This window comes from Chrysemys picta, chromosome 6, assembly GCF_011386835.1.
Source record: "Chrysemys picta bellii isolate R12L10 chromosome 6, ASM1138683v2, whole genome shotgun sequence".
NCBI lineage: Eukaryota > Metazoa > Chordata > Testudines > Emydidae > Chrysemys > Chrysemys picta.
Window position 1 is genome coordinate 29976683 of NC_088796.1, and position 120587 is coordinate 30097269.

The 120587-nt window shown below is 42.8% G+C and overlaps 2 protein-coding genes across 5 annotated transcripts; both read left to right on the top strand.

The window, feature by feature from the left end:
• Positions 1-28718: 28718 nt before the first annotated feature.
• NNT (nicotinamide nucleotide transhydrogenase) lies at positions 28719-91382 on the top strand. Of its 4 annotated transcripts, none has more exons than XM_065598902.1 (23): positions 28811-28889; positions 32208-32415; positions 34111-34205; positions 40767-40996; positions 43090-43307; positions 45890-45977; positions 46690-46778; positions 48415-48602; positions 50365-50498; positions 52689-52880; positions 54799-54952; positions 58077-58238; positions 59496-59606; positions 60580-60725; positions 62737-62932; positions 63990-64223; positions 67093-67253; positions 68427-68606; positions 72721-72880; positions 74207-74288; positions 85011-85129; positions 87008-87123; positions 89492-91382. In XM_065598902.1, the coding sequence occupies exons 1-23, from the start codon at positions 28832-28834 to the stop codon at positions 89639-89641; spliced, it is 3471 nt and encodes a 1156-aa protein (XP_065454974.1). In that variant the 5' UTR covers positions 28811-28831; the 3' UTR covers positions 89642-91382. The 4 variants fall into 4 exon arrangements, with proteins under 4 accessions (XP_008166942.1, XP_065454973.1, XP_065454974.1 ...); XM_065598900.1 differs by lacking the exon at positions 28811-28889 and adding an exon at positions 28897-28952 and having other exon boundaries at positions 32212-32415; XM_008168720.4 differs by lacking the exon at positions 34111-34205 and having other exon boundaries at positions 28719-28889.
• A 22859-nt stretch (positions 91383-114241) lies between these two features.
• Positions 114242-116519, top strand: LOC135984232 (uncharacterized). Its single transcript, XM_065598903.1, has 2 exons — positions 114242-114924; positions 115919-116519. The coding sequence occupies exons 1-2, from the start codon at positions 114348-114350 to the stop codon at positions 116392-116394; spliced, it is 1053 nt and encodes a 350-aa protein (XP_065454975.1). The 5' UTR covers positions 114242-114347; the 3' UTR covers positions 116395-116519.
• The last annotated feature ends 4068 nt before the right edge of the window (positions 116520-120587 follow it).

Below are 120587 nucleotides of genomic sequence, written 5' to 3' on the forward strand. Positions count from 1 at the left end.
CGTGAACCTTGTTTTATTGTGTAATTGTACTTGTGTTTTAAGACATGAAGAATGTAAGTAGTGACTAATAAAGGACATATTTAATGAGATGCCAGAGATATCTATTGAATCCCTACCTATGCAACAATATAAAAGAACTACTGTTACTTCTTTTGCCTTGCTTAACACATAATATTTGATGATTTTCTAAGACTGAAGAACAGAGACTTTTGCTCTAAGGGTATATAAACTTATAGCGCCCTGGAGGGAATGGGCAGGTGCCTGCCCTGGCCTATTACTACGGTTCTGCATGTCCACACTACCTTCTTTGGGTTGGTGGTGCACATCCTCACCAGGAGCACTTCCACCAACCTAAGAGGGGCAGTGTGAGGAGCGGAGAGCCAGAACTCTCAGCTCCGCTAGCAGCTCCCGGCCGGAAGCCTGGCTGCCATACCCCCATCCTCCTTGGCTCCCTGCTGGGAATGGGGAAAGCCACCTGGAGCTTCTTGCCTCCCAGTTCCCCGCCAGGAGAGGGGTCCAGCCTTCTTGCCCTGGCTCGCAGCCGGGAGTAGGGTCCATTCTCACCCCGGTTCCCAGCTGGTAGTGGGGTCCAGCCACTCAACTCTCAGGGGGAGCAGGGGGCAGCTAGACTCTACTTTCATTGTTACTTTCATTGGCTGTTAGCCCAAGTGTCTGCAGAGACACTGCATCGCCCTAACTTCACCAACATAAGCCCTACGCTTCTTCTGGAGGTGAAATTATTATGTTGGTGTAGTAGGGCATTTACATCATCGGGATAAGACTGTAGTATAGACACTAACATATTCAGTGAACATAAGCTGCCTTACGTAGACCAGGCCTACTACTGTCTGTTTTCCCTTGTAGAAAATAAAAGATGCTCCCAAAGAAGCCTTTAGGAGTTCAGTATAGGAAGTGAAAAGCTCAAGTGCAATCTAGTTTACAGCAAGGGGTAAATTTGATGGGAAAATATCTGAATCAGAACCACCATGGGTGCCAGGTGAATCCCCTCCTTTTGGGGAGGCTAGCCCACCAGCCCCACCCCTTTCACCCGAGGCCCTGCCTGCCAGAGCACCGAGCCTCGCCCCGTAGCTGGAGGAGCCCCAAGCCCCCCCACCCCTGTTAAACCCCCAATGGGTTAGGAGAGAAGCCAGGAAGTAAATTCCCGCTATCTCCTACAGGTACCCCTTGATCTGTATCTGATCACCGGTAGCAATCCTCTTCCCTCACCCCCAGACCTTCCCACTGAAGGAAGAGCACTAGACAATTAATGGGGTGCAAACAATAAGATTTATTAAAATAACTCAGTACAGTAAAAGCTGTGTTATCCGGCACTTTATCAACCGGAAAGCTCTATTAACCGGCATTTCTGATATCTCCCAATACAAATCTTCAATCTAGTAACTGAAACTAGTATACTGCCCAGGAGGTTATGCAATAGCACATTCTGCACTCTACTTTTATGCAAAAGAGGCAGAAGACAAGTAAGCAAGCTGATATCAGGGGTTTATTCAAAAAAGCAGCTTCCAGGGTGAGTCATAGGGTCATTATAGATTCAGCCCAATCTCCTACACCTTCTACATCTACAACGATATTTGATGTTGATAATGATGACCCTGAGGCACTGCAAGATCCTGAAGTGCCTTCTGAATCATCAAAGAAAGATTAAATTATGTTCAGTCTAGTTTTAGTGTTGTGTATTTTTAATTATCTGGGTGTTGCACTGCCCATAGTGATATGTAGTGTCATAAGAACCTACTCTATAGAAAACTTTACTTGTATATGACTAAGTGTTTCAAAAAACCAAACACTGCAGTGCAGTATTACTACTGGATTGGTGAGTACCTGTATACTATTTTATACTTTATTATTTTTATTTTTTTAAATGGAGATATCCCATCTCCTAGAACTGGAAGGGACCTTGAAAGGTCATGGAGTCCAGCCCCCTGCCTTCACTAGCAGGACCAAGTACTGATTTTGCCCCAGACCCCCCAAGCATTGAACTCACAAACCTGGATTTAGCAGGCCAATGCTCAAACCACTGAGCTATCCCTCCCCCCTAATTATTGTATTCTAATTCTTTGAAAATTGGTAATCCATTGGTAAGTATAACTTAGTTAACCGGAATTTTTGACTAACCGTCATCCCCCTATTCTCCCCCCAACATGCTGGATAACAAAGCTTTTACTGTAGTTAACACACAAATTTGGCATGAAGTCAGGACCCCTAAACTACAAATGGGTTAACAAGATAAACAGGTAACTGTACATCATCATTTCACGGGGATATCAAGAGTGGAACAGGGATGCCACAACAGGATCGAGACCATGGCTGGAACAGAAAGGGAAGAGGACCACAAACTGGACGATGAGGATCAGGAACAATGACACCAGCTCAGGAACTCACAAACAGGTATGTTGATCTTCTTTCTTGGTGTTGTTCTGCAGCCACTGGGCTGCCTCTGGGACGGACAGCACACTTCACAGGGCGTGCTGGGCTTTTATGCTCTCCTGTTACTAGGCAGGCTATTCCCAAGTCACATGACACAATTTTCCTACTCTTACTGAACAAGGGTGGCAACTGACGAACAAGAAGGGGGTTGAGAGGGTTGAGTGGCTGGACCCCTTACAGTCTCATCCTTGTTGACGTGATAACTTAGTTATCATAGTTGACACCACTTTGGTTTCTGTAGAGGGTTTTTAACTTCCTCTTTATCCAGCAGATTGTTGTAATTATTGGAACTATCAAGCCAAATTGTATTATTAAAATAATGACAAATGGGTGGATCAGCACACTCCACACTTCCTTGAAGTTGGTGGGACTGAAAAACAAGCTTTCCCACCAGTGAGAGTAAGATTTCTCCCTTTGCATCCTTTTGAGGATTTTTTCTATCTTTTTAGTGGAGTGGTGCATAGTGAGCATCACATTTTTACCTTGTGCCTTCACTTCTTTAAGGTGCTGTTTTAAACTTGGGTGCTCTATTAACTGTTTTAGCATAGATGTGAATCCAATCAATTTGGGGGTAAATACATGTTTATATATAACACATAGGCAACATGAACATCTTGCACAGAAACATTTTTAAACACAAAGTCAATGTCACACTTCTGTATAGCGTATACATGATACAAACATAAATTGACATGGTGATTATGATTGACATTATAAAAGAAATTAACCAAGCAACAGGTACACCAGCTTCGAACACATATGCAGTGGTTATTTACAAAAACAATGAATGAGCTATTACTAATACTATAGGCGCCGACTTCCCCTCTGCCCGGTGGGTGCGTGACACCCCCCACCTCTTCCCGCCCCTGCACTGCCCTCGCCCCGCCGCCATTCCACCCCTTCTCCCAAGTCCCTGCCCCTTCTCTGTCTCCTCTCCTGAGTGCGCCATGTCCCCGCTCCTCCTCCTCCGGGAAAGTCCTAAGCGCCGTCTGTGACGTTGTGCGGTCTATATGGTTTTATAAAAACATGATAATAAGTGAATATAATGTAACTCGGATAGTTTTAGAAAAATATGGTAATAAGTGAATATAACGTAACTGGGATATGCTTCATGCAAAAGGTCTCTTGTAAGGTATCATTACAAAGCTTATAATCTACTGAGTATGATCATCTGCTTTGTATAAATGTACCACTCTTGTATCTAAAACTAGAAATATAAAATATAACTCTGAGGGCCTATTGTAATTATGTAAAGTGTGGGCCATTAATGATGGTTTGGAATCTTGATGACTCCCATTAACAAGGACCATTATCCGCAGATGGCTGTGTTTACCTGTGAGTCTTCCTGTATACCTGTGTGCTGGCAAGTGGGCAATGAAGTCTTGCAGTGATATGTGATCATGTCACCTGAACTGGAATCCATCTTTAACTTGGTGCTTTTCCAGTGAGGGGGGGTGGAAACCCAGAGGGACAAAGGGTTCCTGCCTTATGCAAAAGATATATAAAGGAGTGGAACAGAACAAAAGAGGGAGAGGAGCCATCATGAAGAATCCCCTAGCTATCACCTGAGCTGGAACAAGAGCTGTACCAGTGGAAAGAATTGTGCCCAGGCCTGGAAGGTGTCCAGCCTGAGAAAAAACTTACTGAAGCATCTCTGAGGGTGAGATTATCTGTATTCAGTTTGATTAGACATAGAACAAAGTAAGTCACCAAACAAAATAAAATAAAATGCGCAAATCTGTCTGTTACTACTTGGAACCACTTAAATCCTACTTTCTGTATTTAATAAAATCACTTTTTATTCATTAACTCAGAGTATGTATTAATACCTGGGGGAGCAAACAACTGTGCATATCTCTCTATCAGTGTTATAGAGGGCGAACAATCTATGAGTTTACCCTGTATAAGCTTTATACAGGGTAAAACGGATTTATTTGGGTTTAGACCCCATTGGGAGTTGGGCATCTGAGTGCTATAGACAAGCACACTTCTGTGAGCTGTTTTCAGGTAAACTTGCAGCTTTGGGACAAGTGATTCAGACCCTGGGTCTGTGTTGGAGAAGACGGGAGTGTCTGGCTCAGCAAGACAGGGTGTTGGAGTCCTGAGCTGGCAGGGAAAACAGGAACAGAGGTAGTCTTGGTACAATGGGTGGCAGCTCCCAAGGGGGGGTTCTGTGATCCAACCCGTCCTACCTCCAAACAGCAGTTAGGCACAGGGGGGCGGGAAATGCTGGGAGGGAGGAGGAGGAGTGGGGATGCGGCTCTCTTGAAGTGGGGGGGGGGAGGAGGCGAGGCAGGGGGAGCTTGGCTGCCAATGGGTGCCGAGCACCCGCTAATTTTTCCCTGTGGGTGCTCCAGCCTTGGAGCACCCACGGAGTCGGTGCCTATGATTACTACCTGGCTGGAGATTGTAGTGACGCTTCCCTTGGTCCAAATTCTTGCAAATCAAACCATTCTGGTAGGGTCTTAACAACTTAACTTCATATCCTAGACTGCTCAGGAGATTTAATGAGGAGGTCACTGGCTGGCTCAGCGAGGCCACATCATGCCCCATTCTACTGATTTTTCCATCCAGGCTGCTGGCATCAATTTAATTTAAGATGTCCCCTCCTAATACCTTTGCTACGGTATCTCTCTTGACCCTCTTTGGCTTGGGCAAGATGCTTTGACCCACATTTCCCATCTTGAGATCAGTGTTTGGACATACGGTGCTCATCTAGGTTCACTACTGCTTACTGCCACTTGCAAAGGTGTGGGTTGGGACCCCAAAGTGGGTTGCAACCTCATTTTAATGGGGTCGCCAGGGCTGGCTTAGACTTGTTGAGGTCCAGGGCTGAAGCCGAAGCCCAAGCCTCACTGTCCAGGGCCAAAGTTCAAGCCCGGGGTCAAAGCCCAAGGTGAACTGCCCCTTTTGTCTGGGCTTGCTTTAAGCCCTGAGGATACATTTTCAACCTATATACATGAAATTATAACCTATAACATCACTATAACAACAATGCTCAGTACATCATGAGCCTTCCAAAGACACCCGACATAACAAACTTTGCATTGGATACTAAACAATCATTTTACAAGGATGAACATGGGCGTGCTGGGTGTTCCCCTGAGGTACAGAGTGTCAAAGGGGCCTCTCTTGTGTAAAGTTGTAACACAAAATATATGCCCTCCCAGAGTCTATTTTCAGTAACATTTACATCTTCTTCTATGTTACAAAAGTAGTGTGTTCTCCCTCTTTTATGTATAGCAGAACACATTTAGCAATCCACATACACAAATAAAACATATATATAGCACAATTTATTGTTTCCTTTGAGGACCAGCGCATCAAAGAATTACTATACATTCTGGTTGCTCAAGTTACAGCTCCTTTCCAATTCCTGAACTGAGAGGAATGGAACCACTTAAGGATTTTCCTCCTCTTTTCTTTCAGCTTGACTTGGTATAGAGTTGGGCTAGCCTTGTTGGCTATGGCTACCTGACAGGGTGGATAAAAATCAATGATTTTTTTTATTGAAATCAGATTTTTTTGATTTTTTTCCCTCAAAAAGCATTTTATCTAAAGATATCTTTGAGCTATAATGCATCTTAATTAAAACTCTCTCATCATGGAATAGGGATAATAAATTCCAATTCTATAGTATAAGAATATATTCATGTAATGTTTAAGAAAAGTTTTGTAAATGAGTTCTAATAGTTCATGGATTAGGGACCCAATCTTATGGGGTTCCAGGGGCTGCTGTATAGATTTAGGTTAATCTTTCTGTCTTCCCAGTGGGACTCAGTGCTCAGTCTAGAAGATACCATCAGAGATGCTTAGTTCTGTGGATTTGTGTCTCCAGAGATAACATGCTTGCTAACAGCAAAAATGTTTTTAAAAATAATAGAGAGGTGAGAAATAACAGACCTCAACCCTATTGTCCCTCTGCAGATTTGTGTTCCCTTACCTCTCTCTAAAAGTGCAAAGTTTCAAAAAGTTCAATGAATAGAAGACTGTTGGGGAAGGAATAGATCTAGACAAGGAGACGAAATCTAGAGATAAATGTGAGAAGGGAGGGACAGGCAGTAGAAACAGAAGTGAAACTGTTTGAGCAGCATATTCCAGAATTCTTGATGTCTTTCTGAGTGTAGCCATCATTGATTTGAGATCTACCATACCATTCTCACTAGAAGGGAAAATCTATAATGGCAGCAGACCGTAAAAGAGACCTAGTTTAGGAATATTTTAATGAAGTTCCTCTACCTATGGTTAAGACAGGCATGAGTGCAAAATGCAAACAGTGCAACAACGAAATGCAAGGCCTGGTTGCCTGAATGAAACATCATGAGAAGTGCTCCTTCTCAGGAGGAAGCCGCGTTGATGATGATGAAAGGAACATGTTTGAACATGCAGGATCTTCAGGTTGGTAAACGTTTTTATTTCACACTTCTTTTCTTAAGGACTGCCTGTCTTCCTTCTGGACTATTCTTGAATTCTCATATTTGAGCAAAAAAAATGTAGTCATTTCTCTATGGTACTATCATTTTAGATGCAGTTGTGATAAAAAAAATTAGCTGAAAGAGGCAGATCTTTTTACAATTTCACCTTTAAAGTAGTACTGAGTGTCAGTGAATGCAATGAGTAATATGAAATGAGCAGTATGGTAATAATAAATAATAATAATAATTAAATAACTGCATTGACTTATTTTGTTTAGGAGACTCCATCCTCAACATACAGGATTCTGAAGACTATCTACCTACAAGATCACCATCATATTCTATAGTTTCAGAGTTATCTGCCAATAACAGTGTTTCAGTCACATCATGTATGTCACATAGCCATAGTATATCATCTGTAGCAAAAAAACAAACAAACAAACGAGGTAATTGTTGCATAAACAAACCGGGCAATTTTTTCATCAAACTCTCCTTTCCCTATGATTGAGAACCCACACTTCATTAACATGGTTCAGTCATTAAGACCAGGATACAGTCCACCCAACAGAACAGATGTTGCAGGCAAATTGCTGGATAAAGTGTATGAAAGAAATTGAGCAGTGTACAAAAGGTCTAGAGGGTAAAATTGTTAGCCTGAGTCTTGATGGGTAGAGCAACGTCCACAATGATCCTATTGTATGTGCTTGTGTGACAGAAGAAGAAGGGAATGTGTTTCTTACACAAACAATTGATACATCAGGAAATGCACACACAGCAGAACATTTAAAAGAAGTAGCAGTAAAAGCTATAACAAACTAAAAAAAAAATTCAAATGTCTAGTACACAGCTTGGTCACAGACAATGCTGCAAGTGTACCCAAACTGAGAAGACATTATTTAGAAGAGAGTCCCAAGCTAATAATATACGGTTGCAGTGCTCATTTGATGCACCTCCTAGCCAAAAACTTCAGTGTTCCAGAAATAAAGGCTAATGTCGTTGAAATTGCAAAATACTTCAATAACAGCCACTTTGCAGCAGCTGCTCTGAAAAAAGTGGGAGGACCAAGCTAACTCTCCCACAAGACGTGCGATGGAACTCAGTAGTGGACTGTTTTGAGCACTATATCAAGAACTGGCCTAATCTGATGACAGTTTGTGAACAAAATTGTGAAAAAATAGATGGCACTGTCACAGTCAAAGTTCTCAACATTAGGCTTAAGAGAAATGTTGAACACATGCTGAGTACCCTGAAGCCTATTTCCCTACATTTTGTTCAAGGCTACAGAAATAGCTGTTTTATTGCTGACGCTGTTGAAATTTGGAATGTACTGAGTGAGATCTTAAAAAGAGAAATATGCAATGACAGAGTTAAATTACAAGCATTAAAAAAAAAAAAAAAAAAAAAAAAAAAAGAGCCCACACACAACCCACACCAATGGGACAAGCACATTTCTTGGAAACATGCTCAATATTCGGTACCAGAATCAAACCTTAACTGCTGAAGAGGAGTTGGCTATGACATGGACATCCAGCAATCATCCCTCTATAAATACCAACTATAATAAACTTCAGAGCTAAGGGTGAAACATTCAAAAAATTATATGTTTGCTGATGATGTTTTAAAGAAAGTCACACCAGTGAACTGGTGGAAGTCACTGAAGCACTTGGATTCAGAGACTGTTGAAGTGATAATCTCACTTTTAACAGCAGTAGCTTCTTCTGCCAGTGTAGAAAGAATATTTTCTTCCTTTGGACTAATTAATTCCAAATTGAGAAATCATTTGGGACTGAAAAAGCAGAAAAGCTTGTTTTTCTTTTCCAGATCATGAACAAACAGGAAAATGAAGGTGAAGACGACCAAGTTAGCTGTAGAAGCCAATATTTTAAGTTTCTCATGTTGACCTGGCTGACAGTTGATTTTTTTTTAAAGCTTTAAATTTAACTATTTTAGTTAACAATTTTAACAAAAATAAACCTGATTTTAAAAAACTTGAATGTTTAAGTAAATTCAAAAATTCATATGCTTGTTTTGTTAAAATATTATATGTTTGCAGTTGAAGAAAAAAATCCAGACTACATAACATTTAGTTAAATAAAAACAAAACAACAATTTAAATGTGTGTCTGGTGATTTTCTCCTCCTAGTACAGCATGGCAAAAAAAATCCTCCAAATATTAATGATGAACTCTCACCCATTCAACAAGTTAACTTCCCAATGACTTCATAGATATCTGCTTCAATTACCTTTGGTAAATGAAATAACTAAACAATCATTCATTTTCTGATATAGCTGTAAAACTAATCTGAAAAGTTTTTAAAATAAATCACTTTAAAAATGTAGTGCGTACCTTCTAAAAATGAAACCTACATCTATCTCTGAATTCTGAAGAATATGTATTAAGGTTATAACAACCAACAAAAATGCACTTATGTAGAAATCCGTGATTAAATTGAGTCTTCCTGACTAGTGATTTAAATCAATTTGATTTAAATCAAATCCACCCTGCTACCAGGCCTACCCATTTAGGGCGGAGGACATGCCCTTTGTCTGAATAGTGCCTATACAGGACTTTGGAGATAAAGTCCCATTCTTGGATATTTAGAGTCTCCCCCAACCTCTTGTCCATGAATTTAGCATTGCTCTTTAATTGTGACGCTACTCGCTTTTGGATCGTGCTGATATTATGTAGCAGCCTACTGATAAATTGATCCATTAATACGTGGTACTCCTCAGGGGAGCTCCGCCCCACAACCACCATTGCTCAGGTATATGCATGACTCTTCCTGTAAAAAGCAACAGAGGGTCCTGTGGCACCTTTAAGACTAACAGAAGTATTGGGAGCATAAGCTTTCGTGGGTAAGAACCTCACTTCTTCAGAACCTCACTTCTTCATTTGCATCTGAAGAAGTGAGGTTCTTACCCACGAAAGCTTATGCTCCCAATACTTCTGTTAGTCTTAAAGGTGCCACAGGACCCTCTGTTGCTTTTTACAGATTTAGACTAACACAGCTACCCCTCTGATACTTCTTCCTGTAAACACTTCCTGTGAGGAAAAACCATGAGTTGCCACTGTAGACCTTAATACCATGAGGATTATGGGCAACTTCTTGTCCCAGTCTTTGCCTGAAGCAGTTACGATCTTGCATAAGGCCATCCTGATGATCCAGTTGGTTCTTTCCACCATGCTGGAGCTCTGGGGGTGGCCTGCGATGTGAAATCATTGTCTGATATTAAAGGCTTGGCAAAGACATCATTACTTCTCCCTCAAAGTGGGAGCCTTGATCAAAGTCGATGGCATCAGGCAGTCCAAACCTTGAGAAGGTTTGTTCTAGTAGAACTCTTGCGGTGGTGGTGGTGGCCGTATTATTTTTGGTCAGATATGCCTCTATCCATTTTGAGAATGAATCCACCACCAGGCAGTATTTATTGCAATTCCCAGTGCATGGCAGTGATCCTAAATTTAAAAAAAGGGATCTGCAATTGGGATCATGGGCCCACTATTTTTTGATGGAGCATTGGATCCTTATTGATTTTATTATCTGGATTATTCTCCAGGCAATTCTGCAGGTGCTACTCCACACCTTTGTGGAAACTGGGCCACCAACCCACAGGCAGTCTGCTCACCGTCTTCTCTAAGCCAAAATGATCTTGACTGGCAATAAGTTCTTTTCTTAAGCATACAGGAATTACTAGAACTGCGTTAACATCATTTAGGTCTTTCCTTAAAGCCAGGAGGAGTCCGTCTTTGTTCTGAAAGATACTGTAATTTCAATGTTCTTCCTTGGCTAAGAGATCTTGCAGCTCTTTGTTCTGTTTCTGCAGTGTGACAATGTTCTCTTGATCTTCTATTTCAGGTTGCTTTTCCTGAATTTGATAGAGACTTTCAAATTCCTGATTTGGTCCACAGTTGCTCTACATCTTGCAACACAGCTTGTTTAGTGAGTCTGTCGACCTTGTTGTTTAATTTGGACACTTCAGCTTGATCCTTTTAATGATCCTTCGCCTTGAAAAGGCAAGTATCCCCCTTTCTGGTTGTTGCTAATTGCCACACATACTTCAGGTATTTGGCGTGTTCTATTGGCATGTTGTCTGCTGAAGTTGTATCCCTAGTGATCCAAATAGGAATCCATTTGGTAAATGTCTTTACCACCCAGTCAGAATCTGAACAAATAAACAAGTTTCTAAGATGGCTGCATCCAATGTGGCCAGGACAGCCACCACTTCTGCTGCTTGGGCAGAGTGAGGCAACACTGTCCCTTGCAAGACTTCACCCTCAGCTGCATAGAAGCTTAAACCTGTGCAAGGTTTATCATGATAAAGACAACTCCCCTCAACCACCCAAATGTCCATCTTTTTGCTCCTTGCTTCTGCATATGGGAGACCAATTTTGAACATGGAGTGAATTTCGTGCACATCCTTGAGGGGCAGGGGGCACTCATAGTCTTTCCCATGTTAATGACGCATAAGGGACGGTGGACAGCTATGGTATTTTGATTACTTCTGTATTTTTGTTCAGTAAATTTAGGGTCCACCCCACCAATCTGGGGTTGGATACCATTCCATCATCATTAATCTGTCCGGATAAAAACATACTTTAGAGGTGTATGGGTTGTTTGGAGCATCAATGGTGACATACCTATTAAGTATTCTCAATGGTGCATGGCTCAGAATAGTGCCAATACCGCATGCTCACAAGGGGAACAACTTCATTCGATGTCACTCAGTGTCTTTGACCCATGCCACTTGTTTGGGTCCATTCCCATTATCTTGAAGGAGCACAGCACTTAATCCTAACTGTAGCTGGAATGGCTTGTCCTGTCCGGGATAAGCGACTGCCAGTGTTTTAGTTAGAGCCTGCTTAAGTTTGTTAAAGCACTCCATGTGTTCTTCATTCCATTTCCACTCTTGTCCTTTTTGCAGCAGTTGGTAGAGTGGGTTCTCCACAAGAAACCAGTGGGATATGGTAGAGATAGAGCAGAGATGTCTTTTGGGGCAGGGAGCTTACATATGAGCTCTGTGCATTGGCCATCAGGTCTCCTACCCTCTACTCCAAGCTCCACTCCTAGATAAGTCACTTTTTGTGAGACCATCTGGGCCTTCATGGGATTTAAGAAATCCTGTTGTCTTTACCTTTTTCCAGGACTACATTTAAACAGTCTCAGATTTTCTTCCTTGGTTGATGTCGCAATAAGGATGTCATTGATGTAGCTAATTATTTTATTCTTCTCTGGAATGGTGTTCCACATTCTTGTGACACTCTGAGGGTGCATTGTGGAACCCTTGGGAAACACAGCTGAAGGTATATTGCTGATTATCAAAAAAGGTGAATGCAAACTTGTACCATAATTCAGGATGAAGAAGGGTATAGACTAAGGTGTTCGATAAGTCCATGACAGAAAAGCAGTGAGCTCCTGCTGAGATTTTTGCCATGATTTCCTGGTTTTGGCAACCACTGGAGTGAGCCTAGGTGTCACTTTGTTGAGCTCTTGATAATCCAGAATTAATCGCCAAGTGCATTTATTCGCTTTTAGTACCTGTCACATAGGTGCATTGCACACACTAGACATTTCTACCAGAAGTTCTTTGTCTGTCAATGCTGCGATGGTTTCTCTCAGTCTGTCCTCAGCAGCTTGTGGGTATTTATATTGGCACTGGGGCCTTGGATCTGGCCCAATCACCTTTTACTTCTTCCTCTATCCGCCTACATTGCAACTTGTTAGATGCAAACACCGTTATATGTTCAGTTACCACCTTCATTACCTCTGGCTCCCACTCAGGCAATTTGAGGTTTTCTGGTGCCTTCAGTGCAGCGACTTAGCGTGTTGCTGGGATAACCCCAAACTCTTCATTGGTTCCCTGCACCAAGGTTTGGTTTGGTAGGTCAACCAGTCCAAAGTTTCTTCAAACACATCTATGCCCAAAATCCCACGTCCATCTAGATGTTGCACTCCAAAAGGTTGTTTTTGAATCTCAAACTCTGATAGTGCATGGTATGGGTTCCAAAAAGGGTACTGTACTCATTTTCCCGTTGAATCCTTCTAGGATCTTAACTTCATGGACAGGTAGGTTTTTCGCTCTAGGTTCAGCCTTTGTGCATATAAGAGAGATGGTTGCACCTGTGTCAACTAATAAGGTCTGTTTAAAATCTCCCTTAGAGTAGCTTTCACTACAGGTCTCCCCCATGGATCATTGAAGATGGGTGCCACTGGTGCTGGGGGAGAAGGGGGAGCTTGGCCTTGGCACATTAGGCCTCCCTGTAATTGTTGCTATGTGACACCTGCCATTGCTCCACCTGTCTCATGCTTTGCCAACCTTGCTAGCAATTCCTCGGTTGGAAGACTGTCTATCTGGTCCTTAAATTTGTATTGGAGTAGACGCCGCCATAGCATTGCTCAGAAAGCTCTTGCTTCAACAGGGTCCTGATTGCTGATATTCTTGTCAGATCTATACTGAGCTCTTTGCTGGTCTTTGTTTTTACCATTGCAGCTCTGTCCCTTAGGTTGCTTCCTGAGGTTTTCCTTAAACACAGCTACCTTCTTTCTCTGGTAGTTGCTTGGGAAGGCTTCCCTCTGTATTTCGAAAGCTGCTCTGAGTTTCTCTTCTAGATCCTGCATGGTAATGTTCCTGGGATCTACTGCCCCCATAGTGACTTTTAAGGTAGGCAGAAATCCTTGAACCAAAGAGTCCTTGAACTCATTGGTATCACAGGAGGCAGCTCCTGCTAACCAGTAAAGCAGCTTCTTACGGCTTAAATATTTTTCTGGCCATTTTCCCATGCATTATCTTTCAGTGTAGAATCAGCCGATGACATTGCTGTGCGGGAAGCAGAACTTGTATATGCCCTCATACATCTTCATGATGTCTTCTGTGTTAGCCATTTGTATGTTACCAGGCAAGGCACTGTAGTCTTCTCCAGACATGCACTCCCTCAATAGGACTGCTGCATCCTCCTTGCTGACACCTGGGAGATTGCTAATCTTGGAAAGCCAGTCTAGTGCAGACTCATGGTTCAGGTGTTCCAATGTTTTTCCCATTGGGGGCGCTTGTTCAGAAGTGTAGGCTTTTATTTCCTATCTGGTCTCAGGTGCTCTTGATGATCCAAAGTTGACTATGGCTGTGGTGACAGGGGCCATAGGAAGTCCTATCCCCTCCTGGGCATTTTCAGAAACTTCAGCTTCTTCAAACCTAGGTGCTGAAGGTTGACACTCTGTTGTTCTTCTATTCCAGGGACCTTGATTGCTTGAGTCTTCCTCTTCTTCTGAACTTATTTCAGAACTGCAACCCCTTAGTGGATCTAGTCACATTGCTGCAACCACTCCTTGGATTCTTTTCAGTTTTCCCTTTAAACTGTTGATCTTATTTCAGCAGGCAATGTGGCTGACATGATTCTCTTGGGTTGCTTTAATCTTTCACCAGTTCTCACTGCTGCCTGAGATGCCTCATTCTTTGTTGGTAGAACGTAGTTGTCGCTCTCCTTTTTACTTAAAGCAGTTAGTTCCTGCACTTGTAAATCTAACTGACTGATCTGAGCAGCCTGACAAACTCTGACCTGCTAATAGGTTGTTTTGAGCTCCCAGCTTTTCTAACTCCCTTTTTGCGGTTACTGCTTGAAGATGAGAGATTTCTGCTTAACTCCTTAGCTACTATTGCCAACCCGTATATCAAAGTTCTTTTTCACATTTTGTAATTGGGGGTTTGCTTAGCTATTAAGAAGTCCTGCCATTTTTTACATAATACCTCATGCGCATTATCCCCCACAAACAGACCCTCAGACCATGGGATTTTGCATTTTCCAAAATGATTCACACTGAACTCAATTTTTTATTTATCTCGGGGGTCCAGCCAGCCGCTCCAAACGTCCTGTTGCTCATGCTTATACTTAATCTGACACACCACAGACTATGTAAGTTTTCAGTGGCAGACACACCACTCTCTCTTACTGACTGTAAAAGTCAGATTCCAGTAGCACCCAGTTGTCTGAACTGGCACGTGCAAGAGGCTTTTTCAGCTGTCACAGGCCTATGCACCCCCTTGGGTCGGCGCCTGCTTGTCCATAAGTCAGGCCCACCAGGCTGTCAGAGCCAGTGCCTGCTTGCCCACAACTCATCGGGTCATACAAACTGAGCTATCATGGACACACTGTCCCTAACAATTCACAGGCCCACCGGAGTTGTCCAGAATGGGTCAGCAGGGCTGAGTTTCCCACTCAAGCCTGCAAGGAACCCACTGTCCCTTCTGCTAGAGCCTCCGGCCAAGCGTGTCACCACCCCTGGGGCTGAGTCTCCAGCCTAAGTTGAGCAATTCCCCTGGTGTGGCCTCATGCAGGTGAGTCATTGAATTGTAGCTCCCTTGTTGGACAATGGCTGTTGATGGGTTGTTTGACACTTCCCCTCCCCCCCGGGCATTGGTTACTTTCCTTGCTGTTGCCTCTGGGGAGCTAATATCTGGCTGAATCCCCAATTTACAGTAGGTTTCAGTGACAAGCATACAACATAATTCTCATAACTTCATATGCAGTAATGATATACATATATGGATAAGTTATGATCTGCTGAAAGTCATTTCTCTTTCTCCGGATGCATGTAAAGCATGCCTTGTAAGGTAAGATCACAAATCTTATAAATGAGGAATATGGGGGTTACAGGACACTCCAAGGTACAGAATGTCACAATGACATTTCCAGTAAATGAGCAAAAGCGACACTTCTCAAAGTCAGACTGTGAAAGAGTGCTTGAGAATAGAGAAACTGAATCGGTGCTGGCTAGTTTACTCAAAATCAACTGACAAAGTGTTCTGTTTTTCTTGCAAAATATCTGACAAGAATGCTAAATCATTGCTTGCACTTTCCAGGTACAATTACTGGCATAACTTAGTTGATGCTCTGAATCAACGTGAAAGGTCACCCAGCCATTTTAATAGTCTACTCCAAATGGATGGAGGCAGAGTCCAGGCTCAAGCTGAATAAATGCATATCTGCAGAAAACTAGCGCATTATTAATGTAGAAAACCAGCACTGGAAGAACAGTCTCAATGTTTGATCTCAATTACCCTCTTGCAAAGAATAATATGGCTTTCCATGGCTTGTCACTGAACATAATGGTAATTTCCTTGGTTTGGTAGAGCTCCTTGGGAAATACGATGTTATGCATGAGCATGCATGTGGAGTAGTTCATAAAGAAGCTATGGAAAATTATTGCAGCAAAACAATTAAAAACAAAGTGATTGACCCTATGGGAAGGAGGAAGGTGCTTGATAACATATTGATACAGCTCAACAAAGCTAAGAACTATGCTGTAATAATGGACTGTACTCCTGACAGTCACAGTGAAAAGATGTCATTTACAGTAAGATTTGTTGATGACAAGGATGGCTGTATCCAAGTAAAGGAAAACTTTATCAGTTTCTGGTCTGTGGATGGCTACTGGAAAAGGCCTAACAACTGTTTCTGAACATTTTGAATGAGAATAAAATAAAGCTTCAGGACTGCTGCAGCCAAGGCTATGACAATGGTGCAAACATGAAGGAAAGAAACAGTGGTTTCTAGGCAAGGATCCTTGCACTAAATCCAAGAGCCTTCTTCCTGTCTTGTGGCTACCGTTTTCTCAACCTGGTTGCATCATATGCAGAGTAATCTTCTTTAGATTCAGTCTCTTTGGAATACCGCAAAGGATAAATGTCCTGTTTTCAGCATCAACTATCAGGTGGAAGATCCTCACGGACAGTGTTACAAATCTGACCATGAAGCCGCTAAATGACACTCGCTGGGTGAGCTGCATTGACAGCAAAAGGCCAGTGAGGTACCAAATGACTGAGGTTTACGATGCCCTGATGAAACTGGCACAGTTGCATAAGCCAAAGCCGGAATCCGACACAAGGCGCAAAACGTGGCAAACCAGATCATGGACTTCAAATTTCTGGTCTCACTTGTAACAGTGATATCGTGGCAAACCACAATTAAACATTATAAGCAAGGCATTACAAATTCAGTCAGTCAATGGACATCATGACCACTACTACTTTGATGAGAAGCTGCCTTGATTTTGTAGTGGCCTACAGAGACAGATTTGAAGATGCCATCACTGCTGTCAAAGAAATGGTGGAAAACTTAGGAGTTGAGCCTTTCTTCAAGGATACTCATATTCCTTGGAAGAAGAGACAGTTTGGTTATTAGGGCAGAAATAAGGTGATGGGAAGCTTGGAAGAAAAATTCAAGAGGGTTTTTTTTTTTTTTAAACTCCCTCATTGACACTGCTTGAGTGTCTATCCAATCCAACAAAAGTTCAGAGAAATGAAGCACCATGAAAACAGCTAGGTTATTTTTAATGACCTTAGTAAGATCCGGTGAACAAGAAAACATTCTTGAACTATTGTACAGACCTTCACCAAATGTACTCTGTGATCTTCCTGCAGGAGACCCACATAGCTCCAGCCGTTGAGGTTAGCTGGTGGCTGGAGTGAGGGGACGGGGTATATTTTAGCTACTTCAACGTCCGCTCGGCCGGGGTGGCCACCCTGTTCTCCCACCGAGCTACAGCCCGAGGTGCTGGGGGTAGGGTGACCAGATCACAGAGGCGAAATATCGGGACGTGGGGGGGGGGGGGGGGGGAAGGGAAGGGGGCGGAGCCAAAAAATAAAAAAGCTGGTAGGGAGAAGAAAAAAAAAAAAAAAAAAAAAAAAAGCACGAACAAGCGGGAAGCGCCTAGGTTGGTGCCGGCCACACGCAGATGTAAACAGCGGCCCCCGGGTCCCGGGATGCAACAACCCCCGCCCGGAGCCCGATGCCGCGGAGATGGGCACGGACAGGGGGAGCACCCCCGCCAAGTCCCTGCGCGGAGACTTCCCTGGCAGGCTTCAGCTCCCCGCGGGCCCGGGAGTGCGAAGCTGTAGCGACCTTCACGCCACTGGGCTACACCCCGCTGGAGAAGCGGGACCTTGCCGCGGCCCCCAGGCCGGGACTCGCCCAAGCATCGCGGGACGGGATCGCCTCACCTAGGGTCGCACACCCAGCCAGGCACGCACTGCTCCCCCTGCCCTGCCCCCCGGCACCGCGGCGGAGCCGCCGCCCGACCGGCCCTTCCAGCCGCTCCTCCGCCTCTCCCTCGCCGCATGTCAGGCAGAGGCATGTGCCTGGCACCCAGCACCAACTACACTCCTCCGGGGCCGGGGCGCACGTGGCGGAGGTGAAGCCCCGAGGAACCAGAGTCCCCACGCGGACAGCTGCTGCCCCCCCACCTATGGGCGCGTAGGGAGCCGGTTCCCCAGGCTGGACCCGGGGCTGCCCCCCTGCAGGTACCCCCCCGCCCTCCTGCCTGCGATTGGGCCAGGGCCAGGCCGGACTCACCCCGCTGTCCCCCGGGCCTCCTCCCTCCAGCGCTTGCCTGGGAGGGAGGAGGAATGCGGCGTGCTTCGGAAAGAGGCGGGGATTTGGGGAGCTATCCAATGGGGGAAGAAGGGGGCGGAGTTGGGGCGAGGGAGGGGGCGTGAGCTAGAGCGGAGGGCAAAAATTGCTTGTTTGTCCAGTGTCTCGACCAAACATTGGTCGGGACGCGGGACAAATTAGCAAATATCGGGACAGTCCCGACAAAATCGGGACGTCTGGTCACCCTAGCTGGGGGTCGCTGAAGTTGTGCCGGGCCGCCTGCTGCACATCTGGGCCTGTGTGGAGGGGCTGACATTAAACCTGGTCAACGTCTATGCCCCGAACACGGGCCCAGAACGAGTGTGTTTCTATCGGCAGGCGTCAGCCTTCCTCGGCACCCTGGATCCTCACGAGTGCCTGGTCCTGGGCGGGGACTTCAACACCACCCTCGAGGACCGTGACCGCTCAGGAGTCGAGAAATCCCAGGCGGCACTGGGCAGCCTCAGGGAGATCGTGGACCATCACTCCCTGGTGGACGTCTGGCGCGACCACCACCCGGACGACGACACCACCTTCACCTATGTCCGGGTGGAGGACTATCGGTCGCGCCACTCCCGGTTGGACCACATTTATTTTTCACGTTTCTATCTGGCACAGGCCCACGCCTCTGGCATCCGGCCAGCCCTGTTCTCCGATCACTACCTGGTGACCATGCCGGCCTCTCTCAGTTCAGAGACGCCGGAGCCAGCCTATTGGCATTTTAACAACAGCTTGCTGGAGGATGTGGGCTTCGTGGCATCCTTCCGGGAGTTCTTGCTAGCCTGGCGGGGGCAGTGGTGCGCCCTTCTCTCGGCAAGGCGGTGGTGGGATGGAGGGGAAGGTGTGCGCACGGCTTTTCTGCCGCAACTACTCCCAGGGTGCCAGTCGGCGGAGAGATGCGGTGATAGGGCAGTTGAAGCGGGAGGTCTTAGAGCTAGAGAGGTGTCTGGCCTCTGGCCCCAAGGATCCACCCCTCTGTGCAGCATACCGGGAGAAGCAGGAGGAGCTCCGGGCCCTGGAGGACCATCAGGCCCTGGGCGCCTTCGTTCGATCCCGCAATCCATCTCCTTCGGGAGATGGATCGCAGCTCCTGCTGCTTCTATGCCCTGGAGAAAAAGATGGGGGCTAAAAAGCATGTCACCTGCCTCCTGGCAGAGGACGGCACCCCCCTCACGGATCCGGAGGAGATGCGTGGAAGGGCCAGGGCCTTCTACACCAGACTTTTCTCTCCTGATTCGACTGACACTGAAGCTAGCAGGGTGCTCTGGACTGAATCCCTATGGTCAGCACAGGCGACCGAGACCGGCTGGAGCTGCCTCTCTCTCTCTGGCCGAGTTCTTGGAAGCCCTCTGTCTCATGCCCACCAGCAAATCCCCGGGCATGGACGGGCTGACCATGGAGTTCTACCACGTGTTCTGGGACGTCCTTGCAAAGCGGGGTCCTCTTTCTTTGGTGCAGGCGAGCCATGCTCGCCTTATTGCCAAAGAAGGGGGACCTCGGTGACCTACAGAACTGACATTCCGTCTCGCTCCTCCGCACGGACTATAAGGTCGTAGCGAAGGCCATCTCACTGCGGCTGGGGTCCGGGCTGGCGGACATGGTCCATCCCGACTGTGACGTTGTGCAGTCTATATGGTTTTATAAAAATATAAGATAAAAATATAAGTGAATGTAATGTAACTGGGATATACTTCGTGCAAAAGGTCTCTTGTAAGGTATCATTACAAAGCTCATAATCTACTGAGTGTGATCATCCTATTTGTAGAAATGTACCACTCTAGTATCTAAAACTAGAAATATAAAACATAACTCTGAGGGCCTATTGTAATTATGTAAAGTGTGGGCCATTAAGGATGGTTTGGAATCTTGATGACTCCCATTGTCTGCAGATGGCCGTATTTACCTGTGAGTCTTCCTGTATATGTGTGTGCTGGCAAGTGAGTAATGAAGTCTTGCAGTGACATGTGATCATGTCACCTGAACTGGAATCCATCTTTAACCTGGTGCTTTTCCAGTGAGGGGGGATGGAAACCCAGAGGGACAAAGGGTTCCCGCCTTATGCAAAAGATATATAAAGGGGTGGAAGAAAACAAGGGGGAGAGCCATCATGAAGAATCCCCTAGCTACCACCTGAGCTGCAACAAGAGCTGTACCAGGGAAAAGAATTGTGTCCAGGCCTGGAAGGTGTCCAGTCTGAGAAAAAACTTACTGAAGCATCTCTGAGGGTGAGATTATCTGTATTTAGTTTGATTAGGCATAGATTTGCGCATTTTATTTTATTTTGCTTGGTGACTTACTTTGTTCTGTCTGTTACTACTTGGAACCACTTAAATCCTACGGTCTGTATTTAATAAAATCACTTTTTATTTAGTAATTTACTCAGAGTATGTATTAATACCTGGGGGGGCAAACAACTGTGCATATCTCTCTATCAGTGTTATAGAGGGCGAACAATTTATGAGTTTGCCCTGCATAAAGCTTATGCAGGGTAAAACGGATTTATCTGGGTTTAGACCCCATTGGGAGTTGGGCATCTGAGTGCTAAAGACAAGCACACTTCTGGGAGCTGTTTTCAGGTAAACTTGCAGCTTTGGGACAAGTGAATCGGACCCTGGATCTGTGTTAGAGCCAGACAGGAGTGGCTGGCTCAGCAAGACAGGGTGCTGGAGTCCTGAGCTGGCAGGGAAAACAGAAGCAGGGGTAGTCTTTGCACATCGGGTGGCAGCTCCCAAGGTGGTTTCTGTGATCCAACCCGTAACACCGACCAGACCTACACTGTCCCAGGCCGGACCATATTCCATAACTTGTATTTGGTCTGGGACCTCTTAGAGCTGGGGCACAAGGATGGTCTGTTGTTCGCCCTCCCGTCCCTGGACCAGGAGAAGGCGTTCGACAGGATGGACCACGGGTATCTCCTGGGCACTCTGCGGGCATTTGGCTTCAGCCCCCAGTTCGTGGGCTTTCTCCAGGTGCTGTACGATGACGCGGAGTGTTTGGTCAGGCTCAACTGGACCCTGACCGAGCCGGTCAGCTTTGGGCGGGGAGTATGGCAGGGGTGCCCCCTCTTGGGCCAGCTGTACGCTCTGGCGATCGAACCCTTCCTCTGTCTCCTCTGACAGAGGTTGATGGGGTTGGTGCTTCGGGAGCCGGAGCTGCGGGTGGTCCTGTTGGTGTATGTCGAAGACGTGCTCCACGCGGTCCAGGACCCGGGTGATCTGGTGCAGGTGGAGGCCTGCCAGGCCATTTACTCGGCGGCCTCCTCTGCCCGGATCAACTGGGTCAAGAGCTCTGGCCTGGTGGTCGGGGACAGCTGGCAGGCGAGCTCCCCCCACCCGTGCTTCAAGCCATCCGGTGGAGCGTGGGGCCGTTGCACTATCTCGGTGTTTATCTATCCGCCACGCATCCTTCTCCGCCGGAGAACTGGCAGGATTTGGAGGTCAAGGTGGGTGAGCGGCTGCAGAGATGGACAGGAGTGCTCCGGTGTCTCTCCCTGCGGGGGAGGGCGCTGGTGCTGAACCAGCTCGTCCTGTCCATGCTCTGGCACTGGCTCAACACCCTGAGCCTTGCCCTGGGGATCCTGGCCAGACTCCAGAGGATGGCCCTGGAGTTCTTCTGGCTGGGGCTGCACTGGGTCTCTGCAGGGGTTTTGAGTCTTCCCCTGGAGGAGGGAGAGCAGGGCCTGGTCTGCCTTCGCAGCCAGGTCCATGTCTTCCGCCTCCAGGCCCTGCAGTGACTCCTTTACGGTGCAGGTAGTCCGGCGTGGAGCACGTTGGCGCACGCCTTCCTCTGCTGCCTCCGAGGACTCCGATATGACCGGCAGCTCTTTTTTCTCCACCCGAGGGGTCTCCCGCGAGACCGTTCAGAGCTGCCAGTCTTCTACCAGGACCTCCTCCGGACCCGAAAGCTTTTTCGGCAACCAGGTCCATTGTGGCCACCGAGGGCGCAGACCTCCTCGCGGAGCCCCTGCTACACAACCCCGATCTACGTGTGCAGGTGGCAGAGTCTCCCTCGGTGTGCCGGAGGTTGGTCCTGGCAGAAACCACCAGGGTTGGAGACCTCCTGGACGACGACAGGGGGCACTGGTTGGATCCCTGTGTGCTTGGCCGGCGCATGGGGCTCTTCACCCTTTCGACCCCCCTGCATGTACTCCAGGAGGTGGGTACTGCCTTGTCGCCCCCTTCTCTCATCTTCCTGTGGCAGGCCCTGTGAGAGGGCGCTCCCCACCCACCCCTCATCTCAGGCCCTCTGGACCTTTTTATCGTGCCTCTGTTCCGCAAGCCCCCCCCGGCTTCCCCGCTCCCGTACTCCGAGCCGGATGCACACCCTGCAGCCAGTCCAGTTCCCAACTGCGCCCAAAGACCAGCTGTACACGCTTGTGCTCCACACACTGCATTTCCTCTCCCTTGCGTCCTGCCCTGACATCAAATGGCAGGACTATTTACCACCTGTGGAGGGTGAGGAGCCCTGGGGGGCCAGCCTTTATTCCACCTTGGTCCCACAGCCCGCCGGGGACATCGGTTGGCGGCTCCTTCATGGAGCCGTGAGCACGGGCATGTATCTGGCACGGTTCACCCCTATTCCCGAGAACTGCCCCTTCTGCGGCGTGAGGGAGAACCGGACGCACACCTACCTCAAGTGCACCAGGTTGCAGCCCCTATTCTGGCTCCTCCCCACACTTTTCCCCACATCTGTTCATTTTTGCACACCCTATCCGTGGCCCCACGAAGTCACAAGACCTCCTTGTTAACCTCCTCCTGGCTCTAGCCAAAGTTACCATCTATAATACCAGGAGGAGGATGTTGGATGAAGGGGTGCTCTGCGACTGTGGGGCCTATTTCCGTTCCTCCCTGGTCTCATGCCTCCGAGCAGAGTTCCACTGGGCAGCGTCCACTGGCTCCCTTGACACCTTTGAGGAGCAGTGGGCGCTATCTGGGGTCCTCTGCTCGGTGTCCCCATCCGGCGCCCTTATTTCGAACCTTTGACCGTCACTCCACTCCGTTTTTTCATTAGTTGTCCCATGCAATTAGTTGGTTCCTGGGTCCAGTGGTCCCTCTCGCTAGGCTGGGGGAGGGGCCTTTAGAAGTGGGCAGGCTTGCGCCCACCCACCTCCCAGGTTTTTCCAATAAGGCCTAGGAGCTGAGCAGGGTACCTGAGGCTGAGCAGGGCTGGGGAAAGGCAAAGGAGTGGGGGAGCTCCAGCCTGGTAACTCCCCAGGCTGCAGGCCTTGGTAAAGGCTCAAAGCAGGTACTGGGGTTGCAGAGATGCAGCCCAGGGTTAGGAAAGGCAGCAGGTCTAAACCCCCCTTGCCAGTGACTACAATCTGCCCCAGTGAGCAGGGGCTAGATGATGACTGGCAGTAGACACTAAGGCAAGGTGGGGATAGGAGTTTGGGGGTCCCCCTGGGAGGGGAGACCCAGAGTGAGGGGATACTGTGGTGGGCAGAACCCCTTGGCGAAGGGCACCGGGGTCTGGGAAGGACACGGGGCCAGTGGAAGGCGAGACACTGGCCTGCAGAGGACGTTATGGGCTGGAAGAGCTAATTCCCAGGACGACCAGCAGGAGGCACTGCGCCAGTGAGTCTTCGTCCCCCCATCCCACATGGAAACTATTACTTCAGTATTAGGCCTGGCCTACACACAGATTTTCATAGACTCACAAAATATAGAAATGTAGGGCTGGAAGGCATCTTGAGAGGTTATTTCATCCAGCCCCTTGCACTGAGGTAGCACCAAGTAATTCTACAGGTCTGTCGCATCTTAGACGCATTTAACATGTGCGATTTCAGCTTTACACAGTCAGCAAAACCAACCCTCCCCCCCCCCCCCCCCAAAAAAAAAAAAAAAAAAAGAGAAAAAATTTAAAGTACTGTTTCTGTAGTGCGGGCAATGTAATTTTGACTATAGGTGATTTTCGCTTTAGGCGCTGACTGCGGAACGTAACCCCAGCGTAAGATGAGACAGACCTGTATATCATTCTTGACAGGTATTTGTCCAACCTGTTCTTAAATGCTAATGTCAAGGATTCCACAACCTCCCTTGAAAGCCTGGTCCAGTACTTCACTATCTGTATAGTTAGAAAGTTCCCCCCCCCCCAATATCTGACCTAAATCTCCCTTACTTCATGTCCTATCTTCAGTGGATATGACGAACAATTAATCACAGCCCTTATTGTATCTGAAGACTTGTCAGATGCCTCCTCCCCCCTCCAGACTTTAATTAAACATGCCCAGTTTTTTTTAACCTTTTCTCATTGGTCAGGTTTACTAAACCTTTTATCATTTTGATTGCTCTCCTCTGGACTCTCTTCAATTTGTCCACATCCATATTAAAGTGTGGTGCCCAGAACTGGAAGCAGTACTCCTGCTGAGCCCTCACCAGTACCAAGTATAGCAGGACAATTACCTCCAATATTTTACATGCAATACTGTTAATACACCACCGGATTACTTTAGCCTTTTTAGCAACTACATCACATTGTTGGCTCATATTCAATTTGTGATCCACTGTAACCCCCCCAGATCTTTTTCAGCAGTAATACTGCCTACCCAATTGTTCCCCATTTTGTATATGTGCATTTGATTTTTTTCTCCTTAAGTTTAGTATGTTGCACTTCTCTTTATTGAATTTAACCTTGTTGATTTCAGACCAATTCTCCAATTTGTCTTGGTTGTTTAGAATTTTAATCTTGTACTCCAAAGTATTTCCGACCCCTTCCAGCTTGGTGTCGTCCACAAATTTGTATAAGCCTACTCTTCACTCCATTATCCAAGTCATTAATGAAAATATTGACTAGCACAAGACCCAGGACCTCTGCCACACCCCACTAGATATATCCTTCCAGTTTTACAGCAAACCTTTGACAACTACTTTCAACCAGTTCTGCACCCACCTCATAGTAATTGACCATGTTTCCCTAGTTTGCTTATAAGAATATCATGTGGGGCTGTGTCAAAAGTCATAGTAAACTAAAGATATATCACACCTACAATCCATCCCCTCCCCCCACAGGCCAGTAATCCTGTCCAAAAAGGAAATTAGATTGGTTTGGCATCATTTGTTTGTGACAAATCCATGTTCACTCTTTTTTAGCCTATTATCCTCTCGGTACTTACAAAATGATTGCTTAATAATTTGTTCCAGTGTCTTGCCAGGTATTCAAGTTAGGATGATTGTCTATAATTTCCTGGGTCCTCTTTTTTCCCTGGGTCCTTTTTTGCCCCCTTTTAACTATAGGTACTATGTTTGTTCTTGTCAAGATCCCTGGTAATTCACCTGTCCTCCAGGAGTTCTCAAAGGCAATAGCTAATGGTTCCAAGATTGTTTCAGCTAGTTTCTTAAGCTCCCTAGAGTGAATTTCATCAGGACCTCTGACTTGAGTACATCTAACTTATCTAAATATTCTTTAACTTATTCTTTCCCTGTTGTGGCTTGCATTCCTTCCCCCCTTTTAATATTAATTGTGTTAAGTATCTAATAGCAATGTACCTTTTTAGCAAAGACTGAAGCAAAATAGGCCTTAAACACCTCAGTTTTCTTGAGGTCATCGATTATTACCGCTTTTCCCTGCTAAATACCTACATTTTCCTTCATTATCCTCTTGCTACCAATATATTTATAGAACATCTTCTTTCTGTAACTCATTTTGTGGCTTGTACAGGCAAAATTGCAAAGTGTATGTTTTTGCTATTCTTTTGTACTCCTCCTTAGCAATTTGTCTGTTTCCACCATTTGTAGCATTCCTTTTTGATTTTCACTTCATTAAAGAGCTCCTGATGGAGCCATATTGGCTTCTTACTATTCTTCCTATCTTTCTGTCACATTAGGATAGTTAGTTGTTTCACTTTGAATATTGTCTCTTGGAGATACTGCCTGCTCTCCTGAATTTTTCCCCTTAGCTTTTCTTCCCATGTGACCTTTCCTACTAGTCCTGAGTTTGTTAAAGTCTGCTTTTTTGAATTCCATTGTCCTTATTCTGCTGCTTTCACTTGTTCCTTTCTTTAGGATCATGAAATATATCATGTCACGATCTCTTTCATCCAAATTGCTTTCCACTTTCAGACTCACAACCAATTTCTCCCTGATCAGACTCAAGTCCGAAATAGCTGTCCCCCTGATTATTTCTTTCACCTTCTGAAACAAGTTATTCCTAATATATTCCAAGAATGTATTGAGAATGTTGTGTTTTACTGTATTACTTTTCCAACAGATGTCACAGTTAACAGCCCTGTGATGAGGTAGGACTCACCACTCTGGTGCCTCCTGCTGGCGGTCATGGGAATTAGCTTTGCTTGCCAGGGCGCCCTCCTCTGGCGGTGCCTCGCCAGCATCACTTTCGCTCCAGGACCTGCACCATTCCCAGGACTGCGGCATCCTCTTCAGTGACACTGCCATTCAGCTGTGCCACACTCTGTGTTCTCCCCTTCTAGGGGACCTGCAATCTCTGTCCAGCCACTACCTCAGTCGCAATTACAGTCCTTTATCCCAGGGCCACTTCCTATGTGGCTCCCAGCACCCTTTTCTGTCCTTACCTCAGGGTCTCAGCCTGTAGACCCTAGCAGCCCACCAGGAGCGCTCTCTAAATCCCTCAGTTCTTGCTTGTAGCACTGAATTGTCCCAGGCGTTGGGGCTTCTTCCTTCTGCTAGGAGCCTGGGCTTCTCTCCTTGAGCTCCAGTCAACTACTGAACTCCGCTCTGCCCTGCAGCCCTTTTTATATGAGCCTACCCGGCCATGATTGGCTACTCCTCTCAGCCCCTTTTGAATTGGCTGCCTCCAGTGCAGCCTCCTTAGGGCTGCTTTTAACCCCGTTTCTGCCAGTCAGGGGCAGCCACCCCATCACAAGCCCCCATTATTACTAGCTCTTGTGTTTTAGATATTGCTATTAGTTGTTATACCTCATCCACCCCCTCCTTCTGATTCAGTGGTCTCTACTAGACCCCTACTATGATCCCTTCCCCCCCACCCGATCTTTACCTATAGACTTTCAACTCATCTGCCTCTCACCTCATTCTGGCCACATTAGTCATCTTGTTGCTCTTAATACATGTTAGCTATCCTGTTGTAAAATGCTAGTGGAGGAAAGGCACTGTAGTTTTTACCATGAGGTCAACTACACAAGGTCAGCTATAGGATGGGGGTATAGTGCTGACCTGTTGAGGTTACTATTTTCAGTACTGTTACTGGACTTCTGAGTACTGCTATTGAGCACGATCCACTTGTTCTGATTTGGGGTTAAGGTTTTCCTCTTTAAAATCTCCTTACAAATCATAGTCACCGCTGCTCAAATTCACTTTAAATTTAACATTTAAAAATTTGAAATTAATGTTATGAATGAAATGAATAGGCAGCAGGTTTAAAACAAACAAAAGTAAGTACTGAGGTGGTGGGTATTTTGCACTTACAGATAGGCTGCATTTTTTAAAATGCCTAAATTGCACCTGGAAATAAGTTGTCTATGCTAGAAAGGAATTGTGTGACTACAAAAATGGATGATAATGTGGGCAGATAAATTGTTCTTTGTGCATTTGAAGAAGTGAGGTTTTTTACCCACGAAAGCTTATGCCCAAATAAATCTGTTAGTCTTTAAGGTGCCACCACACTCCTTGTTTTTGGGATACAGACTACAAGGCTACCCCCACTTGTTCCTTGTGAGCAGTCCTCTGTAAAGCACCATGTTACCTAATTTACTGATATCAAAATAATTAGAATCTATACAGTCACTCCTTTGTGTGGTGTATAGATTGACAAACAAAAGAGGATCTTTTGCTACAGCTCACACATTTCAAGAAATAAAATGTACTATATACTCAATGCTTTACGTGTTCTGACTGCTTCCCGAACAATACTCAGCTAACTAATTAAGCAAGATGCCTAAGGCTCTTTATACCCCAAATTTAGCCTTCTTGAATGTGCCTGTGTGAAATCTGCAGCCCACATATCACAACATAATATTACACACAGCAAAGGAGATGTAGCTACATCTAGCTACTATTACCCCTAACAATAAGAACAAAGGACACCTTCCCTAGATTCCAGTGTTCTCCAGCTCTGGTGAGTCTCACAGTATTTGGAGTTTTTCTTAACGCCCCAGCTGCTGAAATGGGGACACTGCACGAGGCTCTCAGAAGTTTCTATACTGTAGGGCTGTCAAAAAAAAAGCTTGGAAACCTGACCTGGAGGAACAGAGACATCACAAGGCAAATAAAAAGACCCCGCCATTTATTAGCTTTAAACACTCTTCCTGGTGTTTGACCCCACGCAGCTGGCAGCACTAGGACACGGCCCGCGCCAGCCAACCACTCGCCCCTCCCCGTCGTACAGTGTGGGAACGAGCCTGGCGGAAAAGTTACAGACACACGCACGCCCCTCTGTGCTACAGACGTTCAAGGAGCGTCACGTGATGAAATCCGCTAATCCCCCCCCCCTTTTTTTTTGAAGGAGGCCTAGGTACAGTACTCTCCAGATCACGTGACCCGCTTTGCCTGCAGCGCTTGACCTAGATTTCTTCCCAGTACTTCCGGGTTGGAGGACGTTCGCCCCTCCCCTTTGGCTGAGCCCTGGCGCGCGCCGGTTCATGTCCGAAGGTCAGCGCAGCGGGAGCAGGGGCCGGAGGGAGCGCAGCGTGGAGGCTGGTGGGTGCTATTGTCTCCTGTAATGGGGCTGGGGAGGCGCCTTATTTATTCTCTAGCAAAAGGGTGGGTTAATCAGATGCGATTGCGTGCAGAGCTAGGGGATAATCCAGCTGCTTTTTACTTTGTCTTTCCGTTGCAATTGCAGCTGGTTTTATCCTTCTACTATACCATTGTAGCAAATGCTTGGCATACAAGGGATTAAAGGCTGATTTTATTCTCTCTGTTCCCCTCCTCCCCTTCTACTGAAATTGCAGCAAGTGGTTGGGAAGCAGGGGAGGGATGAAACAGTAGGTGCTATTCTCTTCTCTTTGGAACTGCAACAGCGGGTAAAACAGCTGCTGCCCACTCTACCCTCATTTCACTAAATCACGAGGTGTGGGATACCAACCAAAACTAAATGGAACTAGATCCTGAGGCTGGAGACTCAGTACAATTTGCTGATTCGAGGGAACTTGGATGCAAGAAGGTTTTTCAGGAGGAAAAAAACTTGAACAAAAGGAAGTTTCTATCTTTTACAATAGCAGGACAGTGATGAGGTATAAACAATGCATGAGAAAATCCCAGCAGTGGTTGTTGAATTCTCTATCACATTTAAAGATGGGTTTTTACAGCGCAGCCCAGTAGAGTGAGTTAAACTTGGTGATCAAGAAAGATTTTGGAAAAAGCAAGTCTGAAGAATAAAACTTGCAGGAAGCAAGGATTGAGTTTCAGTAACTTCATTGTCGTAACGAGGGATAATGTATTGACTTTGGCAACAATAGAGGACAGATCTACAGTAGTAATGGAATAGATGACCTTGTGCTACCTAGACACAATGTAGCTTTCATGGAAACATAGTTTTTGTAAAGGATTAGGGGAGGGGCTATAGAACGGAGAAGGAAGCTGTGAGATTAAGTGACAAGGAGCTTGCTGCGTGGATGCGTGTATGTATTTTATGTGGAGGGGAAGGAAGATACAGTCTGCCTGATGTATTGTCATGCTTGCACAGCTGTAGCATTTTTCATTAAAAGTTGTAGAACACTCCTTTCGTGTAGGTGTTAGCTGTGAGTTACATATAGACAGATGAAGAGCTGATCATACCAGCAACTCCCACTGAAGTTAATGGAAATTACATGTGCTAAATAGTTCTTAGATTCAAGGCATTTGGCACAGAATGCAAATACAGATGGACAGAATGAGGCTCAAAGAGCTTGAATGACTTGGCCAAGGTCAAAAAGAAGGTCGTTTATGGCACTAGAAATAAAACTCTGAACTGCTGACTTCCATTCTTGTGCTCCAGTCATCAGATCATGCTGCTTCCGTAATGTGCATGTCTTTTCGAGTGGCTGGAAGGTAGGAGCAGGCTAGGTAGTTAAACATGCAGAAGTTCTAGGCAAGGAATTTCAAATTATTTCAATGCTGTTTCAATGAGTGGACCTGGAGACTCCAAGGAGAGAGTGATTGACGAGGTGAGGAGCGGTGGCCAATCATACAGGCCTTGGGGTAAGGTATGAATAGCATTTCTCAATGCAAGCAGCCAATGAGAACCCGCTAATGAGAGTGGCGTCGGGACGCCGGCTGCTTGTGGAGCTTGCAGACGTGGTAGCGCGTGTTTGTGCATCGCTGGGGTTGGGATGAGGATTGTCCTTTAAAGGGGAACCTTTTCGCAGGCGAATGTTACTTGGTAACCTGAGGAGGCACAATTCATGTTTATTGATCCCTACTATTTACCCCTAGGGGATAGATTTCTTATCCTAAGCGCCTGTCTGAATACGTGGCATGAGCACTTGTAACTTACTGTGCTACAATGTTTTCTATTTATGGTAATTTCTTTAGAAACCATAGCAGCCTGCTGAACGCTGTGTGTACTTTAGGCAAGCGAGTGGGGGAAAGGGGTGGAGTTTTTTCAGCTAGGAGAGCTGTGATGTCTTTCCAAAAGAGCGGAATTGTCCTAGCATATCTCAGCCTGTTGTTGTTTTTTAAAGATTAAAATATTTCATGTGAATCATATTGCACGTGGTTCATGGCTATTTTATTTTGCCAGCATTTGGTGTAGGCTTTCAGAGCTATACTTGGCACTAAAGAGGAGACCAACAAATTATGGTAGCAAACATGACAGATACATCAGAAAGGCACCATTCATGCAAGATGTTGTATGTGACCTCATTGAAGGCTTCTGGCCACACAGGTGCAGAGGTTCATCTGTGTGCAATGCACTGGCTCCAATCCTTCAAAATTAGCAAATGTCTCTGCTAGCTGTGGTTAGAGTCCAAAATTGGAACGGCTGATGCCAAAACTCTCAGTAGAAGAAATTGTACCATGACTCTCTTAAGACCTATGCCAAAAGTCTACATGCCATCTCTATGCAAGTTGGTTTTTCTCTCTCTTTTCTCATTTTTTAATTTTTTTATAATTGAAGATTTAGACTACAGTCTTGATTTATCAGATTTCACAATCTATACTTCTGTGGAGTGAACTTCATGTACCCCAGATTTCATAAATCCTGACTAATTAATTGTTTAATTTCAGTAAAATTGACTTAATCCTGCAGGACAGCATCCCAATGACAATAGTGACCTACTTGATAGCTATTGTATAGTGGTGTATACGTTCAAGCTGAACCTTAGGTTCACTAGCATAGTCTCTACTTTTTGATAAGCAACACAAATGTCTGAATTAAGTAATAATTGCATCTTACATGGCAACAGAAAAAGGTAATGTAAAATATTTTGTTACAGTCAATTGACTTTGCTTATCAGTCTATATTTAAAATGGATGTAAAAGCAAATGTGATTTATTGTTGGTGGATTTCTCGGGGGGGGGGGGTGTCACTGACCAGTTCTCACTAGTTGGATCAACATTTGTTTATAACACTTAAAGGTTTAGTGTTAATGGTCAAATATCAATTTACATTGAGGGTTGTAAATGCCTCTTATATTTGAGAGGCAGCATGGCAGTTGATGAAGCATGTGACTGAGTCAGGAAATGGATCTAATACGCACAATGTCATTGATTTAGTGTGGCTTTTGTCAAGTCACATACGCTTTTTCTGTTTCTCTGTAAAAGGGGACTGATCTCTATCCTGCCTATTGAGTATTGTAACTTTGAACTAGTGCTTATAAAATGCTATGTAAATCGACTGTACTGTTATTCCTGCCATCAATCTGTCTATTTTTGATGGTTGCTCAGACTTTTTAGAAAAAAGCGGCCTTTGTTTTCTACTTGGACAGATGGGCATTTGGTGTGGTTTTTGTCAACTGAAATAAGCATCTGACTACACTGTTCATCTCTCTAGTACCATTAATCATTTATGCCTCTGTTTGTGATTTTTGTGCACAGCAAGGCTGTGGCAGGGATTCCACACGTGGCAGTCCTTGCTGTTAGATCCCAGGCAACATGGCGAGCCTCCTACGTACAGCAGTTATCAGCTGCTCAAATCCTCTCTTCAGCAATGTGATGTCACGAAAAGTGCAGACTGTGAAGATGCCATGCTTGCGAATGTTCCAAACCCATCAGATACTCTGGTGTCAGGCACCTGTAAAACCAGGTACGTTAATTTAAGAAAACAATTTTGTAGAACAGCTAGGTTTTCCTTTCTAAACTTGGAGATTAAGCTTCCTAAGTAGGTATATTTTGAAAAGCTACTGCTAAGATGAAAATATACAAAACTTGCCCCTGAATCATATGAGTTAATTCTAGTGCATCAGAAGTTGTACAACTTTACATTTGTTTCACAGACCACTGTGTAACAGAGTTTCTCCTTAACTACCTCCTCTCCCAATTCCCAACACCTTGGGGCCAAGTTATGCTCCTGAGTGTATGTTCAGAGCTTCTACTGAGTGTGACCTTGATTTAGGAAAGTACTTCTGCATATGCTTGGGTTCCATTGCAATCTAAGGCCTGGCTTACACTTATGTTTTGCTAGCATAGCTGTGGAAAAAAACCCTCACCCCGAACAGATGTAACTATGCCCTAGGTTAGATGCAGTTATTCCAACAAGTGTTCTTTTGAGAATATAGCTTATTTAATTCAGGGAATAGTATGAGATATGCCATTAAAAGAACTCTTGCTGACATAAACTGTGTCTGCATTAAGGGGATTTGCTGGTGTAGCTATATAGGCAAACCCTTTCTACTATAGATGAGGTCTAAGAGACTAAAGCACATATTTAAATGCTTCCCTGAATCTGGATGCACCCCTGGGCCTAATGGGAATTTAGTGTATTAAAATCTGAAGACAGAATTTAGCCTTTGGCCATAAAAAGACTTTGCTGGTAGTCCACAGACCAGACTGCAGTTTGACAGCTTCTTTGGTAGTCAGTAATTATTGTTGCTACAGATTAGGATGGACATCTTCATATGATACTTGGTGTTACACATTAAAGTATTTACTAACTACACAGTACTTTTGTCTTCAGAACTATCAACTCATGTGAAATATCATGTAAGTGTGACACTTACTTTTATGCCATCCGGTATTTAAAACTGAAAGTAACCAAACTGATAACTCTGTTAGTTGATGATTAAACTGGCCCACTTTTTTGTTTTTGGTAATCTGAACATTGGGATTCAATAAATAAACAAAAAAAGCAAATGAAGGGTAAACTTCTGAACAAAATGTCATGCTCTTCTCTATTATTGACTAGGTATACTTTTATTTCTGAATACTTTCCTTTGGGTTGGGGGTTCTATAAAGAAGTTCATCAGCATATGAAATAAATTACTAAATTTCACTGCAACCTCAAAATCACAATTTCTAAAAATAAAATTAGTAAATTGCTGTGATGTAAAACTTCATTTGATTTAACATTATTTAGCATTCAGAATCAGCTCATTATAAAGAAGATACTTCGAAAAATGTTAGTACGTTTGTTTAGCTGTTTAGGCTTGTAGCTGCTACCTCAGACTATATCCCCATATCTCACTTTGTATTGCAGAAGAGGCTTAGCCTTTTTTTTTAGGGAAACTTTGTGCTGATTCCCTTCTTCCATTTGAGGTTAAATAGTCCAAGCAAAATGGGGAAGAGATTTACCACTGAGAAATCATTCAATGGAAGATGTTTATACTTGCATCTATTTAGAGATTGTTTCCACATTGTGTGATTTATAGCATTCAATGTTTGCTCTGTAAGACTGAGGTTAGTGAAAGGACTTCAGTAGAAAAGTTGAAATTAAAGGTAAACTTGAAGGGAGGATTCTTTCATGTCACTGTTTGTTCTGGTTGCCATTTTCTTCGTCTCTTAGGAACATAGGAATTGCCATACTGGAGCAGACCAATGGTCCATCTAGTCCAGTATCCTGTCTCCATCTGTGGCCACTACCAGATGCTTCAGAGGAAGGTGCAAAAACCCTGCAGTAGGCAGTTATGAAGTAACTTGCTCACAAAGAGAGTTTCTTCCTACACCCTCCCTTAGAGATTGGTTTATGCCCTGAAGTATGATGGTGCATATCCCTCCCTAAACTTTTTTTTTTAGCTTTTTAAAAATATTTCCTTTGTAATATTTCATATTCTTGTAACTGTTAATAATTTCTAAATCTTGCTAAGATCTTAGATTTGTGTTCATCACATCACTGTCCTTCAGAGTGTCTACTCGTCTTACTTCAGAACTCTGAGAACAGGTGTGCAGCTTCTTCTGAAGCTGATGTTAAAGTTGGTAACTAGCTGAGTTTTGTTCCTTCCTTCCCATCCTAAAGACATAGCACATAGTCTGATAGTCTCTTTTCCCCAGCAAACTATGTCTTACTCTCCTCTCTGATAACATTTATTGGTATCATTCTGTGGGCTGGTCTACACTGGGGGGGATCGATCTAAGTTACGTCGCTACGCTATTCTCGTAGCTGAAATTGCGTAACTTAGATCGATTTACCTCGGGTCCTCACGGCGCGGGATCGACAGCCGTGGCTCCCCCCTCGACTCCGCTTCTGCCTCTCACTCTGGTGGAGTTCTGGAGTCGATGGGGATAAGTCGATCCCCGATAGATTGATTACTACCTGCTGATCTGGCTAGTAGTGAAGAGGTATCCTGTATCACTGCACTCCCTGAAGTTAAAGTACTATGAAGAAAAGGGCTTCTATTTTTCTTTTGATTTCTCTACCCAGTTCTTGTTAACTTTTCCTGTTAGTTTAATATAGTGACTTGTTAGGGATTTAGTCTTTTAAGTGGAAGTTAAATGAAGAGTAGACTCTTAATAGGCTCAATTTCAATTGTTAGGTACCTTTAAAAGCTTGGGAATCTAATTTGTCTACCTATTTTGTGTTAGGAGGAGGATTTTTTTTTTTAAAGCCATGTGTGCTTTGAAAGTCTCATCAATGAGCATCTGACTTTGCTGTTTTCTTGCTGCTGTGATGCTGCATAAAGTATGTTGCCTTATTAAAAATATTTCTACTTGTTACAGTTTGTGTATACTGGTCTTGAGGTCAGTGGGACTATGCAGTTTTGGGATCCCACCTTAGATACCCAGGTGATTAAGTGCCTCTCATTACCCATTCTAGATAGTTGTGCATCAGCAAGCTTTTATGTATCTATTACTTGGATGCAAAATGAGTGAAAAGTTTAATGGCAGTTCAGTGCCTGTGAGGTTCCAGGAAACTGAATTCCTTTATCCATGGCATGGGAAGCAGCAGTTCAACCTTCACAACATTTCCCTCCCCAAGTTATCTCAATTCTGTCGTGAAGAGACCATTTGTAGGGTAAGAGGGCAGGTCCGTCTCCATGCCTATTCAGTCCTTTGCCCCTCTAGGTTGGTGGGGGGAAGGGAGGGAGAGGCCCTGTGCTGTGAGGTTTGCACATGTCTGCTGGGATCAGGATCAAAATAAACCCAATTTCACATAAGCCATCAAAACATCTGCTGTTGCCAGAGGCTGCTCTTGAACTAGTGACTTAGAGTTGAAAGGCTCAGTCTCCACTTGTACTTGATTCCCTGTAGAATCTTGTTAATGTCACAGACTATGCCATCTATATGGAATAGCTAGGTTCTGCAGGAAGTGCTGTTGGTAGTTCAGTAGGAAACACTTCACACTCCCCTCCCTGCGCAACTTAGGCTACATTTACACTTGGATCTTGGGGTGTGATTTCCAACTTGAGTAAACATATGCTAGTTGTCATCCACCTAGTGTGCAAAATATAGAGTAGCAGGTGTGGTAGCGTGGGCAATGGCCAGCAGTGGTGTGGGCTAGCAGCCTCAAGTATAAACCCGCCTGGACCCTATGGGTATGCCCTCAGAGAGGCTAGCCCGTGCTGCTGTTCATACGTCCATGGCTATACCTGTTTTTAGGGCACTAGTTTGATGAGAGCTACTGTGAGTATGTCCACTCAATTTGGGAATCACAGCCCAGCTCCAGGTGTAGATGTAGTCTGTTATTTAAACCCATGACTCAGAATGAGTGGACAGTGCACTCCTGGAGATACTTCTGGGTTTTAAATTTCATTTGAAGAGTGATGATCACCCACAAGTCCCAGCTCAACTATATTTAAATTCTGCCTGTGTAAAATATCACCTGTAGTTTCCATTGGATGTAGTGACCTTGGTGTCCTGCCCTAACCCGTTAATTTAGTTATTTGCTCTGCATTGTTAAACAGCTGCTCCTTTTTGTTGGGTAATGAAATGCCTGCAGATCAAGATACAGGGCTTGAAAAGCGTACTGGATTACTACTAGCTAGAGGCTGATAACAGTGGCTGTGAGTGGGCAGCACTGTACTGAAGTGGAGTGTTATGGCTGGTGGAAAGCGTTTGATGCATTTGTGGGGTTGGTGGAGAGCAGGAAAGTCACTGGGTATTTCTCAGTGACCTGCTTTCCCTGTGTCTTGGTGAAGGGTACACCTTTCCATATTGGCGATGGATTGTAATGTCTGTTAGAAAGGATACTAAATCAGATTAAAACATCCGGAGAAATAGATCTTTCATGCAAGTAACATCTAACAGAATGAGTGAAAGAAATGAGAAAACTTTGCAGCTGTCACACTGTGGATTTTCCCCTGAGCCTTCCACACAGCAACAGGGGGAAAATAAATGTTTTATTAGTTTTCTTTTTTAATTCCAATCAATTGGCAATGCAGCTTGAACATGCAGTAGCAGAAAATGCTTTAAAGTCAGTTATTGAAATTGACAGTTGTCTAGATTAAGGCCTTGGCTACACTTACCCGCTAGTTCGGCGGCTGGCAATCGAACTTCTGGGTTCGACTTATCGTGTCTAGTCTGGACGCGATAAGTCGAACCCGGAAGTGCTCGCCGTCGACTGCGGTACTCCAGCTCGGCGAGAGGAGTACCGCGGAGTCGACGGGGGAGCCTGCCTGCTGAGTGTGGACCAAGGTAAGTTCGAACTAAGGTACTTCGAACTTCAGCTACGTTATTCACGTAGCTGAAGTTGCGTACCTTAGTTCGAATTAGGGGGGTAGTGTAGACATGGCCTAAGTTTGTGTTCTTTTAAGTTAGCAGCCTCCCTCCAGTGTCAGAACAATATAAGGGATTGATCATGCTCTTCTCCTTTCATTGTTTGATTTCCCCCCAAGCTCCCCAAATGCCACTGCACTGTGGAGCTTCCTCTTCCTTCTTCCTGGTTTTGTAAAAAGGTGTATGTGGGAGAGAGTTTTCCACCCTCTCCCTTCCTTTTGCCATTTTGTGTCCACTTTCCCCAAATCAGCCTCAGCCTCTGCTGTTCAGAACTTTCCTGAGCCACAGAGTGCACTTGACAATAATCTGCTTAATTTCACTTCTGCTTTCTAAACAGCATGTCATTTTCACTGAGTCGAATCAGATAGAGGCAGGACTGGGTCCTCCACTACTTGGGTAGCTAGAAAGGCAGGGGAAGAGGTGCCTCTTCCAAGCAGCAAGAGAATAGAATTGTAACCTCTACTGTTGACACTTATTTGGTTGGCAGAGAAAGCTTCCTACTTGCCTATGGTGGGAGTGGGGGATGCTGTTCCAGTTGTACAGTGATGTCTAGGAGGGCTGTATATTGATGAAGCAGATGTTTGTAAAGTACCTTTCAGGTACTTATGTGACTAATTCTATTAGATACAAATCATGGCTCGTACAGTGATGTAGCATTCTTTAAACACTGTTTATTTTGATAACTCTGTTTTGTCTGGTAAGGGGGGAGGAGTTGTATAAAGAACTGTAGCTGTACTCTTAGTATTTAGACATTACATACTGGTGTTTTCAAACTGTCCTCCACCATTGAAGCAATTACATTTTGGGTGAAGACAGTCAATATCAAAGGAAGAGCTGAAATAATTAAATGAAATACACCTCTGGCTGTTGGTCTGTTTCCTTCCCTTTAATTTCTACTACACTCCTGGGTAGATGTGTTCTGGCATCAGTTCTAAAGGGTGCAGGCGACTGGCTAATCTAATTAGCTCTTCAAATCCAGATTTTTGGAGCAGCAGTGCCAGATAATTATCAAGAATTGCAAAGTTTGTAACAGTTGGCGTGAGTATTAATCTAAAAAAAAGTCTCTTTAGATTAAATATAAATGCTTGGTGTTTCAAGTTCATAGCTATAAGATACTTCTGTGCTCAAGGGTGGGTCAAAGCATCCCCTAAAAAAAAAAAAGAAAAAGATCTATAAATAAAGCATGGGAGTGGAATAGGGAAGCAAACACTTAAATCCCCAAAACACACACTTTTTGTATCAAATGTTTAAGTTGTATAAAGTCTGTTACAAACTGTGTTTACCACCATCTTGTATCAAAGGACGTAACATTCATGGTCAAATTGAAAACCTTGTAAACTAATTTTGCAACAAAAGTTCACTTTAAAAAAAACAAACGAATTGAGTATGACTGGCACGTCCCTCTCATCGATCTTTATGGATGGAATAGGCTATATAAATTGTAAATCTCCATACCCTTAATGCAAATGATATGTAGGACCTTCTCCTGCAAATAACACTACACACATTCTTATTCCTATGTGGAAATTCCATAGACTTCAGTGGTAACTGTTTGCAGGACTGGGCTGAGATTTGATAGAGCACACATTGTTTTAATGTGCTTGTACCAAAATGGTGAGGGTTGACTGACTGTGTGAGAGATGTATTTATATAATACATACATCAATCAGTCTGGAGGATATTTAGACACTTCCAGTTAGATAAGAACAGTTTTAAACTATTTCAGACTTGAGACTCAACTATGGATCTTAAACTGTGCATAAATAAAATCAGAGGTTGATAATTTGAGAACCAAAGTTGTCAGTAATAAACACAACTTCTAAGCTTTGTAGACTACCGAGCTGACTTTTCAGTCCCCTATTTCTCTTGAAAATGACTAACTTTCCAGCTGATTAAAATTAATAGGCTGGCATCCCAATTTTTTTTTAAAAAATATTCACTTAGTCTTTAACAGCTTTTATAGCAACCATCATCCAAGATCCCAAACGGCTTTTCAAATAGTTATGTTTCACAAGATACCCCTGGAAGGTAGGTAAGTATTATGCTCATTTGTAAAAAGGGTAGACTCAAGCACTGATTAGTATGCGTTCACATCCAGGCTCTATTGTACTTTCATTAAGCCAGTCAAGCCCACATATTTTAGTGTACAGTAACTCCTCACTTAACGTCCTCCCGCTTAACGTTGTTTCGAAGTTACGTCACTGCTCCGTTAGGGAACATACTCATTTAAAGTTTTGCTATGCTCCCTTATAACGTCGTTTGGCTGACTTTACAAGGAAGCATTGCACAAGTTCCTCTTCTCCGCCTCCTCCCTCTCCCTTCTTTCCTCCTTCCCTCCCAGCGCTTCCCACAGCTGTTTGGCAGCGCTTAGGACTTTCTAGGAGGGAGAGGGGGAGCGAGTGGGGAAGCTGCCCTCACCCTACCCACAGGCAGGGCCACCCAGAATGCAGGGGCTGCAGGGTCCTGGGCTAAGGGGGCCCCGGGGCCCTGGCCTGCAGCTCTAAAGCCCCTTTCGGAATGCAGCCCTACGAGCACAGGCCGGAGGACTCAGGAGGAGCAGGGGCAGCTGTGCAGCCAATGGCTGGAGAGAAGCGGTGCTTTTCCCCTTCAAAGCCCCACTTCTCTCTGGCCGGCTCTGAAGGTGAAAGCGCCGCTTCTCTCCAGCCGCTGGCTGCGCGGCTGCCCCTGAGTCCTCCGGCCCGTGCTTGCAGACCCACATTCCAAAAGGGGCCCTGGGGCTCCCTTAGGCCGGGGCCCTGGGGCTCCCTTAGGCCGGGGCCCTGGGTGGGTGGGGGGGAAGGCTCCCAGAATCGTGGCCATGGGGGCGGTGCCGCGCTGCGCAGAGCCACCTGCACACCTGCACCAAACAAGAGTTGCCCCAGGTAAGTGCTCTGCACCTCCTGCCTGCCCCAGCCCTGAGCCTCCTCCCTCACCCCCACTCTGAGTGCCTTCCCACACCCTAACTCCCTCCCAGACCCTGCATCCCCAGCCCTGAGTCCCAGGGGTAAGCCAGGGGCACCTCCCCACCACACTACCCTACTGTACAGTATATAATGCCTTTTGGCTGCCCCCCAAAAATTTCCTTGGAACCTAACCCCTCGTATTTACATGAAATCTTATGGGAAAATTGGATTAGTTTAACATCGTTTCACTTAAAGTTGCATTTTTAGGAACAGAACTACAACGTTAAGTGAGGAGTTACTGTATACCCATCTGAACCTTTAGAGACTTGTTGCTGTCTGTGAGCTGATTTTCCTACTATGTTGTACTACTACTGCCACCTGTTGGTAATTAAGGGGAAGTGATGCTTGGGAGTAGAACTGTAAGATGTTACATTTCTGGAAAAAATGTCTTAGCCTCTTACATCTATTTTGAGAAAAGAGAATTGTTAAATGTGGGATGTATCTATAAGTGTCAATACAAAGTATAGGAAAATGCTGTAACAGAACATCAGTCCAGTAGTTCTTATTATTGATAAACTAAATGCCATCTTTTCCTATGCATTTACAGGAATCCCATATAAGCAGTTGACTGTGGGTGTTCCTAAGGAGATATTCCAGAACGAGAAGAGGGTGGCATTGTCGCCAGCTGGTGTTCAGGCTTTGATTAAACAAGGATTCAATGTTGTAGTGGAATCAGGTGCTGGAGAAGCTTCCAAATTCTCTGATGACCACTACAGGGAGGCAGGAGCAAAGATCCAAGGGACCAAGGAAGTATTGGCTTCTGATTTAGTACTCAAAGTAATTATTTTTTTCCTCAATATAGAGTATTTTAAATGTTTTAGGGCTAATATATGACTTTTCCAAACCATTTCATATAGTCTGCTGAACGTCTAGCTGGTTTTTTTTAAAGAGCGAGCGATTGTTAAATTCACATCTTACACATTTCAGGTTTTACCTGTGTTTTAATTTTCATCTGGACACTAAAAACCCTACTAAGCTGGAAAATAGAACTAAACTTTTGAACAGCAGTTTTGAAATGGTTTGAGGACGACTATCTACAGTTCGCACACTCGGAGTAATGGCATTTCCCAGAGCAAAGTAGGAGAGTGCTGTTCAGAGCACTGAGTAGAGAGGATCCCTGCCCCAAGGAACCTGCACTGTTAAGACTAATAATAGAAAAGAAGTCAGTTATTTTTCTCCTGTAATAGCTCTACTTGCAGGGCTAGCTAAGAATGAATGCCACGCACCATCCTCCAGTTGTCATTCAAAGACCTTATGGCAGCAGTGTGTTCTGAAGTGGAGTTGAGACAGGAGAACAGTGGCAGCTGATATGGCGAGAACATGAAAAACAAAGAAGCATGAGGCGTATTAAGAAATGTAGGTCGTAGCCAAGTTGCATAGAGCCTTGGAGATGAAGTAGAGAAACTTAAGCTTGATGTTGGGACTTCCTTCAGAAATCTTAGTTGTGTGTGTCAAGATTTAGATATGGCATAGTGGAATTTTTATGGGCAAACTATCAACCCTTCAGAAAAGTGGGGATTTATAATGGAATGCTGGCCATCTTAAAAATATACTCAAAAAAGGGACTGGCTAGCTAACAGATCTGGACATCTAAGCCCTCTGAGTCTAATACAGTCACCAGCAGTGCAGGCTTCTTTGTGTTTTTCAGCCTTTAGAGGTGGTGATATCTTTAAGAGTAGCCTGGTTTCCTGATCTCTTCAGGAGTAGCTCTGAGACTGCCAGCATACATCCAAATGGCCTTCACAAAAACTATTACCAATTGAATAAGGGCCATTAACTCATTTCACACAGGTCCCTTGAATTCTATTTTTGTACTGCAGGGCTAGATTAACGCAGGGGCTTTAGGGGCAGCAGCTCGGGGCCCCAGTGCAGAAGGGCTGAGGCAGGCTGCCTGCATGCCATGGCCCTATGCCGCTCCCAGAAGCACCTGGCTGCTGGCACCTCTCTGCAGCCCCTGGCGGGGCAGGGAGGAGGCGGCTCAGTGTGCTGCCCCCGCCCCCAGCACCATCCCTGCAGCTTCCATTGGCTGGAAACTGGCCAATGGGAGCTGTGGGGGCCTCCCTCCCCTCAGGGGCACACAGAGATGTGCCAGCAGCCGGCCGCTTCCGGGAGCGGTGTGGGGCTATGGCAGGCAGCCTGCTTGAGCCGTGCTGCGCCACCGGCCGGGAGCTGCCTGTGGTAAGTGCCTCCCGGTCGGAGCCTGCACCTCACACCCCCTCCTGGACCCCAATCCCCTGCCAGAATCCCCTCCTGCACCCAAACTCTCTCCCAGACCCCGCACCCCCTTTTGCACCCCAACCCCCCCCCTCAGGTCAGAATCCCCTCCTGCACTAAACACCCTCCCAGAGCCTGCACCCCTCACCCTCTCCTGCACCCCAACACTCTGCCCCAGCCTGCAGCTCCCTCCTGCACCCAAACTCCCTCCCAGAAAGAAACAAATGTAACAGCTGTTCTAAGGTCAGAAGTAGGCTATTTTGAATTAACTTAACTATATTCTATGTGTTTTAAGACTGAAATGTAACCACAAAATGGCTTTATGTTAATTAAAAGGCAAGTTTAGTATAGCATCAATAGCCTCGATGCCATAATTGTGATCATTTTGTTTTAAATTAGGAAGAAAAAGACTTGTATACAGGGTCCCCACAAAATCTATAGCCCCGGGCACCCAGGAGAGTTAATAGGTCCTGCTGTACTGCCACTTGATTACCTAGGTCTGATTTTAACAAGTGACCTACAAGTGAAAGGCACCTTTCATTAGTTTAGTTGTGTAAACAATCCTTAATAAACCTCATTGTCTGTTTATATTTTTCCATGGGACATGCACTGATTTGTTTGTATTGATTAATCTGAGCCCTTCTTTTTTCCTTCAGGTGAGGGCTCCTATAGTTAACCCTGCACTAGGAGTACATGAGGCAGATCTTTTTAAGACAGCTGCTACCCTGATTAGTTTTATCTACCCAGCTCAAAACCCAGACCTACTGAATAAACTTGCAGAAAGGAAAACTACTGTCTTGGCTATGGATCAGGTTCCACGCGTCACCATTGCTCAGGGATATGATGCTCTAAGCTCCATGGCCAACATTGCTGGGTATGAAACTAACTTTTTTTCACCTTGACTGTAAATATAGCTAGATAAAGGTAACCTAACATTCTGGTATTAATGTGTTGTGTCCAAAACAATTTTGCACTTGTTTTCATGCAGCTGTTTCAAGAGGAATCAGTCTGAGTTGTCTAAACTTGTTAGTTTCTTATGGTCAGCCTTGCAGTGATCAGATTTTTTTTTTTTTTAATTGGAAGGCAGTTCTTAATTTGAGAACTTGTTCGTAGTGCCTCACCCAATGAATTAGATCAGAATGGGCTTAAGGTATAGTTGAGATAGTGATAGATTAAGATACACAGAGTGACAATGTCCAACATAGAGGTTGGGGATAAGACAGTATAAAGCGCTCTAAATAAAACCCACCAGCATGGCAGATGGGACTGAAAGTCTAAACTTCCCTAGGATTTGCATTCTCTGTAGCTTCTGTGGTGGCAACTTAGTTGGTAAACTGGCTGTCAGCAAGTATTATGAGCATTTGCTTTTTCGGACAGGTGTGAAAGTGCCACCCTTCAAAGTAAGAAAACATTTTGTGCCCTTCAAAATGTATTTAGCCTCTTGCTCTAGGCAAATTACCTGCTTCTTTGTGGATGTATATAGCTGATGATGTTTTTTAAATTATATTAGAGAAAACAAGGTAATAGCTTGAATAATTATTCTGCGTCTTCTCATTCATCTTATATAGTTTTAATAGAATATGACAGGAAGTTATAAAATGTATATTATAAGTTTTGACCCAAAGAATAGACATTCTTTTGTGTACAGAGCTAGAGAGAGTCATAAGACCTCCTAAAGAATATACACTTAAAATAATGTTTTGGTGTATCCAGAACAATTAGCATGTTTCTAATTGTGTTAGGTTTCAGAGTAGCAGCCGTGTTGTTCTGTATCTGCAAAAAGAACAGGAGTACTTGTGGCACCTTAGAGACTAACACATTTATTAGAGCATAAGCTTTCGTGGGCTACAGCCCACTTCTTCTGGGCTGCCACGAAAGCTTATGCTCTAATAAATGTGTTAGTCTCTAAGGTGCCACAAGTACTCCTGTTCTAATTGTGTTAAACGCCTATATAGCACAGATATGGGATTGTCAGTATCCCATATCTTACTATAAAATGTTTGGACCCATGGTGATCAGGAAATAAGTCCCAGTTTGTTTCTAACAAAACAAGAGACCAAAATAAGAGAATTGGGAAATCAGGCATAAAGCATACACCAGAAGAACTTTAGTCCCTTAATGAGGCCCCAAGGCTCCTTTTGTTTCCTTCTCTGCTAGACTAAGCTGCATTCTACACTGGAGAAGTTAGTAATACTGTCCCTGCACTTAAAAGGACATTCACACCTTTTCTTACAGTTTACTCTTTGCAAAATCACTGGAAAAAAGGGAAGATTGAGCACAATAGGAAAAGAGTACACTAGTCAACATGTTATTTACAGAAATGCAACTTGGCCAAGGGAAAGACCTACTGAGGCAGCACCTAGTGATAAGCATATTACATTTACAATCTGCTGTACTAATATTAACTAAGCCTCCAAACACGCCTTTACGGTCAAGTGGAGTATTATCTGTTTTCAGATGGCGCAACGTAGGCACAAAGATTAAGCAACTTGTCCAAAACCACACAAGGATTGGTACATCTGGGATGAGAAAGTTCTTGACTCCTAGCTCTGTGCTTACTCTCCTAGATTGTGCTACCTTTACACCACATTTACTGTGCTTGATTCTGCAGTTTCCCTGTGTGCAGATCCTCACATTATGCATGCATAACAGAGCTGATGCTGCAGACCTTACCTTCCAAGATTGTAAACTGTTAAAGTTAGTTGCTAAGTTTCAGTATATTTATCACATTTTAAAACCCTAAGCAAGAGAATGAATGGCTAGAGACATCAGAAATCTTCCACTGCCCCACAAATGCATGCTCTTAAGTACAAAGAAGTGCATTGTAAGGTTTCAAGAAGATTTAAGTGTTAATTGTATAGAAAGAAATAATAAGCATTTTGAGCTAAAGGGATGCATACAGACATTTAATTCAGACTAAATTTTTGTAATGATCTGGAACTGTAACTTTTGCAAAAACACTCAAACATTTTTAAAGAACATTTATGTTCAGAATAAATATGGGCAAGTTTCAATCAAAATCAAAATTAGAGGTGCAAAAATAAACCTTTAGAGTAGCTTGTTATAAGCTAGTTGCATCCTTAACTGGCTAGCACTTCTCCATGGCATATGACAAATGCTTGTTTGGGCTACATTTTCAAATGTTTTTTGAGCATAAATGTATAGCTTTCACATCAATTTACATGTTTCACTTAAATGCGTGGGTGTTGTTTGGGGGAAGGTAGGGGGGTATTCTCTCTCCCCTCCCCCCCGGACTGCAAGCCGTGGAATTGGCCCCCACACGTTTGGCCCCATTGGCCTTACTGGAGCTGTCGTTCTCTTCCTCCTGCCCCCCCAATATAGAAGTCAAACTATGCCTATGCTTAAATGTGTGCCTCTTTGACTGCTGCAATGGCTGGGTGGGAGTTGGACATGGAAAAATACTAATACTATGGTCTCATCTTTTTCTGTTGACAGTTACAAGGCTGTTGTACTAGCAGCAAATCACTTTGGTCGATTTTTCACTGGTCAGATCACAGCTGCTGGTAAAGTTCCTCCTGCCAAGGTATGTGGACTAAGAAAATTTATTCTGTAGCAGAGGTGATTTCATGAGTATAGCAAACCACTGTTGATGCGTGTTAAATATTTTTTGATAGACCTGTGTTTAATTTCAGAGTTTAGAACCTGTTTGTTAATTCTGAGTCACTCCTTATTCAGGCAAAGTTTCCATTGTCTGCAATGGAAGCTAATCTGAATATAAAGAATGTTGAACTTTAATAAATTTCATTTATGCTTAACTTTTTCAATTCAAGCTTCTGATATAAAATCAGTTCATGCATTGGCAGGGTGGGGAGGGTTTTGGAAACTATTTGGGATTGTCAGGCTGGAACTTTGGTGTCTTAGAATCCTGATAGAAGTGGCTCTTGGTTGTGTTTAGTGAGGGGAAAGAGAGAAAATCAGTTGAGAATGGGAATCCAAAGTTTATGTAAAATGGGGGAAATGTACATTCCTTATGTCAGTCTATGTAGACTCCATAGTATATATGGGCTGACTCCCAAATTATTAGATGTTAGAAATGAATTTAATTAAATAATGTGATATTATGAACTATACCCTAGTCAATTTGGACCCTGTACTCTAAGGTAATCTGTTAAATAGATCTGGTCAATGAGCCATAGTCCCTATGGGAAATTCTGTACTATGTCAAACAGAATTGGTGCCGCTTTTCCAGATCACTTTGTATGTAGCTTGATCTCTAATAACAAATGTTATTCTAGGTCCTTATAATTGGAGGGGGAGTTGCGGGGCTAGCTTCTGCAGGAGCAGCTAAATCAATGGGTGCAGTGGTTCGTGGATTTGATACCAGGTAAGTGTGGGTGTTTAAAATCTTAGTGGCAACTCAAGATCATCTTTCATTTTTCATGAAATGGTAGAGTGTAAACAAATCCTCCTGCCAAGGATTTTATTTCAGTTCACCCCAAAATAGAGAAATCATATCCACAATCATTCACATTGTTCATAAGAAGTGGCTGTGTCAGACCCCACTATGCTTCCCAGAAACCCTGCTATCCTGTATCCCAGAGCAAGGGCATCTGGGAATTCCTGAGCAAGGCTTTTTCCTTGCCATTGAATGGGGAGCGGAGATCCAACCCACTCTGCTCCTGCAGAGGGGGAAGCAGAGTCAGCAGTATGAGCCATTTTAAATGCTACCATCCTAAGACTGCTTCCTCTGCCTCAGAGATCATTCTCCTGTCCCAAAGGCATTTTTAAGAGGCAAGCCAGGAATAATGGGATAATGGTGGCCAAGAAAAAATTCCCTCATGAGCCTTAAATGTTTGTATCTCTCATTAAAGAATTTGCTTTTATTGAATTATTGTGTGCATATCCTAGAATAGGAAGGGATCTTGAGAGGTCATCTAGTCCAGTCCCTTGCACCATGGCACGACTAAGTATTATCTAGGCCATCCTTGACAGGTGTTTGTCTAAAATGCTCTTAAAAATCTCCAATGATGGAGATTCCACATCCTCCTGAGGCAATTTATTCCAGTGCGTAACCACCCTGACAGTTAGGAAGTTAAGAAGAACAACTTTTCTCCCTCCTCCTTGTAACAACCTTTTATGTACTTGAAAACTTATCATGTCCCCTCAGTCTTCTCATTTCCAGACTGAAAAAATTGGGTTTGTTTAATCTTCTCTCATAGGTCATGTTTTCTAGACCTTATATGTTGTATTGGTAGTTATACTGTGTATTTGGTTATATTTTCAAGCGCTTAGGGTTTGGATATATCTTTTTGTCAAATTTGAAGAAATAAAAATGAATACATATCAATTTTTTTATGGAGTGAAATGCTGCAAAAATTCTGGCAGAAGCTCTCTGATTATGGAAACAGCTTTCAATCCATTACGTTTAAAAATAACAATTGATTACATAAAAGTGTGTGTGGGAAGGGGGAGGGGAGGGAAGCAAGCATTCTTCGCAATGGATTATGTTTCTCAGAGGCAGAAATTAAATTACATCTTAAATTTTCCAAGTTTTCAAAATGCATGTGCTCAGCAAACTGAATATTTTCATCTTGATGTGCAAGGATTTGTGTGCATAATTCCTTGCATGTTGAGATTATATTGAAATTGGAAAGTAGTCTCTGAAAACTTAATATTTTGCACAGTGCTGCCACCTGATCTTAATAAAATTCTGCAATAATAAGAGTATGTGGGTGCAGGAACAATTGCAATCTACCTGGGGTGATTATAGCCTCTATTATCATAGTATGAGTGCCTCACGATTTTTAATGTATGTATCCTCAAACATCCTTGTCAGTAGTAAAATGCTGCTATGCCCATTTTACAGAGGGGTAACTGGTCATTGGACCATACTTTCTCTCTTTGCTCTTCTTCTCTGATTGCTATTGTAAGGGTCTCCAATAAAATCCTGGATGGATTGAATTGTCACTACAAAAACAGACTTGACTTTTCTGTGGTCTGTGTTTTGTCTAAATCTTTAGAGCTGCAGCTTTGGAGCAATTCAAATCTCTTGGTGCTGAGCCTTTAGAAGTGGATTTAAAGGAATCTGGAGAGGGGCAAGGCGGGTATGCAAAAGAAATGTCCAAAGAGTTTATTGAAGCTGAAATGAAACTTTTTGCCAAACAATGCCAAGAAGTTGATATCATCATCAGTACAGCTCTTATTCCTGGTATGTCACCAATGCAACAGACATGTTTTCCTCTTCTGCTCTGAATACTTTTAATATTCCATCTCCACTAAGCTCAGGTAAGTTTGTGCATCTTTGGGGCTATCTTGACTCCAGTGCGATGAAGCAGAAGGCAGAGAAGCTCTGTTGGTAATTCAGCTTTACATAAATCTGTCCCTCTTCTTCTTTTGGTGGGTTCCAGTTTTTGAAGAGGTTGCCATATTTGTCTTTCCCACAGCTGATGCCTTGTGTAAAACAGATGTTCAGTCCAGAGGGGAGTAACCAGCAAGTCATGCTGCAAGAACTTTCTTGTTAGAGAGGCCTCCTTTGCTGTTGGAGTTCCTGGTCCTTAGACCTTTCTGGGATGGTTCTCTCTCTTTCACCTGATTCTATCTTGTGTACTACTATGCCACTCCCTCAGCACTCTTCAGCAGCCCCAGGTCTCTTGATTCTGTGAAGTTCCTTCAGTCTTGCTAGAAAATAATGAGGTATTGGGAAAATGTACACGGTTACTTATCAGTCAGAATTTAAAAAACTGTGCAGATTAAATTTTAATTTAAATATTTCTCCTTTTAAATACAACCCTCATATTCTTTGTAAATATAACATAACTAAAATTATTTAAATTCTATACTATCCAACTTGGTGGTGGTTAAATTATGCTCTGGTGTAAACATGAAGTCTATTGACTTCAATGTATATACTATCTTTATGCTGTTGTAAATATAAAAGGAATTTGCACTAAATGAGGTAAGGATCTGCAGGACTCCTGCTTAATTGACTCTAGAACATGTGCAGTGAACAAGACAAATTGTGCTGCAATAGTAACTTGTGACCATGTAATTAAAATTTGAATCAAAACAAGCGGGGGGGGGGGGGGGGTCAGAGTTTAAGGTTGCATGGACAAGCAATTTCTGAGTGCTTTGTTTTGCAACCTTAATATTCTTTTAACAGTTTGTGTGGCATTGGTGATTGTTGGGTATCACTTCAGCTGTGAGATCTGAAATTTCTCCTCATAGACCTTTCTTTCCTTCAGTTCTTGTCAATAGGGTATTTCAGTGTTTGCTTACATAAGAAAAATCCAGAAATAAATGCATGCTCTCATTTAAAGAAGCTTGAAGTTGCTCTTTTAAGGCCTTTATTGCATAAAGACACTCACTTGCACAGCGTTTGGCTGGTTTCATTGGGATTCTACTGGCTGAATCCCTTTGCAGGATCCAGGTCCAACTTCTGCAGAAACCATATACCCTTTCAGAAAGATATTGAAGGTTCATTTTCTGGAATGAATAGGGATGATAATGGGCTTAGATCCTATTGCTGCTTGTATTTGGAGACCAGAGGCACTTTAAAAATACTTTTGTTTTTTTTCAAAGGTAAATTTGCAGGTCATATCCTAAAGATAAATAAAAGTAAATGCAGAATAGCATTTTCTAACATTGTTTTTTACATAAGTAAAAATGTGCTTTTGGGAGAACATCATTTTATTATTTCTTGAGGGGTCAAGAAGAGGTTTTCCACTTATTTGGGGAAAAAATTATACTATCTTTTCTCTCTGCAAAGACACACAAATGTAGGTCACATATGAGTTGAAAACATTCAAATTAGAGACCAAATTCTCTCAATGTTCATATACAATTTGTAGTGAGTTCTGTGGTAGCTATATGCAAATAGTGTATATTTCTCTGAGGGGAGAATTTGGCCCTTGGACATTATCCACAGGATGTGATACTTGCGTGTAGCCTGCTATATTTTCTTGTCTTACCAGGTAAAAAAGCTCCTATCTTGTTTCGTAAAGACATGATTGAATCAATGAAAGAAGGTTCAGTTGTTGTGGATTTAGCTTCAGAAGCAGGAGGAAACTTTGAAACTACTAAGCCAGGAGAGCTTTACGTTCACAAGGTATGGGGTTTCTTAAGAAGCAGTTCTGGATTTATAAGAGTGCACATTGTTTGAGGACTCCATAGCTTTTAAACTAAACACTTACTAATGTGTAGCTTCCTGGTCTACCCTTATAGGCTTAAATTGTTTTGTTTTGTTTTATTTTATTGTTTTTAAGACTAACATTTTGTCACCAGTCATATTTTTAAAAGACAAATGTAATTCAAGGCCTGCTCAGGAAGGATTGCCTTAACAGATCATGTTTCTTAGACTTGGTAGATTGATCTGACCCAGCTGTGACAAAGTCTATGGCTACACTACAGAGCTTACAGGGGCACTGCTGTAGCACTGCTAGTGTAGATGCTCTGTGCCGATGGGAGAGCTCTCCTGTTGACTTAATTACTCCAGCCCTACAAGTGGCAGTAGCTGTGTTGGTAGCAGAAGCTATCCTGCCAACATTGCGTTGTCCATACCAGCGCGTAGGTTGGTGTAACTTGTCGCTCAGGGGGTGGCTTATTCACATCCCTAAGTGATATAAGTTATATCAACATAAGTTGTAAAGTAGCCATGGCCTGATATTTTTTTCCTCTTCTGTATTTAACTCAACTTGTTTTGGGATACCTAATTCAAAAAGACTAAATTACCAGTTAAATGTTGTGTTCTGTTGAAAATTGATAGTAACAATTTTTTCTTTTGGTAGTGAATATAATTTACATCTCTTTGGCAGACTTCAGTTTCACAGAACAGAAACATGTCTTCATAGTCTTAGAAGTTAAATTATTTTATTTCTTTACATTTGAAAAATAAAATGATACATATACAGAGGTTCTAAGCACCCTGAAACTAACTTAAACATTGCAACATTTAGTACTACACTTAGGAAGGAAAAATCAAATACACAAATACAAAATGGGGAATAACTGGCCAGGCAGTAGTACCGCAGAAAAAGATCTGGGAATGATAGTGGATCACAAATTGAACATGAGCTAACAATGAAATACAGTTGCAAAAAGGCTAATATCATTCGGGGGGGAATTAACAAGTGTTGTAGCTAAGATATGGGAGGTAATTTACTAGACATTGGTGAGTCCTCTGCTGGAGTATTGTGTCCAGTTTTAGGTGCCACACTCTAAGAAAGATGTGGACGTACTGAAGGCAGTCCAAAGGAAAGCAACAAAAAATATAATTTTTTTTAGAAAACCTGACTTATGAGGAAAGGTTAAAAAAGAAGGGGGGAGGGCATATTTAGTCTGGAGAAAAGAAGTCTGAGGGGCGATCTGATAATAGTCTTCAGGTGTGTTAAATGCTGTCATAAAGACAATGGTTTATTCATAGATTCTAGGACTGGAAGGGACCTCGAGAGGTCATCGAGTCCAGTCCCCTGCCCGCATGGCAGGACCAAATACTGTCACCAAATAGTGATCAGTTGTTCTCCATATCAACTGAAAGTAGGTCAAGAGGTAATTTGTTTAGTCTGCAGCAAGAGAGATTTAGGTTAGATGTTAGGAAAAACTTCCTAACTATAGAATAGTTAAGTACTGGAAAAGGAGGTTGTGGAATCCCCATTAGTGGAGGTTCTTAAGATCATGTTAGACAAACATTTGTCAGGGCTGGTGTAGGTATACTTGATCCTGCCTGAGCGTGGTGGGATGGACTAGATGACCTCTTAAGGTCCCTTTCAGCCCCCCATTTTTATGATTGTGATTAAAAAAGCAAATATAGCCAAGGACAAATAACTCGACTCAGCCAGACATCCAACTACATAAAAGCTCCTTTCCATTCCCTCATCAGTCTGGGAACGCACCCTTAATGCTCTCCCAAAAGACTGAAAAGACTTAATAGGCTATTCTGTCCACCTCTCATCTGGCTGTTTTAAAGTACCTGAAGTTGTAAGAGTATTTTTGAAATTAGGGATGGAAAAATGCTCACATAGTGCATCCCTCTTAATGTTCAGGCTTAATCCCAGTGGTGTGCAAAGTGAATGGATTTACTCATTTTGTGATATAAACACTGTTGGTAAAAAACACAAACAGTAAGTGTAAATCTTAATGCAATAGTTTATTTTGTAACTCATTAAAATCTATACAAACCTGTACTAAAACTAAACTTGCTACTTGATGTGCATATCTAGAAAGGTTTTGGATGTTGAGAAACACTGTGTTTTCTGAAAATTGTACTGGACTTTTAAATGTTTCACTTGGTTTTATTTAGGGAGTTACACATATAGGTTACACAGACCTTCCAAGTAGAATGGCTACCCAGGCCAGTACTTTGTACTCCAACAATGTTACCAAACTTCTAAAGGCTATAAGTCCTGACAAGGAAAACTTCTACTTTGATCTGAAGGACCAATTTGACTATGGCACTCTGGACCATGTTGTTAGAGGCACTGTGGTAATGAAGGTAAGTCAGCATGCTATATCTTTATAACTGTATTTTTGTTTACTTCCAGACCTATAATTGAAATCTCCTTAAATCCATCCTAAGGAGGTAAATATTTGCTTGCATTTATATGTAGCTTATGAAACAAAGCCTTGTTTTTGTGTTCATGTTAAACATTCCTCTGGTCTCTGTGATGATTGTGGTTTTTTATTATCACTACTTTTTTTATTAAAGGGCCACCATCAATGTGAAAATCACATTTATCTGAAAATGCTGTGGCTACTACAGTTAACAGAAAAGCCTAAGATTTCTGTAACTGCAAAAAACAAAAATGTCTTTCTGTATTTTTTTGTTTGCTTGCTTTGTGAATTTTGACAACACTTTCTGAGTAGACATTTATGCTGTTCCCATATATAATCAGTTTTCCCCTTGCTGAAAAGATCCTTATAAGCATCCCGAAGGGAGCAGAAAAACACTTCTAAAATCTATTTTCAAGGAATTTAAACAAATAAAAATCAGGAGATGGTACTTAAAGGGAGCTCTAGCAGAAATATAATTTTAACATTACATTTAAAAAAGATCAAGTAGACAGTATCCTTTCAAGTTGGTTTTTTAGCATAGGTCAAAGCCAAAGGAAACGTGAAGGCCTTAATTTATTCATAGAACAGGTCCAGCATCGGCAATGGTAATACAAATTTCTTCTCTTTCCATATTAATGTGCCTCGTTTGTGATCTTATGGAACATTTAAGTGAGAGGGATAGTTCATTGTGTTATCGGTGTCTGTCCACTAAAACTTGGAATAAGACCTCAAATTAGTTTCCTCGTATTCCAACTTTAGCTGGGAAGGGAGTGGGTTGTATATAGATACTGTATTGTGCTTTTTGTCCTAACGTATGCTTAATGGTTCACGTAATCAAGACAGACTCCTCTGAGCAGGAAATATGTCTGTCTATATGTTTGAGAGACAACATGGCTTAGATAAGGCACTGGGCAGATAGTCAGGAGACCTGAGTTCTATTACCCGCTCTACTACTGACATGCTGTATGACCTTGGGCAGGTTGCTTAATCTCTCTGTACTTCTGTTTGCCCCCTGTCCTTTGTTTGTCTTGTGTATTTAGATTGTAAGTTATTTAGCAAAGGACTTGTCTCTCACTGTATGTTGTACAGTGCCTAGCATAGTGGGGCCCTGATATTGACTGGGGATTCTAGCTGCTAGTATAAGAATACTCCCTCAGGTGCCTAGCACAATGTTAATTCTGTGAATAAATAATAATGGGGTGGTGGGGTGAGATACTACTGTCAGTGAGGAAGGGGAGGGACAAGAAGGGGAGCGAGGGAAGCTACTGAGACTGGATGTGACGGGGGAACAGACTCCAGGCTGGCGCGGGATGTCCTGGAAGTTCCTACTCCTGTTTGTATGGCAGTTCCCCAGTGGCTGGTGCCTGGTGCCCTGGCTCCCCACCCCAGTGGCTGGCACACACATTCCTGCCAGAACCTGTAGTGGCTGGAAGATGGGGAGAGGAGAATTGTTCCTACCTGCTTCCTGGTGGCCGGCCCAGTCTCGTGTACTGGCCCCTCCTCTGGGTCAGAAACATAGCTGGATCCTGCCCTTGCCTCTGAGATATTGGGGGGGAGAGACCAGAAACATATATCCGCCCCTTCAATATTTCCATTGCAGGGGTGCTAGCCCATGCCCACCTCTGGTCCGCTGTCCCGAACAATAATCTTTAGGTTTGACTGAAAAGAGATGTTATGAAGAACATTCTATTCATAATTATGGCTCTTATTTGACAAGCCACAGACCAGATTTTCACCCATCATTCTTTGATTTTGATCTTGACTCTTGTCTAAAGAATTTATTTTTGAAGAACAAGCAATGACCAGCTGGGCAAGCCATCTGTCATTCTAGGGGTAACTGTAACTTTTTGTATTGTCAGGATGGCAAGGTGATTTTTCCAGCACCTCCACCAAACAACATTCCTCAGGGAGTCCCTGTGAAACAGAAGAGTGTGGCTGAGCTGGAAGCTGAGAAAGCAGCCACGATCACACCTTTTAGAAAAACGATGACTGCTGCATCTGCATATACTGCAGGTGAGAGAACTCTGACACTGCAGCTACATCCGGAGTTAGGTGACTGTGTGTTGTGTGCTAAATTCAGCCTCTTGGAAACTTAGGCTTGTCTATATGGGCAAGAAGGTAGTTTATCTTAATTCACTTTGGAAGTAAATCAAGCTGAACTGAATTAAGATCACTTTAATTCTGAATAAGAGCAATCACACAGGATGCATTGTAACTAATCCACTTTAAAAGTTAATTCACATGAATTTTCCTGGGCATAGCCATGTAGAAAAGTTCTTAATGAAAAATAGTAACTTCAATCATTCCATTAGTAACTAGTTCTAACCCTATTTTGGTGTGTGAGAAACCGACTGGTTGATTACTGACTTAGTGTAAAAACAATGCAATAATTGTTTCTTGGAGAGCAAAATTTAAATAATCTCACCAGAAATGCTGGTATTTCAACATCTCAAATAGTCCAGAGTAATCTGACATGCATGGGTGTATGTTTGGTGTATTTAATTAAGAATCTGTGAAATACTTAGTATTCCAGCAAAGTCCTTGAAGTATGTGTGTTTGAGTTCTTTTTAGGAAGTGGATTTTTTTACGCTTTACTGGACAAAAAGAGATACCAATTGCCCAACAACTTTGCGAAGTATTGGGAACAAGTGTTTGCTTTTGAAGAATAAGCAGCAGGCAATAGGAGTTGCCAGTAGGTTTTCAATTAGCATTTTACATGCACCAATATTGTAAGTTAGCCTACTAAGGAATTCAGAATGTAATTGCATGTCTGTTTTCTTTTCTTCTTTAAAACTCATGGTTTAAGTATTGCAACAGAATTTCAGCATGATTGTGGTACTCTTACTTAGCTTTTGCATTTAATCAAAACAGGAGAGAGACCACATTCAGCACTATCTTTCCTAAGGTAGAAAGCTCTTCTACCAGTGTAGCTTTGTCTGTGTGCATAAGAAAAATCTGGAGAGCATTTTTATTAATAAAGATCAGCACCTGCAGAGCCTCTCTTCAGGCCCACAGATCTGATAAATTCATACACAAAACTGTACTTGATTTTTACTTCAATGCTGTCACAGTTCAGGGCAGCTGCACCTGTATTCCCACTCATGGCCCAGCAAGAGCTCTTGCTCTAGGCTCCCTGCTCCTCAGCTGTTACCTCTCTTAGGCAGAGATCCACGTCTCTCTCTGTCCTGACTGGGGCATTTCCCGACTGCACAGGTCTCTTCCTGTACTGTGACCTCCTCAGGAAACTGAAGCTCCCTAAGCTGGCCTGCTTTATTTTTTGCTTCAGAGACAGTAGACCATATAATTGCCTAGAGTTCAGCTACCACACAGGGCTTTCTAAGCAAGCACATTTATTCTTAAGGTAAAAGCATTACAGAGAAAACATTAACAATAATAAAAGAACCTACATGCATGGAAATAAGCTTACCAGAGATCGCCCCCTTACTCTAACAAGGGCTCTGGCTGGTGAACAGTCCTTCAGACCCCACCCAGGGGTTTTCCTGTGGTCAGAGGTTCATCACAGCTTCAGCTCAGAACAAGCAAACAAAGGAGTCCCTCCTTGATCCAGTTTGGGTCTCTGAAGACACCATGAATAGATAATCAGCCAGACAATGGATTTCCCCCTCAGGGGGAAATTTCAGAAGGCTGATTTCTTACATGATTGGAGTGAGGGTATTTTCATACCCCTTAAAAGAAGTTGCATACAATCCTACAATAGTACATAAGTATTTGCATTTTTAATACAATGAGCTCCTACAGTACTTAAACCTTATTGAATTAATTTTAATTTAATTCAGTCAGGTTTGTCCAAGATATTGTCATATCTGTCACAAATGCTTTAATTCCATTGTACAGAATTAAAAGCTAGAAGTACATTTGCAATCTGGACAGTAGTAGAAATGTGAGATGAACTCCACCCAACATTTGGGCTGACACAGACAATTAAAGTCTATTGAATTTGTCAACTCAAATTTCAAAATAGGCTTTGAGCTGATAAGCTATAATTGCTCCCATATAACTATAACTGTTGGGTTAATGATCTACTAATCAAGGAGTTTCCAGGTGGGCATTATTATTTTAGAGAGAGCCATTACAAGCTATTGAGTAACTTGATTTAAATAGTGAGCCCAGTGCAGTCTGGTTCAGACTGACTTGTTCCATTGTTTCTGGCTGTCAGTTTGAAGAGGAACAGAGGGTCCTGTGGCACCTTTGTCATAAATAGCAAAGTTTGAAGAGGATGGCATTTCGCCCTTTCTTTCCTCATGGGAGTTTGCCATGTCTTTTTTAGCACTGGGAGGGAGATGATGGGTGAGGGTCCTCTGGACCTTCTCCTCTTGGCTCGTGTTTAGGACTGGATCTGCCAGAAGGAATAATGGACTTTCATTCACCTTTTACGCTGCAAGGCAGCAATCTTCCTTGGTCTTCAGACCTTGGCATTTCCTGTTGTCTTTAATCACAAGAACTAATATTCAGCAAAACAAGGGGTGCACAGCCAGTGCTACTTGACGCACTCCTGCTGACCTGTGCAGGAAGGGTGACATAGTTGGCCATCTTCTGTGGCATTCATGGTCTGGTCAGACTGGAAGTGATGTTCCCTTGTCCCTTCTGATTGCGGGTCTCTCGTTGTACTGCCTAGGTCAACACTCTGTCACAGTCCTCTTTGACAGCCATCTGATTTTCACGTCCCATGTGCCATTTGCTTGGATTGACCATTACAAAAACGTTTTATTTCTGTAAACTGTGCAGATTTATTCTGGACACCAAAATGGAACTACATGCTTCCATTAGTCACTTTTCAGTGTAGGCCTGCATTTCAAGCCTCTGTGTTTTGTTCTCAGAGTAATGTAATGTTGGCATCAGGTGTGTACTACTCATTTGTCTAAGGTAATAATGAATGAATGTAAAATGCTGTGATGGAGGAGGAGGGAGGGTTTTTAATCCAAGCTGTATCTTCACCATAGTATCGGAGCACCTAGAAGTCTCAAGAAATATGGTTGGGTACGTTAGGGTAATGGGGTGGACACATTATCAACTGCTTAATCTGATTTACATATTCAATATGTCTTACAGTTTCAGTGGAGAAATGTAAACAAACCATTTAGAGATCACAATTTTGCATTAACCTTGTCCTCCTTAGGTCTGACTAGCTTGCTGGGACTGGGCATTGCAGCTCCTAATGCTGCATTCCCACAGATGGTGACAACGTTTGGTTTAGCTGGAATAGTAGGGTACCACACGGTCTGGGGTGTGACCCCTGCTCTTCACTCTCCACTCATGTCTGTGACTAATGCCATCTCAGGTAGGTGATTGCCCTGCAGCTATTTGTGTTGTGTAGAGGAAACATTGGGTGTAGTTATGATATTTTATGAGCTTTTAGTAGAAGTTTAATCCTCTGTATTTAAGATGCTAAGGAGCCAGATTTGGGACTATTCCAACTGAACCTTTTGTCATAAATAGCAAAGATAACAGACTTCATGTGTGGTTCTTACTACTGGTAGCCTCCTTCAAAGAGAACTAGTTACAAATCTATAAAGGCAAACATACTGCATATTTTTAAAAGCAATTTACCATGTAACTGGGTTGTCTCTTGCTTGGGACATGGCAACCTCTTTCCTGCATACCACACCTCTCCCTTCCAATCTATCCAAAATCCTGCTCCTAAAATCATCTCCCTCTCCTTCCCTTCTGGCAGGCTTGTTGCTCTCTGCTTCCCTCCCCTTCCATATCATATTCAAGTCTCTTAGTCCTCACCTTTCAGGTCATAAACAAACTGTGCTTACATCTCTGGTTTCTCTTCTTCCTACTTCCTCTTTTACTCCCTTCACTCCTCCTAAGCCTCTCTCCTCACTGCCCCCTCTCTCTCCTTCTCCTGTTCTCCTCTTCATGCCTTCTTCCATGTTACTCTTTTATACTTGGAGTGGCCATCTTTCATGTTCCTCCTCACACTCGCTTCTGGAAAATCCCCCACTAATGACCTCCATGAGGTTTATAACCCTCTCCTTGCCCTTAAAAAATTACACCAGCACTTGAGCTAGTACAAGTCTGAACAGCTTTCTGTCTGTCTTTCCTGGACTGTAAGCTCTTTCAAACGGGGCCGTCTCCTCTTAATGTTCGTACAGCTGCATACAGAGTTGCGATTACTGCCAGCTTAATAATGAAATTAGGATAGACAGTAAACTGGCCCTCACTTTGGAAATAACTGCTGTTCTCAGCCCTCATGAACAACAAAGCCGGTCACATTTGTGGCCTAATAACTCAGCCTTTCATTTATAGATGAACAGCCAGTGCTGCTTAAATTAACATATGATGTGTTCTATTCCAAAAATGTATTGGTCTGTTGCTTTACTAATGTGTTCTGTGGCATACTGGGATAGCTTTGCCAATAATTTTTATTTCACTGCAATCGTGGTTCAGAAGGATTAAACTACAGTAATGTGTACAGTGTTTGGCAAAACTATAATCAAGTGGTGTCTGTTGATTCTTGAATTAGAGATCGCTGCTTGGTATATAATCCGCTGTTTATATTCAGTAGCTTACTCGTATCTTTTTCTAATAGGACTGACTGCAGTTGGTGGGTTGGCATTGATGGGAGGAAACTATTTCCCTGAAAGTACTCCTCAAGGTCTTGCTGTGCTTGCTGCTTTTGTGTCATCTGTCAACATTGCAGGTATGAGCATGTTAACTTTCCATGAACATGAATCAAAACACACTGTGACCACAGTCCATTAATGCCTTCCATTTTTCTAGTGGTATAGATTGAAATGACCCTAATTTATGGATTGGGATCACTTAAAAAGCAAACAAGCTAGTATGGTTGTTGACAGTGGCATTCTTGTGTGCCCCTTCTATGATGTGACTTTCCATTGGAGAAAGTCTAAGAATACCAGTTATTTTTGATAGTTTAATCACTTTAGTGATTGCATGTATTCCATGCATTCCTCTGCATTTTGAGATGGTATTGTATTTATCCATCTCCCCTCTTCAGGATCAAAATTGTGGCCAATCTTCAAAAAGACTCATAACAAAAATAGGGAACATAAGTCTTTCCACTATGTAACATGGAAGGGCACCTGACTCCTATGAAGACTGTTCCTGGCTGTGACTGGGAGGGAAGAGAACAGGCATAATCTCCCTTCCTATACTTGTGTTAGTAAAAGCTCTGACATGTGATTAGGTGGCAGAAACAGAGGACATCCACTGCAGAATTTTCATTGGAAACTCCAGTGTGTGTCAGTGCATTTCTATCCCACAGTAGGGGATAGTACGATACAGGCATGGATGATGAGTGGTGTGATCATCAATGAGCTGTGCTGCTGAACAGGTAGACAATTGAGAGTAATGGTAGATGGGCAGGCCACCTTGCAAATCGATGCGGGTGTCTGACAGATCTTGGTATCTATATGTGGTTGCCAGCCCACCAACCCCTCCCTCCAATTGGATGAATTCCCTGTGTAGTCTAAAGAAAGTAGTTATATCTGACCTTAATCCTAGATATCTGCATACTGGCTAGTACACCAGATTCCAAGCTTTCCAAAGCTCTTACTCATGTTCCAATGGGTGCTAGGATTAACTAAATATTTTCCTAGAAGCTTGGCCAAGGCCTAGTTTCAGCTTTTTTTTTTCTTTTGTACTTTGGCAAGGTGGCTTTCTGGTTACACAGAGAATGCTGGATATGTTCAAGCGTCCTACTGATCCCCCGGAATACAATTACCTGTATCTGCTCCCTGCTGGTGTTTTTGTAGGGGGATATGCAGCTGCTCTCCAGGGTGGCTATAATATTGAACAGGTAAGAAGATCCTTCATTTTCAGTCATTTGCTGATCCAGCTTTCACCAGGTCTCTTTCCCATTTGGCAACTGGACTTAAAGTACACAGTGTTCAAATCACTTTGATCAAACAGGTTCTGAAATAAACCTACAAAAGGGCTGTATCCTACTGTCCTTCATCTCCCACCCAACTCTTTCTCAAATTGCCTCTAGTTTTACCTCTTATTTATACATTTGGTAAAGATGACATGGGCAAGGGATCAAAACCGGTCAAGACAAGGTCAAAGAACTTTTTTGACATTTGCAGGTTTGTAAGTAACTTGATGCGACAGTAGTTTTGGCATTTAACTTCTTTGTGGGAAAGGGAAAAATTCACTCTGTCGGTCTTGTTCCCTTTCTCCCCCCACACACTTAATTGCTATTCTTTCAGTATTCCTTTCTTCTCTGTGCTTTGCCACACTTTCCACTTGTTGGGAATGCGTCACACTCCAGTTTACATTATGAATTCCCCCTCCCCTTTACCTGATGGCTGGGATATGGAGCTTATCTGTATGTCAAGTACAGGCTTTTAGAGCAAGCATCCGCTGACTGCTAGTGACATGGCATACTTTTCTGTTGATGGGCTTTGGAGGACACAAACTATTAATGACTTTTCATCCTCTGCTTATTTCCACACAGGCAGCCACGTATTAGCTAACTCCACAAGCTAGCGCCAAACTGCAAATGAACCTTAGACATTGACTTTAGTGTTGCAAAGTTTCTAAATAACAACTTCCTTTAAAATAACTTTATATTTCTAAAATAGCAGGGTTTTTCGCATTATGGACAAATCTCTTAAGCTTTATTTCTGCTATTCATTTTTAAATGCCATTGAAATGGATGCTCTAACAATACCTAAGAACGAAATAGAGAGCTAAGAGTTTTTTTGAAAGTTTAAATCAGAGACCAGGCAAAAAAGGTAGGAGTTCTTTTACCTAAGTCTTAAAACTTGTAAACCATATTTGTAGAGGGATGGATGGGATTCTGAGCTAAGGCCATGTCTACAAAGTTTCAGCCCAGAAGGAATGAGAAGAGATAAGGTCTTTAAAAATAATCCCGTTTCTCACAATGTAGAACCTCTTATTATAGTGCTGCTTGTTCAGATTCAGATCATACTAGTTAAGAAAATGGAAATCAATTACCTTTTATTTTTTGTTGAAGTAACAATCTATAATAATTGTCTCAGGGATTTGTAACATAGTATTTTACAAACACCCATTTTATGCTATTTAAATTATTATTGAAATTAAATATATGCATGTAAGATACATTTTTTCTTTTGTAAACAGGAAGCCAAAGGTATCATAAGTAAACATCAAAAATTGTTTCCCTACCCATTAGGACAGTTGAACTCTGACAACATTAATTGGTATTATGCTAAGAAAATCTTGTGCTTACGAAGGGAAAACTTCTGGAAAGTCGTCTCAACTTAAAATTAATGTCATGAGAAGCAGGTGAACTAAACTTAGGCCTGGTCCCCACTAAGTCCCCAAATCGGACTAAGGTACGCAAATTCAGCTACGTTAATAACGTAGCTGAATTCGAAGTACCTTAGTCCGAACTTACCGCGGTCCAGACGCGGCAGGAAGTCTCCCCCCGTCGATGCCGCGTACTCCTCTCGGCGAGCTGGAGTACCGGCGCCGACTGTGAGCACTTCCGGGATCGATCCGGGATCGATTTATCGTGTCTTAACCAGACGCGATAAATCGATCCCAGAACATCGATGGCGTGCCGCCGGACCAGCCGATAAGTGAAGACTAGGCCTAATAAAGCAAAAATCCTCAAATTTGATTTAAATGTAACCTTTTAAAATGACCACAGTCACATTACAACAACAAATTTGCACACCACAGTAAAATCTCGAACTCCTCCTCAGTAGCATTCGTTAAGATCAAATCCACCTTTGTGAACCATCAGCACTAAAAATCTCTTTTTTTTTTATGTAATGATCAGAAAGATTTTAATGAATATATGTGTTTCTGTTATTTTAAAGATGATCTATCTGGGCTCAGGCTTGTGTTGTGTTGGTGCTCTGGCTGGTCTGTCCACTCAAGGAACTGCTCGTCTGGGTAACGCTTTGGGTATGATAGGTGTTGCTGGAGGTTTGGCAGCTACTCTTGGAGGCCTTAAACCATCACCAGAATTGTTGGCTCAGATGTCAGGTGCAATGACCCTTGGTGGCACCATAGGTGAGTACAGCACCATGTAAAATTCAATTTTATAACTTACAGGTGAAATTAATAGCTCATGGTTACATGCCACTTTTGATATCTTTACTCTAACTTAGTGGCTATAGAGTGCTTTTATCCATCTATCAAAGCACTTTACTCTGGTGGGATAAAAATTGTGATCCCCACTTAGCAGATAAGGAGCTGCCTGCTTACAATGAAGTACATTTTATCAGCTTCTGTCCCTCTGCCATAATAATGGGTGGGATCCCAGTCCTGCTGCAAGGCTCTATACCAATGAAAATATTCAATGAGATCAAGTCCAAAGACTGATTCTTGAGACACTCCACTAGTAACCTTCCTGCAGCCCAATAATTTACCTTTCAGCACAATCATTGGTGTCATATCTTTAGCCAGCCACCTCACAATCGCTGTACTAATCCCAATTTTCTCCATTTTAACAAATAATTTCCCATTTATTACTGTATAAAATGCCTTACTAAAGTCCAAATAGATTAAATTTACCACACTTCCCTTGTCTTAAAAAAAAAAAAAAAAAAAAAAACGTTATCAAAGAAGGATTTTGGGGTAGTCTGGCACAATCGACCTTTGTTAAACCTTGTTGCATTTTATCCCGTTTTCCATTTACCACCAGGTCTTCAATTATTATTTCCTTCAAAATTTGTTCTAAAGGCTTGCATTCTGTTGAGGTCAGACTAATGGATCTGTAGTTGCCCAGCTCGCTCAGTAAGAAAATTAAGGAACAGAGAGGCTAAACTCACACTGCAGGTTAGTTACTGACTGAAAAATTGAAATCTGGTCTCCTGAGTCTAGTCAGATTCCCTCTCTTTTTGGACTATGCTGCCTCATATAAAAAGAATACTGAGTTCAGTGGAAGCTTCTCAGGTGGCTGTAGTCTAATACTAATACATTTCTGACTTTTTGATTTCCTTATTCGCACAATGTCCCCAAGGCACAAAATTACTGACATTACTATATTGAACAGAATACACAAGCTCATGATCACATAAAACAGTACCTTCTAATATTTTAATTCTTTGTCTCCAACTCTTGCCAGGTTTGACAATTGCTAAACGCATCCAGATTTCAGATTTACCTCAGCTAGTGGCTGCTTTCCATAGTTTGGTAGGTTTGGCTGCTGTGCTCACCTGCGTAGCAGAGTACATGATTGAGTATCCTCACTTCGCTACTGATCCAGCTGCAAACCTCACCAAGATTGTGGCGTATCTTGGCACATACATCGGTGGTGTGACTTTCAGTGGCTCCCTCATAGCTTACGGGAAACTGCAAGGTGAGTGTTGTCCATGGTGGGCAAAAGCGAATTTTTTAATTTATTTTGTGTTTGTCATTTTTCTTTGACTCTAGCACCCATTTAATAAACTGTGTGTGTAGAGCTTAAAAAAATTCTGTTTTACAGAAAATGTATCAAGTGAGTTGATATAGGCTTAACTTGAGGGGTTTTTTTTAATTGCTGCTTTGCACTTTTTTTATTTGTTGTATAGTGCTTTTTTATGGATGATCTGCATTCAGTGTGCTTATGGACAGTATTTCTCATGTTAATCACCAAATAATGTAAACAATCCCCAGCCCACATTATCCAAAACTTAGTACTGATTTGGATTTCTTATTTAATGTACTGTACATACTTTCTGTCTGGACATAATTTTTTTACTGAAATGTATTAAAATTAAAAGTACATATGTCATCTGGCCGAGTAGACAATTTAGGGTGAAATCATGGTTCTATTAAAGTTAATAGGGGTTCTGTCACTGACTTCCATAGGATTTCTGACTTAGAGTACAGATTTCTTTTACTAGGTCTGTTGAAATGTTACATGACCCTACTTTAAACAGTCAAATTCATTAAAGTTATCTTATTTAGATGCATTTCTGCTTACATACCACATGAAATCTGTCTCTTCTTTTTACATTTATAAACATTCCTATGAAACATAGAATCTTTAAAGATTCACCAACACCTGATGATTATTCTCTACCTGAAGTACTAATCCTTCATTTGACATAAGTTGATTGCTGTGGAAGTGATTGAGTGAACACTTTAGTGCATAGGTACAAGAAATCTAAGACGTGTCCATAGTAGGGCACTCTAGCTAAAAATTCCCACCAGTGCTAACCCTGGTATAGCTTGTAGTAGCACCATTGGGAATTTTTAGCTAAAATTTCTCTGTATAAACAAGGCCTCACAGAGAAGGTGGAAATAGAATATACAAACAAGGTGGTTTGCCCTAGCAATTTCTCTGGTAGAGAGCTTTAGGAGAAGGCAGCTTGTGAGTGGAGATCACAAGCGAAGTACCCAGCTACCCTGAGCAGCCACTCAATGTGTGCTGCTTTTTCTCGCTACCTCATGAGCTCAAATCCCGAGATGCCTGCCCCAGTCCTCTCCCACCTCTCCCTTTTCACCTCTGTAGTACCATTATTGGGACATTCTTGTTTCCATGACTGAGCCAGAGATACCAGAGTACTCTTCTTTGTTCCTAGCACTGGAAGACTGCCCATTTCTTGCCTTCCCCCTGAGAACTGTCCTCCTTCTGAATAAACAGGCTTTGGCCTGTGACAGGAAACACTCACCTCCTGAGTGCCTCCTTTTTGCTGGATGAGGTGCTGCAATTTTTCTTGGTTCTGGCACCCCCTGTGGGTTGTTGCCCTTGCTGGATGGGTCTCCAGAGTCTCAGCCCTCTGGCCAAGTCACACAGTCAAACTTGATGAATGAACCCCTTCTGGGGTAACAGAAGTTCAACACACCGTCTGTGCTATTGGGGTCTTCAACACTGTCTCGGGACTCTTTAAATCTAGCCCCTTTCTTGGGCCTTAGGTAAAGAGTCCCACTGGAACTGGTGGTCTACCCTCACCAGGGTCTTCACCGCTGGGTCCCTTTAAGTCCTGCTCTTCACTTGGGCGGCTCAACTGAATCTTGTCCCCTTCTCAGGGCTGAGGCCACTTTGCTAGTGGCTGGTGGGGGAACCGGCCCACTCCTCCAGGTCCCAGCCCAGGGACCCCTACACACCGCAGCCACGGACTGATTCGTTCAGTTTGCTGCTGCTATTGCCTGGTCCTTTCCCCCTGTAGCTCCTTTCTCTGCACCCTGACCTCCGGGCTGAAGTTCTCAAATCCTCTTTCTCCTCACTGGTTTTGTTCTCAAGCTTCAATAATCAGCAACAAGCACTCTTCCTTGCTCTTTTGGTCTCAGCCAGTAACTGACCTGCTCAGGAACTGCAGGTCCTTTTAACTGAGACTCTTGGGTTCTGATTGGCTGCTTCCCTGCAGCCTTTCTAGGTGTGAAGGACCCACCTTCACTGCTCCTTTCCTGGTGTGTGGAGGACCGCAAAGCCTTCAGTAGGTCTGGTACACCCTGTCACAGAGCCCTTTTTTTGTTACTTTCTGATGAAATATATACGAATGTAGAATCCGTACCTAAATGGGGATTGGCATTATGTGGTACTTCTGGTCCTGCTATGGATAGCACAAGTAAGTCTTCACCTCAGAGCTAGAACTGTTTATGTAATGCATGTTCCTCTCTACCTTCACATTCATTCTCTCTCTCTCTCTCTCTCTCCCCCGCCCCCCCCTTCCAACCGAGCCCAACCCACTTGTTTTTATCATGAGAAATTCAGGTCAGATTTACCTTGGAATATTCTGTGGTGACTGGAGAACTTTAGAAATTAATAAACATCATAAGGCACTTGCGAGAAAGGATATATTTGTTCCTTCCTCCTGTTAAAGTCAAAATACTCATCTCTGAGGGCCGTGCCCCCCCCCCCCCAAAGTCTCAAGCAAGAATAGATTTGATGTTCCTAGGAGTCCTACTTAACTTTATCTGTCTAGCACATTGTTTCAACGAGTTCTCTAAAGCTCATAACACTGCCCTGGATATTCATTAGCTATGTCTCCTCCCTAGAGACATTACACACAATCCCACGATACACACTTGCATTTTTAATACAATGAGCTCCTAAGATACTGAAACTTAGTTCAATAAGGTTTGTCTAGGAAACTGCCCTATCTGCCAGTTTCTGCCTTAACTTTGAATTTCATTTTGTTTTTGGGTGTTTTATTTTCCTTTACTTCTCAGAGGGGAACAGGGGGAGTCAGGTGTCACTCATGCATTTTAAGTTTTAAATGTGATCCTATGTTTGATTCCAGGTGTCCTGAACTCTGCACCGCTCCTTCTGCCAGGACGGCACTTACTGAATGCAAGTTTGCTGGCCGCCAGCGTTGGTGGAATGATTCCATATATGATTGATCCTAGTTACACTACAGGACTTACCTGTTTAGGTTCAGTGTCGGCACTCTCTGCTATTATGGTAAGTCAGGGAGTTGCACAATACTCAAAGTGAACAGCAATTACAGACATCTAGACTTCGTTTTGTTGCAATATCTGTTTTGCTGCAATATATACTGAATGCCCACATAGCAAGAGAGTCTGGGGGGAATCAGCATGTACAGAATTGTCAGTTGTTTTTTTCCCCAGATACTAAAATTGTCCCATCAATATATTGTGATACAGTGGTTATCATGCCATAAACCAGAGCTACTGTATCATGAACCCCTGTGGGCAGATGAAGCTAATCTGCAAGAACTTGGGTAAGGACTGGTTTAGTATCTAGCTTTGCAAGATGTGTAATTTTTATATCCCTTTAAAATATAAAATATCACCTTTTTGCTGAAGTATGCTATATCATAAGTTACTTCCTACCACGTATATTAGACAACTCTGCTGTGATGCTCTGGTAAAAACGATGGTACTAGAGTGGAATGGGAGTTGACGTGAGACTTTAAAGGATCTGAAATTGGGCCTTGATTCAGTAAAGTACTTATGCATATGTTTAGTTTTGCTGAATCTGGGCCTTGGTAAGGAAAAAGCTAGTTTACTGTGCTGAATTATCCTTCTTGCCTCTGCTATTTTGGGCATTCAGCACCATACAAATACCTTTTTAGTTCACTTTAAAAATAAAATACAGTAGAATTGCAATTCACCTTTTTAACTCAAGTATCATGAATTAATGGAACTATTCACAAATAGGATAAAATGAAGTAGATCAAGAGAGACATGTTTAATGATGCCACAACATATTTATAGATCTTCTACAAGTCTTTTTTTTTTTTTTCTTAATGATCATATTTCTTCACCTTGGTACATCAGCAGCACAGTTTCTCTTTGAATTGTAAACCTGCTGCTTTTAGGGATATAATCATTTATTTTTAATCAAGGCCAGTGTTCACAAAAGACCTTATTTATGAAGCTGTGTAATGTGTTTTTTCTGTCTAATCTTTGAAGGCAGAAATGATCAGAAATCCTATAGGCTAATCTCTTATTAATCTCTTTTACATAGAACATACTTTGGTGTGTGGATCAAATCATTTTGGAATCTGATTTAATGCTTTTTAGTAAATATCTGCACTATTAAATATAATATCTCTGGGTTGCTTACAATTTGTAAGATTATGGTGAAATGTATATATTTTTTCATCTTCAGGGTGTCACTTTAACAGCGGCTATAGGAGGTGCTGACATGCCTGTAGTTATTACTGTACTGAACAGTTACTCTGGATGGGCTCTGTGTGCTGAAGGCTTCCTGCTCAACAACAACTTGCTGACCATTGTTGGTGCTCTCATTGGTTCCTCTGGTGCCATCCTGTCTTACATCATGTGTGTGGTAAGAATTAAATAGAAATTGTGTTCATACTTGAAATTGTATTGCAAAATAACTTGGGAGCCATGCTCAGAATCTGCACTGGGCAGGGAAGGGATGTGAGGCAAAACTGCTATGACCAGTTAATGTTGTTTAGAGACTGGTAAATTTCTTTATGGTCTTAATTCAAATTGTTGGGTTGGACAGACTGAACCTTTTGTGAAATTAGAAGCAGCAATTCCGAGATTAAACATGCCTGACTTTTCTGCAATTCTGAAACATTTCCCCTTTATAAAGTCCCAATTCAACAACCCTTCCTTAGGCAGCAAAGTAGTGAACACTCTGTTTTTAATTCCCATTGACTCAGTGCTCAATTCAAAGTTAAGCATGCTCTTAAATGCTTTGCAGAACTGGAGCCTAGGAATCTGATACAAAATCCATTGACTTCAGTGGGCTAAGAATCACGCCATGAATACCTAAGTAGGCTGACTCCTCAGACTTGAACATCTTTGTAATCTTTATCCATTAGCAGTATAAATTAGGCTTAGACTTGTCTGTCTGTGTTCACAGGAAAACCTATTGTCATGAGTGAACTCTGCTATGAACCTTTATAAAGCCTGTAATGTGTGTGGTTCAATCTGACGATGGCTTTACTTACCATTTGAGTTAGTAATCTACAGTCCTAAGTGATGTTAGATGGTTTGTTCAGAGTTTGATGAATTTGAATCTCCACTGGGTGGCAGCAGATGCACATTAGTCTGTTATTGACAAATCTGGAATAATGTTATGAGTTTAAGTTTATCCCGTCATGTGTAATCATAGTTTAGTATTAGTAATGGACTGTGCTCCTGGAATGCTTCCACACTAATCTTTTTTTCTCTTCCTCCATCTCCCTCTCGTTTTCTAAGCGGGATAGAGAGCAGAAAACTGTGCCCTTAGTGTGCAACAACTGCCATTTCTGTCTGTTCCCATTATATAATTTTTGGACCTTCCGTTTCTCCTCCCACTCTTGCCTTCTTTCATATCAATGTTGTCATCTGTTCCCCTCCTGATATTTCCTTGTTACCAACTATGACTGTCGTCCATTACTCTGTTCCTGGTAAACTAGAGCTGGTATCGTGTGAAATGTCCTGTATAATTTAATGTAAACTTTTGTTTCAATTGTTGCTCAAGAAAGATTAAATAAAAAGGTATGGTATGCATGGCCTGATTAGGTCTGTACACGGACAAGTTTGGAGAGTAGGGGCAACCATGTTATATTTGCAAACTTTGGAGAGTTTAGCTTTTAAGATGATGCTCAGTAACTCTCTTGTGCTGTTTTAACCCAGTATAGATAACAGTCAATCAGCATAACTGCACTGAGTTACTGAAGTGCAATAAACACAATAATGTGATATTTTTCAGCAGGTGTCAATTTTCTACCCTCCCCTAAGTAAGGGACTTTGTTCCATGTTATGAACTGCTTTCCAAAATGTAGCTTTTAAATGCATTACTGTAATCCATGGGACTGAACAGCTTTTATTCTTCAGCAGCTCTATCGTGAAAAAGAAACGTCACTCCCATGACCTGGTAGGGAAAGTCAGATTTAAGATGATATAAACTCTAATAATGCAAACATGACTCAAACTGTGCCAGTGAAACAACATTCTTCTCAATGTGACTTCCATCCAAAACAATATATTTATTGAAACTTATCTGTTGCAGATGAGGAGGTGTTTGTGGAAATGTCTTAATGGTTGGAAGGTTCATTCTGCTGGATTTTTAATAACTTTTTTTGTGATTAAAACTAACTTAATCCCAAGAAACATTCCAAATCTCTTAAAGATTTTATAAGACATTCATAGATGAATCTGCCTGACTTATCCTGTTGTGCCTTGGACAGGGTGAGTTAAGGACAAAGTTTTAACCTCCAAACCAAAAAAGAAAAACACCTTGCTGTTAGAGACTTCTTGTTACTTAGGGTTACCATAATTTAATTTAAAAAAAGGAGGACACTCCACAGGGCCCTGGCCCCGCCCCAGCCCTGCCCCAACTCCACCCCTTCCCCTTCCCCAAAGTCCCCGCCCCAACTCTGCCCCCTCCCCTGAACACTCCGCTCCCTGCTCCTCCCCCTCCCCTGCTTCCCGCAAATCAAATGTTCGCGGGAAGCCTGAAACAGAGAGGCAGCAAGTAAGCTGGGGCGGTGGCGGGGCGGGGCGCGGCCCAGTGGCTCCCTCCGGCGGCCGGCCGGCCCAGGCCAAGAGGCTCTGGCCTCGGCGTCTCCCGCCCGGCTCGGCTCGAGCTCTGGGGCGCCGGCCCCCGGCCGAGCACCGCCAGCCCCAGCCCACGGCCGAGCACTGCCGGCCCTTCCCTCCCTCCCTCCCTCTTTTCCCAGACATTTCCGGCTTTTTGGGATTTCCTCCCAGACGGGGATTTGAGGCCCAAAAAGCCGGACATGTCCGGGAAAATCCGGACGTATGGTAACCCTATTGTTACTTGAATTGGTTTCTTTTTCTTTACAACCTTAACACAGGCCTATTTTCGTAGAAAGTTTTTGCTTTGTTAGGAGAACCCCCTTCCCCTTTGCTTTTGGTTTACACATATAGATGGACAGGCTGTTTAACCATTAACTAATATTTAAGCACCATGCAAATTGCCTGTCTGTGGAATGCACAGTGAAGTTTAGACAGTAAGAAGACTTAACTATTCTGGTAATATCTTGGGGCACTGTCTCCTTTTCTGATTTCGTGGTCTTCTTGCACAATGAGGTATCTCTTTCCTTTTAACTTCCCTTGTAAAGACCTTCCAAGTAAAGTACAAGTTTTTGGAGTTGGCCTGTGTATCTTTAGGGAGCTGCTGCTTTCTCTCCTCCACCCCCCCCCCCCCCAAGCTTTAACAAGATTGGAGGTTGCTCTATATCTTGCAGTATCAGCCCCAGTGTCTTTAAGGCAATTGAGTTTTGTTGGGAGCATTCTCCTCTTTCCAGACCACATTACCTGGTAATTAGCCACTACAGTGCAATTGCCAATAAATTCTATTTTTCTCTTCCCCCCCTTGAAATAGGGGAGGTATTAAAGCTTCATAGCATATATCCAAAATTGTGTACTAATTGTAGGTCTCAGAATGGGTCTGATCCAATGCACATTTAAGTCAAGGGAAGGACTGCCATTAACTCCAGTGGGCTTTGGGTCAGGCCCAACATCTGTCCTCATGATATCTGAAATGCTGCTACCACATCACTTGTGAACAAAGGCCTTCCACTTGTAACATCCTTGTTTCTCTTTCTTTGTTCTTTTGACAGGTGTTAGAATTCTCCAGAGTGGCACATCTTCTAAGGCTGTAGCAGATTTTGTTTAAACACTTAATTTGGCACTGTACACTTCCTTGTGGGTTTTCCTCTCATTTGCATGTGTGCAGATTAACATCCGTTCTTATTAAAAGATTTGCTCTGGGGTATAACCTGGCATGGCATGCACACTCTTAAACCTAAGAGCAAAGTTATTTCCCTTTTATTCCCCTTTAAAGTTTGTCAGACTGTAATTACAACAAATTTTGCCTATTTCCTGGTAGTACCTGAATATTTTGGGACCCTAGCTATTAGAAAGAGCATGCATCATAGTAGTTGGTGTCAGCTAGAGTGTTCTTGTTGTCAGTCCATGGAACTGAATTCTCAGGAGGAGTAGCTTTTTTAGCCTTTAAACCCTTTTTGGTGGTCCACCAGTGTCTGGTTTCGGTCCTCTTCAGTTCCCTAACGCGTTGTATGAGTTAGCATTTGGTTAGCTTGGCTTGTGTATTTTGCTTTGTTCTATTTTATTTTTCAGCTTGAAGCAGTGGTGGCAGCTTATAAAGCTACCTATAAGGGCCATTTAATTGTCATACTATGGTTTAGAGATTCTATGGTTACAGGAAGAACTGGTCAACAACAAGGAACATCTTTTGCAGAAATTTCATCATTCCTACCCCCACATCCCTTTTATTGTTGAAATGTCCATTTTTTTTTTGGTTGAAATGTTTTAATTTGGGGTAAAAAAATGTCTTAAAAAAAACCAGAAGAGTATTTTAAAAAAAACACGATACAGAAGAAAGTTTGCTTTGTAAAACTATTTTTCTGTTATCTTGGATTTAGTGATCAGCTGGACAAAAACACCTTGTTTTTCAGGCCATGAATCGTTCTCTTGCCAATGTCATACTTGGTGGCTATGGTACCACTTCAACAGCTGGTGGGAAACCTATGGAAATTACTGGTACTCACACAGAAGTCAACTTGGACAATGCAGTTGAAATGATAAGGGAGGCCAATAGTATTATCATTACTCCAGGTAAGAGGCAGTGACAGTGGATATTGTAAGACACTAAAGGGACATAGGTTATACATCTTCATGATTCACAATCATAAGAGGGGACATGTGGTTTAGAGGTTAAGGTACTAAATTTGGAGTCGGTAGTCTTTAGTTCTGTTCCCAACTTAGCCACTAACCAACTGTGTAGCCTCCTTGGGCAAGTCACTTCAGTTTTGTGTGTCTTGGTGTCTCTCTTCTTACCGTTTATCTAGTTTATTTAGTTCGTAAACTCTTAAGGCTTGGAGCTGTCTCTTACTCTGTCTGTACAGCCAACACCTAGCACAACAGAGTTATAATCTTGGTTGGGGCTTTTAGGCATGATCATAATACAGCTAGTGGCAGTAATAAAATTTCTCTACCTTGGATTATTAGAACTGGAAGATTTTTGTGGTTCTTCTCCACTAGCTCAATGTTCTATTTTTTGGACAGCTGATAAATATCTAAATCCAACCACTGAGATAATAAAAATCTTGAAAACACTTCTCATAGGGTTTTATAAAACCTTTCTCTTGGCCAAAAAAAAAATGTAGGTTTTGTATACTTCCGTAGTAGAGTATCCTTTTAAAGAGAAGTTGGTCATTAGTTATATTTCAAGATTTGTTTTCATTAAACCACATGATGCCAATGGCTGCATAGGACAGCATCTTACTATTAATGTATAAAACTCCACCAGCACTCTTAGTATCCTTTTATGTATGCCAATTTAGGCAAATACGCTGTTTCATAAGAGTTACCTTTGCTTCAAACAGGCACACAGATGTATTGTTTTGGTGTTTGGCATTTATTGCTATCATTGGTACTTCCGGCACTATATTACTGGAAGAATGCTGCTTACAATTTATGCTCTTGAGGGTTTTAAGGGTGGTGCATGTTCCTCCCATGCATTATTTCTGTACAAAGTTAATGAAAGTAAAATAATGATATATCCCTAAAGGCTGTATCCCACCTGGATTTGCATTGTAGATATCCAAGTTTGAAGGTATGACAGTAGCTTCTGCACCAAATTTTGGCTATGTTTGTGTGAAACCGCCTGTTCCAGTACAACAGAACAGGATGTATGTTTCTGTAAAGTTGAAGTTTAGTTGTCCAAACGGATGTATTGATATCACAACTATAGTTCAGTCTGGAGAGCAAAAAAGAAGAAGAAAAAATTAGGTTGTGCTGAAACTCTCATGAGTTATCGTGATGTTTGAGTTCAGCTTTTTTATGGTTAGAGCTTCTGGTGTACACGTGAAGGAAATGAAGCAACTTTTCCTACTTTGAACTGGAGAAACAATTGTTTAAGTATGGGAATGTTTCTTTCAGGTTATGGTCTGTGTGCAGCGAAAGCTCAGTACCCCATAGCTGATCTGGTGAAGATGCTGAAAGAACAAGGCAAACATGTCCGGTAAGTACCATTGTGGGGGTGGGGTGTGTGTGTGTGTTTGTAGAGGGAGACATAACAAAGGATTTTTCATTGTATGAAAATGCCTTAGAAGTCTGCTTTTTGCTGTCACCAATTATGTTTGTGCTGATATCTGAGAACAAGCTAACTGGAGGAATGTTCTACTCTTATCAACCTACCACAGAGTATCAAACAGTCTAATAATTTCATGATACTGTTTAATCACACAGGTATTGGTGCCATTTATTGACTTCAGTGGAGTTGCATTCATTTATTTCAGCAGTTAATTTTTAATCTTTTTAAGCTTAGTACTACTTTGTTTGGTCTGTCATGCTGGGCTCCATCCTTACAAGCAATGGCTACAACACTCTAACCTTTTACTGCTGTTGCTCAGTATAAGTGCTCATGAAATCTTTGGAAAGTTGAATCTCTTTTTTTTTTTTTTTTTTTTTTAAATATTACCCTTCCCTTGGAAGTATCTCTCAAAGTACAGTCATTTGGTTTTCTAAAGACACAACATATAGAGGAGACTTCTGTTCAGGAACAGCTGCTTCACTGAAATATAGTACAGGATCCTGTTCAAATCATTCCTGTTTCCTAACTTTTGCTTCCTTCCCGGGGAATCAAGTCTCATGCCTGTTGCACTGTCACTGTCTTCTGGGGAGGTTTAAAGTAGGAGAGGACATGGCACTCCTGGAACTTGGGCGGGGAAGGGAGTGAGAAGGGGATGGGAATGCCAGGAAAAATCAATCCAATACCAGATGGAAGGATGTTAAGGTACCTCCACCTGAGGCAGCAATCTTCACACCATGAATACAGGCTTTATTTCCCTCAGGAAACTTACTCTGGATTTCATTTTTAACTGATTTATACTAATGGAATCAGTGCTTACAATCTGAGGAGCAAATAAAACACACACTAGTAGCCAGTAAACACACAAAAGGTGGGCAGCCCACCCTGAGTGGCTTTATTTACACTAAAAAGGGGGTAAAAAAATCTGCATTTAAAATATTGGATAAATCTCTCTCTCTCTCTCACACACACACACACACACACACACACACACACACACACACACACACACACACACACACACACACACACTAACAGCATTAAAAAATTCTACATTTCAACTTTTTCTCACCCACCCACTAAATGTCATCCCACTTTTTTTCCTCTCCAACCTTCCCCCCCCCCCCCCCCAACATGTTATGAGTTAGCTAAGAATGCCGAGTACTTGGTGGCAAATTCATTTTTAATTGCACAAGGGCTGGCAGGCTTGCAGACACTGGGGCCCTTAGGAGACTCTGGTAATGGGGTAGGAGAGGCATACAGAGCAGCAAGAGCGGTTGGCGATCTCTCAGGAGCCCCTTAGTCTGTGTTTAACAGTGAAGTGGTAGAGCCTGCTCTAAACTGTGGCAAAAGGTTTCCTTCTCAAGGACTTCTAGTCCTGAGGAGGGAAGGATCAGGCTGTCCCCTCTGTTAAGATTAGCTCTCTGATCTGGCATGTTCCTAAAAGTCCTCGTAAGGTCTTCTTTCTGTTGTCTGTGGCAGAGACTGTAACTTGCAAAGGATATGCTGAGAGCTCTGCCTGAGCCCTCTAGTCCCTTTGCAGCTCACCACTGGACTCTCCCAAACGACAGAGCTGCATCATTGAGTCTTTTACACCCCATGCCCTTGGGTGTAAATGCATCTAGCTTCTGATTTGTTTAGAACGTTCCTGCCCAGCCCACACTAGCTACTTTCTGAAGAGATGGGCGTTTGTTGCCATTGTAGCTCCAGTCATAAGACTTTGGAGGCCAGGTTTTTATCCTGTAGTTGCCATTGCAAGTTGGACTATATTTTCACATCCATATTTACATCAACTCCTCTAGCTCTACAGGTAAAGGCTGTTGGAACTCAAAACAAATGTTAAATTCCACAGAATTTACCCCAATAGAGTGTTACAAAAAGAGGAAGCAATTCACAATGAAGCTAACAAACATGGAAACTTCAGTCCTTTCATTCTTCCTTCCTCACAAGACTTAGCTTTCCAGTGCTTTCAATACCTGTCATCTCTCCATCACAATTTGTTTTGGAAGCTATTTTTTAATTATGGTAATTTAATATCTTAAAAATTAGTCAAGTCTCAGTTGTCATATAAAAAAAAGATACTCTGACAGATGCTGGTTAGCCAAACTCATTCTCTAATTTCTGTGTGTTTCTTTTAAATACATAGTGACGTTGCTTTGGAGTCAACGTTCTAGCAATTAATATGTGTTTTCTTCTCCAGTATCTTCCACATTCATAGAAACGATATTGATAGTACCCGGCAGTGTTTGTAGTACATAATTTGATGGATAAGAATACCAGTTAGTAAAATTGTTCATTAGCAATCACCCAAAATAATATACTTCTGTGTAGCAGTTTAATCTACATGTAGGAAAGCTGAATGAGGCCCCTGATGTCTTTCTTTCCCATGGCAATTCTTTTCATCCCTTATTTTCTCACCATTAGTGGAAGCTGGTTTCATTGCCGAATTGTGTTAAAGATCCTGAAGGCCCATTAGGTATGTAACAAAAAAACCTCATTTGGGGTGATATGATGACAGTGTCCTGTTCTTTCTTTGATTTTTTTCTTTTATAGCTTCTGTGAGGGCTAGCTTCCTTTTTTCATAATGATATAAAGTATTATTGATTTCACCTTGCATGTCAGCTTTGTATGGGAAAAATATGACCGAAGCTTTGTGAAGTAACTGGATTATATTTAAAATGAGTCAATTTCAGGAAGAGATTGCTGCAGTGGTTACCTAGTATTTTAATGAAATAAATCTGTATTTACAGTTTGTGGTCATTTAGGCCTTTCATCACTTTGTGGAGCTCCCACAGTGTTCATTGAGTGCAGCTGCTGTCCCTCTGGTTTCAGTAGGTCTGAAGTGCCTCAGGACCCAAGCACGCTCAGCATCCAGATGCAGTGACACACACACACATTCGCCTTGGAAGCGTGCCAGCATGGACATACGATTGTCATCAGTTTGTTATGCCCATGCTGTGCCAAGAAAAATTGCATTTGTCATATGGTCTTTTTTTGCTTCACGGCTCATGATTGATTCAGAGACACTGTTTCCTTAACTTTGCCTGTAGCCATAACATGCTCAGTGAAGAGCATAGATTATATAACATGATGTATAGCATTTTATGACCAGGTCTTAAATTCAGAAATACACGAGGGTTTGCAAATTTAAGTCTGCTTTAGTCATTAAAATGCATTGCTAACATCACCACTGACTTGAAATGATCTTGCAGCAGATCACGTATTAAATGTATTAGTAGAATCATGTAAGAAAACTGCATGTTACTCAACCTTCCTGCTGGCTTTTCCTTTCTTGTTATTGACTGGTAGAGCTACAAAAAGTGTCATAGACTAGAAAGTTCCCAGAATCCATTAGGAGCCAAGGGAAGACACTTGGTCTTCAAGCAGTTTTATTCTCTGTTACTGCCTTTGTAGTACTACAGAGCTGTCATTGAAGACTCTCCATTTACCATATATCTCGAATGGTTCATTACAATGCATGTAAGGGCTTGATTCCGAATGATCTTAATGCACTTCTGAAGTGCATTAAACTAATTCAAAATAAGGCACCCTTAATCTACAGCAAAAGCATCCGCATAGAGAGTTAATCAGGAATAGCTAGTCCACTTTAAAATTCTATGGATGGATGTTGAGGACTTGCCTACACTGAATTAAATTCAGATTAAGGTAGGGTATGAATTTAATCTCTTAAATTATATATTATATGGTGTGTTTAATATAAAGAAATGCTCAAATACATAGCATATTGAACATTGTCCACAGGCATTATATTTAGTCCATGATATCAGTTGTGTGACTTTATAGCCATTCTTGTAGAATGTGTGTATTTAAAATTTCTGCACAAGGTGCAATAGTAACCAATTACAGTAGGTTAAGGAAGTTGCATGCAAGTGCTGAAGTATTCGAAGAAAGCGCACAGACTTAATTTTAAATCTATTGACTAAGCATGTGGGTTCTTTACTTTTTAGCTGCCATAGTCAGTGGAATATGCAGTTGTGAGAGAAAATCTACATTACTGTCTGAATATTTTTCTCAAACTTCAATCACTAGATGGCTGGTCTTGACTAATTTTTTTAGGTTAATATATTGGAAGGACTTATGTGCTAGTGTCTCATGATCTTGGGACACAAGGCAAAGCTCCTAGCTTCTTTCCTAGGCATTTGAAAATGGGAGAAATTGTAAGGTAGGTGGACTTGAGTTTTTAAATTTACCTAGGTTACGGGTGTTGGGATGTAGTCAAATTGTATTGCTGCATGTAGGATACTAGGTCTTGCATTCTAATTATGCCAAGGGTTTCTGGAACATATGGATGGATGCCATCTTTAACTTTTCTTTACATTTAAGTAAATAAAACTAATTAGTTCGAATTCTTACATTATTCTTTCAAATTACATGAATCTTGCCTTAAAGAGTCATAGCATTTAAGATCAGAAGGGACCCCAGATCATCTACTCTGATCTCCTGTATATCACTGGCCACAAACACCAGCCAGAGCCCGCACACCAAACCCAACAACAGAAATTAGACCACAGTGTGGTCTCATGTGGTCTGTAATACTGTTACGTGCCACAGGGAAAGGAATAAGAGGGACCAAGTTGCATCAATGCCTGAGGCCCTTGCAATGTCCAGGAATTGATTAGGTGAGAGATAACCAGAAAATCCTGGCAAGTGACCCATGCCCCAGGGAAGGTCTTAGTTTCCTAGAAGAAAAATTGGAAGTGTTTTCTTGACCGAAAGCTCTATTTTGTAAAAATGGACAGTTTAAAATCTTTTCCAATCAGGCCTTATGTTTTTTGTAACTCAGATTTTTGTGAGCAATAAACAAGTGCTAGAGTATCTGCATGCCCTTTGTACTTAAATTGTCATTCATGTTATCTCTCCATGAAACTAGAGTGTGTTTTTTAAGAGAATTGGCAGATGTGTATGTACTGGGAACAGAGAGGCTGCACGTGTGGGACAGAGGGCATAGAAAGTTAAGAGGGGAGAAATTGGGCTCTGTTGAGCAAGCTATCCTGTGTGTGTATAAATGTTCAGACATTAAAAAAAATTTGTTGAGCAAGCTAAAATAGGCACCAAGCAGATGTAACTTCCTTAGAGCACCCTATGTGTCTCATCAACTTTGGCAGAGTTACAGAAATCCTATTTTTACATGGATGAAGTGCTCTCGGAGGAAGATTGCCGGACACTGACTCCTGTGTGTTGGCGTTTAACGTTCATGCATTATGCATTCTTTCAGTACAAACACCAGAGCCACATGACAATGAAATAATCTTGAACCACTTCTGCAATGGGTTAAATATAAATAAACTTATTCAGAATTGAGGAAAATAGTATTGTTTTCTTATCTGTTTTGAGTAAAAAGATTGACTATGTTAACCGCAAATAGTAAATCCCATTCTGAAGTTCTTCAGTCCTCAGTAAGCATTAAAAATAGAATACTACTGCATCTGTAATAACATCCTAGGCAACTGAGTTTAAATTAAACACAGATAAAATTGCACAAATCATTAAAGCTCTTTTATCAGTGCTGAAAACTTATCCCAGGATTCCTGACATAGTCTGTGTGTGTGTGTGTGTGTGTGTGTTTAAATGCACTAGCACTGGTAGTATCTAGTTTTGTAGTTTGGGAAGGGTTTGTTTCTTCGTGATGGTGTGTGCTGTAGGGGAATGTTTAACATTCTAGATGTATTTATGTGACAGTCTAGATGTATTTATAGGCTTACATGGCATCTTCAGATTTTGCAGAATCTAAGCTTTCATTTTGAAAAAGGAAAGTTTCTAGCCAATAGGGCTGCGAAGAAGACAGTCCAAATGTGAGCTGATTGTAACAGATGCAGTACGGTCTTCTTGCGTCGGCAGAGAGTCCTTAAAAAAGCTTGTCGTTTTCAAGAACTGCTGTTGTAAATGAATGTGAATAGGACATGTCGCACCCATTGCATGTGATGGTGGTGAAATCAAGAGGTTGTCATAAACTGGAGGGGATTTCAAGTTGAGTGCAAATCTGTAACTACAAAAATAATTCTTCAAGGTTATACCATGTTTAGATGGAGCATTTTTAAAAGTGTCCTCCCCCCCCGTGTTTCTAGTGTAATCTCTTCTGTGTTTATGAGGCACTTGGTCTGCTCTTGCTTCTTCTCAGCCTTGCCATGCTCACCTGAATGGCTGGTAGGATCTTCCTTTTTGAGATGAGTGGATAAGTTCACTAACTATCTGTGTAAATGTTGCCTGTATGAAATCTTTATCAACACGATCATGGTGAGTGTCTGTATCCATGCGCGCGCGCGCGCACACACACACACACACACACACACACACATGCACACGGTTTGACAATCTTGCACGCATTTGTTCCAAGAGGTACTGGCAAGCTACTGTCATATTTGGTCATCAAGACTCTCAGAAACAAACTCCCTTTGGGAGTCCTCTAAATGTCTCTTGTCAAATAGATTTTGTGTAAACAGTTTATAAACCTTCCAAATGTGTAGCGTATGGTTTCTGGTGGTGTTTGTCAAAATCTGTGAGAGATGATGGTCCATACCATAACTCCTTCCACCAACCAAAAATATTTCTTTCCTCTTCTTCCCCTTCCCTCAGGAAGGTGAAAGTTCATTCACTTGGCAACTTATATGTCGGTTTGGGGATCAGCCCTGGAAACAAGGTTGTGATCTAGTATTTAATAGAAACCTCAAGCATATTTTGTTTTTTGTTTTTTTAATTTGTAAGCCAGCTTTAATCAAAAAGAAGCTCGAATTTTATTAGTAACTAAAGAGAATTTTGTTGGGAAATCTTTGTTCCTGGCCAAAATAGTGATGATTTTCTAACATGTTTCAAAATAAGAGTTCTTCTAAAGTACTAAAAATCATTGCATTTGGGCGCAGTTTGGAAGCAGCTGTGCTGCTGCACATGGTTTACATTACTGAGTGGTTGGTGTGTAACTTTAGGCCAGAGGTGGACAAACTACGGCCCGCGGGCCACATCCGACCCGGCCCGTGAGTTCCTGGCCCGGGAGGCTAGCCCCCGCCTCCTCCTCCGCTGTTCCCCCTTCCCCGCAGCCTCAGCTCACTGCGCTACCTGTGCAATGCTCTGGGTGACGGGGCTGTGAGCTCCTGGGGCAGCGCAGCTGCAGAGCCGTGGCCTGACCCGGTGCTCTGTGCTGCGTGGTGGCATGGCTGGCTCGGCACGGCTGCCTGTCCTGGTGCTCTGAGCCACACCGCCAGCCACCGGTGCTCCAGGCAGCGCGGTAAGGGGGCAGGGGGATTGGATAGAGGTCAGGGGAGTTTGGGGTGGTAGTTGGGGGATGGGGGTGTGGATAGGGGTTGAGTCGGTCAGAGGGCGGGGAACAGGGGGGTTGAATGGGGGCATAACTACAACTTTAAGTGAGGAGTTACTGTACTTGCATCTTGTCACAGCATCTAATAGTGCTGAGTGGAGTGATCATTCAGTATGTCTGGTTTTGAACGTGGAGTTCAAATTAGCTGATGTTCAAGCTGCCTTAACCTTACTACTGGTAGTTAAACAGATTATTCTCATTCTAAATTTATATTTGTACAGCGTGAAAATTAGTATCCACTACATGTCAGTGGTTCAAAAACTGTAGTTTGTGGACCACTGGTGGGGGTTGTGAACTGATTCCATTGTAATGATGAAATATGCACAATGGAAAGACAATTCTCTTGTCCTAGCAAGTTCCAATTGCTTAATCATCAGTCTTCAAGCAGAGCTCCTTTATATTTCTTTAAGAACTCCTTTATCACACCTCTGATTCTTTGGTTTGCTGTACAGGAACTGAAGTCACTTAATTATCTTTTGGCATTTCTTTGTGTAAATTCAACCATGATCAAAATTGCTGACTCCAAAACTGGAGGGTATCAAACGTATAGGACAACATAACCCACCTACAGCATGGCCTGGAGGAGAGACTAGAGAAGTAGGGGCTGCAAACAAGGAGGTGATTTGGGTCTGATAAATTTAAATACCTGCACCCGTCGAAGAAATCAAAATAGTGGGAGGAGTTGCAGCTAAGTGGTCATACCCATGAGATTAAAGCAAATTAGCACCTATCTCCTGAATTCTGTCCTAGTACTACTCTGATGTGCTGATCACCGTTGCTTCTTTGGGGAACATGTTGGATTGTGACTAGTAATGTGGGAAGGAAATGACCATGAGAAAATCTGTTATACTATAATGGTCCTCAGTATGGAAATATTTGAGACTCTATGCTATACAGGGCTCAAACATAAGGGTGAAAAGCAGCCTTATAATTAAGACAGTTTTTCAGTTTTACAGAAACAAATCTCTCCATATTATCTTTGGATTCATAAGCAGGGGAATATAAAGTAGGATTAGGGAGGTGCAATTAACCTGTGTGTGTAGCCTTAGTGATGCTGGGAGGAACTGTTCTGTGGAGGTGCCGTCATTTAGATGAGATGAAAAAAACAACTATGTGCCTTCACCAAAAATTCTATGGCTAAAACTCCATCTACTGTTCACCCAGAGTAATGGATATTATCTCTGGTGTCCTGGTTAAATTCCAGTTTGGGAATAACCTTTTGGCTATCTAAACTTGCCCTGCGATGTCATTAGGATATATGGTAGAGACTTAATATTCTGGCCTGCATTATTTGTAGTTTTGCTGCACTGCTAGATGTAAGGTACTAGAAAACTTTATATACCTATGATTATATCCTCTGGTGTCACCTGAATGTGTGTTGGAGGAAAGGGAAGAGATAAACTGTTAAGTAAGGCTTTGCTAGGTAGAAAAAATTGCAATGCTAACTTTGTACATTTTGTCAAAGTTTTGATATGGTAAAATATTGAGTGGAGAAGAAAAGGAGATCTCTCAAAATGTGCACTCTAAGAAAATAAAAAAATTCGAGTAAAAACTAAATCATCATTAAGGAGACCAGACTTCTGTTCCTACTGTAAAGACCTTAATTGCTTGCATTTTTCTTTTAATGACTACCAGATGAAATGGTCATAATTCTGTTTGACAAAGTTCATTTGTAACAAAGTAGATCTAACCTGTCACCAATCTTATATTTTTATAGTATCATATTTTGCCTGAAAGTTACAGCATAATACATCAAGCAAAGTACAGATGACTTGTTTTACTCTTGTCTTCCTCTCACTAGAATAAAGTTGTTAATAATGTCAGAGTCTAGGGATTAGAGAGATACATGCCATGAGATGGAGTGGCCTCTTTCATTCTAAGGAGATTGTCATGTTCTTTGAAAAGATGCAAATAGCTACATGCCAACTTCTTAAAAACAGATTTCTAATGCCCCATTTGAGTTCATTACATGAAGTAAAGAAAGTAGAGCACACAGCCTTTTTCCCCCCTCGCCCCAGTTTAATCTTCCCATTTCATGAGAGTAATTTTATGGCAATTACTCTTGTTACCATGATAAATTCAATGGTTCCCATCTTTCAGAAATTAAAATAATTTTATCCAGAAGCAGCTGAAGTCCTAGATAATTGGGACAAACTTTAATTTAAGGAAACTCTGTTCGAGTCTGAATTCTTGAAAGGATACATTTTATTTGTAATCAAGAGTAAAGTATTCGCTCTCTAACTTAGCCTTGAAGATTCTTCTGGAGAAAGTTGGGAGATACCTTTTGGTTGTGGAACACCCCACATGGTCTTCCATTTTTCATAGGAGAGTTGTTGATTCTGGTCACACCCTTTACGATATGTGGCACTTGTAATTCTTGATAACCTAAGGAGCCTTCCCAACATCTGTTGTGGGAGCCAAAGACAAATATGCTGTTCATATGTTTTTAATTCTTCTAGTATTGTTTGGGAGGTAGACACAAATGTTTTGGCATATATATCTCACTTTGGCTGGTGACAGAAGGATTTGTCAGCCAAAAGGGAGCAGGAAAAAGGCAGTTATTTTTAAAACTATTTAAAAAAACCCCACCCTATTGAAGTAGAATATTACCTCGTGGAAACTTTACTTCACTGTTGCTATGTTGTTCACCAGCCATGCATTTCCTGACAGCCCCATTCACTTATCTGGAAAGCCTCTGCCACTAGTTCCTCCACCGCTGTAATTGGGAGTGCCTCTGTCATTCTCATTGCTGCAGGATCTCCAGAGGCAGCTTCCTTGTGGATCAGCATACTAAAAGGGCTAGTTCCATTAAATAAAAGTTAAAATCTACTCAATTTCCAATAAAATCAGTGAGAATTGGAAACCTTTTCTCTTGTCCTGGATGCGTCAATGGTGCTTTAACCTTATAAATGGCCATCTTGTCTCAGGGAAGGGGCTAATTTAGGGGCTTTTCTTGCCTGTGGTTTCCAACACACGAATTTGGTTTTGGCACAACTTTATTCTGATGGATTTAATCTGTGGTCCTTGAGGCTGAAGGGTTGAGATTTAAAATCTTAATCTAGTGGTTTTATGTGATTTCAAATATCTTCCTCTTCTGTAGCTCCTTCCCTCCCACTCTGTCTCCCCAAACTCCCAGGAAATGCTGGAAAATAAATGTGATTTGTCTTTGGAGATTTAAATTTTTTTTTGAGTAATTCTGTAGGTATTAGCACAGTTAGGAACTAGCGTTCTATCCCATACTTGGCCAAATCCTTAAAGTATGAAATGAAACAGGCTATATCTGCTAATGGGTATGTTCCCTTTTTTTTTTTTTTTTTTGCTAGGTTTGGTATTCACCCTGTGGCTGGTCGGATGCCTGGTCAGCTGAATGTGCTCCTAGCAGAAGCAGGTGTGCCATATGATATTGTGCTGGAAATGGATGAGATCAATGAAGACTTCCCAGGTTAGAGAGAGTGATAACTTGAAAACTACATTATTTGCTAGTATATTAAACTTGCAGTGGTTATTTTTTGTTTCATTTTCAAATGAAAATAGAGCCACGCACGTGTCTATAACAATAGGCAACAATACGCATTGTTTCCACGTCTGCTAAATGCTTTCTATTACAAGAATTTCTTATTATATGCTTTATATATTTACCAAATTTTAACCATTCAGGCTGAATCTTTTGGAATGTTTTGGCAAAAACTGTTCATCTGTTTTGTGAACATTGTTAGAGAAAAATGTTTTGCCAAGGATTAAAACGTACTTGCATATGCTTCATTAACAAATTTTAATGCCTTTATGCTCTGGAGCAGGGATTTGAAATGTGGCAGATGGGTTACCTTGGAGTCAGAAAGGTGCCTTTTACTGTCCTCATGAACGTTCACCCAAATTTGGCCAAGGTATAAGCTTCTGAAAATTGCCATGTCACATGTTCAGTAGAGGTTTGCTAGAGGTTGGCAACTACATTCTGCAAAGTTCCATCTGCACTGAGCATGCTCCAACTCAAGGCTGCAGGGGTTGAGCAGGACTTTCCCTTGGCCATGGCACCAAGTAGTAGAACTGAGGGCAGTGTCTCTCTTCCCCCTCACCCCCTTCTGTATTCTCACTGCTTCCCCTGCTGATGCTGAGGGAACATAGAGGAGAAGGAAGAAGCAGGCTGGCTCAAAAATAGAGAATTGAGGAGCAGAGAGGAGATGTAGACAGGCTAAGGATGGGGAGGAACAGGAACAAGAATAGAGGGGAACAGAAACGGACTGGGAAGGGTAGAAGTACAGGATGGGCGGGGGAGGGACAGAAATAGTGTGGGAAACATAAGAGCAGAGAGAAACCGGCTGGAAGGGATATGCTAAGGCAGGGGTAGGCAACCTATGGCACGGGTGCCAAAGGCAGCACGCGAGCTGATTTTCAGTGGCCCGGGTCCTGGCCACTGGTCCGGGGGACTCTGCATTTTAATTTAATTTTAAATGAAGCTTCTTAAACATTTTAAAAACCTTATTTACTTTACATACAACAATAGTTTAGTTATATATTATAGATTTATAGAAAGAGACCTTCTAAAAACGTTAAAATGTATTACTGGCACACGAAACCTTAAATCAGAGTGAATAAATGAAGACTCGGCACACCACTTCTGAAAGGTTGCCGACCCCTGTGTTAAGAGATAGGGACAGACGGAGACAGGCTGGGAATGGGCAAAAAGATCTCTAACCACTAGAGAACACCCCTCTCCAGAACCTAAAATTCAGCACAGGATTTCTGATCTATACATTACTCTGCTGTGAAGGCCTAATAGCTGTGAAACCAGTGGCATGTGGTGTCTCATCTCCCAGTAGTGGCTGGTCAACAGGAGATGATGGTACTAGATACCCAGTCACTTAAACTAATGGAGTATCTAAAAGTTTTGATGCTACTATTGATCCGTTGGATAATATGGCTCCACATACTAGAATTTCTGTTTTTCAGTTTGTTTGTGAAACTTTATGTGGATGTAAAAGGATTTAACTTAGGGAGGCATCATGGACTAATGGATAGGGTACTGGATCCGGTAGTCAGGATACTTGGGTTTTATTCCTGGCTCTACTACTGACCAGTTGAATGAGAAACTTCACCTCTGTATACCAGTGTCCATGCTCGCTTTTTGTCTGTCTTCCGTATTTAAGTTGTAAGCTGTTCAGAACAGGAACTCTCCTGATGAGTTTGGGGCTCCATTGTGTGAGGCACTGTACACTCTGTTGGCACTGTAGGTTCTATCATAATGCAAATCATTATTCCTAGTAAATTCTGTATTGTTCCTGATTTTTCAAGTTGTTTTTTCCTTTTTATTTTTTTAATGCAGAAACTGACCTGGTCCTTGTAATTGGTGCTAATGATACAGTTAATTCAGCAGCTCAAGAAGATCCTAACTCTATCATTGCTGGAATGCCAGTTCTAGAAGTTTGGAAGTCAAAACAGGTAAGGCGAACAAATAAAACATAGTAGCAATCTCATTTAGCCACCTTTTCCTAAAACGGTTTTGTTTGGAGATGCTAATAGGATTATCCTACTTTTTCTATTTGCATACAAAGTTTTCCCATCATGTACTGCGCTGTGCACAACAGAATATTCTGTACTTCAGAAGTGCACTTCAGAGCATCAGTAATGTTGCAATAGAAGCATATTGCTGTGCTCTGATCCAGTGAAGCTAATGGTGGCTACAACTCACGAGGCTAAAGAGTAGAATTCTGTTGGCAAGTATATTTGGCACTGTTGGCCTGGGGAAGGGTGGAGTGGACAGACAGCCATGTAGTTTCCTTATTAGCTATCATTCCTCAGATAGTGAAACTAATAAAGCAGCCAAAGGAGTTAGTCTGATTTGAAAAAAGATCTAGCATGTAGAAAATTTTTAGAGATACTGTTTGGGTGAGGTGTGGATAAGAAGCAGAGTTGCATCTATCTGTGCAGCAGTACAAATGTTATCAATTATTCTTCATCACTCCTGTGAATTCTCAGTATTCAGATTTGCCATCCTGAAACACTCAAGTGCTTAGAGTGATGGAGTTATTATTAGTGTTCTCTTAATAGCCCATTACCATGATTGGAGGAATCCATATAAGCAAGCCGAATGCTCCAGTAACTTCCCTACCTCCAAGTCTGCTGATTAATTTCCTTAATTGGCTCTAGCATTAATTATCCCAAACCTATTTGTTTCTTCTAAAAGACCCATGTCAGAACTGACAGCCCATTATTTCACAATATTATCTTGGAAAATAGTTATCAAGAATGTGATCTTATCAAATATTGGTGCTGGACTTTCACTCAAATATTTCTGTTGTTGTTGTTACTGAGAGGCTGGGTTCTAAAAGAGAGCAGTTGCTTTGTTTGTATAATATTCTTGAGTCCCAAAGTCTTGCTTTGGTTCCTTTGTGATAGACAAGGTGTACAAATAATGTAGAGCTGTCCTACATCAGATGAAAAGATTGTGGCGAACAAGCGACTTCACTAGAGGTGTGGAAAAACCTGTGCTCCTGAAGCTGGCATAGTCTTAAATTTTTCAACTTCTAGAGGATGAAAATCAGTTAAACTGTAGTGACTAAGGTGGCACCATTTTGCCAAGCTATGCCTGCTTCTTGGAGCTCCACAGCCTGAAATGGTTAACTGTGGATTGGAACTAAGTACCTTTGAGAGCATGGAAGACTCTTGAGAATTGAATCACCTCAATATTACAGCCAACGATAGACTTTAGGTAACTCACCTTTAAAAGATGATCATTCACTTTATCCATTTCCCAGTCATTGCAATCAAACATTAGGGAGTGATGTCAGGGGATTCTTTAATCATGCTTTAAGGGCCTTTCTGACATCTTTCTGTAGTCAGCTTTTTCTGCCTGGTTAATTAAATGTGTTCTCCCCTGCACAGTAAACCTTCAATGTGGTGGTCAAAAGTAGAGTTTCCATAGGTAATTTGTGTGTGCAATAAGACTTTTAACTGAATCATTATTGCCCAATCTCACATGCTGTGGATCTGAGATGCTACATGCACTTGAAATTAAGGTGTCACGTCCTGCATTTCGTTACATCCATTTTCATTGTATAGTTAGCTTCTCTAGTATTTTGTACAGCATCCAGTGTACCCTTGCTGTATAATAATTCTTCACACTAGTCGTCCTCAGGGTAAGTCTAGACTGCAGCTTGGAGCGAGACTCCCAGTCTGGGTAGACTGACTCACGCTAGCTTGGCTCGAGCTAACATCCTAAAACTAGCAGTGTGGACCTGGCAGAGGCTTGGGCTAGCTAGCCACACTCAGACCCACAGCTGCCACCCAAGTCACAACATCCATACTGCTATTCTTAGCATGCTAGCTCGAGCCAAGCTAGGATAAGTCTGTCTATCCAGGCTGGGAGGCGTTCTCTCCCAGCTGTAGTGTAGTCATACCCTCAGTGGCTGGAGACCATTGGGTTAGGGCTTGTGTGTGCCAGTACAGTCTCTAGTCAGCCATTGGTCTTGCTTTTGGTTAAAGCAAGCCATTCCTTCCCTGGGATCTAGGAACATACCTTACCTATGCCGGGGGTGAGGTGGAGACTGAGAATCAAACCTATGTTTCCTGCATGGGAATGTGGAACATTACTTGGAGACCACCTATCTACCCTGTTCATGTGGCACAGTGACATTGGCCTGCAAGTAGTACATTGAATATATATATTGGCACCCATAAAGTGATCTATTACAGGGCATAATATCAAATCCCTTATTTTATTTTGTGTATTGAGATTATATTCAAATCTCCTGCACTAAGGGAGAAGATTGATATGTGCTATGTCAAATATAAACTCTTCCTTTTGCAGATCATTGTTATGAAGAGATCTTTGGGTGTCGGTTATGCAGCTGTGGACAATCCAATCTTTTACAAACCCAACACCGCTATGCTTTTAGGAGATGCCAAGAAGACCTGTGATGCCCTGCAGGCCAAAGTCAGAGAATCCTACCAGATGTAAATACTGATAAACACCTAGCAAAGTTAATATTTGGCCAGTATGAAAAACAAAAAGTTATTTTGTACATCCGAATGTAAGGCAAAGTTATGAGAAAAAAACAAGTGCACAAATTGGCTTATATAATTTTGACATCTGAAAAAAATCAATACTTTGCTAAGGGTCTAGAAAAACCTGAATTGTGTTTCTGTTGTGGGTTTTATGGATGCTATGAATCAGGAACACTTCAGCAGAATGAGTCCATCTTTAGATGAATCTAGTGGGGCTGAATTTTTTTCCTCTCCCCTAGCAGACAGGTAATATAAATTGAAATGTAGGATTTCATGGACCTGTTTCATTAACTTCCAAGTATGACATGATGTAAACATATGCACCTAAAGTGCTGAAATATTTTTCAGCAAATGCAACTAATTCAAATCTTTATCCCCCCTGCAGTTGTTGCCATTTTAACTGTTCTGAGAAAACGATGTCCCCAATCCCGCAATCGATTGTGTTTGGGCACCAGCGGTTGCCTACACTAACCTGATTGTAAAATCTTTGGCCACTGCAGGCCATTTCAATTTCTGTTCACTTTTGACTTTTAATGATATTTTGCTACTTTCATTTTGATGCATTCTTAATCAACATTTTTGTAATGCTGGAAGAAGGCACTTTCTTAATCAACATATTTAAGATGCTGGAGAAGATGCAAATCAAGAGTTTCTTTATCACAATTTTTTTAAATGAATCAACTATCATTTGGGGACCGTAAAAGCATGCAATCTTACAATCAATGTTTTGAATATTTGACTTTCCCTTAATCTAGTTAAGAGCACTATTTAAATTTTCATAAGTACCACTAAGCAGTAAATCAGTTCGGCATATAGTGCTATTTTATTTTTATTATGTTAAGAGTACTTGAATGGAACTCAAATATTTGCCTAATAAAATGAATTTATCATGTTTGCACAATGATGTAGCAGCTGTCTTTGGTGACAAAAGCTAAATACAAATAGCTATACTTGTGTTAGAAAGCATTAACATCTGGGAAAAACAAACTACTCTGAAGCAAGTTTAAAATTAATCCATCCTGACTGTTTATAAAACTACTTTTTTTAATCACATCATGTATTGGGACCTTGAATAACTCAATAGCATTTGAGAAATATTACCACTTAGCTACCTCTGTTTTTATGTAAGGATAACTTAAAATCCATTTTTTGAACAGGTAGTATATCAAGAAATTTAATAATGTATGAAAGAAACAGCCTTTTAGAAATCTGTCTTTTCTATAGCTCAAAAACATTAGCATATAAGCATTAATATGTTGTTACAAAGCATAGGAATACTTGAGGCTTTAAATTCTAACTTAACACATTGGGGCAGCTATGTTTGAATGCAGTATGTATGGCCTCTTAATATAATTGTATTGATAGCTATGTTTCTGTTGGGTCTGTGCGCAAAAAAAAAAAAAAAAAACCCTTGAGGGGGAGAAAAGGGACTTAAATAGAGGGCAATTTTGTAATCATGGAATATTATTTTTTTTCCTTGACCAAGTCTGATTTAAGAATTATTGGCTGCAGTGTCCAACTTATTTCTGCTTGTATGTAGCTAACTAAAAGTTAATCTTTTCTTAAAATGCCTTTTCCTTTGTATCTGAAATGAAAAATGCAATTTGTTATGGATCAGAGGTGCCAGTGTTAACTTTAGAACTGTGTTTTATCATGAAACATCAGAGAATTATTAAAAAAGCTTAAAAAATGTAGTTTTCGTTCAGAATCATTGTTCATCTCCTCTCCAGTATAGTGTGGCATAAAAAGGTCACTAGCCTGATGCTCCATTTTGGGAGTTACAGCATCAAAATTACACTGAAGGCAGGCCAGGTTGGTTTTATGCCCTTTGTAGCAAAATCTCTTTGGATGCATCTATTTTTCACAGATAGTTACCAGTCCTGAGCTGACATATGTTTGCTTACTTAATTACACAATCTAACTTCAGCCAATCTTGCAGACAGGTCTCCCAGGATAAAAAGGAAGCAGTTCTCTTCAAGTTTGGATCTGGTCAGAACTTAGCTGTTTCTTGGAGGTATCCTATCCAGGAGCAACAGTCAGAGGTCTTGATTCAATAGGTAGCTTTCTCTTCCTCTTGATTGATTTCTCTAACTTGGAGCCAGGACCCTTTGTGGTGCCAAAATTTGGTTAAATTGTAAGAGTCCCTGCACCTGGTAGTGAATAAAATGTCCAAGCTTTATTTTTTTAAACTATGTTAATACCATATCCCCGGCCGCATTCCAAGTTCAGAAACTAAATTCTGCCTTCCTACATTTCTCCTGCACTTTCTACTATCTAGTATCACGTTCACTTTCTGCCCAAAACTGTGTGTCGTTTTGCACACTACTGTTACTGTCTGTTTTGACTTTAGATGTGGCTTGCATTTCAGTGAGGGGTGAAGTGATCCCAGTATATAACTCGTATGAATAAATTGGTAAAGTACTCTGCAATCCTCTGGAACGAAAGCACTTTGCAACACAATAACTTGCATTTTATATTCAACCTTACATAGTGACGGCATAGTGTAAATTGTATTAACATGGCTCTTAAAAAGGAATACTTAATGAAATGTTGGCCTGTGACTCCAGGGATCAAACTTGGGTTTTGCTCTGTGTGGCAGAGCTCTGACCTTGTCCCCACGGGTCCTGCGCTTCTAGGCGGTATATGCTAGCCTCAGTGGCTCTCTGTGACCCTCCACGTAGCCCTTCTCTCTCTAGGGCCAGGGTTACAGTCTGCTGAGCCCTTTTCATCATAAGCCAGCAAGGAGGTTGGTGAGAGAACTCCCACAGTCTCTGTTGTCCCTAGGGCTTGTTTTAGAACAGTTTAGCCTCCTGTCCTGACAGGAGCCTGACTTCCCCTCCAAGGAGGTGTTCCTGTAGTGGTGGGTTGGGGGGGAACCCGGGCCCACCCTCTACTCCGGGTTCCAGCCTAGGGACCCTAATGGTAGCAGCTGTTGGCAGCCAACCTTTCATTGCCAGAGTTGCTACATTTCCCTGGGCCACTTCCCCACAGGTCTCCTGCTTCTCCCTTCTTCACCCTTACCTTAGGGCTCCCTTATCAATAGCTTGAGGGTGTCTTCATTAACCAGCCCTTCAGCCACACTTCCTCTCCTCTGGCTCCCTGGCTTTTTGCTCAAAGTATACACACTGCAGAGGAGCATACTTTCCAATCCCACAGGAGAACTTATTGCATTCAATAAGTTTGAGTATTGGGAAAGTTGGGTTGTTCAGTTTGTATATCTAGGCAGAGTAGTTCAAATATTCAATTTATGGGACTTGCCAGTTTACTGGGTATTGTTCCAGCAACTGTTTGGTGTAGGATGGTGAAAAAATTCCTCTGCTAAAATGGCAGTGACTTGCATAATCCAGCTGCTCTGTAGTCACTCAGAGGAAATAAATATTACATTAATTAGGTTACAGACTATTCTCATGTGTTCCTTAGTGTTGTATAAAAGAAACAGAACACGCTGTTGTAGCTGGTTTAAAACTTTCAAAGATGCAAGTTCCTAAAAATGTCTAGTTAGATATTTTGCTCCAGCACCTATCCTAAAATCTTGTTTTGAAAAACTCTCTGCTTGGAATTAAATTATTTTAAAATGGAAGAATGGCTGCTCCCAGGACATTGATCACAGTGGCCTTTTGAATGTGGGACCTTTATCTCCATAAGCATGGATCTGAAACATTCGGATAACAAGAAGCCAGTGAAGAAAAAGATTAAAATAAAACTTTAAACCATTAAACTATTAATCTGTCTTTACCTCCCTCTGAATTTTGGAACCTCTAGTCCAGTTTTGCACACAACAATGATTTAGGACACTGGCATTTTTGGGTCCATCTTATTACCTAATTTAAAGAAACTGTTCTATAAAATCCAAGAGGCTATCCCCTTTCTAATTTTTAAATCCACCCCTCTTGAAATTTTCAAATCGTCCTTTTTATATAGGTTGTATTTTAATCCTTGCAAGGCAGCTGTAGAAACAGCAAAGGAAGCAGACTCACTAATAAACCATATTTAACTGCTGTGCTCATGTCAATATTCTTAGTATGCGAACAAGGAGAAAATTAGAACCATGTTGGCTTTTGGTGTATGATTATGTGATGTGGCATATAATAAAGCCAATGTTTTTTCATGAAGAGAATAAGTTGTTTACAAACAAGGTTATTAAAGTAATCATTAAAGAAAAATGAATGACAGCGTCTCAGAGATAGCTTTGTCCCTTATACATCTCAGTTTTGTTTATGAAGAGCAGAGGTGTTACGTGTAGGACAAAATTCTGCTCTTTGCAGCATATGTGCTTTTATTGAATACTCTGTGTGAATCTGCTAGCACTGCGGATATTTTGCGTTCAGGCTTTAGATCTGGGCTCGTAAAGGCCCTACAAGGTCTCTCTGCTTCTTGACCCTCTTGTCCATCTCCCCAGTTCTGTGCTGACTAGACCTTGAGAGCTGGTTCTTGTCCAACCCCATCTCTCTTATGGGAAGGAAGCCACAGAAGAACAAAAGGGCTGACAGGGCTTTACACTCAATAAGAGATGTGTACAAAAAAGATTGTGGTTGTTCTCTAGTACAGTATAAAATTGTTATTCTGTTAAATAGTCTAACCGATAATTAAAAAAATTCCCAGGGACATAGAAACTAACAACTAGCACACATTTTGAAAAGCCCTAGCAGATGTTAAAGTTGTCCCATGCAATAATAGCAATTTCCCGTTTTCTTTATTAAAATATTACAGATGTGGATAGGAAGAACTGTTTGAGAAATGTTAAATCAGAAAATCACAGTTTTATCTTTATTATAGCTTCTGAGGGATTTACTAACATGCAGACAACATAGGAAGATGAATTTTGCCTTTGATTTATAGGCACACGAGTCTTTATTTTGACATCACCATTCTCCTTTTGAAGTGTCAGTTTAGAACTGGTTTAGTGCTACATGCAACTTTAAAAGCTATAATTAATGTATTTACATTACATGTAAGTGCTAAGTATTGCTAAAATCACCCTTGAATTGCACAGCATGGCCCACAGTGGTCATCAGCAGGAATCTCTCTCCACCCCCTGCTCCCATTTCTTGGCCTTGGGATTTTTTGAGGTTTCCAGGGCCATCTCACCCTAGTGGACAGGTAGTATGACATGCTGGCAACAGTGATTAGGTCCTTGGTTGAGATTCAGGTAGTCTCCCTGGCTCAGAGGGGACTCCTAGAAGTACAGGAAGGGCTCTAGGCCACAACTACAAGACAGACTTGTGCCTTTTGTGGTTAGTGCAAGCAAGAGAGGCAGCATTGTGACTATTATGGGCACAGATTTAACACCACTTTAGGGGAGGACAGTGTGCCAGCTTCCCTCAATAAGCACACTCTGTCTCTGGATAGAGACAGTTTTACCACACACCAGTTATGTCGTGTCTCTAGCATTTCCTAATCCTGAGAAATTGCTGGTTTTGTAGTCCTTTGATTTCCTAGACATCTTTCAATCTGGTTTTTGGCCTGACTGTGGTATTGACACTTCCCTGATTCATTGGTCAATGAATTCCTTGCCAGTAAACAAAGGTCAAGCATCCATATCTGTTTTTAGATCTGTGAACAACCATCCATGAGGTTGACCATGAAGCTTGCCTGCAGACTGTTGGCGTGGATGGAGATCTGTTTCCCTAGAGGATGCTATTGCACAGTTGCCCAGCTGCCTGTTGAACCCGTCCCGTTCAGTGTGTATTGGAGACTAGGGTTACCATCCGTCCGTATTTCCCCGGACATGTCCGGCTTTTGCGTCTCTAAATAGCTGTCTGGGAGGAATTGGTAAAGTTAAAAGGTCTGGGGTTTTTCCCCTCGCCACCCTCCCTCCCTTCCATGCAGAGTGCGGCTGCTGATTGGGCGGCTGGACCTGATTGAGCCGCTCCCATTGGCCTCCAGCAGCCAGAGCCCCTCCCCTGCTGCCTGCAGCGTGTTTTGCCTACAGGTGGACATCTGCATGGTAAGGGGAGTCCCGGGGGGCAGTCAGTGAGCAGGGGGAGGATTGGATGGGTCCTCGGCCTCCACCTGCCACCCCTCCCGTAGGTCTCCCCCCTCCCTGCCTGCCTCTCCCTTGCCTGCTTCTACTGCCAGAGCCAGCAGCAACTGCTGTCTGCTGCCCCCGGATCGTAGTGCCCCCCATCCACTAATGGCAAGACAGGCTGCCCTTACCCTGCCCTTCCACCCTAGCCCCGAGCCTCTCCAATGCCCCAAACCCCTCATCCCCAGCCCTCATTCCCCTGCACCCTAATCCTCTGCCCCAGCCCTGAGCCCCCTCCAGCATCATGAACCCCTCATCCCCCCCACACCCTAATCCTCTGCCCCAGCCCTGAGCCCCCTCCTGCATCATGAACCCCTCATCCTCAGCCCCACAGCCCTCACCCTTGCACCCCCTCCTATCCCCAAACTCCCTCCCAAACCCCCTTCCCACACACCCCCTCCTGCCCTCAAACTCCCTCCCAAAGCCTGCACTCCCTCCCTTTGCACCTCCTCCCACCCCCAAACTCCATCACAGAGTCTGAACCCCTCACCCCCTCCTGCACACCCACCCCCTGCCCCAGCCTGGAGCCTGCACCCAGCACCCAAACTCTATCCCAGAGCCTGCACCCCTCCTGCACCCTAATCCCCAGCCCAGGACCTGCACCCCAGACCTCCTCCCCCCACCTAACCCCCCTCCCAGAGCCTTAGGCAGGTGGGGGGGGTTCTGGGCACCACCAAAGTTTCTACAACCCTGCCACCCATGCGAGTGGATAAGGGTCGGGGCAGTCAGGGGACAGATATGGTTCTAGGGGGGCAGTTAGGGTGGGGGGTTCTCAGCAGGGGGCAGTCAGGGGACAAGAAGCAGAGCGGGAGTTGGGGGTTCTGAGGGGGGCAGTCGGGGTGGGAAGTGGGAGGGAATGGATGGCATGGGGGCAGGGCTAGGGCGGGACTCCCCCCCCAGTGTCCTCTTTTTTGATTGTGGAAATATGGTAACCCTATTGGAGACCACTGTGGAAAATCACATTGCAGCCCAATCTCACTACCTGTACCATCTGAGACTGAGGGAAGAGAGACAGCCGTGTGTCTGGGTTCTTAGTGCTTGGCCACAGAGGCATATATGAGAGTGGGGGTTTGAACCCCAAAACAGACAAAATGACAATATTGTTGGTACATATAGAGGAAGCACTTAGAGTGTCGTGGGGTAGTATCTGTCCCCTCTGAGTGTGTATCCCATAGGTAGCTCAGAAGAGCAGATGGATTTAGTCTCTTGCAGACTGGTGGCCTGTGTTCTTGTTGAGCACTCTGCTCTAGAATTAGCTTCCACAGTCAGTCTAGATGAGACAATCTGTTGCCTTTCATGACATGTTGTGTCACTGTATCACCACAGTACATAAGCCAGTTTGAGGTGATACTATAAACTTTTCTATTTACTTTCAGGTCTTTGGCTGAAGAGTGAGCATGGGCTGAATGGAGATCATGAGCAAGGGAGCTCTGGCTTCTTGGTGTGCTGGGTTGAAGTAGCATTTTATAATGGCCTCATCTTTGTAATTATAAAAAGTAAATGGTCATCTTGATAAGGAGTCTGCTTTCCACATTGGGTGAAGGGGTGTTTGGTTTCAGAAAGGTTTTTCCCATGGCAATGCGTTCAACAAATTCATAGTTAAGCTGCAAAAGACAGCATTTAAGACACAGGGCTAGATTCACAAAGGGGACTTAGGCATTGCAGTGCCTAACTTTTAAGTGATCTCTTGCCTTGGTGAAATTCACAACCCTGAATTAGGCTTCCCATACAATGCACAGGGAGAGTTAGGAGCCTAAAAAAGGGATTCACAGAAGCCAGCAAACTGAGCGGGGAGCTGCCTAGGCTAGCCAGTAGGAAATACGAGGGAGAAGAACATTTAATGGGAGGATACGCTATCTGCAGAATGTGAAATGGATGGTTACAGCATAGTTCTTTGGTAAAGGATCTTTCCTCCTCAGGAAAGATTGTCCTGCTCTCCCCAGGTACTGAGGGCTTTCAGTAATATGTCAGTCAAGCCCATCACGGGTTTTATCTTTTTGTATTGAGAAACCTTACTCATTGGTAGTAGTGGTGGGGGTCCTAAAATTCTCCTGTTACTGAATCTCAGAGCTGGCATTAGCTTGCTCATGTTTTTCCTGGCATTGGCACATTTCTGGCTTCCATAGCTATTTCCCTGTATGGCAACAATGATTTTAACTTAACCTAAAGTGTTGAAAATCATCATTTGAAAATGTATAATAAAGCATGAATGTTAACAGTAGTACAGCCAAGAGTAAAACACTAGGGATAGAAAGCTGGCTAGATTGTTGGGCTCAGTGGGTAGTGATCAATGTCTCGATGTCTAGTTGGCAGCCGATATCAAGCAGAGTGCCCCGGGGTCAGTCCTGGGGCCGGTTTTGTTCAACATCTTTATTAATGATCTGGATGATGGGATGAATTTCACCCTCAGCAAGTTCGCAGATGACACTAAGCTGTGGGGAGAGGTAGATATGCTGGAGAGTAGGGATAGGGTACAGAGTGACCTAGACAAATTGGAGGAGTGGGCCAAAAGAAATCTGATGAGGTTCAACAAGCACAAGTGCAGAGTCCTGCACTTAGGAAGGAAAAATCCCATGCACCGCTACAGGCTGGGGACCGACTGGCTAAGCAGCAGTGCTGCAGAAAAGGACCTGGGAATTACAGTGGACAAGAAGCTGGATATGAGTCAGCAGTGTGCCCTTGTTGCCAAGACGGCCAATGGCATATTGGGCTATATTAGTAGGAGCATTGCTAGCAGATCGAGGGAAGTGATTATTCCCCTCTATTCGGCACTGGTGAGGCCACATCTGGAGTATTGTGTCCAGTTTTGGTCCCCCCCACTACAGAAGGGATGTGGACAAATTGGAGAGAGTCCAGCAGTGGGCAACGAAAATGATTAGGGGCCTGGGGCACATGACTTATGAGGAGAGGCTGAGGGAATGGGTTATTTAGTCTGGAGAAGAGAGGAGTGAGGGGGGATTTGATAGCAGCCTTCAACTACCTGAAGGGGGGTTCCAAAGAGGATGGAGCTATGCTGTTCTCAGTGGTGGCAGATGACAGAACAAGGAGCAATGGTCTCAAGTTGCAGTGGGGGAGGTCTAGGTTGGATATTAGGAAACACTATTTCACTAGGAGGGTGGTGAAGTACTGGAATGGGTTACCTGGGGAGGTGGTGGAATCTCCATCCTTAGAGGTTTTTAAGGCCCGGCTTGACAAAGCCCTGGCTGGGATGATTTAGTTGGTGTTGGTTCTGCTTTGAGCAGGGGATTGGACTAGACGACCTCCTGAGGTCTCTTCCAACCCTAATATTCTATGATTATATGAAAGCAAGAGGTATAGCAAGAATATGGAGACTGTATGTGGTGTAAGGCTGAAAAAAGCTATTTAAAAAAAGTAGAATAAAGCAGAAATTAATTTTACAAAAAGGTCTTTAAAAGACTTTCACTTAGGTAGGATTTGGTGTCTCAGAATTAGAGAACACTTGTTAGCTCTAGCTCATTGGACTGAATCCACCCCATGTCCATAGTAGGTAAAAGTCTACTACATAATGAAATGATTTGTAGTTTTCACTTAATATCTGCCATCAAAACGGAGACGCTGGAGATGGCTAAATCTGCTTGTTGGTGAGTCTTCAAGCCCATGTTTGAAGCATGTTGGCAGGTCAGTACAGACATGATCATTCTTTACTTGTCTATGCTTGAACATAATGATTCAGCCTGCAGAGCTTTGACTCCAGTTTGAGTTAGAACAATGGTTTTATAAACTGATTTAGACAAGATGCTCATAAACCTCAGTGATAGGCAGGGTATAAGAACCTGAACAGAATAGAAACTAAACAAACTGATGAAGTTTAGTCAATGACGTGGAATATGAACATGTATACTGTTCTCAACCAGGGAGATCACAGGATTCATTGACAAACAGATTGCTCCCATTTATCCAAGACATTTTATAAGTAAGAAGTATGTGTCATGTGTCCATATGTTCATACTAAGCACCCAAGAAATTACTGAAAATGTTTTATGAGACATTTGTTTTAAATATTATTGGTTAATGAGTTTAAATCTGTAACATAATTACACAGTGTGGAATGCTCATCCATTATCTAATTGGATTGTTTATTAAAAATCTAAGCCATTTAATAAATTTCCTTACCAACATTTGTTGTTAAGCCTGTTTGTGGAGATGGTCCTGTTGTCTCTCTGCCACATAGGCCACGTTAATCTATTTTTCCTGGTACTCACTCTTTACTTCACTCTTTCAGCAGCAGAATTTGTCTTGGATTTCCGGAGTGGTTTGGTAATTGTATGTTTACATGTTTGTTCTGTCAGTGTTTTGAAATGGCATAGGATTTGCTAGGGCTGCTATGAAGAGTCTCAGCTATTTGTGGTCTTTCTAAGAAATCTTAGTATCAGACATATCTCAAAAGGAACAACATAAATTCAGCTCATGCTGTGTGAAAATGTTGTCCTATTCCTGAGTCTGCCCTAGGAGAGCTATCTTTTAGAATCATTCCAGAATGGCCAAATTAGAGATCTGCAAATACTGTTCAAACAACTCCTTCCACATCATGCGATTCTCAGAGGTGCCCTGTTAAATTTTTTCTTTCCAACTGAGAAAACAGAGATGGTTTCCCTACCTCTGTAGGTGGCGTCTTCGACAGAACTGTCCATTACAGAAATGATTAATCACTGGAACCCACAAAAATGTCTCTGAATTTGGTTGCACTTAATTTCAAGTGTTTACAAATATTCCTTGGGGAGGATGCCTACATCCCCCTCCACAAGGTCTCACCCCTTATCCCCACTTGAGATTATGTAGGCTGTTGCTATGCTATACTATCAATATACTTATATATTTTTCAGGAGCAAAATATAAATGCTCACAAGTGCGGCTTTAGATTTTTGCCAAGTGCAGTTACCTCCCTTCCTTTCCTTATGACCCAAAGTGCCATGCATCCCCCTGGGATTTGTGGTTTCATATGGACACAAGAAAATTTTAGAGGGACCCCTTTTAAAAAACATTGTCAGTGTTGCTTTAAGATTCAAACAGGCTGACCTGATGGTCAAATGGTAGTACAAAATTTGGGATTCCAGTTTGCGATAAAGTGTGGTTGTTGCTTCTTTATCTGCCTCCTTAATCCTGGTGTCCCTCTTCAGCGTGCCCTTGTGGGACCAGGTCTTGAAGGAGAAGTCTAGCTATCTTCAGCCAGAAGGATAGGTTAACATGCTGCAAGCCCTTAGCCTGGGCAGGAAGCCGATAAAAGAAGAGAGCTAGGGAAGGATCATCAGAGAACCTGGCTCAGAAAGTGAAGGCTTGAAATACAAATAGTAATTAACTGAACCAGCCACTGGATGTCACTTGTTTCACACAAATATACCTGAGAAATTAATAGTCTGGCAACAGAGAATTTGAGAGAATCTATTCAAGATAGTAAGATAGCTTCAGAGTGACTATCCTCTTTCTCTCCCTCCTGTAGCTGTTAAAGTGGGATACTGTGTATCTAAGTGTCAGCTCAGAGTCTGAGATCTCCAGCAAATGGTCACCTGCATGACCCAATTATGAACCCATCCTGCCACACCACTTCTTGAATGGCATGCTAATGTTTGCCTCTCCAGAACTGGCATCTGTGGGACTAGCAGCTGCAAAAGGACTCTAAACCTGCCATGCAGCTAAGCTAGCTTTTGCCTTGCTGCATGAATGTCTCAGAACATAGACCTAGAGACACCAAAGCGTCCGAATTTTCGTGCAGCTGCAGACCTTGCTGAAACAGAAGGCAGAGACTGAAAGATGTGCAAATAGAGAGAGAACCCACCCCCAAAGCAAAAACAGGCAGAAAGCCATGAAGAAAAATTAAGACTAAAAGGAGAAATGCAACAAAGAGGATAAAGAAGGGAGACAAGTAGGAAGGAGAAATGAGTATCTTCAACCAGCCAGTAACTACAGCAGACTTAATTAACTAAACTCCCCATCTTGGAGGGATGCATTAGGTTCAATTCTAATCTCACAGTGGTTTTAGGTGCATTGACATCCATAGAGTTACTCTTGATCTACACCATGGGAAGAGAGAGTGGAATCGGAGCCACTATATGCATCCGAAGAAGTGGGCTGTAGTCCACGAAAGCTTATGCTCTAATAAATTTGTTAGTCTCTAAGGTGCCACAAGTACTCCTGTACTATTTGTAGCGTGCTTGTTACCACGGTTAAAACAGAATTGTATGCCAGCAGCTGTACCAGATGATCTAAAATGGGAGAGTCTCTTCTTGGTTAAGCACTCAGGAGCTGGGTTAAGTTTCTCTTGGGCAGAAGTCAGTGTGTGTGGTGTGTCTCATCCCCTCTTTTACAGTTCCTAGCTATAGACGTTCATCTTTTTTATCTCAAATTGTAGAGGCCCATGCTTTTATCTCTGGAGATACCCAGTTCAATCCCCCAGTCATGACCAAGATGATGATTATTTCTCACATTTTACAATGAGTGGACAAAACAGTTCATAACCAAATAGCTTGAGTAATGGTGGAAAATGACTTTCAATTATAACATCACGGAGGAGAATTAATGTATTCCTGAATTTTCTCTCGCTGAATTCCAGGAGCTATAGTTGCTCTGGCTCCCTACACGCACTAGAGTAAGTGGAACTGATAAGTCCTGTGTCCTAGTTAATAAGTGAAAATCTCATCATCTTCTTGAGCAATATTACTGACCATTTTATTTTGATAGAACAGCAGGATTAGAAACTGCAGAGAAATCTATTTAAGAGGTTCCATTGGCACTTAGCTACACAAGCACTGGGGTGAAATCCTGGCCTCAATAAAGTCAATGGCCGTCTTTCCGTTGACTAATAACAGCAGGATTTCACCCTTTTCAGTTGTTCTTGAATTTTAAAACATTTAATTCACACAAAAATCTAGAAACATCTAGGAAACAAAATCGAAATTCACTTTTTTTCATGCACCAAAACATTAGCCCTCATTTTATTCCGAACCAAACTGTACATGAAAAAATAAGTTATACTGCTATATATAGAATGCATTGGAATTAATCATTAAACAACTACAACCCATGCTGATGGTGACCACATCTTGAAAAAAATCTTTCCTGAACCCCCTCTTCTGGCCTTCACTCAATTCCCTACCTTGCCAAGCTCATCATCAGAAGCAAGCTCCCTATAGACCAGGACACACCAACTCACAGCGGCACCAGCCCTTGCCAGAACAACAAATGCAAAACCTGCAGACATATCTCGACTGCTATGATGATCAGTACCCCTCACAACGCACCTGTCAAGATCCATTGGTCCTACGCATGCTTGTCACAATATGGGGTACCTCAACCAATGCATCAAATGCCCCAACAACAACAAAGTGGGAAAAACCTGACAATCACTGTGCTCTTGAATGAACTCTCAGAAAAATAGTAAAAGACAAAAATGCCATATCACCCAAGGGCGAACACTTTTTACAAAACAATCACTCCATATATGACCTGTCAGTCCACATCCTCAAAGGAAACTTGCACAACACTTTTAAAAGACGAGCCTGGGAACTTAAATTCATAACTCTACTAGACACCAAATAACATGGATTTAATAAAGACACTGGATTTATTGCTTCTTTACACCTGACTGTAGAGGTAAACTGCTGATTTAACACCTTTTGCAAAAGACAATTTAAGATGAACGCTGTATCTGTTCCACCCTTGTATTTAGCTGTGATACTCTGAGTACCTTTCCCAGATCTGAAAAACAGTTGTGTTTTAAGCTTGAAAGCATGTGTAATCTTTCACCAATAGAAGTTGGTCTAATAAAAGATATTACCTCACCCACCTTTTTCTCTTTAATATTCTGGGACCAATACGGCTAAAACAACATTGCAAACAACTATTAAATGAGTCATTCTTAATTGAAAGTTATTAGTATTTTTTCCCTCTATTTGTCTTTCATCATCTTGACTCTTTCATGGTATACTAAGTATACTTAGAAAGAAGTACTTTACATGGTTAGATGGTTATCCACTTCTCTAGCTTTAGCCAAACACTACTCCCTTTCCAAAGAGCCTACTCATTACAAGCATTTCAGATCTGCTGCTTTATCACACAGAGGTTCACATCTTTTGTGAACAGCTTTGACCCTCCAGTTTTGTTGTGTCTCTTGCCCCTGCTTCTCATTACTTTATACAATATTAATGACCCCAGGGTGACATTTGCCTCTCCATGTTAACTATAAAACCATACTACATGCCAAGGGGATGTAGCTCATGCACTCTTAATTACATGCAATCCAAGTACTGTACAACACAAACCTGTACTAATTTTGTTTTTAACAGTTAAGCATATTGGTCAAATTTGGGTAAATGATGCCCTAAAGGAATTAGCAACAGATTACAAGGATTGTAAACAGTTTTTCTTGTGAAATGTAGTCACTTTCTGCACTGAATGTTTTAATTAGCAAATGTAAGTGGAAATATGTTAGCGTTTTCACTGACCACAAGTGTGTGCCTAAGCAATTAAGGATTCATATTTTACTCTTTTTTCCTACCACTGTGCACTTTTCTTCCTCAACACCATCTTTGTCTTATAACAAAAGGCCACTGTGAAATTTCAAATTGAACTTCCCCTTCCCCAGATACGTTCTGGAAACAGAGGAGAGGAGGAGAAGGTCATTCCCACCAGAACTGTTCATGGAGGGGGCCTTCTATGTGCCAACCTCCGTCCTCCTTTGCAGAGGAAGCCACCCTTAAAAGTCCTGTCCTACTTTGGATGCTGGGTCTGGATATGGATGTCCATAGATCCTGGTCTCCACATGTGAGGGGAAGTGTGTGTGTGGGGGGTGGGGAGGCATGTATCCTTCCTTCATCTCCAATCCACATCCAGTAGGCAGGGTAAATTCTACCATAAAGGGAGCCCCAAGCAATATCCCCTTTTCTGCAGTGCCCTTTGTGTGGAATCCACTTATACTCTTCATGGACAGGGGTAGTGAAGGCAGCAGTAGAGGGAAGGAGCAGGGAATCCTAGAGTCACTCACTGAGTGTTCCTCCCTTCAGGATCCCAGCTATTGGTGAGGGGGTTAATCTGTCTAATCCTGAGGAAATGCGTAGAAACATAGAAATGTATGACTGGAAGGGACCTTGAGAAGTCATCAAATCTGTCCCTCTGCACTGTGGCTGGACCAAGTAATCCTAGACAATCCCTGATATGTGTTTGGAAGATTTTAAGAACAGGTTGGACAATGATGGGGATTCCACAACCTCTCTTGGAAACCTATTCTAGTGCTTAACTACCTTTATGGTCAGAAAGTTTTGCCAAATATCTACCCTAATTCTCCCTTGCTGCAGAATAAGCCCATTACTTTTGATCTTACCTTAGTGGACATGGAGAACAATTGATCACTATCCTATTTATAACAGTCCTTAACATATTTGAAGACTTATCAGGTCCCCCTCAGTTTTCTTTTCTCAAGACTAAACGTGCCCAGTTTCTGTAACCTTTCCTCATAGGACAGGTTTTCTAAACCTTTTATGGTTTTTGTTGCTCTTATCTGGATTCTTTCCAATTTGCCCACATCTTTCCTAAAGTTTGGTGCCCAGACTGGACATGGTATTCCTGTTGAGTCCTCATCCGTACTGAATAGAGCAGGGCTGTTACCCAGGGCAGCCGAGAGCGGGTTCGGGCCCCCCAGCAAGGGTGAACCAGCTAAACAGCCAGGGAAACCAGGCCCTGGGCCCCCTTCTGGACCACCGGACCCCGGTAATTTGTACCGGCTCCCTCCCCACCTCGTCGGCCCTGCTGTTACCTCCTGTGTCTTATATATGACACTCCTTTTAATACACCTCAGAATGATGTTTGCCTTTTTCGCAGCTGCATCACAGTTTTGATTCATATTCAATTTGTGATCTACTATAAGACCCAGATCCTTTTTTGAGCAGTACTAGCATCTAGCCACTTATTCCCCCTTCGTATTTGTGCATTTGATTTTTTCCATCCTATGTGAAATACTTTGCATTTATCATTATTGCATTTCATCCTGTTGATTTCAGACCAATTCTCCAATTTGTCAAGGTCATTTTGAATCCTCTCATTCAAAGTGCTTGCAACTCCTCCCAGCTTGTATCATCCACAGATTTTATAAGTATACTCTCCATTCCATTGTCCAAGTCATTAATGAAAATATTGAATAGTACTGAACCGAGGACTGGCCCCACTAGATAATGTCCTCCCAATTAGACAGCAAGCCATTGATAATTGCTCTTTGAATACAGTTTTTCAACCAGTTATGCACCTACCTTATAGTAACTTCATCTAGACCATGTTTCCTTAGTTTACTTATATGAATATCATGTGGGACTGTATCAAATGCCTTACTAAAACCAAGATCTAGCACAGCTACTGCTTTCCCCCTCACCCCCCTTGGCCAGTAATTCAGTCAAAGAAGGAAATTAGGGTGGTTTGGCATGATTTGTTCTTGACCATCTATCCTGTACTATTCCTTATAATCCTTTGTGACCATGGCCCCAGTGCGGGCCAGCTGTGGTCACTCAATTAGGGTGAGCTGCTAAGAATGGGGCAGACAATCTCCCAAAAGCTAGTGGATATTCCAATACTTAGATTTACCAAACCAGCACAAACAGCTTCTTTATTATCTTACTGGTTACTCAGAAATCCAAAAACACATTTCCCTTAAAGTGATCCAGACTCAGGCCTCCATCCAGGTACCTAAGTCAAATATGATGACTTCTGAAAATCTTATTTCATCATATAAAAGAAAAGGTTCTACCAATCCCAAAGGATAGGTCACATTACCTCCCAGGTTAATGAATGTTTCAGATCTTACCTAAATACATACTATAGCCAATTCTTATTAACTAAACTAACATGTATTAAAAAATGAGAGCAAGTATGTTAAAAGATCAATATACATACAGACATGAGTTCTGTTCTAAAGATTGAGATTCATAGAAATGATTGTGAGCTTTGTAGTTGCAAGGAGTTCTTTCAGAAATAGTCCATAGGTTATAGTCCAATGTTTATATTTCAGGGCGATCCAGTTAGAACTGGGATCTCAGTCCTTATGGCATAGGCCTCCCCTGCACGAATCGTGGAATATCAGGGTTGGAAGGGACCTCAGAAGGTCACCTAGTCCAACCCCCTGCTCAAAGCAGCGCCGATCCCCAACTAAATCATCCCAGCCAGGGCTTTGTCAAGCTTGACTCTAAAAACCTCCAAAGAAGGAGATTACACCACCTCCCTAGATGACCCATTCAGTGCTTCACCGCCTTCCTAGTGAAAAAGTTTTTCCTAATATCCAACCTAAACCTCCCCCACTGCAACTTGAGAGCATTACTCCTTGTTCTATCATCTGCTACCACTGAGAACAGTCTAGATCAGGGGTCGGCAACCTGTCAGAAGTGGTGTGCCGAGTCTTCATTTATTCACTCTAATTTAAGGTTTCGCGTGCCAGTAATACATTTTAATGTTTTTAGAAGGTCTCTTTCTATAAGTCTATAATATATAACTAAACTATTGTTGTATGCAAAGTAAATAAGGTTATTAAAATGTTTAAGAAGCTTCATTTAAAATCAAATTAAAATGCAGAGCCCCCCGGACCGGTGGCCAGGACCTGGGCAGTGTGAGTGCCACTGAAAATCAGCTCATGTGCCGCCTTCGGCACCCATGCCATAGGTTGCCTACCCCTGGTTTAGATCCAGCCTCTTTGGAACCCCCTTTCAGGTAGTTGAAAGCAGCTATCAAATCCCCCCTCATTCTTCTCTTCTGCAGACTAAACAATCCCAGTTCCCTCAGCCTCTCCTCATGAGTCATGTGATCCAGCCCCTTAATTATTTTTGTTGCCCTCCGCTGGACTCTTTCCAATTTTTCCACATCCTTCTTGTAGTGTGGGGCCCAAAACTGGACACAGTACTCCAGATGAGGCCTCACCAATGTTGAATAGAGGGGAACGATCACGTCCCTTGATCTGCTGGCAATGCCCCTACTTATACAGCCCAAAATGCCGTTAGCCTTCTTGGCCAGAAGGGCACACTGTTGACTCATATCCAGCTTCTCATCCACTGTGGCCCCTAGGTCCTTTTCTGCAGAACTGCTACCTAGCCATTTGGTCCCTAGTCTGTAGTAGTGCATGGGATTCTTCCGTCCTAAGTGCAGGAAATCTTAAGCAGATCTGAGAGAAACAGGATTAGGACCCAACGATCTTTTATACAATTTCATGTCCTTTTTGACAAGTTGGAGTTCCTCTGGGAACAAAAGGTAATTAGGATGACTTTGAAGGAGGTCCATCACTGGTACTTATCTATAGAATCATAGAATACCAGGGTTGGAAGGGACCTCAGGAGGTCATCTAGTCCAACCCCCTGCTCAAAGCAGGACTAATCCCCAGACAGATTTTTATCCCAGATCCCTAAATGGCCCCCTCAAGGATTGAACTCACAACTCTGGGTTTAGCAGGCCAAGGCTCAAACCACTGAGCTATCCCTAGAATTAACATAAAGGAATTTGCTTGTTCCTTCACCATTCACAGATTATTTGCTATACATTTCAAAGAGAGATGAATACAGAGATACGTGTTTACAATTAATTTAAATACTAGGATGTTCTTTTGATCTCTGAATTATTAGAATACAGCATAGATAGGGACTGTTGATTACATTGTCAACCCTAGTCATGCATATGTAAATACACAAAAACACAACCATTACCTCACCACATGTCTTTAAGGGTTCAATTTGAGTAGTTTATTTTGCAGGATGTTTAACCCTTTCTAGACATGCGTCACACCCTTTTATCCTCCAGGTGCTTTACAAATTGGTTAGCAATTTGTTCCAGTATTTTTCCAGGTATTACAGTGAGGCTGTGACTGGTATATAAATCCCTGGGTCCTCTTTGTTCCCCTTTTTAAAGACAGATACTATGTTTGCCATTCTCTAATCTTTTTGGACCTCACCTGTCCTCCAGGAGTTCTGAAAGATAATTGCTAATGATTCAGAGATTGCTTCAGCTAGTTCTTTTAGTAACCCAATGTCATCAGGCCTTGCCAACTTGAATACCTCCATCTTATCTAAATAGTCTTTAACCTGTTCTTTCCCTATTTTGGGTTGCATTCCTCCCTCTGGTTGTTAATGTTAATTCTGTTGAGTAGCTGGTCAGCATTAACCTTTAAGTGAAGACTTAAGCAAAATAGGCATTAAACACCTCAGCTTTCTTAATGCCATCAATTATTAGCTCGCCTTCTCTGCTAAGTAGATGTCCTATACTTTCCTTCATCTTTCTCTTGCTCTTTATATATTTATAGAACCTCCTTTTATGTCCCATGATAGGTGAAACTTATTTTATGTCTTACCCTTTCTGATTTTGTTCCTACATATCCTTTTGTGCTCCTCCTTAGATATTTAACCATGATGCCACTTTTTGTTGGATTCCTTTTTGATTTTCAGATCATTAAAGAACTCTTAATGGAGCTATATAGGCCTTTTACTGTTCTCTCTTTCCTTCACGTCACAATAATTTTCAGTTTTGCCTTTAATATTGTCTCCTTGAGAAACTGCCATCTTTCCTGAACTCATTTTTCCTCTTACATTTCCTTCCCTTGGGACTTTACCTACCAGTTTTCTGAGTTTGTTAAAGTCTTCTTATTTGAAGTCCATCGTCTTTATTCTGCTGCTCTCACTCCTTTCCTTTGAATCATGAAATCTCTCATTTCATGCTCACTCTCACCCAAATTACCTTCCATTTTCAGATTCAAGTCTAAAATGGCCTGACTTCTTCCTCTGCTTTCTGGAAGAAAAAGTTGTCCCCAATCCATTCATGAACTTATTGGAAATTTTGTTTTGTCCTATTACTTTTCCAACTGATGTTTGGGTAGTTAAAATCCCCCATTACTAGTAGGTATCTACTACTATAGATAAAGCAAACAAAGATTAATCAGCTATACCTATACCAGTATCTTCTTATGAGCTCTTCTTCTAATTCTATAAGATGTCCAACTTTCCCACTCCTTGAACATAATAATGCCTTACTAAATGTTACTCTAACTAAAGTTCATGATTCATGATGCCACAAAGGGTGGCATCCAACAGAAAATCATGTTACTGTAAAAAAATCCTCTTAGATCCTTAGGGCAGTTATACGATATTCACGTGAGAGCCAACTGTCATAGTTCAACGGGGATTAAATATGAAATTTTACTAACACACAGGGTTTGGGAACAGTAAGTGCTAACAAAAAACACTGGGCATGCCAGGCTTTTCTTTTTCTCAGCATTGCAAACAAATCAGATTAGGGTGAATGAAGAGCTTTTTAGTATTATACAACATGATATACATAGATGTTTTAAATGCTATACATAAGGGACCTATTGGCAAAACCTGAGAAAAGAACGAAGTGTGTCACTACCTAGTCAGTATCACTGACTATGCATCCTGTGACACCTACAAAAAACTTAACAATGGTTAGGCTGCGGGTTTGTGGACACCACTGCTTATCATGGTGACCAATATCATCTCATTGTTTACTTGTACTCCCCGTCTATATCCATCTCTTGTCTCTTGGCGTTTAGTTAGATTCCAGGTTCTCTGGGGCAAAGGGCTGTCTTTGTTCTGTGTTTGTATTGGGCCTAACATAATGGGGTCCTAGATGCTATGGTAATACAAATAGTAAATAATAATGTAATTGATAATGGCAGGGTCTTATTCATTTGTTTTTAGTCCTTGTTTTAGAATTGTGTACCCTTTGTTCATAGCAACTCTTTGGAAGCTAGAAATTCAAATATTCTCTCTTACTGAACATATTTCCTTTGTTAGATTCATTAATTTTGTTATCAAAGGCTTGCTCATGAATATTTTTGGCAAACTTCCCCTAAAAACACACACCCATGCACCTAACAATTTACAAATAAATATTTGGGAGAAAGGGGTAAAATACTGCGCACCCTAGTGTTGATAGACTTACTGTAGATAATTAATAGAGCTGGTCAAAAACCTGAATTATTTTGTCAACATTTCAAATTTTGGCCAAAAATGGAGGCCAAAACTTGAACTACATTTTTGCATTTTTTTTGCCAGTTCTAATAACCAGGGAATATGTGACACTATAATAAATGTGTTGCTGATATAGATATGGTCAACAGCTAAACTGCACTTGTGCGGACCTAGGGCCAGATGCTCAAAGGTGTTTAGGTGCTGAACTACAGTGTGAGTTAGGTACCTAAATACTTTTGAAGATCTGAGCCTAAACCTGCCACTGTCTGCTTCAAAAGCACAGACCTGCTATGACTTGAGCTAAAGAAGAATTTCTGTTACTAGTTTTAAGATGCAGTAATTTTAAGGAATTTACACTACTCTGTGTGTCAATCAATAGAGATGAACTTAGTTGCCTACAATTTAAAAAGGGCAGGCATTCCATCCAGTAGAGGAAACCAATACATTACAATAGGGAAAGTCATGAGTGCTGTGCTTTCTGTAATTAAAAAAATGTTCATATGAATAATCTCTTAGGAAATGGGGGAAGACAAGCAATTTTCCCACACTATGAATCCTAGAATGTGGTCTTTATAGGGAGAGTTATCTGTGCCAATAGGTTTTTGCATGAATGATTTTCTTCAGTTTGACATTTGACACTTTTTCTACCCATCAGTAAATCAAACCAAACAACTGAGGTCAAAAGTGTCAACAAAAGTCAACTGATTTTAAAGGGAAGGTGTGTGGCTGTGAGTGTGTGTAAGGTAAAGAGAGGGTGCATTTTTTTCCTTTTAAAAGAGGTTGCTCATTTGCTTAAAGTTTTACAGAATAAAACATTGTTTACACATTTTCCTGTGTTCTGTTTATCTGCCAAGATAATTCTTGCACCATACTAATTCCTGTTTGAGAAACAAATGGCCCCTTTCACATTACAGCTATGCACAGTTTACATGAATTTTTCCAGGACTCCACTTTAGAAGAACTGCAGCAACACATATGCTTCTCTCTTCCCTTGGGTTCAAACTATGACCTCTTTATCGAGGACCCCATGATTGTACAAGCCAAATAACTAGTGTGATAACCTATAGGTGTTACGCAAAGTCCTCTGGTAAACAGGGACACTGCAAGCTTCTTTAGAGAAAATGCCATCGGTTCTACTATCTCAAAATTTGAGATAAGCAGGCCAGAAATGGGAATGAGGAAAAAGTTTGATGTGAGAATAGGATTAACTGCTTTACGGAACAGATACATCCAGGGCACTTTCTATCTTTGTTCTGAGTGCAGATATTTCATTAATGTTGAGGGGCACACTATGCTTGAAACCAATTGCATAAAGTTTGCTAAGTTGATAATTCCACTGTGGCAAATGTGATCACAGTAGCAACATGTAGCTCAAATAAAACTCTGCTTTCCTTTAACAAAGGAAGCAAAATGACCAAACTGGCAGAAACTTTTTCTGGGTAGGGTCTTTTATAACATTGGCTTAGTTTAGTAACAGAGTCTCCAAAGCTTATCAGAGCTGTTGGGAGATATGGCCAAAGGGATCTGTTCAAGTGTGATTCAAGAAGCTTCCTTTCTTTCTTAGGGGCTGAGGGTAGTACTGCCTCTTTAACCCAGCAAAGCCATTTCAATTATGTTTAAAAATATACGCGTTAATGACAGGCAAAGATGGATTTACTCTACAAATATTTTAATACATTTCTTAATCCCTCTTAGTGGTGGTACTATAATTTGTAAATATTACCATCTCTTCTTTCTTCAGAGTCGAACCCAGTGTTGTTCAGTCAGTGCTCCATTTCTCCAGCTAAAAGAACAACAAATCTTGTAAGCTCAACTTTTTCCTAGAGTCTCTTCACACATGCCCAGAAACACTTATCACTTGATTTGATGCTGATTCTAGACATATAAAAATATATTTATATGCTACACATAAAGGACCCTAGAGATCCCATGATCATGGAAATGCTGTAGATGAGGGTGCTGCCACCTAGACTATGAGATGGAGGAGGAGAAAGAGGGTATGGACAGAGTGGCCAGAAGTGGGAACACCAGGTGACCATAGTAGCTGAGTAGGAGGAATGTGCAGTACCTTCATGTTCTAGTTCACACGTCTCTAACCTCAAAGTAGTCATGTCATCCAAAAGGGGAGAAGGGATAATGTGACTGAACAGGCAGCAGAAAGGACACAGGACATGATAAGGAGGGTGGTGATGAGTCTGATGCACCGTACAAGAAATGAGAATCAGCAGCACTGAATATGTTTGAGTTTCTTACATATGATGAATCAAAATGTGGTATGTTCCCCTTCCCCCAAAACACAGTGACACTCCTGATGTAATGTGTGCCCTTTGTTCTCTATAATGGTGGAAGGTTTTCCAGCATATCAATAGAAAATGGCTCTCATAAGCCATATGCAGAGATGTGGTGTTATGTTCAGGTGCCCACCTAGAGAGGTTAGATAAAAACATAAAATACTCTTGCTGGAAGCTTGTGACATGACATAACACTTTTATTCTTAGACTCAATGATGAAACCTAAAAACAGAGAGAAGAAGCAGTCTGCTCCCTAAGGTATGTCTACACTTCAGCTCGGAGTGTGCCTTCCAGCCCAGGTAGAAAGATACATGCCAGTTCTGCTTGAGCTAGCATGCTCAAAATAGCAGTGTGGACATTGCAGTATAGGTGGTGGTATGGGCTAGCCACCCAAGTGCAAGCCTACCTGACACCCCGGATCCATACTTGGGTGGCTAGCTTGTGTCGCCACCCATACTGCAAAGTCCACACTGATATTTTTAGCATGCTAGCTTGAGCAGAGCTAGGGTGTGTCTACCAGGCTGGGAGGCACATGCCCAGCTGCAGAGTAGACACACTCCTAAGGCAGAGAGGCACAACTCACTCCCCCTTGTTCTATGCTGGTTCTTTCCAGAGTAACTCGAATTACACATTTCACTATAGAGCTCCCTAGCCTGCAAGCAAGACCAGGAATCTCCTCCCTGCAAAGTGACAGCTGGCAATTCCTACACAGTCCTCAATATACCACATGGGGGAGCATCAAATCTTTAGTGGAGTGTAATTCCAATGTACAGTGCAATGTGATGTACAGTGATGAGGCAAGCATCTTTGATGGGAAGGTTGGCAGCAGCACAACTAGTGTGGATCAATTTCCTTTTACTAGAAGGTTTCAGAGTAGCAGCCGTGTTAGTCTGTATCCGCAAAAAGAACAGGAGTACTTGTGGCACCTTAGAGACTAACAAATTTATTAGAGCATAAGCATGCTCTAATAAATTTGTTAGTCTCCAAGGCCTGGTCTACACTAGGCGTTTATGTCGAAGTTAGCGCCGTTACATTGAATTAACCCTGCACCCGTCCACACTGCGATGCTATTTAGTTTGACATAGAGGTCTCTTTAATTCGACTTCTGTACTCCTCCCCGACGAGGGGAGTAGCGCTAAATTCGACATGGCCATGTCGAATTAGGCTAGGTGTGGATGGAAATCGACGCTAATAGCTCCGGGAGCTATCCCACAGTGCACCACTCTGTTGACGCTCTGGACAGCAGTCCGAGCTCGGATGCTCTGACCAGCCACACAGGAAAAGCCCTGGGAAAATTTGAATTGGAATTCCTTTTCCTGTCTGGCCAGTTTGAATCTCATTTCCTGTCTGGACATCGTGGCGATCACAGCAGCACTGGCAACGATGCAGAGCTCTCCAGCAGTGATGGCCGTGCAGTCTGTGAATAGAAAGAGGGCCCCAGCATGGACTGATCGGGAAGTCTTGGATCTCATCGCTGTGTGGGGGGATGAGTCCGTGCTTTCTGAGCTGCGCTCCAAGAAACGGAATGCAAAGATCTATGAGAAGTTCTCTAAAGACATGTCAGAGAGAGGATACAGCCGGGATGCAACGCAGTGCCGCGTGAAAATCAAGGAGCTGAGACAAGGCTACCAGAAGACCAAAGAGGCAAACGGACGCTCCGGATCCCATCCCCAGACATCCCGTTTCTACGAGGCACTGCATTCCATCCTCGGTGCGGCCGCCACCACTACCCCACCAGTGACCGTGGACTCTGAGGATGGGATAGTGTCCACGGCCGGTTCCTCGGACATGTTAGGGGACGGGGAAGATGAGGAAGGAGATGAGGAGGGCGAGGCAGTCGGCAGCGCTCACAACGCTGATTTCCCCGACAGCCAGGATCTCTTCATCACCCTTACAGAGATCCCCTACCAAGCGTCCCCAGCCGTTACCCCGGACACAGAATCTGGGGAAGGATCAGCCAGTAAGTGTTGTAAACATCTAAGCATTTATTTTTAACAGAACAGGAATATTAACAATTAAAAGAATGGGTTGTTCATGATTACTTTGCCCTAGGCGCTTAACGGTTCAGTCATGGGCAGTGCAAGTTTTGAAAAAAAATCTAGCAATGTCCGGTTTTCCGTGATTGTCCTGCCCAAGCCGCTCTACTGTTTAGTCCCTGCTACTGCAGCTACAGTAAAAGGCGGTCTATATATCCGGGGATAGAGCAGTAATCCTCCTGGGACATCTCGATGAAGCTCTCCTGGAGGTAATTGGAAAGCCGTTGCATGAGGTTCCTGGGGAGAGCGGCCTTATTGGGTCCTCCGAAGTACGACACGTTGCCGCGCCACGAGACTATCAAGTACTCGGGAATCATTGCTCTGCACAGCAGGGCGGCATACGGCCCTGGTCTTTGGAGGCTTTCCCGGAGCATTCTCTCTCTCTCGCTCTCAGAGATCCTCATCAGGGTGATGTCGCCCATGGTGACCTGCTTTGAATTAGGTAGGGGAATGTTAGTGTTGGGACTGCTTGCCCGTTCCTTTACAGAACTGTAACCGCTGGTTTGCAGCCACGCGGTGGAGGCGGGAGAGGGGCAGCCGAAAGGGATCGTTCCCGGGGACAGCCGCGAGGAGGTGGGACAGGGGCAGAGTTCCCGCTTGCCGGATTGCTGGCAGCAGGGACTGACATTGCTTTAAATGTGAAATGAGGCCAGTGGTAATATAAAAGTTTTAAGCTGCCACAAGTCTACGGCTTACCATGTCTGCCTGCAACAGAAATTCCGTTGTGCTGCCCCGCTTCTCAAATGTGCTGTGCAAGACCCCAGGCACTGAATGCGAAGGCCGAGAATTCGACCTTGTGCTGAGTGCGCATGTGATAGGTGCTGTGCATGGTCTTGTTCACAGAGAAAGACTATGTTCTTTGTTCACAACTACATTTATCTTTCTGAGGAATTCACTCCCTTTTTCCCATTTCCACAGCCCCATCTGCGACTGTCTCACAACCTAGCCTGGCATCACACTCCCAGAGGCTAGCGCGGATTAGGCGTAGGAAGAAGAGGACACGGGAGGACATGTTCTCGGAGCTTATGGCCTGTTCCCAAGCCCAGGCAGCACAGCAGACCCAGTGGCGGGAGAACTTGACCCAAATGCACCAAGCAAACATGGATCGGGAGGAGAGGTGGCGGCAGGAAGACCAGCAGGCGACTCAAATGCTGCTTGGACTACTGAGGGAGCAAACAGACACGCTCCGGCGCCTTGTGGATGTTCTGCAGGAACGGAGGCAGGAGGACAGAGCCCCGCTGCAGTCCATCTCTAACCGCCCTCCCCCGCCACCAAGTCCCATACCCACCTCACCCAAAGTGCAAAGAAGGAGAGGCGGCAGAGTCCGTGCTAACTCTCACTCCACCCCTGCAGAGAGCTCTAGTAGCAGAAGGCTCTCATTCCCCAAAATTTGAAAAGTTCTTTCCTTCCCGCCTGACACAAGCCCCCGTCCAAGTTTCACCTCCCAGTTCCATGTGTAGTTGATAATAAAAAATACGTTTCTGTTAACTACTGTTTCAATCATGTTCTTTTGGAGGAGGAGGGGAAAGGGGGTTGGTAATTGGACAGGACAGTCACCTTTGGCAGGGTGCATAGGCGGGGGCAGGTACAGCAGCAGGGCACATACACAGTGCAGTGATGCAGTGACTAGTTACCCTGGTTAGTCTGGGAGGTGGTTTTCATGTTATGTGGTGGGGGGTGGGTTGCTCTGTGACTTTGTGGCGGGGGAGGGCAGTTACTGATCTTAAGCGGCGGTCCTTATGCAGGATCACAGAGCCACGCAGCAGGGGATCTGTAACCGTCCTCCCCCTGCCACAAAGTCACATAGCCCCCCCATACACACAGTCCTGATCAGGAGGGGTGACAGGCTCCGTTGAAACAACCATCCCACTGCAGCGGAGCCTGTCAATCCTTGAGTTTAGAAGCTTCATTCGCGTCACTACACTACACCCGCTCCGCACCACAGTCTGCGTCCCAGTTTTAAAAAATTCCCGCGAAAACAGTATTAAAGAAAACGGTGTGCATTAACAAAGTAGAACTATTTTTATTTCGAAACGTGTGTTGGAAGGGGGGTGAAGGGGGTATGTAACTGGATAGGATAGTCAACATTAACTGGGTAAAGAAACGGGGGCAGGTTCAGCTTCTCTGTACACAAACTTTAAAGTCACAGGTTACCCTGCTCACTCAGGAACTTTGCTTTCAAAGCCTCCCGGATGCACAGTGCTTCCCGCTGGTCTCTTCTAATCGCCCGGCTGTCTGGCTGTGCGTAATCAGCAGCCAGGTTATTTTCCTCAACCTCCCACCCCGCCATAAAGGTCTCCCCCTTGCTCTCACAGAGATTGTGGAGCACACAGCAAGCTGCTATAACAATGGGGATATTGGTTTCGCTGAGATCACAGCGAGTCAGTAAGCTTCTCCATCTCCCCTTGAGACGGCCAAAAGCACACTCCACCACCATTCTGCACTTGCTCAGCCGGTAGTTGAAGAGTTCTTTTTCAGTGTCCAGGGCGCCAGTATACGGCTTCATGAGCCAGGGCATTAGCGGGTAGGCTGGGTCCCCGAGGATGACTATAGGCATCTCCACATCCCCAACAGTTATTTTGTGGTCCGGGAAGTAAATATCTTGCTGCAGCCGTCTAAACAGACCAGAGTTCCTGAAAACACGAGCGTCATGAACCTTGCCCGGCCATCCCACGTAGATGTTGGTAAAACGTCCCCTGTGGTCCACCAGTGCTTGCAGCACCATGGAAAAGTAGCCCTTTCGGTTAATGTACTTGCTGGCCTGGTGGTCCGGTGCCAGGATAGGGATGTGAGTTCCATCTATGGCCCCACCGCAGTTTGGGAATCCCATCGCTGCGAAGCCATCTATGATCGCCTCCACGTTTCCCACGGTCACTACCTTTGGCAGCAGTACATCAACGATTGCCTTCGCTACTTGCATCACAACAACCCCCACGGTAGATTTGCCCACCCCAAACTGGTTCGTGACTGACCGGTAGCTGTCTGGCGTTGCAAGCTTCCAGAGGGCTATGGCCACTCGCTTCTGGACAGTCAGTGCAGCTCGCAACTGGGTGTCATTGCGCTTCAGGGCAGGGGACAGCAACTCACAAAGTTCCAGGAAAGTTCCCTTCCGCATGCGAAAGTTTTGCAGCCACTGGGATTCATCCCAGACCTGCAGCACTATGCGGTCCCACCACTCAGTGCTTGTTTCCCGTGCCCAGAATCGCCGTTCCACGGCATCAACATGACCCATTGCCACCGTGATGTCCTCGGCGCTGGGTCCCGTGCTTTCTGAGAGGTCTGTGCTACTCTCAGACTTCAGGCCATCACCGCGGTGCCGTAGCCTCCTCGCCTGACTTATCTGCATCTGCCTCAGGGAAAGGTGGATGATAAGCTGCGAGGCGTTGAGAGCGGCCACAACTGCAGCGATGGTCGCAGCGTGCTCCATGCTCGCAGTGCTGTGGCGTCCGCGCTATCAATGACTGGAAAAGTGCGCAAACTGATTTCCCGCCGGCGCTTTCAGGGAGGGAGGGCGGGAGTGATGGACGGATGACGACAGTTACCCAAAAGCACCCTCGACACATTTTGTTACCCAGAAGGCATTGGCGGCTACACCCAGAATTCCAATGGGCAGAGGGGACTGCGGGAACTGTGGGATAGCTGACCACAGTGCACCGTTTCGAAAGTCGAATTACTGTCCTTAGTGTGGACACACACGTTCGACTTTGCAATATCGATTCCAAAAATTCAATGCAAGTAAAATCGAACTACTCTCGTAGTGTAGACAAGGCCTAAGGTGCCACAAGTACTCCTGTTCTTTTACTAGAAGTCCAGGGACCAGGCCCAGAACCCATCCAACCTAGCAAATATTGGTGGACTCACCATTAGTATCTGTTGCTTATTGCTATGGGGGTTTAGTAAGGTTTTTCCACTCACATGTGTAGCGAGAGAGGGTTTCTACAGACCAGTGGGCAAACCAATTATTATATTGCCAAAGAGCCAAATGGGTCCATGCTATAACAATTCCATGGATATGAGTGTTGTGCACAGCAGAATTCTCTTAGCAGGACACTCCATTGGTCAGTCTATCAGACCTTCCTGACTGAGAGAGAAAGACCATTAAAAGCAAAATAGAAAAAGGTTTATCAAGAAATACTGCAGCATCAAACTGAATGAAGATAGGGTGAGAGAGCATCCTATGGAGCTTGTACCCAAAAGTGAAAGTACCTGTGAGTGGTTTACCCTTTTCCACTCTCTCTGCCAGCGTTGATCCCTACCGCATGGGTCTGATTTATCATGTCATTAGTTTTATTTTCCTTTATGGAGAATCAAAGGCAGCAGTACAGTAACTGTGCAGGTTATTCCATTACCTGGTTCTCACTCTGGTCTGAAAAATCGATGTCTTTACTCCGCCCAGCTTGGGCTGATTGCCCCAGTCTTGGCTATAAGCAGAAGCAGCTGACCACGTATGATGAGTACATTTTAGCCCAAAGATGATACCCTGTATCTGTGAGGCATCACTTGAGTAGAAGTGATGAAGTGAATGCAACAGCTGGAAGCATATTTACCTGTGAGAATGTATTCAATGTAGGTGTTTCCGAGCAAAATAGAATCCAACATTTTAAATGCAGGGGGGGGACCATCATGGCCATCTTGGTAAGACTGCTGAATCACAGAAGACTTATTCTTTACAAACACATGCTCAGACCCTAGTAAATAATTTATCATCTTTTATTGAGGAAATGAGAACCTTCAGAACTTGGCCAAGGACAGCAACAGGTATATACCACCATTCCTCACTCACACGAGCATCAATCTCCAAGTAACATTTAAAAGATACCTGATAAGAGTGGCCAGCTTCCATTAAGGGAAACTTGCTACTTTTGGCTAAGACATATTTTATCTGCGTACCTTTGGGAGCAATTTTATGTATGGATGCAAGCTGTGTCACAGACATTGCAGGGAGACCAAACAGTGGCTGGTTTACATAGAAGTAAAGTGTGTGGACATACGCAGGCAAAAGGAAGTCTAAGTCTCAGAGGCTCTCACCATCGCCACCCTACCCTGAATTTGGCACTAAGCTATTATTTAAATGAAACAATTGTCATTCTGATGTGTTTTAAAACTGAGTGAAACATTTTAAAAAACCCACTGTTAACTTAGCCTCAACCAACATGCTTTTATCATGGAAAACCAAGTGCACAGCCTTCATATTAACCCATTGTCTGAGGGTGTAGTACAAGTGATGCTTCTATCTCAGGCAAAAGCAAGAATTTGAGTGGTCTCCTTTGCCACAGTATCTCAGAACTTCATAACCTTTAATGATTTTATCCTCACAGAACACCTGTGGGATAGGAAACTGCTGTTATTCCCATTGAGCAGATGAGGAACTGAGGTACAGAGAGAACAAGCAGCTTTTCCAACATCACAGGAGAAGCCTGTGCAGAACAGGGAATTAATTGAACCTAGATTTTCTAAATCCCAAGCTAATACCCTAGTCACTGGGCCATCCTTTCCTAATACAGTTTCAGATGGGCTGTTTCTGTATTGCTAGTTGCATAAAGGGCTTACATTCATTTCCTGTTAAAGGAACTGAGAACATCCATGC

Coding starts and splice junctions, on each gene's coding strand:
- NNT (XM_065598902.1), top strand. CDS start 28,832: ATGTCCGAAGGTCAGCGCAGCGGGAGCAGGGGCCGGAGGGAGCGCAGC. Junction 59,607..60,579: donor GTCATCTGTCAACATTGCAG/GTATGAGCATGT, acceptor TACTTTGGCAAG/GTGGCTTTCTGGTTACACAG. Junction 85,130..87,007: donor GATCAATGAAGACTTCCCAG/GTTAGAGAGAGT, acceptor TTTTTAATGCAG/AAACTGACCTGGTCCTTGTA.
- LOC135984232 (XM_065598903.1), top strand. CDS start 114,348: ATGCAGAGCTCTCCAGCAGTGATGGCCGTGCAGTCTGTGAATAGAAAG. Junction 114,925..115,918: donor ATCTGGGGAAGGATCAGCCA/GTAAGTGTTGTA, acceptor CCATTTCCACAG/CCCCATCTGCGACTGTCTCA.